At 40.8% G+C, this 144,179-nt stretch overlaps 1 protein-coding gene across 5 annotated transcripts; it reads left to right on the top strand.

Annotated features, from left to right (window-relative positions):
* The first annotated feature begins 34,950 nt into the window (after positions 1 to 34,950).
* On the top strand, positions 34,951 to 134,812 carry LOC140467142 (uncharacterized). 5 transcript variants are annotated; one of them, XM_072563218.1, is made up of 13 exons: positions 34,951 to 35,163; positions 55,852 to 55,974; positions 60,891 to 61,182; positions 87,092 to 87,213; positions 88,602 to 88,827; positions 92,995 to 93,120; positions 96,300 to 96,340; positions 96,448 to 96,511; positions 96,655 to 96,792; positions 106,288 to 106,377; positions 110,114 to 110,182; positions 132,081 to 132,097; positions 134,401 to 134,812. In XM_072563218.1, the coding sequence occupies exons 1-13, from the start codon at positions 35,126 to 35,128 to the stop codon at positions 134,417 to 134,419; spliced, it is 1,365 nt and encodes a 454-aa protein (XP_072419319.1). In that variant the 5' UTR covers positions 34,951 to 35,125; the 3' UTR covers positions 134,420 to 134,812. The 5 variants fall into 5 exon arrangements, with proteins under 5 accessions (XP_072419319.1, XP_072419318.1, XP_072419322.1 ...); XM_072563217.1 differs by having other exon boundaries at positions 87,089 to 87,213; XM_072563221.1 differs by lacking the exon at positions 106,288 to 106,377 and having other exon boundaries at positions 87,089 to 87,213.
* Positions 134,813 to 144,179: the final 9,367 nt, after the last annotated feature.

The following is a 144,179-nucleotide window of genomic DNA, read 5'->3' as shown; positions in this document are numbered from 1 at the left end:
ACATCTTTTTATCTGTCACTGATAATTCCACATTTATTTGCAATATATGTAATTATTTACAAAAGACATAAACCGGGATTTTCAAACAGGCACCTGTTCAATATGCACACAGAATTACTGCAATTAGAGATTGTTCCAACAGGTAAGTCTATGAGCATGATAAATATCTTGAATTATTAATTTTTTTTGCAAACAATTCCAGAATTAAGCCTCACAACAACAGTTATAATGAATGACAATATGATGAAATGCTATAGTTTGAACTATTGTAGTAAGTAGCACTTTACCCATCACATATGGAATCATGCTGCACTCCCACAAATCCCCCCCATACCCAGTTTAGAAAAATGGACTGATCCTCTTAAATCTGCATATAGTTTGGCCAACTCCTTATTACTGCCATTCGCCTCTTTATATGTACACATGCTTACTGGGGGCCACAGAAGCAGAGTAAACTAAGAAAAGCAACACTCAAAGCCATTAAACTAAGGTGTGTAGCCAATTAAATTTAATTTCAGCAACCTCATACTTACCATTGGATAGTTTTATATCTTTAAATATTCTCTTCCAGTTTAAAAAGTAATTGTAATGCAAATATAGGAGACAAGACCTTAACAGAAGTTCACGGACCAGAAAGCGAGCACTCCTCTGGCTCCACAAGGTAATTACTTAAATATTTCTATAAACAATGTATTTTCTCTGTAATGTTTTTTCTGATGTTGTGTGATAATATCTGTACTCAGGGCATGCACTTGAATTACATCAAAGTGTATTACTCAGTCTCTTTCCTGTTACCAAACCATTGAAGAAACATTCAGTTTGTGTTCAAATATGTAAGAAAATATAATTAATTTCCATTTTCCGGTTTTAATAAGATGGGTTTCTTTCAAGTGGAAATAAAGCAAAAAAAATTAATCAGCTAACAATAGATGCAATCCAGAAATTTTATAAAAATTTATGAAACATTTTTAACTTAGGATATATTTGATAAATTTATATTTATCACATGTATTTGATTAACCTTATAAGCATTAGTGTGACAGAATCTACAGGAATAAGTTATGAATTGCCCACATTTTATTGCACGTCATTTTGATAAATATACCAGAAAAAAGTAACAATTTAGTTTTAATTTTCCCACAGGTATGTTGAGAAAATGACATCTCCAAACAAAGGTTTTTATGACATAGAGACAGATAGCTGAATCAAATCATCCTCCCGTTCTCTGTACTCACAACACAGTAAAAATAAAATACTCAATGACCCTCAAAATTGACCCCAATGGTTCTTAACCAGGCCTTTTCAATAACTAATACCAGGCACCAGGTTTATAGTATAAACAAAATATTAACAACTCATTAATAAAGCAGCAAAGTTAAACCACAAAGTAATCTAATTAATATCTGTGTTTTTAAACCCAGCCTTCATTGATTCTAGCCCCTATTTTCACACACAGACAGTGAAGAGATAAATCGAAAAGGAAAGATAAATGGATGTAATTGGTCAGTTCACTCAAACAGCCTCCATGATCACAGGTTCATAAATTTATATGTTGTTTGGATTCTGATGACACTTAATGCATGCAGATGGATTCTAAGGAATATTCATTTAATACTTAGAACTGAGACTCTGTTTTCTGAACTTTCAATAGGTTGATAACTAAACGACAACCAGGGAGCAATCTATCCTCTGTTTTGTACTTTTTGTTAGCACAATCCTTCTGATCCAAGCACAGTCCAAAAGCCACGTCACACTCTGACAGCTCTTTGTTAGACTGTTTCCTCATGAGATCAGATGTTAACATTCAACATTTGCCATCTGCTTAAGCATTAAGCTTATCTAGAATACTTTTTGACAAGAAACAAACTGCAATTAACTTTTTGACCTGACCTCATGAACAAATAAGAGTTTGTTTGTTCTTTTTTTCAAAACTAGCTGTTGTTGCAAAGATTGCCTTCATTTCTCAACTCACAGTTCACAGCTCCAAACTGAAAATTATGAAAAAATAAAAAAGTTAAAAATCAGCAAGGCTTCTAACAAGGTTGAACCAATTTCCTGTTGATAATTTTATAACAGGTTAGTGTGAGTCTAAAATTGATAGCATTTTTCAGTAATGCCATTTGTTGGAGAAACCAGATTTTTCAAGGTTATCAATTTAATGAGAATCAAACTGTCAGTAGATATCTAAGTTTCATACCACATACGATAAAAATAATCTATGATGAGGGGACCTACAAATCCTTTAAAAGAACTGTTCTGATGACTGGTGAACAAGAGCCTGGATAGGAGCTGCGCTCAATTTAATGAACAGAATAAGGATGGTTTAGCCAAGCCTTTTTATTTGATAATAGAACATATCTAGAAAGGGATCAAGACGATAAAGTCAGTGATTTGAATGTGTGCATTTATGATCAGTAGAAAGCTTTGTGGGAACACGTGGACTTTTCTGGTTTTCACTCCAAGTGTCATCAAATTGGAATATAATTAGCACATTGTTTGACAGGTATGTTCCCAAATATCAGCCCACCAACATATCATAACAAATATAAACAAAAACTCGAATGTAATATTAAAACGTGCTGACAGTGAGCTTTAAAGGCTTTTCAATTTCTCAAGGGAAATATTAAAAATCCACATGAATAACAAGATGCAAAAATATGTTATTATGACTCACTAACAGATCTCTTCCTGGCCCCTTCATCAGCCAAATGCCTTACTGCCTTCCACCTCCATTTCTTCCTGCTTCTGTCCATAGGAAAAATCCAATCCCAGGTTACTGACAATAAAGCTTTCACACACATAACTGCAATATTCTCTATTCTCCATGGTATTTTTGCAACTGTCAAAACTCAGTTTTCCAGTTTAAAAAAGGAGTAAGTACAACTTTGGTTCCGTGAAACAAAGGGGAATTTCATTGTTTCCAACCCCCCAAAAATTAATAAAACATATCATAAACACGCACACTTTAAAAGTTGAAGAATGTCTATTATGAAAAAGGCAAAACAAGAATACACCGTTTTTAAAAAGTCCTTCGAGTCATTGGAGTGTTAGTTTTAATGTGAGATGATGGTTTTTAAATAATGCCTTGTATCCTGTGCAGCAGAAAAACTTGTAGATGTCTTTGAGTTCTTAGCAAATGAATGTTTCTGCGATTTGCTTTTTTCTGGGTATTGCCTTCACAGAGGCTGAAAGAAAATCAGGAAATGAGATCCAACTTTCCAGTTCTGCCATTATTATCCACCATTTTTATTGTTGCTCAAACCAAAAGCAGTTGGCTGAAAAGCATATCCTTAGTATAGTCACATGTCTGACCTCATTGCTTTTTTTCAAGTTGGATAATCTTCTGTAGGTCAGTATTTTATCCCAATGTGTGAAATTTACAGAAAGATGCAACTCAATCAGAAGAGTCTGTGTGTGTGAATGGTTTCATTTTTATTGATATGTTATTTTCAGTTCTGACTGATTCTTGTCCATTGTTGTTTCATAAGCTGGCTCAAACCTGCAGTCTGCTTATTCCTATGGCAATTTCACATCAGTGCTTTTCTATTTTAAAACCAATTCGTGAGAGGTTCCAGGTATTAAAGTGAGGACAGAAGGTTAAAATTGATAGTCCATTTTTATCTCTATCTTAACACATTCTAAGCTCTAGCAAGGTTTATTTTCATATCTGAAAACTGACAATTTATTTAGGATCACCTGGAAAGCAAAGATAACATCACTCTTCCTTTCTCCATTGCCATTTGTCTGTTTAAATCCCTCTCTCCTGCATCTTCCACTCAACTTTAACAGGAACTTATGGGACCTTTTTTGTCATCAATCTATTTGCTTGCCTCTGCTACTGCCTCACTTTTCTCTTTACTCTCAAGTCAATGCTAACTGCATTTCACATCTGCCTTGATACCTTAGGGACTTCCTTATTTCTGAGCATTCTTATTTCAGAGCATTTGTAGCAGTAATTTCTTTCCCACCCCTTCACTGTCAATGCAAACATTCCCAATGTTTCTTTCATGGACCCAGCATCACTTCCAAACCTAGATGTCCTCATTAACATGCAACTGTAGACAAGGGTCATGTCCCACATTCACATTGATAGCATTGCTCTATTTTTCCACCAACACTCTCAACCCCTTCACTGTCTTTTTGTGGTTAGATTGGATATTTTACTTACAGTGTTGGATGAGTCATAATTTGGTCTGCCTAAACAATGATAAAGTCAAAGTCATAGGTCTTCACCAAACACCCACCCTCACACTGACTCCATTCCACACTCCTTTGCTGCCACTCCTGCCACTCCTGCCCACCTCTATGACATTGTATGTCTCTGTTCTCTGCCTTAGCCCAGCATTACTAAAATTCACCATTGTGCTTTTTACATATGACTATTTCAATACATTCATGACAAAGCTCATGTCCATCACACTTTGCAAACTTCAACTCATGCTTCAGTTTGCTGCCCATATGTTATCCTGTTATCCTGGTTGCTTATCATTCCTGTGCTCCTCTCAGTTCTACAATGACATCTGGCCATAATTTTAATATTCACATCCTTATGTTAAAATCTCTATTATTTGAGAAAATCATTAAAACCTGGTTCATTAACCAAGCTTTTGGTCATCCCTCTTCACACTTTCTTATTTGACAGCAGCTACTTTTTAATTGGAGCTCCCTGAAGAGCTATTTAAGGTAAACCTTGCACAGATCACAAACTAATTCACTTATTAGTAAACCCATCATAACTTATCATTCAGATAATGTTTTATACTAGAGGTCCATCATTTCTGAAATATATCCGAATATAGCATTTTGTAGCCATTTCTATAAATTCACAGATAAGCATGATCTATGTCTTCTGTTCAATAGCATGACTTTCTATTTCTCTGAAATGTTATTTCCTAGTTTCTGCAACCTATTCAGACTATTCTGTAATGGGGTTACTAACTTCCTTTATTTCTTTATTTGCACCTTTCCCTAATTAGCATCATCCGCCAGCCCGAGAGCTTGGCACCATTTCTTCCTCCAAGACATTAACATATATTGAAACAGTCCAAAATAGATCACTATGGTACAATAATATAAGAGTTCCTTTATATGGCACCTTGAACAGAGCATAACATCCTGAAACAATTGCAAAACAAGCAGAAGATGAGGTGTTGTTCATCAAATTTGTCATCTGATTTGTTTTGGCAATGGAGGAGGCCAAAGATGGCCATGTTGGAGAGGGAATGGGAAAAGGAATTAAAACAGGTGGTGACTGGGAGATCCAGTCAGCCCCTGTGGGCCCAGCTGAGATGCTCAGCTACTGCTCTAAACTCCCCCCTCCCCCCAAATGCAAAAACAACAGCGTCCCCCTTGTCCTCACCTACCACCCGCCAGTCTCTGCATCCAATGTATTATCATGAAACATTTCCACCAACTCCAATTAGATCCCACCACCAAGAACACCTTCCTCTCCCCACCCCTCTTTGCCTTCCACAAGGACCGTTCCCTTTGCCAAGCCTGGGTTTATGCCATTCTTTCCACCAATCTGCTCCCCCCTCCACCACCAACAACCCCCACCCCTAAACTCCCGCTACCTTCCCCTGCAACTGTAAAAGATGCAAAACCTGAGGAACACCACCCCCTCACCTCCATCCAGGACCCTAAACAGTCCTTCCAGCTGAAACAGTAGTTCACGTGCCTCTCTCCAACCTAGTTTACTATAACCGGTGCTCCCAATGTGGTCTTCTCTACATCAGGGAGACCAAACGTAAACTCGGGACATGTTTCACCAAGCAGCTCAGCTGGGCCCATTCTACCCTCTTCCCCCACTACCTCCTTTATCTGGAGCTCCCCTTACATCCAACCCCAGTCCTGAAGAAGGGTTACATCAGAAATATTGACTTCTCCACCTCCTGATGCTGACTGGTTTGCCTCCTGCTTGTCTACTTTGGAGTCCAGCATCTGCAGTTTTTTTTGTCTCGATTAAAATAATTACAACCAGAGCTTCTGGTGCTTAACTCAACTTTGAAACTTAATATAACAGTGAATATTTCGTATTAATATTGTGGATCAACTAAGAGGCAGTGCTTCTAGGTACGTTAATCTTTAAGTAAGTGGCTGCAACATTTTTCTTTTAGTTGGCAATATAGTTATGTGTACATCAATTAACTTGTGAGAGGTACTGGGACATGGATGGCACAGTGGCTCAGTGGTTAGCACTGCTACCTCACAGTACCAGGGACCTGGGTTTGATTCCAGCCTTGGGCGACTTTCTGTCTGTGCAGGTGCTCCAGGTTCCTCCCACAATCCAAAGATGTACTGGTAAAGTGAATTGGCCACGCTAAATTGTCCATAGTGTTCAGGGATTTGTAGATTAGGTGCATGATTCAGGGCTAAATATAGGGGAATGGGTCTGGGTGGGTTGCTCTTTGAAGCGTCACTGTGGACTTATTGGACCTATGGCCTGTTTCCACACTGTAAGGATTCTATCATATATCAAGCATTAATATTATTCCTTAAAGTCCCTACCTGTGATTTTAAGAATGAATCAAATATTAACCGGCACTACATAACAACTAAGGAATAAAGTTAACATATCAAAACACTTGTGAATGTTCCAGGGCCTTCATGAATGGCAGATAATTTCTCTCCCAGTGGGTTTTTGCTCTTATGGTGAAGCACTTTCATTGAAAGGGAACTGCTTCAACTATACTTGAGATATTTTGTCTCCATTTTACATTGTTCAAAATCATAAGTGAATACTTTTGTGGCTCAGAGAGAAATGTTGCCTCTTGATGGCAGTATAATGATTCCAAACATATTCCACTTCAAGGTTTAAAGCATTAAATAGCATTATTGGACTGAAGGAAGTATTATCATCTTTTTTGGGGGAATTTTCAGGTGACCTTTATTGCTGGAAAACACCTGCCTTGAAATTTGTTATTTCACAAAATGGGAATACAGACTGGAAATTTTGTATTGTGACCAGTGTTATTTCTGCTCATATCACAAATTTCTGAAGTTTTTTTAATGGGATGATATCAACATCTTTTCAAGGAGCATATGAAATAATGTTTATCACCAGATGTGATTCATATCACCAGGAATTTCAATCAAATTGTGCATTTGGCAGAGTGTAAAAAGCAAGGAATCAGGCACGTTTATGATATTCAAATACCAAAATAATTAAACCTTACTAACTTCCTTCGATAGGATCAGTTTTCCTCAGTAACTATACTTTTTCAACAATAGAATTGTTTTCAGTTTCCATTGGCTGAATTATCCCATTTTCTTTTGAGAAAGTCATTTTTGGGGAATTTCATGAAGGGTTTACAAGCATGGCCCATGATGTCTTTTGCCACACAATCTTTTGTTTCTCAACTCATTAGTTGTGCATCCAAGCTCCATCGTGTTTTTCTCAATCAATTGTATGACACTAGAGGCAGAAGTGCTCACCACTGCCTTAGCCTTCCAGCAATCATACTGCAGGTACAATGCTTAATCTTTGGCTGTGTACCACTTCAAAAAGGAGAGGTGAGATGCTGCCCTTCAGTATTTGCTGCACAACCATTATTATGTTCCTGACAAAGCATGGACTGTCCTCCTGACAGCCCCCCTCAATGCTTATCATCCAAACCTAAGTACTGACCATGTACCAATCCCTGGACTGGAAGGACAAGGATCCTGGATCCTGAAAGCAGCAGTTACAAAACTAAAACTCTGCAGGTCCCCGACCCTGAAAGGACTTCAGACAATGTTCTTGACTAAGTGTGGCGCCAGCTTCTGAGTAACCATAGGTGCCAAATTACCTTTGTTCTGCTGAGGACTACTCCTCCAACTCTTTCACACAAGGCCATTTGGTTGAAATACATGCAGTGAGTTTGCCACAGAAGCTGCTGGCACATGCTGCAGGCATGACAGTGCCATACAGCAACATGTCCATCTGCTTAACTGTTCACAGCTGACAAGCTGCTTAGTTTTCTGTCTTCCCTAAGGAACGAGGCATGCCAGAGATGCCTGTAAATTCTCGAGGAAGTGGCAATGCATGAAAAGGCAAGGTAGAAACGTTATGAGTATCCAAGTAAGCACAAAGTGACTGAATGTTAAGAAAGCAATCAAAAAGTCATGAGGTGCATTCTATGCAAATACATGAGATGGATGTCTGTCCCTGAGCACAGAGTGACCTGCAGGACCGCTGTACTAAGTTGTTTGTGAACTCCAATCACCAGCAGTGAAGTACTGAAGTGTCTTCTGAGTTGTTCCAGTATTAGCCACAATGATGTGGTGAGCTTGGTCTTTTTCTGATGCTGAAATCCATGGATGAAGAGTGGAAAGGGCTGCAGCCCATGGACAATGCCCTGAGATGTTAGTGAGTGGAGCTTCACATGGAGCCGCAGAGAAACAGCCAGTGAGCTGCACCTGCTCGGTAACTATTCCAATTTTCAGATTGGAAATTGCCGTTGTCTTTAGTTTCTCATCAGAGCTTCAGTGAACTACATAGAAATAAGGCAAGGTTAGCTAATAAGGAGATGCAAATGTATGGAAATAATGTCCATGCCCCTTACTAAGGAGATCCTTATCAAACTGTTGAAATCTTAACAGGAAAAATTAGACTTTTTTTTTCTCAACGTCAAAAACCAAAATTTTTCATTCTTGCCAGATTTTCCAAACTTTCTAGCCATTGTCTATGTTGTCCAAGGACTGGGAAAATTCTACCCATGCTTATTGCTGATAGTGGAATTGTGCTAGAGATGATCCTGATGATTGTTCCTTTAAGCGGCAGATTTTACTGGCCTTTGGCATCAGTTTCATGATAGTTTTCTGATTTGGTAGAAGTTTTGCTGATGCTTATTTTTGAATGGTATTCAGATGAGATGTTGGCTATCTTGATATAGAGTGAGACTAAACCTGAAAACTTTGACTCTGAAGCATTACAGGGATTGGGTGTCAAAAATGTAGTGGAGGGTTTGGTCTCAATAATATGCAGTGTAACCCATACCAATCACAATGCCTTGAAGAATGTTAACATGTAATTTTCTGCTGCAGAGCTAGTGGAAGTTCCTTGTTTGAGGCATTTTCTTATTTAGAGAGACTGTTATTAGGACATTAGAAGGATTATTCTGGATTTGAAATTTGTCAACTTTGTCCTGTCATTGAAATTATAGTTGTAGGTTGTAGCATCACAGGGAGATTGAGCGGAGATGACAAGCTTTTGTGGATGAAGTAGGAAGAGGGGAGTTTTCATTTGGAGGCCTTAAACATCTATGGTGTCATAGATGATTTCAGATGGTCAACATGGTTTCGTCAAGGACAGGTCATGTCTCACAAACCTCATTGTTGGTGGAGTAGTGGACCATTTGGAAGAATGTTACAGTTTGCAGGGGGATTTGGTCTGAGAGGTGACAAATGGAGTTCAATGCAGCTAAATGTGAGGTGATGCACTTTGGGAAGAATAACAGGATGGCAGAGTACTTGGTCAATGGGAAGATTCTTGGTAGCGTGGATATGCAGAGGGATCTTAGAGTCCATGTGCATAGATCCCTGATGGTTGCCACCCAGGTGGATAGTGCTGTTAAGAAGGCATACGGTGTGTTAGGTTTCATTGGTAGAGGGATTGAGTTCCAGAACCGCAATATAATGCTGCAACTACACAAAACGCTGGCGCAGCCACACTTGGAATATTGTGTACAGTTCTGTCGCCCCATTACAGGAAGGATGTGGAAGCACTGGAAAAGGTGCAGAGGAGATTTATCAGGATGTTGCCTGGTCTGGAAGGAAGGTCTTATGAGGAAAGGCTGAGAGACTTGGGTCTTTTCTCATTGGAAAGAAGAAGGCTAAGGGAGGATTTGATAGAGACATACAAGATGATCAGAGGATTAGATAGGGTAGACAGAGAAAGACTTTTTCCTAGGATGATGATGTCAGCTTGTATGAGAGGGCATAACTACAAATTGAGGGGTGATAGATTTAAGAATGATGTCAGAGGCAAGTTATTTACGCAGAGAGTGGTAAGGGTGTGGAATGCCCTACCTGCTAAGGAAGTCAACTCAGCCACATTAGGGAGATTTAAACAATCCTTAGATAAGCACATGGATGATTTTGGGATAGTGTAGGGGAACAAGCTGAGAATAGTTCGCAACATCAAGGGCCGAAGGGCCTGTTCTGCTCTGTATTGTTCTATGTTCTATGTCTCCTTTCAGCAATTCTAACTGCATTAACCAGGAGCAGTGTCTGTAAAAAGTATGCTTCTCCACAGAATTAGTCACAGGATTGTGTTAGCTCCTTGGATTAGATCTGTAACCAAAGGTTAGGTCCGAGCTGTGACTGTCCAGGGCACCATGACTTTTTGGAAGGAGCCCTGCAGTACTTGACAAAGAATTAACCATCTCCCAGAACATCAGGGCGGGGCAAGGATGAAGAGGAAGAAGAGAGAACATTTTGGAGATGATTATCAGCATTTCAGAAGGTGCAATTGACAGGAACATACAAGGCATTCTTCAGCAAAGTTGAATACTGCTGAGCACCTCTCCTCCAAGGGTATGATGAGCCTGCCTGTCTTCAATTGATCTTTTACTGGTAACTCCTGTTGCGTGCCACTTTGTCAAGCAAGAGAGGGGGAAGAGTACCAATGAGTGCATGTTGCAATATATTTTGGTTTTGAGTCTGTCATTACTAAATAGCTAAGTATGCGAATGCTATGAGACATAGGTGTCATACTTGCAACAGTGGTAATTACATGCAGATGACAGAGAATATGAATGTTAAGCATGAGTTCTGATTTATAGAAATTGCTGATGCATGAGAGATAGAGCTGTAGTGTAGTGAGTGTGGTGACCCTTCCTCAAATCTCGGAAAATGTTGGTTTTTATGCAGGTGATAGGGTAGGGGGAGGGGGTAAGGAGTAAACAATAGGTAGGGATAGAGCCCAAAGAGAAAGAAGAACAGTTGGACAGACAAAGGAGTTCTGGTTGTAAGTTTTCTCGCTGAGCTGGAAGGTTTGTTTTCAAACATTTCATCACCATGCTAGGTAACATCATCAGTGAGCCTCTGGTGAAGCGCTGGTGTTCTGTTCTGTTTTCTATTTATGTGTTTTGGTCTCTTAAAGTAGGTGATATCATTTCCGGAACAGGGTGGTGTGTTAAAGTGGGAGGCAACTGGAAGCTCAGGGTCCTTTTCACGGGCAGAATGTAGATGTTCTGCGAAGCAGTCACTGCTTAGTTTCCCAATGTGGAGAAGACCACATAAATAGAAAGCAGGACAGAACACTAGTGCTTCACCGGAGGCTCACTGATGATGTTACATAGCATGGTGACGAAATGTCTGAAAACAAACCTTCCAGCTCAGCAAGCAAACTTACAAACTGAACTCCTTTGTCTGTCCAACTGTTCTTCTTTCTCTTTGGGCTCTATCCCTACCTATTGTTTACTCCTTACCCCCTCCCCCTACCCTATCACCTGCATAAAAACCAACATTTTCCGAGATTTGAGGAAGGGTCACCACACTCACTACACTACAGCTCTATCTCTCATGCATCAGCAATTTCTATAAATCAGAACTCATGCTTAACATTCATATTCTGTCATCTGCATGTAATTACCACTGTTGCAAGTATGACACCTGAAACTGAAACACACTGAAACACACCTGAGCTACAAATCTTCTCAAAAATCGCAGACAAAGGAGTGGCTATGAGGGTGAATAGCTGTTAATGGAGTCTGTTAGTGGCTAGCAATAGGTGGTGTGAAATGGCAGACTGTGATAACAAGGCCTGGTGTGTGGGGTAGGGGGCTCAGACAGGGGAGAGTTCAGGCCCTGAAATTATTGAACTCGATATTGAGTCTGGAGGGCTGCAGTGTCCCCCAAGTGGAAAATGAGGTGTTGTTCTTCCACTTGCACTAAGCTTCACTGGAGCACCGCAGCAAGCCTGAGACAGAGAGGTTGGCCATGGAACAGGGTGGTACATTAAAGTGGGAGGCAACCAAACGCCTGGGGTCTATTTGCAGACAGAATGTAGATGTTCTGTGAAGCAGTCACCGCTTTGTTTCGCCAATGTAGAGGAGACCACATTGTGAGTAGTGAATGTAGTAGACTACTTTCTCTCATCTTTCCTGTGTTCTTATATTCCAATCACATTTACCAGTCTTCAGCCCATTCCATTTTCTTCAAATAATATCAAGAGATAGATAAAGTCACGAGATAATGATAACATCCTGATAACATTCCAGTAACAGAGCTGAAGACATATGCTCTAGAACCAGCTGTTGCCCTAGCCAAGCTCTTCCAGTATAGCTGCAACACTGACATCTAACCTGCCCACATGTTCCTGTCCACAAAACAAAAGACAAACCCAAACCAATCAATTATCACTCCAATAATCATCTTTGACCAATTCTGGCAAAAAAAAAGCCCTATTAAAACTAGAATTAATGGGAATCAGCAATGAAAGTTTGCACTTCTGTACCACAATTACCACAAAAGCAGGATGTTAGCAATGAATCATCTCAGGACATCACTGCAGGATATCCTCAAGGTAGTGTTCAATGCCCAACAGTCTCCAGCTGCTTCAGCAACAACCTTCACACCATCATAATGTTCACTGATGATTGTTGCATGTTCAGCAACATTTGTGAATCCTCTGAAATGGAATCATCCATGTCCACAAGTAGCAAAGCATGTATGAGTTGATAATTGGCAAGAAACATTTTCACCACACAAGTACCAGGCAATGACCATCTCAAGCAAAAGACAACTGTATCATTATTCTTTGAAATTCAATACTATTCATATTATTGAATCCTTCACAATCCTTTCTGAGGATCATCACTGTACAGAAACTGACAAATGAAAATTGCTACTATAACTGTTGATCAGAGGATGGGAATTCTGTGATCAGTAACTAACCTCCTGATTTCATAAAACCTTTACAAACAAAATGATAAACAAAGTCATAAACAAAGAAAAGGTCCCATAAAAAAAAATCAGGAAATTGGAAATCAGGAAACAAGGAAAAGATTCAAGAAGTCAAAGGTATAGAACAAAAGGTGAATAGATCATTCCTTGGGGAGGACAAAGAGAACAAAAATACAATGCTGGACCATCAACTTGTAAGTACAGGGCTTTGAAACAGAATTTAAACTCATAACAGGAGCAGTTGTTTCAATAGTGATAGACAGCTTACCACAGTTCAAGTCTGTGAGAATCAGACCTGATAATATAAAACCCCAAGGACCAGATCTTACCAGATCTTCAGGTGAGTAGGCAAATCATTATTCATCCTCGTCACAGGTAATGATGTCAGTGAAATATTATATATATATGGAGGAATCAGAGCACCCCATTGTTGAGCAGAAATGCACATATTTGTCTGTTTCTCTTCTAAATGAAGATGTGACATCATTTTGGAAGCATTTTCAAACTATTCAAAGGTTGAAGAAAGTTGAAGCACTGCACGAAGATGCTAAACACATCTGTTTTTATATTACCAAGACAATCCCTCATCCTCTAACGAAAAAGTAAAATCTCAGTTATAGGCAAGGGGCACACTCCAGAAACTCAATTAAAAGATATCAGTGTTACAAATATTTTGAAATAACATACAGTCAATCATGCTATTTTGGTTTATTATGAGCTGTGGACCTTTTTCCCCATAATTTGAATGTGTGAAAAGCTTTTTTTTGTGAATATTTGGAAGCCTTTGGATGAATTGTTTTCCCACAAGCATGAATATTATCTCCTCAATGATCAGCTCAAATATAAGAGTCTGTCACTTCTGCTTCTTGCATTTTTCAGGTGTTTAGTACAATCAGAATTGATGGGTTAGGAAACATCAGGCAGTGAAACCTGCCTGGAACACACAAATATACATCACGTACACTTATCGTTAGCCTTTTGTTTTTAAATTCTGCAGTGAATGTAAGCAATTTTAGATATTCCCAAAAAGGACGATGCCACGGGGCAGTTAGGTTCCTCAGAGTGACTCCACCTCCACTTGCATAATTTAGTTGGAAATGTAGGGGAAACCCTCTTTACACAAGCAAAGGGAATTTCCTGTTCAGTATAATTGCATGAAAACTCACCTTTTGTTTTCTTTAGATATTTTTGTGTCACCTCTTCCCAAATTAATTGTAAATTAAATATATTTGTTATTTTACCTTGTAAAAGTTCTGGCTAAGGTATAACTTTTTAATGTAGAGACTTTTATGACTTTAAAAGATCCCGAAGCTGTTCACAGTCAATGAAGTGCTTGAGAATTCTGGAGAGTGTTACAACTTAAGGAAATATGGTAATCAGGTTCTGCATTCTGAAGCACCCACAAAGAACAAACAGAAATTAGACAAATTACAAAACAGTATTGAGATGAATCACGATCAAATATCTTTTAATTATATTGATTGCAGGATACATTTCTTAGGAATTCCCTAGCCATTTTTTCACATGCACCTGAGATAGCAACTGATGCTTTGGCTTGACCATCTAACCTAAAAGACTGCAGCTCTATCACTGCAGCATGTCCTCAGCACTGCACTGCAATGTCAGCATGGTATATATGCTCAAGACTCTGAAAGAAGACATGAACACATAACCTTCAGACTCAAAAGCAAGGCTATTTTAGCTTTTTGACAAATATTCACACCCATTCAGTTATGGTATAACTGTTCACACTCAGAAGGCTGTAGGTTAAGGTTCCACTCTTGAATTTGAGCAAAAAAGAAACAAGACTAACACTTCAGGGCTGTGTGAAAGGAGAGCTGCCCTGCTTCAGGTGTTTCTGCTTCATCTTGGACTTTGAGCCAATACTGCCACCTGCACACAGATACCACTCTGGAATTTCTTAGGCTATGGGTGTCTGGACATGTTTTGTCCCTGAGGCTGCTTCTCTCTCAGGAAGGTTCATCAATTGTTTGTGTAATGTACCACTGCTTTATTTATATCTGTACATAGTAGTTTATCAAATACAGCTCTTGAGAGTAGTGTCGAGGAGTTCTCTCTTCCTGTGCTCACTTTAGATATCTGATACCTTCTGTTGCCCTGATGTTAGAGCCATGTAATCTGCTCCATCATCATGGTTTACACAAATCTCATTAGGTTACATCCAGCATTCACTGGAAGAAAGTATCCAGTAACTAACATGTAATAATTTTATAAAGTGTTGAAATGTGCAATATTGGTCCACGCAGGCAATAGAAGATAACAGGGTAAAAACAATGACTGCAGATGCTGGAAACCAGATTCTGGATTAGTGGTGCTGCAAGAGCACAGCAGTTCAGGCAGCATCCAAGTAGCTTCGAAATCGACGTTTCGAGCAAAAGCCCTTCATCAGGAATAAAGGCAGTGAGCCTGAAGCATGGAGAGATAAGCTAGAGGAGGGTGGGGGTGGGGAGAGAGTAGCATAGAGTACAATGGGTGAGTGGGGGAGGGGATGAAGGTGATAGGTCAGGGAAGAGAGGGTGGAGTGGATAGGTGGAAAAGGAGATAGGCAGGTAGGACAAGTCCAGAGAAGTTATGGGGACAGTGACTGAGCTGGAAGTTTAGAACTAGGGTGAGGTGGGGGAAGGGGAAATGAGGAAACAGTTGAAGTCCACATTGATGCCCTGGGGTTGAAGTGTTCCGAGGCGGAAGATGAGGCGTTCTTCCTCCAGGCGTCTGGTGGTGAGGGAGCGGCGGTGAAGGAGGCCCAGGACCTCCATGTACTCGGCAGAATGGGAGGGGGAGTTGAAATGTTGGGCCACGGGGCGGTGTGGTTGATTGGTGCAGGTGTCCCTGAGATATTCCCTAAAGCGCTCTGCTAGGAGGCGCCCAGTCTCCCCAATGTAGAGGGGACCGCATCGGGAGCAACGGATACAATAAATGATATTAATGGATGTGCAAGTAAAACTTTGATGGATGTAGAAGGCTCCTTTAGGGCCTTGGATAGAGGTGAGGGAGGAGGTGTGGGCGCAGGTTTTACAGTTCCTGCGGTGGCAGGGGAAAGTGCCAGGATTAGAGGGTGGGCTGTTTGGGGGTGTGGACCTGACCAGGTAGTCGCGGAGGGAACGGTCTTTGCGGAATGCAGAAAAGGGTGGGGAGGGAAATATATCCCTGGTAGTGGGGTCTGTTTGGAGGTGGCGGAAATGTCGGCAGATGATTTGGTTTATGCGAAGGTTGGTAGGGTGGAAGGTGAGCACCAGGGACATTCTGTCCTTGTTACGGTTGGAGGGGTGGGGTCTGAGGGCGGAGGTGCGGGATGTGGACGAGATGCGTTGGAGGGCATCTTTAATCACGTGGGAAGGGAAATTGCAGTCTCTAAAGAAGGAGGCCACTTGGTGTGTTCTGTGTTGGAACTGGTCCTCCTGGGAGCAGATCCGGCGGAGGCGGAGGAATTGGGAATACGGGATGGCATTTTTGCAAGAGGTAGGGTGGGAAGAGGTGTAATCCAAGTAGCTGTGTGAGTCGGTGGGTTTGTAAAAAATGTCCGTGTCAAGTCGGTCGTCATTAATGGAGATGGAGAGGTCCAGGAAGGGGAGCGAGGTGTCAGAGATAGTCCAGGTAAATTTAAGGTCAGGGTGGAATGTGTTGGTGAAGTTGATGAATTGCTCAACCTCCTCGCGGGAGCACGAGGTGGCGCCAATGCAGTCATCAATGTAGCGGAGGAAGAGGTGGGGAGTGGTGCCGGTGTAATTACGGAAGATCAACTGTTCTACGTAGCCAACAAAGAGACAGGCATAGCTGGGGCCCATACGTGTGCCCATGGCTACCCCTTTGGTCTGGAGGAAGTGGGAGGATTCAAAGGAGAAATTGTTAAGGGTGAGGACCAGTTCGGCCAAACGAATGAGAGTGTCAGTGGAAGGGTACTGTTGGGGACGTCTGGAGAGGAAAAAAACGGAGGGCTTGGAGGCCCTGGTCATGGCGGATGGAGGTGTAGAGGGATTGGATATCCATGGTGAAGATGAGGCGTTGGGGGCCAGGGAAACGGAAGTCTTGGAGGAGCCCACACCAGATCCCAGCTCCCAGCCCTGCCGAGTTTTCACCATTCTGCCAGACCTCCCCCTCACTGAGGACGAACGATCAGTCCTCAGCAAAGGACTCACCTTCATCCTCCTCCGTCCACGCATCAATGAATTTAATACACACCGTGATGTCGAACAATTCTTCCGTCGCCTCCGCCTCCGAGCTTACTTTCTCAATCAGGACTCCTGCCCCCACCTTCCGAGGACCACTTCGCCCACCTCCAACACACTGCATCCACCTGGACACCCCGCGCTGGCCTATTACCTGCCCTTGACCTCTTCATTTCCAACTGCCGCCGGGACATTAACCGCCTCAACCTGTCGACCCCCTCTCCCCCACTCCAACCTCTCACCCTCACAATGCGCAGCCCTCCAATCCCTCTGCTCTAATCCCAACCTCACCATCAAATCAGCGGATAAAGGGGGCGCAGTGATAGTCTGGCGCACTGACCTCTACATCGCTGAAACCAAATGTCAACTCGAGGACACCTCTTCCTACTGCCCCCTTGACCATGACCCCACCACCCCATCACCAAACCATCATCTCCCAGACCATACAGAACCTCATCACCTCAGGAGATCTCCCACCCACAGCTTCCAACCTCATAGTCCAGGAACCCCGCACTGCCCGGTTCTACCTCCTTCCCAAGATCCATAAGCCTGACCACCCTGGCTGACCCACTGTCTCAGCATGCTCCTGCCCCACTGAACTCATCTATACCTACCTCGACACTGTCCTTTCCCCCCTAGTCCAGGAACTCCCCACATACGTTCGAGACACCACCCACGCCCTCCACCTCCTCCAAGACTTCCGTTTCCCCGGCCCTCAACGCCTCATCTTCACCATGGATATCCAATCCCTCTACATCTCCATCTGCCATGACCAGGGCCTCCAAGCCCTCCGTTTTTTCCTCTCCAGATGTCCCCAACAGTACCCTTCCACAGACACTCTCATTCGTTTGGCCGAACTGGTCCTCACCCTTAACAATTTCTCCTTTGAATCCTCCCACTTCATCCAGACCAAAGGGGTAGCCATGGGCACACGTATGGGCCCCAGCTATGCCTGTCTCTTTGTTGGCTACGTAGAGCAGTTGATCTTCCGTAATTACACCGGCACCACTCCCCACCTCTTCCTCCGCTACGTTGATGACTGCATTGGTGCCACCTCGTGCTCCCGTGAGGAGGTTGAGCAATTCATCAACTTCACCAACACATTCCACCCTGACCTTAAATTTACCTGGACCATCTCTGACACCTCCCTCCCCTTCCTGGACCTCTCCATCTCCATTAATGATGACCGACTTGACATTGACATTTTTTACAAACCCACCGACTCACACAGCTACCTGGATTACACCTCTTCCCACCCTACCTCTTGGAAAAATGCCATCCCGTATTCCCAATTCCTCCGCCTCCGCCGGATCTGCTCCCAGGAGGACCAGTTCCAACACAGAACACACCAGATGGCCTCCTTCTTTAGAGACCGCAATTTCCCTTCCCACTGGTTAAAGATGCCCTCCAATGCATCTCGTCTACATCCCGCACCTCCCCCCTCAGACCCCACCCCTCCAACCGTAACAAGGACAGAACGCCCCTAGTGCTCACCTTCCACCCTACCAACCTTCACATAAACCAAATCATCTGCCGACATTTCCGCCACCTCCAAACAGACCCCACTACCAGGGATATATTTCCCTCCCCACCCATTTCCGCCTTCCGCAAAGACCGTTCCCTCCGTGACTACCTGGTCAGGTCCACACCCCCAAACAACCCACCCTCTAATCCTGGCACTTTCCCCTGCCACCGCAGGAACTGTAAAACCTGTGCCCACACCTCCTCCCTCACCTCTATCCAAGGCCCTAAAGGAGCCTTCTACATCCATCAAAGTTTTACTTGCACATTCACTAATATCATTTATTGTATCCGTTGCTCCCGATGCGGTCTCCTCTACATTGGGGAGACTGGGTGCCTCCTAGCAGAGCGCTTTAGGGAACATCTCCGAGACACCCGCACCAATCAACCAAACCACCCCATGGCCCAACATTTCAACTCCCCCTCCCACTCTGCCGAGGACATGGAGGTCCTGGGCCTCCTTCACCGCCGCTCCCTCACCACCAGACGCCTGGAGGAAGAACGCCTCATCTTCCACCTCGGAACACTTCAACCCCAGGGCATCAATGTGGACTTCAACTGTTTCCTCATTTCCCCTTCCCCCACCTCACCCTAGTTCTAAACTTCCAGCTCAGTCACTGTCCCCATAACTTCTCTGGACTTGTCCTACCTGCCTATCTTCTTTTCCACCTATCCACTCCACCCTCTTCTCCTTGACCTATCACCTTCATCCCCTCCCCCACTCACCCATTGTACTCTATGCTACTCTCTCCCCACCCCCACCCTCCTCTAGCTTATCTCTCCACACTTCAGGCTCACTGCCTTTGTTCCTGATGAAGGGCTTTTGCCCAAAACATCGATTTCGAAGCTACTTGGATGCTGCCTGAACTGCTGTGCTCTTCCAACACCACTAATCCAGAAATAGAAGATAACAGCGTTGCATTCAATTCAGTATAATACATAGGTTATATATTATCATATCATTGTAAAGTGTGTATATTCAACGCCTTTTCCACAATTGGTGCCAGTCTACCGCTTGTCAAATATGTGCACACATATCTTGAACTCCATTTTTCAGTCTGACATAGCAACCTAAAATTTGACGTCTAGTTAGTCTAAGTTTTTAATATTGATGTGTTTCCTTTCCGTTGGAAGCAGAAAATAATTTTCTGCCCAAGCTGACAAGCTGCTGGCCATCAATTTTCCCGTTCCCTCTCCTTACTGTTCTGTATAGTAGGACTCTGCACACCTTATCTAGGCAACACAAATGGGATTTAAGAAGCCTGATGGTCTCTTCAATAAAGACTTGTGTGGCACAAAACCCTTCGGATGACACAGTGATGTCATTAGGCAATGCTGTAGCAGGTACCCCTCTTCTCCATCTTGACACGTAGCTCTGATTAACAAAGGAATCGCTGACTATCAAGTAATAAAAGAATCCTGGCATCTCTAGGTTAGTATTCACAAAGGACATCACTTGTGAATGTTTAATAATGTTTCCTATTGTTGCAAGCTAGTGTCAGTTTAATTGGGTACTTGAGGACAACATCTTTATCATCAGTGACACCTTGAATATAGGGTAGTCCTGGCACTCAATACATTTCTACTGTTTGATATCTTTCCTTTAGTAAGGACTGGATATTAAATGTTAGACTTGTCCAAGCAGGACATCTGTCTGTCAATGCAGTTCTAAGGATAATTTACCTTGACTCTGGTTTGATGGGTTTGGAGATAAGCTGACGTATACTCTATGATTTGGAGATGTTGGACTGGGCTGTACAAAGTTAAAAATCATGAAACACCAGGTTATAGTCCAACAGGTTTAATTGGAAGCAGTAGCTTTCGAGCGACACTCCTTCATCAGGTGATTGTCACCTGATGAAGGAGCGGCGCTCCGAACGCTAGCGTGCTTCCAATTAAACCTGTTGGACTATAACCTGGTGTTGTGTGATTTTTAAATTTTGTTTACTCTATAGTCTGCTGTATGCATGGCATTGATCATTGCAGGGTTAGGTAGACGTGGTGATTGGTGATAAATGCACTTTCGCCAATGCCACAAGTTTGTTTCTTAAAGTTCCCAATGAAGTTTCTCGACATATCCAATGACTTCCCAAATGACACTTCTGCATTTTCGTCAGTCACAAGCCAGAACTTCCATTGGCAAAGGGGTTTAGACATTGGGAAGGAATGTAGGAAGGAAGTATTTCTACTGCCTGCCTGGAAGTCTCCTGCATGCCCTAAGTTCTGACTAGACCAGTTTCTTCCCTGCTTCAGTGTGATACAAATATATCCCGCAGCAGATTGTGAGTAACGAGTACCCCTGTGCTTGGTATTTCAGCTTGGGGGAGAATATGGCTGTTGAACCAGCTTTGTTTCCAATAAATCTTGAGGGTCAATTGGTACTCGTTCAGTGCTTTGAGGTGTCTGTTGTAGTTATTGAAGTTTCTGAAGCCTATAGCAGACTGTATGGGAAACCATTGCTGTCTGGGAAACCATTACCTTAGTCATAGAGATGTTCAGCACAGAAACAGATGCTTTGGTCCTACTCGTCCATGCAGCTCAAATATTCTAAACTAATCTAGTCCCCATTTGCCAGCATTTGGATCCTATCCCTCTATCTTTGATTTATTCAGTAATGCATAGCCAATTAAATAATATGAAGTGCATCAAACTGGAATATTGAACCAGTTTAAACTTTAAAACCATTGTTATCTTTACAAGCTTATGGCCTCAGACAAAAATAGCAGTCTGTGGGGAACATCTCCCTGAAGGGGCTGCAGAGTCTTATCCTGCACCTTGACTGCTCACAGATATGTTTTTTAAATGTAAAATCCTTACTCAGGCGGGAGGTGAACTCAATGGAGAGATAATGGTACCAAGTATGATATTTCTTGGTTGTATATTGCTGTCATATGCAGCTCCAGAATCAGGAGCCTCTATCCTCTCCTCAAATATTCCCTCATTTTTAATCATAGACACTATCCAAGTCCACAAAGAAACTATTTCACTTCACTTTCACATTTAATTTCCAAGACTTAGCTAGTTGCTTCCAAGTTTTATGTAACTGGGTAGTGTCAGTATTGGTCTCCCCTTTGATCTCCTCAATCTAGCTAGACCACATTATGTTTTGAGTGCTGTTGTTTTCTGTGATTAAGGACTTTTAGATGGAATCCACTGAGGGGGATTGAGGCGTATATTTTCTACTTTCAATTACATGTAGAAAGATGTACTCAAAATGGGTAGTTGCAGTTAGAGTCAGGTTGATCAGTGCAAGATCTTGTCAGACAGTTATCTTTGCAGGGAAATATTATGGAAGGTATCACCATTGTAATCTTCATACCACCTATGCACCACCCAAAGTTGACTAGATTTCATCATAAACATCCAAGCCAAAATGTTTAGTAAAACAGGTTTTACTTGGTATAAGCATCAGCCAAATTTCTGACAATACACTTATTGTACACATGGTTCATCAGGCTTCACAATGGGAGATGTAATTTAACCTATACAGTACATTCATTTCAGTAATCCACACTTTCTCATAATCATATCAGACCTAAGTGTGTATCGTTTAACCTTAGATTCCTCAGTTTAGTTCAAGACAGATTGGAGTTGTTCTTTATTTCTGTCGACAAGTTGTGAGGTTTGGTAAATTAAAAAATGACCAATATGTTGAAAACTTGCAATTTTTATTTGAAATCTTTTCCATACTCTATTATATATGACTTTAACTGCAGCAATATCAGTTTTCAAAAAAGAAAACAATGCACTATTATTCTCTTTGTTAAAAAAGTTTATTGACTCTCATTTGTCATGGCACTCCTAGTCATTGAAGACATCATCATGCTGTCTCACATCCTCTCGACTAATATGATCTTTTGGCTCTTCTGTGGGCTATCACTCTATGACTCTGGACCCACGAAGACTCATGGCATCAGGTCGATCAAAACAAGGGAACGTCCTAATAATTACCATGCACCGCACCACCCATCCTCATCAACTGATGAATCAATAGTCCTCCTTGATGAACATTACTTTACATCGTAAAACACAAAATGTACTTTGGATGGAGGACTTCGATGTCCATCACCAAGAATGACTCAGCAGCAGCAATACTGACCAAGTTGGCCAAGCCCTAAAGAACATAAGTGCACCATTGGGTTTGCAGCAGGTGGGAGGGAACCGACAAAAGGGGAAAAAAAAGCATGCTTTACCTCATCCTCATTAATTTGTCTGCCACAGATGTATCTGTCCATGACAGTATCTTAGGAGTAACTGCTATACAGTCCTTGTGGAGATAAAGTGCAAATTTCACATTGAAGAGATCCTCCATCATTTTGTTTGGCACTACCATGGTGATAAATGGTACACATTTCAAACAGATCCAGCAACTTAAGAGTAGGCATCCATGAACCACTATGGATCATCATCATCAGCAGAACTGTACTAAATCACAAGCTGCAACCTCATGTCTTGGCATATCCCTATCGTACCATTACTATCAAGCCATGGGATCAACCCTGTTTCAATGAAGAATGCACGTGGACATGCAAGGAACAGCTCAAGATATACATAAAAATGACATGTCAAATGACATGATGCTATAACATCAGACGATTTGTATACTAAACAGCATAAGCAGCAGGGAAAAGCTTTGCAGTCCTGTCACATCCAGTCATAAATGTTGTGAAAAATTAAACAACTCACTGGAGGTGAAGGCTCCACAAATACCTCATGCATAATTATGGGGGAGAGCAATACATCAACGCAAAGATAAGACTGAAGCATTTGCAACAATTTGTAGCCAGGAGTGCTGAGTGGATAATTCATGTAGGCCTCCTCCAGAAGATCCTGGCATCAGAGATACTAGTTTTAAGCTAATTTAATTCACGCTGTGTGACATGAAAAAATGGCTGAAAGTACTGTTAATAAACAATGGCTGTGGGGCCCTGTCAACATTCTGACAATAGTACTGAAGTTTTGTGTTCCAGAACTTGTCACACTCTTAGCCAAGCTTTTCCAGGACAACTACAACACTGGCATCTATCTGACAATATAGAAATTTTCAAGCACATCCTGTGCACAAAAAGAAGGACAAATCCAATCCAGCCAATTACTGCCCCTCAGTCTATTCTTAATCATCAGTGAAGTGATGGAAAGGGTCATTGACAAGATTGATTAGCATTAACCTGCTGATTGATATTTAGTTTGGGTTCCACCAAGGCCGCACAGTTCCTGACTTCATTACAGCCTTGGTTCAAACATGGATATACAAGCTGAGTTCTATAGGTGAGATGAGACTAACTGTCCTTGATAGCGAAGTCACACTTAACTGAATGTGCCATTAGGGAGCCCCAGCAAAACTAGAGTCAAAGAGATTCAGGAACAAAACTGTTGTGTTGTGCCATACCTAGCACAAAAGCAGATGGTTCTAGTTATTGGAGTAGTGTTCTCAGCTCTGGGATATTACTGTCAGAATTTCTCAGTTCAATACTCTTCAGATATCAAAGTAGTCCATGTCCAAACGAGGCAAGGCATGAACAGTGTTCAGGCTTGGGCTGACAATTGGTAAGTGAACCACACAACGGTGCCACAAGGCAAAAACCATCGACACCAAGAGAGAATCTAACCATCATCCCTTGACATTCGATATTATTAGCATATAAGGTACAAATTAGGAGTTTGATGAAATGCTGCTAAATTTGACTGGATGATTGCAGCTCCAACAACATTTAAGAAATTGATCACAATGCAAGACAAAGCCATCTGCTTGATTGACACCTCATCCTTAAGGAGAAAGTGAGGACTGCAGATGCTGGAGATCAGAGCTGAAAATGTGTTGCTGGAAAAGCGCAGCAGGTCAGGCAGCATCCAAGGAGCAGGAGAATCAACGTTTCGGGCATAAGCCCTTCTTCAAGAACGAGGACCCGAAACGTCGATTCTCCTGTTCCTTGGATGCTGCCTGACCTGCTGCACTTTTCTAGCAACACATTTTCAGCATCTCATCTATAAACCTGCATTCTCTCCACCACCAATGTACCCCTCTCTATGCAAAATATTTATTTTTAAAAATCTGCTTAGTTCAATGCAAACAAACGTGTTTTAAATTCATCATTTCAGAGAAATATGTCAAAGCTTTTTCCATATAATGTATTAACACAACCATGGCATATTACTGTATCATTTTCTTGCCTTACTGAACAGTTTAGAAACTGAAGAAAAAGCAAAATACTGCAGATGCAGGAAATCTGACACAAAGACAAAAGTGCTGGTGAAATTCAGCTGATTTGGCAGCATTTATGGAGAGAGAAACAGAGTTAATGTTTCAAGTCCAATATGACTTTACTTGAGAAGTTCTGAAGGTCATAAAACTGACTTCTGCTAGGAATTGGAGGCCAGATGTGGACAGGCTGAGGTTTATGTTTTAAAACTTTCCAAATCCCATGATTAAATAATTTGTTAACACATGTTCCTACCTCATAAGTAAGTAATGACAACTTGGTTAAGGCAATGCAAAGCTGATAGAAATACAATCTGGTTATTTTATAGATGCTGCATGCTATTCTGAACTATTTTACTTATGGAAGTTTGGGTCTGAGTTCAGAGTTTCCTTTTCTTTGCCCATATTTCCAATTTCTCTCCCTAAACTAACAACTGGGGTGAAGTGATCAATTGCAAAGGACTCAAGTATATATGAAATCTTGAATGCCGATTAGCACTTTATAAAATTAAGTTAACATTTTAAGACTAAGTTCTTGCTATGTGTTTGACTTTCTCGTCAATCTATTTTCAAGGTTTAGAAAAAAAATTAGAAATACATGCTCAGCCCACCAACTGAGTTGCCAGAGCAGATGAGTTTGTGCTTGTTTTTTTTCACGTTTTTGAATATTCAGGACTCACATGTCTGTAGATTCTGTTTAATGATTTCATTTTTGCATCCAGGAAATTTTTTGAGATGGTATGGAAAGGTGGGATCTCCAAGTGTACTCCAACTGAATATGGTGTCAACCCGGAGTGTTGAAAGAGTACTAAAGATACAAATTTAGGAGATGCTTAGATGATCATCTTTCAAAATGCGGCATGGTGACTCAGCGGTTCGCATGGCTGCATCACAGCACCGGGATCCTGGGTTCAATTCCCGCCTCGGGCAACTGTCTGTGTGGAGTTTGCACATTCTCCCTGTGTCTGCGTGGGTTTCCTCTGGGTGCTCAAGTTTCCTCCCACAGTCCAAAGATGTGCAGGTTAGGTGAATTGGCCAGGCTCAATTGCCCGTAGTGTTAGGTACAGGGGTAAATGTAGGGGAATGGGTCTGGGTGGGTTCTCTTTCACACTATAGGGAACCTAATCTAATCTAAAAAAAGATTCTGCCAGCTTGGCAATGATGCCTATAGATTGGAAAATTGCAAATATAACTCCACTGTTTAAAGAAGGAGGGGAAAGAGAGAGAGAAGGGATTTAAGATCTCTTAGCCTGATGTTAGTAGTAGGAAAAATACTACAATCTGTAATGAAAGATGTTATTACTGGATAGTTAGTAATTAAATTGTTAATGGGGGACCCGTGGATGTGATGTATTTGCCTCTCCAGAAAGCTTTTGAAGTTAGTAAACAAAATTAATACACCCGAAGAAAGATTCAGAGTTGATTAACAGGCAGAAAACTGACAGGAGGATTGGTCAATCTCAGGTTGGCAGATTGTGACCAGAGGGGCACCAGAAGGATCATCCCTTGGCACCTGCTGTTCACAATCTATATCAATGACTTGGTGATGAGGGCCAAATGTTTCATTTCCAAGATTGTAGAGGCTCAAAACAAGGTGGGAATTTGAGTTGTGAGGATGTGCAAAGAGGGAGATTTAAACTGGTTGACTGAGTGGGAAAGTGCATAGCAGATGGAATATGTGGATAAACATAACGTTGGAGGAATGAAGTGTCAGAATATCTCTTATGTGATACTGTAAAGTGTTGATGTCCAGAGGGAGCTAGCTTACCTTGTTCATAAGTCGCTGAAGGAGCGTGCAGAAATCAATTCCTAAATGGTCATGAATCCATCATCCTTACACATTGGCATCGACAAGGCACAAGCCTCACTACATCGTTATGCTTTGTCTTGACAAAACTTCAGGACTTTAAGTTTGGAGCAGAAGACAGCTTGGATTTCCACGCTTGTGGCAAGTCAGTTTGAACTGAGGAATAGCCAGGTATTTTATGTATTGATACAGAATTATCTTGTCATAGGCATTTTCTGTGTCTTAGGCTGCTTTATTCGTGCACATTTTTTTTTCAGTGTAGAATTAGAGACAGGCAGATTCCATGCTTTAGCTTGCTGTTTAGTGCAGAAAGAGGGACAGGAAGTTTGCAGCAATGGGGAGCATTAAAGAGTAAATGGGGGAAATTATGGGGATGACCATGCTACTATTTGGCACACTGCTGTGTCAAAGTGGGGATTGCAGCCAGCAGTCTGGAGCAGAGCAGGAATGGCAGCCAATGACCTGGAGCAGAGTGGGGATGGTGGCCAGTAGTCCAGAGGGAGCGAAGGTGGCCGATGGCTCAGAGCAGAGCAGAAATGGCCAGCAGCCCATACTGGGGATGGCAGCCAGTGGGCCTGGTGCGAAGATAGATATTGGTTGGGAACTGGTGGGGCCCGGTCAGACCACGTGGAAGCCCTTAAAGAAAGACTGTAATGTCAATTTTCTTAGCTTTATTTCTTATTTTTCTGATGTATACTAAATAAATCTGTAATGCAGTGTAATTCTTTTCTTTATTTTCTCTATTTTTATACCTAAGATTTGTACCTAGGTACTTTGCACCTAAGATGGTGCCGTGTGTTGACAACATTGTACACTTTTCAAGTACTCTGGATCTTTTGTAACCTGTGTACACATGACAATAAACCTAATGCTAAAATATTCTAAATTCCAAAAAATTCTAAAGTTGACACTGCAGGATGTGCTAGCAGCTTACACAGTAAAGATGTGAATGAAGAAGTAAATGGTGATGTGTGGATTTCAAAGGGATAGGTGCTTAGTGGAGTGAGGGTGATCTCCAATCAGTCAGGAGGTCCCACCAAGTCATCAGCGGGCTGGTTCAATTCTGGTCTAGGACTATAACCACAATCAGTTTGGCTTTGTTCTTAGGTCATTCTGGGAATCTGTCCTTGCAGATTACTTTCAATCGATTGCCTATTGTTCTGGTTTCTTTTATGAGCAGGAAGAGTTGTTCCCTACTTACTCTATCATAATTTGAAAACCTCTATTAAATCTTCTCTTCACCATCTTGTCTCCAAGGAGAAAAGTTCCAACATTTTCAATCCATCCTTTTAACTGAATTCCTCATTCCTGGGGCTACTTTTGTAAACAGTTTCTGCATTATCTTCAATGTGTTCACATTCTTCCTGTACGGTAGTGCCAAAATCTGAACACAATACTCTTGTCAATGTCTAATAAGTATCTTATATAAGTTCTACATCCTCTCCTTTCTCTTGTATTCTATATCTCTATTAATAAAGCTGAGGATATTGTATGCATGGACAGGAAGAGGGGTGGGGCTCTAACTAGAAGACAATACTCACATTGGATATTTCGAAAGCATTTTATTTACCTCCACCAGGAGTGGTTAGTTAATTGTACCATTTCCTCCATCATGGATCTATACAGCAGGGTAAAGGTTGTCAAGTGATTATTTATGTTGAGAGTGTAGTGCTGGAAAAGCACAGCAGGTCAGGCAGCATCCGAGGAGCAGCAGAATCTACATTTCAGGCATAAGCCCTTCAACAGGAATCTGATTCCTGATGAAGGGCTTATGCCCGAAACATTGATTCAGCTGCACCTTGGATGCTGCCTGACCTGCTGTGCTTTTCCAGCACCACATTCTCGATTCTGATCTCCAGCGTCTGCAGTCCTCATTTTCTCTTAAGTGATTATTTATGCCTATGTGAGCAGTTCCTTCCAGGCCTAAGCCAGGGACATTGCTGATATTTCTCAGCTAACTCTGCATCACTATTGCAGGTAGCAGAGAACACCATAGAACAGAGAAGTGGAGGAGGATCAGGCAGTTGTCTATTTCAGGGTAGTAGATTTCCAATATGTCATCGGCATGAAACCTGTGGGTCTGTGATCATTGCATCTCAACCTGGAACCAGAACATGAAAGGGGACCACTCCTTTAATGTGCAGTTAGTATATGATCAGGTAATGTTGCTGAATGTCTGTTATTCTTGCAGCAGTTATGATGCTTTAATCTTGCACCAGGCAGTTGTCACCATATTGAAGCCACACGTATGAAACAAGTTATCGATAAATTGCCTTGAACTCTCATGTCAGCAAAGTCTTGCTCAGGATCATCCTGGAACAAATCCGGAAAAAGCTAGAGAGCAGGATCGCTGACAAGTGAGCTGGATTTCGATGTGGAGGAGGAGATCAGTCACTATTCACAGAATCTGAAAGAGCAAAGTCCAAGAACATCTGTACGGGTACTTTGTTGATTTTGGGAAGGTTTTTGATTCTCAACTGGATGCGAGAACCTCTTGTTAACAATGATATTCTCATAATACCCATTATATTGAACTGATTTGTTCACCAAGCTTCACCATAAGTAGAAGAGAACAGAGTTTAGTCAAGAAAAATAGTTCTGTAAGTGACCAACCCTTGGAACCAAGCTGGCTGGAAGACAAGGTAAAAACAATGACTGCAGATGCTGGAAACCAGATTCTGGATTAGTGGTGCTGGAAAAGCACAGCAATTCAGGCAGCATCCGAGGAGCAGAATTTCAGGGAGTTCCTCTCCCACTGCAACTCCCAGGTCATTTACTCTGCCCTGGCTGGAAGACAAGGCAGGATGAACCAATGTATCACTGCTTGATGACAAAGATATCCTTTATAGCCGTGGCATTTTATTTCCTTACTGACTACCTGTGAACAATGATCTACTGGAGCACAGATTCCAGGATATCTCTGAGAGCCTATACGCTTTCATAGCTCTCGTACCAGGGTAGTCTCAGCCTGTGTGGCAACCAGCTGGGTATGCCTGACGCTCAAATTCTTGGAGAAGGCTATACTGGAAGCTGAGAAGACAGTTATCAGAGGCTGAGGTGTACAAGGGTTTGCACTGACAACGCGATGTGCATGCATAAGCTCTTCATCAGGAATCCGATTCCTGAAGAAGGGTTTATGCCCGAAATGTCGATTCTGCTGCACTTTAGATGCTGCCTGACCTGTCGTGCTTTTCCAGCACCGCATTCTCGACTCTGAACTCTAGCATCTGCAATCCTCACTTTCTCTTAAGTGATTATTTATGTGTATGTGAGTTTTTATTGTAATCATGCTCTCAAAGTGCTCATCTGAGTCCTTTGTAGCAGACCTTGTCTCTGAATCTGATAGCCTAGGAATGGGACTTGGACTGGCTGCAGCTTGCTCATGCCTGGTGAGTTACTACACATTGATCCTGGTTCCATATTACTCTCTAAAGGATGTGCAATACTAGAACCTGAGCTGATGGCCAAAAGCATCCAATGAGGTGCTTCCTCATAAGGTGCATAAACTTGTGTGTCTTATTCACTGAGACTGTACTGTCTTGCCAGGCAGCAGCGCTTGCATTCCTAAAAACAGAAATGTGTTAAGAGTGGGTTGGGGGAGAGGAAGAAGGGTTACATAGGAAGCAAAAGGTTCATGTTTATACTATGTCTAGCTTGTACTTTATACCATATAACATAATGAGAGTGATGTAGGATTTGAGAAGATGCAAAAGGCATCTTCCTTGATGCTCTCAATAATGCTGGTTGTAACAGTCTTAGTCACTGCTGGTTCAAAGTCAGAAGTCACATGACACCAGGTTATACTCCAACGAGTTTATTTGAAATCACAAGTTTTCGGAACTCTGCTCCTTCGCAGACTCCTTCTTCTACTGAAGAAGGAACAACACTCCAAAAGCTTGTGATTTCAAATAAACCTTTTGGACTATAACCTGGTGCTGTGTGGCTTCTGACTTTATCCACCTTAGTCCACCCCACAATTCAAAGTCTCACAGCACCATGTCCACCACGGGACTCCTTGAATCCAGGTCTATTCTGTTACCTGACGGTTCTCTGTTGTTGTCTCATCTTATGATTGGTTTGATTTGATTTGCTTTGATTATTGTCACATGTACTGAGACATAGAGACTAGTATTGTTTTGCATACTATGCATGCAAATCACACCATAATAAGTACATTGCGATAAAAGAACAGAATGGAGACTATTGTGTTACAGAGAACTAATAGAGAAAAATCAACATTAATATCTGAGAAGTCCTTTCAAATGTCTGATGACAGCGGGGAAGAAGTGGGGCAGAGTGTGGTTGTAGATCAAAAGTACTCTGCCTGAAGGTCAGTGTTGAGTGGGGTCCTTCAGGGCTCTGTTCTTGGGCCTCTGCTCTTTGTAGTTTTTATAAATGACTTGAAGGTTAAGGAATGGGTTAGTAAATTTGCAGATGACACAAAGATTGGAGGTGTCATCGATAGTATCAAGGGCTATTGCAGGCTGCAGCATGACACAGACAGGATGCAGAGCTGGGCTGAGAAATGCAGATGGAGTTCAACCTGGATAAATGTGAAGTGATGCATTTTGGAAGGTTGAACTCAAATGCTGAATATAGGATTAAAGACAGGATTCTTGGCAGTGTGGAGGAACAGAGGGATCTGGGTATGCAAGTACATAGATCCCTCAAAGTTGCCACCCAAGTTGATAGGGTTGTTCAGAAAGCATATGGTGTTTTGGCTTTCATTAAAGGGGGATTGAGTTTAAGAGTCACGATGTTTTGCTACAGCTCTACAAATCCCTAGGGAGACCACACTTGGAATAGTGTGTCCAGTTCTGGTCGCCCTACTGTAGGAAAGATATAGAGGCTTTGCAGAGGGTGCAAGGAAGGTTTACCAGGATGCTGCCAGGACTGGAGGGTTTGCCTTATGAAGAAAGATTGAAAAAGCTTGGACTTTTCTCTCTGTAGAGAACGAGGAAGAGAGGACACCTGATCGAGGTATACAAAATAATGAGAGGAATAGATAGAATCAATAGCCAGAGACTTTTCCCGAAGGCAGGATTGAGGGGTATGAGGAATCATAGTTCTAAGGTATTAGGGGAAAGGTATTAAGGAAACATCAGAGGTAGGTTCTTTATACATGGAATGCCTTGCCAGCTGTGGTGGTGGAAGCTGAGTCATTTGGGACATTTAAGCGACTGCTGGACATGCAGATGGAGAGAGGAGTAGAGGGGTGCGTGGGTTAAGTTATTATATTTTACATTAGGATTAAACCTTGGCACAACATTGTGGGCCAATGGGCCTGTTCTGTGCTGTACCTTTCTATATTCTATGTTCTATTCTTGAATCTGTTGTGCGTAAAAAAAAAAAATCTCTTTCCTGTGCCAGCTTATCATGCAAACAAGATGGAAGACAGTGAGTGTGTTGTAGTGTTTTTAAGCGATGTGCTTAAAATATGTGGAAGCTGCAATATGTGGCTATGGAGCTGGCAGCATTTAGTAAATATGTGAGTAAAGTTACAACATGTGATTGTTGGATGAAAGTTATGATTGCTACAGATAGCTAATGAGTGTATGATAGTCATCTAATAATCAATTATTTATTAGGACTGATTAACTCCTTGTGCTGGATATTGAAAAGAATAAAATATATTACAAGTTATGAAGCAGTTGTTATTTAAACCAATTGATTTCTGAGCATGCAGCTTGTAAAGCCATTGGCAGGTGGAGTCATGACATTGTCTACAATGCGGAATCCTGAAAGATGAACTCACTTAAAGCCTAGGTATTCATACCATATGACAAAAAAATGTGTCCCATTGAATGGTGTATAGGCTGAATAGCAAGTTCAATTTGATGAAGCATTCATAACTTTGAGGACTCTTGTGATGTCACTGAGCTTATTGCTGAACTACAAAAAGACCGTTGGGACCACACTTCTGAACTTGACCTTTATGACTTCCTCCTCCGACTTCTTTTACACAATTGGCTTTGGAGAATTCCTTGCCTCCTGCAGACATCTCACCTTCATGAATGCATATGAAAGTCTGGAATTTCTTTCTCTGCCTTCTTTTCCTTCTCAGAAATAGTCTGCTGAAATTTATTTTTGCACAAGTGAATAGGTTTTGAATGAATTCAAATTGAGTCCAGTATTCAAAATATTTTGACCACCTGCTGTATCCCAAATGAATCTCACCTTTAAGGACAGATGGCTGACCTTAAGAAGTGTCGGCTGGCTTTAATTCATGCTAACTACGTACACATCTAGGTCCCCCTGCAGAGTTACTACCGAGTCAAAGGTGCAAATTGGGATTGCACCACAAACTCCAATCATGGTGCAGGATGCACTAATTTGATGAAGTGTGGAGTATTTGCATATTGCAATGCATGTATTAGAGAACCAGCCAACGTAGTGCACCAGTTGGAGGACGCTCAGGTGTGCGGTGGGATCCCGTCCGCGCTCACCCCGGCCCGGACGGAATTTCACATTGGCCCCATGGTCCCGTACTTCCTGCGGGAACCTGTGCCCCACAACCTGAGCCGCCTCCGGAATTTTAATTTTGTTTCCTTCAAAGATATAAAAAGGAAGGCCCTATATAGACTGCTGCTGCACACCGTCCACCTCTTCTCCCTCATCCACCGCCCAGACACGCCTTGGCGTGCCCATTTGCCACCGGGCGGTGGGGATCCCCAGTGGAGGGCTCTCTACGCGGGACTCCTCCCCCTTTCTCTCGGGGATCTGGGGTGGAGGGTGATGCACGCGGCAGTCCCCTGCAACCGCAGATTGCGGTGGTTCACGGACTCCCAGCCCAACTGCTTGTTCTGTGGCGCTGTGGAGTCCGTGGACCATGTATATATTGGGTGTGGGCGTTTGCACTCCCTTTTTGATTTTCTCAAAAACCTCCTCCTCTGTTTCTGGCTGCACTTCAGTCCCACGCTCCTGATCTTCGGGCACCCAGTACGGAGGAGGGAGGGCAGGTCCGAAGACCTCCTCGTGGGTCTGCTCCTGGGCCTGGCCAAACTGGCCATCAACAGGTCCAGGCAGCGGGCCGTGGAGGGGGTCGTTAGGGCCGACTGCCTGCCCCTCTTCCGCGGTTACGTTAGAGCCCGGGTGTCCTTGGAGAAGGAGCACGTGGTGTCCACCAACACCCTGGAGTTGTTCAGGGAGAGGTGGGCGCCGCAGGGAGTGGAGTGTATTATTTCTCCCTCCAACTCTATTTTGATTTAGTCCCTACCCTCCCCTTCACTGTTTTGATCACACAGCATTGCCCTTTGATGTGAAGGGCAGTGCTTGTCACTGACCACTCGGGTGTTTCTCATATCTTCCTGGTGGTGGAAATTGAATAAAGATTCGTGCACCTTGTGTCTCTCACTGTGTCTCACACCTACACACACACACCAAAAAAAAGAAAAAAAACAACCAGGAGAAAAAAAAATTAATAGAGGAAAGAGAAAAAAGAAAAAAAAAGAGAACCAGCACTGTTTAAATCGAAGCACCTTAGCTTTAATATCATAAAACGATGCAAGAAGGCATTGATGTCAGAAGGAGAACGGGTTAATTCTGTGTATTGTTGCCAGCTCATTGGACAAGTCATTATGTAATCCTGACATCGTGACCAACAAACTGTTTTGCATGGCAGTTAAAACAAAAATGTTTTGTTTTATGTAGCAATGTAGCAATTGAAAAATTATGGGGACTAACCAGTCTGTGCTGTGTCCTAATAGTTCAGCATCCATAGAGATTCCAGTTACACAAGGTTGGGTGTGTTCTAAATACACTTAAGAACTCAGACTCTTGTGAGTTATAATCTTTAGTGAAAAAAAATTACTTTGAAACAAACAAACAAAGCTAACTTCAAACTTCCTGCAGCCCCTTATTCTGAAAACAAAATCATTTGTAATCATTGTTAGCTTCCTTTTTAGAATCTAACTCTGTCCACTTAAGTACTGTGGTAGTTTCTTGTCAGTTGCTTTAAAATATTTAAAACTGGCATCATTTCAATGACAAGACGTAAACCTTTAGAAAATCAGGATTTTTTGATAATAATCGAAATAGTTAGATTCGTCCTTTCAGTAATAAATGGAAGTTACTTCCACACTGCCATATTTCTTCCTCTATCAATGCACAATTATTTTGAACATTAACTTTTAAAAACAATAGGGCCGATTATAAGCCCAGAAGCCAGTCATTTCACACATCAATCTTTGTTATGAGATTCACATCTGCAGATGTTTTGATTTAGTTGTGAAATATTAACATGATGTTTTTGCAGATTCATATTTTAAATGGTGCAGCTAATAGGTAAGGTACAGCATACAACACAAGTGATAAGAACCACGTGATCCCACAGCAGGGGAGAGTATTAACCAGCTCCGGTGAAGGTGCGCTTCACTGGCTGGATGAACACTATACAACAGATGACAAACAGTGAAGAAAGCTTATCTATTCATTCCCTGTAGAGTTGCTTAATTATATGGAGCAGCTTAAAAGCTAGCACTGGAGTTCATTTAGACACGGGATTAACTCAGCCCGAGGGATAAAATGTCAATAAACAAGAAAAATTGGACTGCTCTCTCCAGGTGGGTGTCTATTAATGTTTAACACTTTTACTACTTCCGTATTAGTGCATGCATTTACACTTGAATGCTACAGGATAGTTGTCAGAAATACCTGGCAAAGAAAAATTGTAGTCTGATGTATATGTAAATATGATGAAAAATAATGTTATAGACTATATATTATATCAATCCTGCTTTTTAATATGAAATTTTCAGGCATATAGGATAACAAAGTAGAAACAATATATAAGCAAATCGCTTTCTGTCTAAACAAAAACATGAGGTGGAAGAGCTTGTCTGAAAGATCTTTTGTGTAACTTTCACAACAGCAACTCTATGTATGATTAGCCCCAACAGCGTATTTCCCCCCTCTTAATTCTTGCTTATTGGAGTAATGGAAGTTTGACTGGCCATTACACGGGTCTGTGAGTCCTGAATTTGCTTTGTAGTGTTTATGTACAGACATATGTGAAAACAGATTATTTTAGATGCAAACATTATGGATATTTGTTATTCAAAATCTAGCTTTTTAAAAATGATAAATTGGTATATCTACCATTTACAGTCTAATTATTATTCGTAAATGGTACTGCACTTTCTTAATTTAATACCTGGCACTTACATTCTATTTTGTCAGGAATTAGGAATGATGCTACCTGCACCCATCTTCAGGAGAAACCGTTCCTTTGGTATATATACTTACAGTTATGTTTGTTGTCATGTCCCAGTGTTTCTTCACCTGTTAACAGCCAGTAATAGTCAATGGATATTTTGAGCTGGAAGATGATTTGTTGTGGAGTTCCCTAGAGATCAGTATTGGAACTCTTGTCTTTCCTGATTTTATATTGGTGATCTAGATCTTGGTGTTCAAAGGATAATTGCAAAGTTTTTGTAAATGACACAAAATGTGGAAGAACTGCATACAATGAGGAAGACAGTGGAAAACTCTAGAAGGGCATAAACAAGCTGGTGGAGTCAGACAGTCATAGAGAGGTACAGCACAGAAACAGATCCTTCAGTCTAACTCATGCATGCTAACCAGATGTCCTAACCTAATCCAACCCATTTGCCAGCACTTGGTCCATATCCCTATAAACCCTTCCTATTCACATACCCATCCAGATGCCTGGTGGAGTTGCTGGTTAGCTGGCAGGTAAGTTTCAATGCAGCGAAGTGTGAAGTGGTGCATTTTGGGAGCATGAACATGGAAAGAAAGTATAAAACAGGGGGCACAATTCCAAGTAGGATGCAGGAGCAGAAGGACCTTGCTATATATATGCACAGACCATTGAAAGTGGCAGGACAAATAGAGAATACATTAGTGAAGTCAATCCTCAGACTTACTAATCGAGACAGAGTCCAAGGCAAGGAGGTAATGTTGAAATTGCATAAGACATTTGTTAGCTTTTACCTGGAGGTTGTGTGCAGTTCTATGTGCCACATAGAAAAGATATGAACATGTTAGATGGAGTGCAGAAACTGTATCTGTGCATAAGAGACCTCTTAGCAAGATTAAAATCCCATTTGTTTTAGGTACTTTGTTTAACTGGAAAAGCCCCAATAAAAAAATTGAGACATGCTTACTGACTCAAATTAACACAGCAAAAACAAATTGTAATTATTTTAGCTATGGTCTGGGCTGATGATGAGATCCAGGAGAAAGTGAGGACTGCAGATATTGGAGATCAGAGTCGAAGCGTGTGGTGCTAGAAAAGTACAGCCAGTCGGGCAGCATCTGAGAAACAGCAGAATTGACATTTCAGGTATCAGGAATGACTGATGAAGGGCTTATGCCCAAAACGTTGATTCTTCTGCTCCTTGGATGCTGCCTGACCAGCTGTTATTATGGTATCCACCTTTGTCTACTTGGATTGAATTCCAGGAAGTTTATCAAAATCAAACAGTTAAATTGCAAAGTCAAAACTCAAAACCACTCAAAACTAAAGCAATGTGGTAACCAGGAGTCATAGAATGCATCCAATGCACTGCAAAATGATATACAGAAGGTGCTAAGTGGAAGCTCCTCTTTTCTAGCTGATGGAACAGGATTTATAATTTGTGTAAACCAAGCTTCAAGTCACATTCATGTTACTCTGTTGCTACACTTATGCTTTTATCTGATGACTAATTTTGTAAAATAGGTGTGTAGCAAATCAGGCAGAGAGCTGGCAAGTGATTTCATATTCAAACAATATGTTACTGTGAAATATTGTTTAAAATGTTTTGCAAAGATGTACAGGCATTGTTGCAGCCATAGAAATTTATCCCAGCAAGTAAGATGTTCCTTAAACAGCTCTTTGTCAATAAATATGAGATCTTCCCATTTCAGGAATTGAATAGGCAATTGTTAACATGATAGCACTCACCCTTTTAGCTATGGAGAGCCACTCCTTACATGCAGGCAACTCACTACATGTAGCTAATCAGTATAATACACAATTATGAATAAAAATAAGTTGACATTGCTATGAAACTTTTAAATGCCCCAAATTTATGTCAGTTCAAATTTGAACATGTCTTCCACAACTTAGAATGGAAAGCATTTAAACAAGCATTATAGCAGTAATGATATAGGAAGAAAGATAATGGGCTGGGAATTTATGGGTGGGGAATGCAATAGCTCCCCTGTCTGTCAGGAAAATGGTTAGCTGGATAGAAAAAGTCCTATTCCTTAAGGGAAATGCAGATGTTTGATATGGAGTCCTCCGTAGACATTGCACTACACTGCAGAAAAAGGAATGAGCTGAACGTGTGGCACACTGGGGAGAAGCAGATCCCTAGAGAAATACACAGTGCAGTGAGGTGAATGCCTCGAGCAATATCATTTAGACCACCATGAAATTGAATGGACCTGGTGAACTCATGATTTTGTTTTTTGATTATTGAGCACCATCTCCAAGACAAAGACACCTAAGCAGATTAGAATACATTTTTCAATGAATATGACTTCTGATATTGTGATCCAGACCTTAACTAGCCATTGCAGCATTTTCTATGAATGATTGTATGCGCTGGAAAGCAGCAAAGTGATTTACACAAGATGGTAGGAGTAAATTCGATAGCAGTTTTAATTCTATCTCAACCTATTTCAGCAGGATTTATTTCCTCTCGACTATTGTTCTAGACAGTTGCTGCCCAGGCCTGCATTATCTCCATTCACTTATGGTTAAGGTTCAAATGAAGAGAGAAGGCACCTGAATGATTACTTGAGATATTTACGGCACTGCTATGGTACAGATGTACCTCAAATCATCTCTTGTTCTTAAATTTTCAAGACCATATAAAAAGAAAGATCTTGGCATGAAATTCCATGCTATGTTTTCTATTTGCAAATCCTAAAATTTAGACTTCAGGTCGTGTGGCACAGAGGTCTTGCTACTCATGCCGGTGTTGGTAAAAAGAAAGAAAGAAAGAAAATTGAGGTTGACGACTGTGTTAGTTTAAGGGAAATAAACAGTAAAACATGGAAATGTTGCATTCTGGACCAACTCCTCTTGTATTCCTGAAAATAGAATTCCAGCACAACTGGTTAATTTCACAGTTTTACAGAGATATTTTAAAAAAATATTTCTCCCCCCTCTGTCAATTGTCTGCCTCATCAGGTCAATCAACTCTGAGAAAGTGAGAATGCAGATGCTAGAGAGTCAGAGTTGAAAAGTGTGGGGCTGGAAAAGCACAGCAGGCCAGGCAGCATCTCCGGAGCAGGAGAGTCCAGATGAAGGACTTATGCCCAAAACGTCAACTGTCCTGCTCCTCGGTTGCTGCCTAACGTGCTGTGCTTCACCAGCACCACATGTTTTGACTCATCAGGTTATTCACCTGCCAGTGGTACTGATCAGAAGCTAAGGAATGAGAGAGTTAGCATTCAGTGCCGATGGCACCTTCCTCAACTTGGCTTGACATATTTTGCCCATCCCTAATTGCCTTTGAAAATCTGGTGGTGGCTGGCCACTGTAGTCTATCAGTTGTAAGGGCACCCGCAGTAAAATTAGGAAGGGAATTTCAGGATCTTTATCCAACAATGGTGAAGAAGAAGCATGGCAGGATACTATGTGGCTGGGAAGGAACGTCCAGGTGGTGTTGTGCTGCCATTTCCTTTGAGGTAGTAGGGATTGTAGATTTGGAAGGTGCTGTCAAAAAAGTCTTGGCATCATGTTTCCACATTTTTCCATGTATATTGATGGTGGTGTGAACACTTCAATTCGCAGAAGGGTCGTTGATCAAGCAGGTTACTTTGTTCTGGATAAAGCTAATCTTCCTAAATGCTGTTGGAACTGCACTTGGAGTGGCAAGTGGAGGGTATTCACATGCATTCTTGACTCGTGCCTTGTATATTGTCAGCAGTCATTGAGGAGTCAGGAGTAAAATTATGGCAGATTTCCCATCTCTGACCTGCTTTTGTCGCCATGGTATTTCTATCCAGTTGGGTTTCTGGTCAATAGTGACCCCCAGGGTGTTGATTATAGGATACTAAATGGTAATATTAAACATCAAATGGAAACAGTAATATTATGAGGACAGGTCGTGTGAACCTGGCTTGTATTCCTTTGAGACTAGAGCTTGATAGGTAATCGTTCAAAGAGCTGAATCTTTCATTTCTTTGGCTAAGAGTGAGCTGTGTTGAGTTTTTCTTTAGAGGGATTCTTGCCATTCCTTTCTGTATCTTACCAAAGTCACCTTGTGAAAAACCCACCCCCACCCCATGGCATGCCTCAGGTCCTATTCTGTCCTGATCTTACCAAGTGCTGTTCCTGAAACAACTCCCTGCTCTCCAGATATCTGCTGAAGAGCCAACATCCCTTGCATTTGAACCACCTTTTAAAAGATCATTGTGCAGCCGATTAAAAGATGGTCAGCCTGGGCCTGTCATATTGCAGTTCTTGACATTTACCCATATTCATCTGCCAGTGGTACTGATCAGAAGCTAAGGGGGAGTCAGGGTGCTGCTTTGCAGGCAGGGACTGAGCGTTTCCTGCTAGATCTGGTGGTGCCAATGTGGGACTTCCTTTTCCCCCAGGACCAGCAATGGAGACTAGGTCACCAGATCATGACAAACTGGTCTGAAGTTGCCACCCGACTTAGTGAAGTCTCAGATGTCTGGAGGAAATCCAGCAATACAGAAAGAAGGGCAATGTCCTTTTCCACTCCATCTAGTGCCACCATCCTCTCTGTGATACCTTACACTTAATCTGTCTCAGCCACTCTACCCCAACTGCCACCAAGACATATGTTCTACCGCTCTCACTATTGCCCTCATCTTGCCCACTCATCCTCACCCACCCCTACCCCAACATTACTAACCCTGCATGCCCTCTGTGCCACCTGCTTTCTCAGTTGTGACAAAGCCCTGGAATCACAGCTCTGCCTCCCACTTCCATCTTCCTCAGTACCTACCTCTCTCTCCTTGCAGGAGGAAAACAACCTCCGATAGGATAGAAAGTATCAAGACAGGTGTTAATTTCTCACCCTTTATGTGGAGAAGATCCAGATTCTGACCACTCAGTGGCTGAGTGACCATGTCCAAGCCACTGGATTGGTATCAGAGGCTGCCCTTGACTTACTGTGTCGAGTCCCCCTAAGTGAACGTTATTAACCTTGACTGGGCACTGCTGACAATCATGACAAGCTTCCTAGTTTTTGTATCTGTGCAAAACGGCAATTCAGGACAGAAGTAACATGAACATAGTCGCTCTGGCTCCAGGGCCTGACAAAGGCCTGACAAGACAATGCAAGGCAAGAAAGCTGGGAGCATCCCAGGTATGCTCAGAGTGAGTGAGTGCTCTGACAGTCCAGAGATACAGCCTAGTCCAGCGCATGGCCTGGCTGTCAGTCCATGAATGCATGGTGTCCTTGCAGCAGCAGAACAATGGTATTTGTTGATGCAGTCCAAAGTGCAGCTTTGAAGTATGGAAATATCCCGTGTGGGTCCGAGATGCGTCATGAGGATTCTTAGAGGTTGGCATATGTTAACTGCCAATGTCTCACGATGTAGGCTGAGGCCAATGCCTATGGAGCATGCCACGAGATGTTGTTGCCTGGTATCCAACATGGCAGTCCTTTGGAGCCAGTGGGGAGTTAAAGTCACCAGGTATCCACTCTAACTTGCATGTCTGCATTTTTTTTTTGACAACTCGATATAAGGTGCTTTTGGTAAGGTGGCAAGTTGAACATAAATGAGGTGATTTGCAACATTAATAAAGCATTTATGAAGCTGTAATCCTACTTAATTACCAAATCTGAGGGGAGGTGATGGCCTGTTGGGATTAATGCTGGACTGTTAATCAGAAATCCAGCTAATGTTTGGAGCTAATTTCGAATCCTGCCATGGCAGATGGTGGAATTTGAATTCAATAAAAACCTAGAATTAAGAGTCTAATGATGATCATGACTCCATTATCAGTTGTTAGAAAAACCCACCTGGTTCACTAATGTCCTTCCGGGAAGAATATCTGCTGTCCTAGTCTACACATGACTGCAGACCCACAGCAATGTGGTTGACTCTAACCTGCCCTCTGGCTAATTGATGATGGATAATAAATGCTAGTCTAGCCAGTGATATCCTTATCCTGAGAATAAATTTTAAAAAAAACTTGAGGCTGCCTCACAAGAGGCCTACCATGTTGCTCAGTGAAAGCATAAAAGATGTAGTGAGATGGTCTCGATGTCAGGATAGTCCTTGTCAGACATCTTGTATGATTCTGCTACAAATCTAGCATTATCAGTGTCACTCAGACCTAGTAAAATTCTGCTCAAACTGTTAAAAACGATAAATGGTTTTAAAAGTTTAGATGCAGGTTAGACCCTCTGGTTAGGCTGTGTTGTGCAAGAGAGCACAATCTTAAATACAGAGCGAGACTATTGATAAATGAAATCAGTAAGTTCTTTTTCCCATAAAAGTGGATGAAATTTGGAGATTCTCTTCTTCAGGAGACTGTGGGTATTATATTAATTGAAATCTGAAAGGTTGAGATGGATATGTTTTTGTTAAGTAACAGTATCAAGGGATTAAAATCCAAAGGTGACTCAGTAGAGTTCAGGTAAAGAACAAGGATGATCTAACTGAAAGCCTGAGGGCCTGAATGACCACCTCCTGTGATTCAGCGCTGAGTGATGACAAGCTGATATTTCTGTTGATTGACCTCTGACCTCTAACTCTCCCAATTTATCATATAGTTTCTCAATTTTAATACGTGTTATAAGTGCTGGCAAATTTAGCACAATTCTACTTGATATCTAATATCTTGTACAACCCCTCCCTTCACACCATTTATTAATGAGAAATCATATTGTAACTCCTCTGTTAAGAACAATTCAATCATTTGTTGTCTCTTTTCTGTTAAACAGAACAAGACAAGTTATGTAAAACCACGCTCTAGAGAATCTATACTGCAACTTAGTAGATATTCTGCAACCAACATAAATGAGCAGCATTTTGTTTTTATTTTCCGTTCTCAGCTTTGCTGTAATTTTCTCCTCACCACTCATAAAGGTACATACTTTTGCTGTCTGGTAAGTTCCAAATGTTCTCCATGTTTGAGTTCACCGAGGAACTGTTGGCACACTCCTACAAGCACATGCACGCACATGTCAATGTATAGCAATCCAACAAACAGAGACTAAGGCCAATTGCGTCACCTATATTATCACGTTGGCTTGGATCAACATTTTCAACAGGATGAAATGTAGGTCTTTGAATTATACAAAATACAATAATGTTGCTCCTGTCTCATCTGAGTCATCAGGGTAATATCCAATTTGCAGGGGAAATACTTACTGTCACCTTAGGTAACCATTAGTTGCTGTTGGTGACCCACTTGACTGGGAATACTCCATGAAGTACAGAAATGTTTGCCATAGGCTATACTTGCTGTAGAGGGAGTATGGTGGAGGAATGATGGCAGGGCTGTTGTATGAGAGATAATGGTTCAAATGGGCTTGTGTTTACTAGATTTCAGAATAACGAGTGGAGATTGAAATGTAAACAAAATTAAATGGGGTGGACAGATTGTTGGAGAGTCTAAAATCAGGGTTAAAAAATCTCAGGAAAATACAGTCTGTCATTTCGAACTGAGATGAGGAAATACTTTTCCACTCCAAGGATTGTAAATCTGTGGAATTCACTGCTACAGAAGACTTTGAAGGACGAGTCATGAAATGTATTCAAGAAAGAGAAATAAATCTTTTTAGATACTGAAGATATAAAGTGGAAGAAGGAAGAAATATGACCAAGAAGATCAGTGTGGTCATGTTGAATGGCAGAGCAGGCTCAAAGGGCTGTATGGATTACTTCTGCCTCTAGTTTCTATGACAGGATATTCAATATTCTTGGGTGCAAGGTGTTAAGGAAAGACAGAAAATGAAGGAGAGGAAAAGGAAAACATTACATTGCTGGATAGAGAGACAGTGTCGCAGAGGAGTCCGGAATCTATTCGGCCAAGGAAAAGAAGGGGTTATGATGACTTTGTTCTGTGTAGTCTATGGTCCCTAATAGTGGCCTATTACAACAAAACATAGATTATCTGAATATAGATTGAGACCATAGAAATATAATGGACAGAGTGGGCCAAGAGTTCATAGTGTGTTAAGGAGAACTTTCTCCTCCAGTGTGTTTCCTATCAATGTAACATGAGGCACTGCTAGACTGAGTTCTTATGTGGACCAAGTTTCATTAAGATAATATCTAGGCACCAGTGATCATTGTACCATGCAGTTTAGTTTGGCTATAGAAATGGACAGGGAGCAATCTATCATATGAATAACTAATAGAGGAAAACAATTCCAATTGAATAAGAATGGAAGTCGGTCAGATTAATTGCAATCAAAGTTTCGTGGCAATATAATAATTGAACTATGGACTGTCTTTACCAAAGAGAGAGTTTGAGGGCAGTCAATGTATATTTCCATGAAGAGGAAATGTAGGACAAATAATAGTTCTGTGTATGATGAGCCATCTGGATGAAGATGAAGAAGAAATCATGCACTTATGACAGATATGTTAATAGGAAGTGAATGGAAATTGCAGAGGCACTGGCAATTATTTTGCAGTTTTTCCTGGCCTTGGGGGGTGGTTCAGGAGGATATATCATTTCAAACATAATGTCTTTCTTTAACAGTAGACCATTCAGTTTAACTTCAGTGGTGGGAAAACTTGGAGAAACAATTAATTGGGATAGAATTAGTTGTCACATGGGAAAATATGGATTGGTTCAGAAGAGTCAACATGGTTGTGTTGAAGGAAAGTCATGGCTAACTAATTTGTTAGTTTTCTGAAGAGTGAACTAAGGGAGCTGATGAGGGAAAGGCAGTTCACAAAGTAGAATATATACATTTTTTAAAATGTCAAGGGTGTGTACATCTTGCTGTATATCAGTGCAATTTAGAACCTGTATAATGTAGCATCAGCATTCATGCCAAACACCCTGCATCTGCACCAAGCAGTGGGACCTAGGCCAGGTGGGAGTAGTCTACACTGAACTCTGTGTGGGCACCGGTCCGTCAGGGGGCCCAACACAATCAGTGAAAGGTGGCCTCCTGCTTTCTCGCTAATTTTCTCACCTGTTATGTTGGCCTCCAAAACCCATACATGGCAGCAACTTCTGAAACCAGAATTCAATGCCATGATCTGTGTGCTGTTGCTGATTGCCATACATGAAATATTGGAGTGGCTGTGTGCACAAAACTTAAGTGAACATTGGTGGCCTTATACACCAGTCCTGGGTTTCAGCCACAGTTAGGCATCTAGCTGTATGTAGATGTGGGTCACAGTCAGCCCTTTGTCTCTATAGCAGCCAGTCCAGGAAAGAAGTCTGCCTCAGTCCACGAAGCACAATGCACACTTTCCAATGTTCAGCACATTGGCCACAATGGCACTTGCATTGGGCAGGATAAGTGAGGCAATATGTGATGGAGACAGCTGCATGTGTGACCAATCACTGGGCATTCACATGGATTGAACATTGGTGATTGACACGTGATGTATTGATGACACAGGCACGCACTTACTGGCCATCCTGCAGCATTGGCCATCTCTGTGCTGCATCTCCCCAACACCATCACTGCTGGGAATCTGCCTAATTTATGCACTGCCTACTGTTCAGTTGGCTATGTTGATGTCAGGGATATGGGGGAGAAAGTGTGGAAGTGAGTTGTTACCATGTACATACACTGCTGCCTCTGTACCCACATGATGTAATTGGTGCTTAACACAGATACCCAAACATTATGCCTCTTTAATGCCTAAGGATTGAAGCTACAGGGCACAATGCATCTGGCCCCAACATAGGGACATGGATAACTGCATGTTCGATGAAAAACAAACATTTATGAATGGCACAAATTATTTACATAGCTGCTAATCATGGCCCTCGTTCTCCTCTCTCTTCTCTCTGTAATACACAGTCTAGAGGGAGCCAGCTTCATAGCAGATGCTTTTGGCCTTGGAGGTATGGTCAGGTAATCTTGAAGCTTTTGGCTGTGGATAGATCAAATATTCCACGTGTCTTCTGGCCAAGAGCAAGTTGAGTCTTCTTGCCCTAAAATGTGAAAGGCCAGTGTGCGGTATGCAGAGCCTGGCACATTCAGAGTGAGTGAAATCTGCCATGGGGCTGCGTGTATCTCCTGCTGTGACTGGGCATATCCTGGCACTGTCCTGCCTGCTTGTGAGGACAGGGACCTGGAATTGGGTCAGAGTCCCCACCACCCTCCCCTCTTTCCATACTTTTGGTCCTGAGGGCCAATGTCTGGGACAATGGAGTGAAGGTGCTGGTGGCTCAGTGGTTAGCACTGCTGCCTCACAGCAGCAGGGTTCCGGGTTCGATTCCCACCTCGGGTGACTGTCTGTTTGGAGTTTGCACATTCTCCCCGTGTCTGCGTGGGTCCTCTCCGGGTGCTCTGGTTTCCTCCCATAGTCCAAAGGTGTGCAGGTCAGGTGAATTTGCCATGCTAAATTGCCCATAGTGCTAGGTTCATTAGTAAGAGGGAAATGGGTCTGGGTGGATTACTATTCGGAGGGTCGGTGTGGACTGGTTGGGCTGAAGGGCCTGTTTCCACACCATAGGGAATCTAATCTAACTCTACATCATCCCTAAAGATTACTGGGCCTGTCCTTCAGTGGCCAATGCTAACCTGCCAATGGAGGCAATCATGTAGTCGCAGGACTCTCTGATCACTCCACCTTTTCAGCGATTTGAAGGCCATTGCATCTCACACATCTGCTCTTGCCGAGGCCACAGGATCATCTCCTGCTGGGGTCTGAGCCAGGATCTCATCTCCAGCTCTCCTTTGAATGTCAATGACCTGAGACGTTTCTCCGTCCCTCATCTGCACTGCAGTCAGCACAGCCACCTTCAGTTCACCTATCACCCCCATCAACATTACATTATGGGAGCTGATGGGGTGTCCAGGAGGCACTACTCTCACACATACACAGATACAGAGACACGGCAGACACAGATAAACACACACTTTGGACTTTTGTAAGGCATTTAATAAGGTTCCCCATTGTAGACTAATGGAGAAAGTGAAGTCACATGGTGTGTAGGAGGTTCTAGCTAGGTGGATAAAGAACTGGTTGAGCAACAGGAGATAGAGAGTAGTGGTTGAAGGGAGTTTCTCGAAATGGAGAAAGGTGACCAGTGGTGTTCCACTTGGGTCAGTGCTGGGGCCACTGTTGTTTTGTAATATACATAAATGATCTAGATGAGGGCACTGTTGGTATGATCAGCAAGATTGGTGGAGTAGCATATAGCATAAGGGACTGTCAGAGAATACAGGATAGACTGGAGAGTTGGGCGGAAAAGTGGCAGATGGCTTTCAATCCAGACAAATGTGAGGTGATGCATTTCTAGAGTGAATTATACAATGAATGGAAGAACCTTGGTAAAAGTTGATGGGCAGAGAGATCTGGGAGTGCAGGTCCATTGTACCCTGAAGGTTGCTGCACAGATGGATAGAGTGGTTAAGAAGGTAAATAGTATGCTTGCTTTCATTGGACAGGGTATTGAGTATAAGAGCTGGCAAGTCATGTTAAAATTGTACAAGACATTGGTTCGGCCGCATTTAGAATATTGTGTACAGTTCTGGGCACCACATTACCAAAAGGATGTGGACGCTTTGGAGAGGGTGCAGAGAAGGTTTATGAGGATGTTGCCTGGTATAGATGGTGCTAGCTATGAAGAGAGGTTGAGTAGGTTAAGTTTATTTTCACTAGAAAAAAGGATGCATGAGTAGGTGGGGAGCAGAGGGATACAAATGCTTAGGAATTTACCGACCAGGTTTAGACAGTATGTTTGGATCGGCTGAGGCTTGAAGAGCCGAAGGACCTGTTCCTGGGCTGTAAATTTTCTTTGTTCTTTGTTCACTGTAAAATTTTGCTATAAGTTTTTTGTGACTTATGATCTTCTACTCCAAACAATCTGATGAAGGAGCAGCACTCTGAAAGCTAGTGCTTCCAAATAAACCTGTTGGACGATAGCCTGGTGTTATGTGATTTTTAACTTTATACACTCCAGTTCAACACTGGCATCTCCAAATCATGACACCTCCCCCACGAGTTTGTTATTGCTCCGCCCAGTTATGAGCTGTTTTCCTGTGTAATTGCATAAAAGTCTACATGAATGGATCACAAATAGGTGGCTCAGCTGTTACTGCTGATGCATCTGGGGGAAAAGATATTGAGGTTGCCCATTACTGAATGTGCGTGGTTGTTTTTACTGGTGGTGGACAGTAACATGACCGCTCTATGACCTATGTGAAAACGTGAACCAAACTGCTGGGGTGGGATTCTGCTCGTTCTGTAAGCATTAAGGGAGTCCTGTACAGGATAAAATCACTTAGAATTTGGCTTTAAGTTGCCAATATTATAGATTGATGACAGTGAGAAGTTGGAGGAAGGTACTGAGATTTAGTTGATAATGTTTCTGATGTTAACACCTGGAACTTGCTAAGTCGGCACATCAGTAATACAGATGTTATTTTGGAGTTATAAATCAGTAAATTGTGCCAACTAGAATTATGGGCACCTCCAGTCAATATTATTCATTCAAAATCAATGAAAAGTTACACATCACTGAGTTTAGACAAGACAGTGCCATCACATTTATTTCATAGAATGCAAAGTATAATGCAAGGGCCTTCTCCATCCTTTGCCTCTCCTGAATAAACGCCTGACTATTGATTAACTAAATTGATTTCTCCATCTGCACATTTTATTGCAAACATGCCACAAGCTCATCTCTTATACTTAGCAAAACCCACAACTGATGTTTTCCCTCTGAATGTACTTTCTTTAATCAGTTACCTGCTCCCAGATCATCAGGAGCTTACTGGGCTCCTAGAGAGACAGAAATTGTCAGGGAATGCTTAGACAGTTGCTGCTTATGTGCCATGTCTGACTGTTAACCATCACAGAAAAAGTAACCCTTTTTGTTCCTTTATTTTGGCTTTTCAGCCAACTCAAGGCACTATAAGCAAACATTTCTGAAATCTAAGGGATTTGTTTGTTATAGGAATTCATCTTTTTCATTTGGACAGTGTAACACTAATCATAGAGAACGTGTACCAGATTTTGAATAACGAATTTTTTGAAATATCGTGGGATTAATTTGCTGGGAGCATGTAGTTCCAAGGCAACGTGTAGGCAATAACGGCGTCTCCGCACAGGAAATGGTTCTTTTCCATAAATACACTAGTGTCCTGCGATAGGAAATGCAAGGGCCTTCTCCATCCTCTGCCTCTCCTGAATAAACGCCTGACTGTTGATTAACTAAATTGATTTCTCCATCTGCACATTTTATTGCAAACATGCCACAAGCTCATCTCGCCTTTTAGATATCAATCTGTGATCTAATCTATCTGTAGTCAAAGGTTTGTATCTTGTACAGACCTGTCACAGTTTCGACCTCACACCTATAAATCTCAAAAGTAAGCAAAACAAATAAAAGCAGTAATTTCCTGGTGGGTTTTCTAAGCTTGTGAAGCAGCTGGTGAGTTACAGGCTGTTGGCAATCTATTGTGTTTTTTCTTTAATTGACCTTAGAATGAATCTATTTACCTTAAAAACTGACTAGGTTGAATCCAGCAAAACACACTAGGAACAAATTTTCACTGGTGCTTCATCAGTCAGCTTCTCACAAACTTGTTGTTGCCTTCCTGAAAAGTGCAGAATTAAGTGAAACAACCTGAAGGGGATCTGAGTACAGCCAACTGTTCAGCACCTCCAAACAGCAGGTCAGGTTATTGTAATAAAACTATATTGAAAAATCCCATTTAGTGGAACATGGTAACACATTAATTCTATCATATATACAACCATTTTTGGCCATTTTCATTATCAATAGTGAGATACTCTTGGGAGACCAAACTCTCCGTGCATGTTTCAAAAGCCTGCTTTTTATTGCTTTCCTGTATTGTAACATTGATGACTTTGATTTATAAGTTGTCACTTCACAATAAGATTTGTTAGGATGTTAGAGCTGTTACATTATTTGAAGTAGGAACAATATCAAAAGAAAAGAGGTTTTATTTAATGTATTGTAATGTTATGAGACAATTGATTTATTTTCAAATAGATAAAATGTTTAAATTCTGCCACCTTTTTTAATTACAGACAGATTTTCAATAAATGGGTGTTATCTAATTCATACAGTGCATCACATTCAAATTAGGTTCTATAATAATTTAAAGTCTGTCATAGGATTTTGCAAACAGTCTACAGTTATTAAATATATTTTCATCATTCCCAGATGAACTAATCTGATTAGCGTAATGAAGAATGTTATGACTAGCTTAATTAGAGAAAGCTTTGAAAAGATAATAGGTCCAAGTGATGATGAAGTTTAGGCAGCACGTTCCCCTATGGTCAGAATTCCTCTTCCTGAACCATAATGGAGACCAGGTTTTTAAAGTATATTAGAGATCACCACCACTATTATAGTCAACTGGATGGAATGTGTACAATGACATGAGGATATTTTATACCAAAGAAAATGAAAACTCTTGGACATATATTTCCCACTTAGCAAATTGACAACATTCTATGCTAATAGATTCATGAGCAGTAAATTCAGATTACAAATTCTAACTGTAATAAGACAACTTCACACTCAAACATTTTTTCACTCGAGTTGTACACAAATTATCAAAGCCATGTTTCATACCACACTTGTAAGTCTAAAGTTGTTGCAGATAAGCAGATATTTCACATTGAAACAGTTTACAGGAATAGCATAGAGGTGTTTATTTCTGTCTGTGTATGGAATTCCAATTTCTTCTTCTGTTAGTTTAAATCTGCCTGGAAAACAGTGTGACTTGGACCCAAACTGACAAATCAAGTCAGACAAAAGCTTTGGTCATATCAGTGGAGAGATCAGTGTTATCTGCAATATTATCTAATATGATAATAAGGATATTTTATATGGGGAGTTTAACTGTTAACAAATTACAATCTATTTGGTTCAAGTTGATCTGTTTTGTCCTAGTAGAATTATGGAGCTATAAAGCCATGCTACTAGTAGTCAGGGTCTGAAGTATTCTTCTCCATTTTGGTAAAAAAATCACAATGTTTTCTGGTGCTCTATGTTTACTGACTGATTCTTGCTGTGATAATGTCCATGGGTTCAGCAATCCCCTGGACATTATGAAAATGCAGTGAGTGTTGGAGGATTGCTCAACCTGTGAAGGGTGGGAGTTTTGTAGCCTAGCAAGGTTCAATACTTTCCTCACCAAATCACCACACTGACACTCCCTTTTCATCCAAAGTCACTGGATTATGATCAGGAACAGGATCTATTGCTTATCCTGTTCCCTCTTCACTCAGACCTTCCACCAATGATATTGTCTTCACTCGTCCTCGAAGGAAAGGGTTAAGCAAGGGACTTTTCTGGTTCAAATGCATTTGTCAGTTCTACCTCTGTGGAAATAGTTGTGTCATGAATTGCATAGAACTGACTTCAGATTTATTGAATGAACTCATACATAAGACTACCAAGAACTTATGACCAACCAGTGAAATAATATATGATGTTATCCTTGCATATATATACTTTACAAAGTGTCTCTCATTGTGGTTGCCAATAAAGTGCAATTATGAAGTTAAAAAAAAATCCTCTAACACAGTATCTGAGAAGAAAGGTTCCGTTATCCCATATGCCCTGGACAAAGATTATCCCTCTATCAGTGTCACAAAAATAGAACATCTGGCTGACTACATTTCATTTTATCCACTTCAAAAATAATGATTGGCTGTAGAATGCTTTGGGTTGTCTCCTTTACGTTATGCTTTGTACTACCACCTGCACTTTGAGAACCAGTCTGGGGTGTCTCTGGGCTGTGGGTACCTGCACAAACACTGCCGCTGAGGTGATTTGTTCCTTATCTCAAAGTAAGAATCATCAGTTCTTTATCAACATGACATTCCTTTATTTATTTCTGTACATACTGGATCCTTAGTTCCATTTTGTAGTGGCTAAGCCCTCTTCACTGTCTCTTTTAGACCGATCGCCTCTCTTTTACTAATATCAGAATCACATAATCAGTTGCATCCATGATTTACATGAATCTCATTAAATCAGATCTTCCTGATGAGCTTTCTTTTCTGTCTGGTTTACATTTTTTTTGGATTACTTTACTTTACAGTGTGGAAACAGGCCCTTCAGCCCAACAAGTCCACACCGACCCGCCAAAGTGCAACCCACCCAGTCCCATTCCCCTACATTTAGGTGAAGGAGTAATGCTATGGTCAATTCACCTAAGCTGCACATTTTTGGACTGTGGGAGGAAACCGGAGCACCTGGAGGAAACCCACGCAGACACTGGGAGAATGTGCAAACTCTACACAGTCAGTCACCGGAGGCTGGAATTGAACCCGGGTCTCTGGCGCTGCAAGGCAGCAGTGCTAACCACTGTGCCGCCCAGTATTATTATAAATTATTGCAGTAATTTATTTTTACTTATTACCATTTGTATTATTAACACCAATATCAAGTCCTATCCTCATCAAAGTCCAAATGTCATATGTTGAGATAAAATCTGGAATTCTGACTGGATATCCCAAACTAGTTCACTTGAGTACAAAGACAGAAGTTACACAATACCAGGTTATAGTCCAACAGCTTTATTTGAGATCACAAGCTTTCAGAGTGCTGCACCTTTGGCTTCACCTGATGAAGGAGCAGTGCTCTAAAAGCTTGAGATTATAAATAAACTTGTTGGACTATAACCTAGTGGCATATGACTTCTGCCTTAGACTGGGGTAGACAAACGTCAGCATCTGCACAACGTGAGTACACTATTGGGGTGATACTGCTGTACTGTGTCTGGACTAGTTGTACCCCTCTGTATACTGTCTAGTGTAGTGTATTTATAATTGTCCCACATCCTGCAATAGTCCTACTTGGTCTCACGTCTTGGCTCCAATAAGATCGATTCTTCCGGAAAACCTGTGTACTGCAGAGATACTTTTTAATGCTCTCAACAAAGTGAAAACTTGAATGAGCTTACTACTTCAATCCAACTTGCATAAAAGGACTAAACATAGTTTTCCTTTTAAAATTGAACAAATGCATTGCTAGATTTTTCCATTGCTTTTTCAGTTATCTTGATGAAATCATTGGTTCAATAAGCAATAGGCTACATGTGCCATGCATTTGGCATGACACAATGTAATCCTCTGTCTTTTGTAATACTTGGCTAACACATTGTTTGTTATAGCCTTGCAATGCACTTTAGACATACTTAATGGAGTTTCTGTAGCATTTCATTTGCATCAAATTGGTTGTAACCATTCTATGGTAGCATAACAACAAATCTTCTATTAATGTCAACTGTTGTTTCTGCATGTAATACGTTTTACAGCATTTGGTCTATAAACTACGTGTCAATCACATTTTATGGACATAGTTGTATGACCTTTGCACACTCCTTGACAGTTTTAACTGACATTTCCATCAGTTGCTGGTAATGTTCACTATTGCCAAACAGCAAGAATCTCCCTCTTCTATCAGAATAAGATTTCCTTTTTCTACTTAATCGACTACTTTCTTTCAGACTATATCTGTCATTATTTGTATCTTACCTGGAACATTGAGGATATATTCCATAATATACTTTTTCAGCCTAAAGCTGAATCTTTGAATGCCACAGAGGTACTTAAATAAATTTCAATCAAATTAGTTTTACCAAAGGCTAGTAACTCATCTTGACCCAGATGTTCAGGCTCATGAGTTAGTCTGTAACTGCTAATGCTTCCTTTTCTGTGGTTGTGTAAGTCTGTTAATTTTTCAGCAATATAAAATGGATAGGTTTTTGTGTGCTATCAGTTTTCACTTCAATAGGTGCTGGTCCAAGTGCTATGGATGATGTTTCTAGTTGGGCAAGAGTGCTGCCACCAATCCTCCTTTTCAATGCTGGGTCTATTACCTGTGCAGGCACCTGCAGTAGAGGATAATCCATTAATGAGACTGAACAAGAAGAAGCGCTTTTTCTTAACAATACAATGTAATTCATTGCATAACAACAAAAGGTACAAGTTACATAGGAAGGTTAGACGTAGTTACTAAGACTAACAGGAACCAGAGATGTCTGACACCATCAGTATCTACTGCTGGATTCCTCGGTTTTCCACCCACAACAGTATGACGTCATCACATTGGGTGGAGCATGATGTAGTCTCCAACATCAACTATTCAGAACCATCACCTTATACATCTCTCTACACATACAGATGCCATACTGGTCTCTTCTATCTTACTGATGTTAGAGTCATGTGACCATTACTTTCACCCTGATGTGCATAAATCTCATTATGTTGCTTTAGAAAAGTGCTATATTAATGCCTTTTTAATTTGTGTTTTACACAATGAAGTGTCTTCTTCCTTTTGATCAATGGCTGGTACAGTGCGCATAAATGATGTGACCAATAATCTGTACCAAATAAATTGAGAATTAAAACTAATAGTTAATTTTGGAGTGTTGGTTCAGAGAAGGATGCCAGCTGGAGTATCTGGAAAATTCCTGATCATCTTGACATATGATCCATGGGATCCTTAATATTCATTTCCAAACCCTTTCCTGAAGGGCCAGCCTTGTTTATGTTTGTGAATCAAGGATCTGGGGGGTTAAGACTACGATATTTCTAACCCAAAGTTAAATCTGCTCTCAACTGAACAAAGTTTACACAAATGTTATCAATCAAAGTATCATCTACTAAATTAGACAAATGATTTTGTCTGTTAAAGAATGCTGAATGGAATCATTAACATTTAAAATGCTGATGTGATTCAACTAGAGCAACTTGTCAATTGAAAAAAAATGTAATATTTCATAGAAATATTGGTGTAAGGATGGAATGATTAAAAAATATAATTTATCTTGCATTTTTGTGAATGCCACCTTATTTAAAACTCAACTGTCGAACCTTGGACTTTGTGGCAGCTCTCACATTTGATTCCGATGGTTCGGAGTTAAAATCCCATCCCATTCAGCACCTGATACAGACATATTTATTCTTTTACAGATATTACTGAAATAGAATATCTGCTCCTGCTATTTGATTTTGTGGGATCTCAAGTTGCCCAAATTGACTGCTGTCCTTTTGGCTTACTAGACTTACCTCTAACTTCTTCCAACGTTACGTTTCTTCCTGGGTCCTTTGCTCTTCTGACTTGTCTCTTCTTTAGAAATACTTCCCTTACATTACTATTGGCATCAGTCACATTAGCCCTGTCTGTGAAACCTGCCTGAATCCTTTGACTTTCCACTTCTGCCTCCAATTTCACAAACGGTTGCAAAATTCCTTTCGAAAACAAACTTGTACCTTTTGGCTCGTCGGTGTAAGTAATGTTGGATGTATTTATAGTTCAACAAATAAAGCTGGGCATTGGCCTCTTAATTAGCTATTTAGGTGGCTCAGTTAGGCCTGGTTAGGCAGCTTGTGTGCCACCTTTCATTTACTCATTATCCCTTTGGGCACTTACTTCCTGAGTCATTTGACAGCCTTCCTGTCTCCCAGTCGAAGGGCTGGTAACATTCAACATGTTCTAAAGGAAGAATTCCCAGCCTGTTTATATGTTGGAAACCACAATTGGCCAAATGACCAGTTTTTTATGGCTATAGTTTAAAGACACTTGAGGTGGGTTTAGGGTTTGTCCCCAAGGAACCCCGGTCTTCTTCAAACAGTAGATCATTGTGAACTACAGAAGCAGGCGGATGAAAGGCCTCAGGCTATTACCTAAGCCAAAGGAATGCCTCCAACACTGATCCCCTTTCAAGTCTACGCAGAGGTGACAACATGGCTTATGTCCTAAAATACAGCATTCAAGTAAAACAAACTTCCTGTTGATTTAGAGACACCATTCTACTGACTAAACTGTGTTTTCATTGGTGTTTAGGCTTGACAGTCCATGTCGTCACATTCAGTTTTGACAGAGATAACCTTCTGGTTGTGAACTGACTCTGTTTTCAAAGTTGCGTAGAGTAGAGGGTCAGAAACAGTAGGTTAAAGGTCCTACTGGATATATCTGCTTATCTCTCCACAGATGCCTAGAGATCTGTTGAGTTTCTCCAGAATTTTCTATTTTTTTATTTTAGAAACAATAGGCTTAATGCTCTAACTTATTAAAATCGACCTTGAAGCAACTTGAAGAAAGGCAAGGCTGAGGAATGTCCTGGAAACAAAGTTTACTTTGAATAAACTAATTACTGCATGTTTTCCAGTCTGGCAAGGCAGAGATCAATGGAAGATGATGAGGAATTTGAGAAAGCTCGTCGGCGCCGGACCAGACTGAGTAATTCAAATCATGAAGAAATCGCTGAAGAACAGCATACATCTGAAAACAGGTACAAATATTATAATTAACCAGTCTTATAAAAGAAAAATATGCATTAATTTTAATTGGGAGCAAGTGATGATCAAAAGGGTGGAACCCATGAAGCAAACTGCAGTCATAATAGGAGATTCCATAATTAGTCAGGCATTTCTGCAGCCAGAACTGATACTGCTGGGTGCACAGAATCTCGTAAATGCCAAAACGAGGGATGTAATGGAGTAGATAAGAAAGACTTTGGAGAGGGAAAAGGATCAATTAGAAATCATAGTTAATGTTAGAAAGAATAACACTGGAATAAAGAAAACTGGAATCCTACAAAGAATATCAGCAATTTGGAAATAAAGTCTTAAGACCTGGACTTTTCCTCCTGTAATAAAGGAATGTATGTCAGTCTTATTGAATACTTGCTGCACCTGCATGTTAACCTTTTATTATTCATGTACTAGGGCACCTAAATCTTTCTTTCCTTTCGGTTTCCACAATCATTCCCTTTTTATGTGATATTCTGCTTTTTTTATTCTTCTTGCCAAAGTGAATAACTTCATTTTTTCTCGCATTATATTCCATGCACTCACTCAACCTATCTATATCCTCATATATCTTCTGCATGACATACTTTTCTGATATAACTTGTCATCTGTCTTCACTCCCTTCATCGAAGTCATTGATAAAAATTAAGGCACAGACCCCTATGGGATAATCTATGGTAACTGTACCTCAGAAGAACTGTGAAATGTAGTCTGATTTAGGAATCATTTGAATGGTATTTTTTAAAAGGTTTTAGGCATGTCCCTACTTGCCCTCTGTGACAATTCATGCTGTACTACTTCCCCATCATTTCCCACGCATCAGATTCCTTCCATACTAACTTAACATCTCCCCCTCCAGCACATGGACCCTTATAGGCTCCATGCACAACATACCACTTCATGTCTTATGCAGTGAATGACATAATAAAAATATCATGTGTATAATTGCTCAGAAATGCAATAGCAAAATGAGAAAGACTTTTTCTCCTGTAATAAATGCTTATGAGCTAGTCTGCCATGTCTGAGAATATGATGGAGGCAGGTCAATCAAGGCCTTCATTGTCTGTCTGAAAAAGAAAAGACTCAGGTTAATGGGGAAAGAAAGGCAGCAAAGTGGCATTAGTTGATTTGCTCCTTCAGAGGGTCAGCATAAACACAATGGGTGAAGCAGCTTCCTGCCACAATATAACCATTCTGTGATTCTATGGCCACACAAAGTGCAATGTGAAATGGCTTGTATGGAGCACTAACATTGGCCAAATATGTTTTTAATACAGGAAATAGATCAACCTGACTTTGTAAGGTAGAATGGCTCACTTTCATTCTACCTAAGGTACTACCAGGCCCTTGTGTGTCAATGAATAAAATAAGTTTCACCAGTCCTGCATTCCAAAAGGCTCAATTCTGTCTATAATCAGCTAGATTAACTTTAAAAAAAAATCTCATATGCTTTGGGCATTGCGGTAAAGCCAGTAACTATTGTCTGTCTGTAATTGCTCTTGAAACTGAATAGCTTTCCATTTTTTATTCTTCATTCATGGGTTGAGGGTGTTACTGGCTAAGTCACCATTTACTGTCCATCCCGAATTGCCCAGAGGGCAGGTAAAATCAATCACATTGCAGTGTGTCTGGAGTCACATGTAGGCCAGACCAAGTAGAGGTAGCAGTTTCCTTCCCTGAAGGACACTAGTGAACCAGATGGGTTTTTCTGACAATCGACAGTAGATTCATGTTCATCATACAACTCTTAATTACAGATATTTATTGAATTCAAATTCCGGCATCTGCTGAGGCAGGATTTGAACCTAAAACATTACCTGGGTGTCTGAATTAACAGTCCAGTGATAATGCCACTGGGCTGTTGCCTCCCCCAGATTTTGTTTTAGTAATTTTTTTTTCACTTCCATTATCAGAAATTCTTTCTTGACAAGACTCTCTTCATGTTCCTTTAATTTGATTGCAGTGCTGCAGATGCAATAACAGATGCCATTTTTAAAAGAAAGCTAAGAATCAATCACATTACTGTGGGTCTGCATTCATATGTCAGACAGTACATTTCATTCCTTAAGGGACTTTTTAGAAAAAGCCTCATCTGGTTGACTAATGACAATTGGCAGTGGTTAAATAGCTGCTATTCATCCAGAATTTAATTTCAGACCTTTATTTAATGAAATCCGATTTCACAGTCTGCCATTATGAGATTCAAACCTACGCCCCCAGAACTTCATGGATTAGTAGTCTAGTGACAATACTACAATGCTACCACCTCCCCATGTTACACTGAAGGATTAGAACTTTTCAAAATGTTTTAAAAGGATGCAGGTAGTGTTGAGGAAGCGGGGGAGGCTGCACAAGGACTTGGACATGCTAGGAGCGTGCGTAAAGAAGTGCCTGATGGAATACCATGTGCTAAAGTTTGTGGTTATGAACTTTATTAGGAGGACATCACCAAGTTATAGTCCAACAGGTTTATCTGGAATTACTAGCTTTCATAGCATCACTCCTTCATCAGGTAACTAGTGGGGCAGGATCATAAGACACAGAATTTCTAGCAGATGATCGCATTGTCATGCAACCTAAGTTTGTTCAGTATATCATTTTAAGTACATGACACTGTGATCTTTTGCTATAAATTCTATGTCTCATGATCCTGCCTCACTAGTTAGCTGATGAATGAGCAGTGCTGTGAAAGCTAGTACTTCCAAATAAACTTGTTGGACTATAATCTGGTGTTGTGTGATTTTTATTTTAGCATTGTACATCCCTGTCCGACACTGTCACTGAGGAATGGAGGCATAGATCATTTTCTAAATGAGGAAAGACCTCAGAAATCTGAAATGCAAAGGGACTTGGGAGTCCTAGTTCACAGTTCTTTTAGTAAACATGCAGATTCAGTTGGCAGTTAGAAACGCAAATGTAATGTTGGAATGCATTTTGTGAGGTCTCAAATCAGAACAGCGATGTATCACTGCGACTTTGTCAGACCACATTTGGACTATTGTGAGCAGTTTTGTGTCCTGACTCTAAGGAAAGATTGGATTGGGTCCAGAGGAGTTCTGTAAGATTGATCCCAGGAATTAAAGTCTTGTCAGATGAGAAACGTTTGGGGAATCTGTCTGTACTCGTTAGAGTTTAGAAAGGTGAGGGAGGATTTGACTGAAACCTTATTCAATACTGAGAGGCTTGGATACAGTGGACATGGAGAAGATATTTTCACTAGTAGGAATAGGAACCAAGGGAACAGCCTCAAAGTGAAGGGATGACCCTTTAGAACTGAGATGAAGAGGAATTTCTTCAGCCAGAACGTGGGTGACTCTGTGGAACTCATGACCGCAGTGGGCTATGGAAACCAAGTCGTTGAGTGAATTTATGACAGAGACAGATAAGCTCTTGGTATGGATTCAAGGATTATGAGGAGAAGGGAGGAGAATGGGATTGAGAAAAATATCACCCATTACCGAATGGCAGAGCAGACCCAATAGGTTGAATGTCCTAATTCAGCTCCTGTATCTTATGGTATTTGTTATGGCCTTAAGGCAGATACATTTTTGATAAGGAAAGAGATGAAATGTTATCAGGGATACGCAAGAATGTAGAGTTCATGTTAAAATCAGATCAGACCTGACCTTATTGAATAGCAGCACAAGTTTGAATGGCTGACTGTTCCTACTTCATATGTTTGAGCATGGGGGCAACCTTCTCTGAGTCATCACTTTGGATGAATTTTCCTGGCAAATTTGGGGAATTTCGGGGTGAACCCACTTGCTGCTCTCCTGTGCCTTGAGAGTTGGTGCACTCCAGAAGCTTAATGGCATCCAGGACAAAGCAGATTGCTTGATTGGCACCCCATCTAACATCTTCAACAGTCACCCCCATCAGCACTGCTGCACACTGGTGCCAGTGTGTACCAGATACAAGAAGCAGCACAGCAACTCACTCACGCTCTTTCAGCGGTGCCTTACAAATCTGAGATCTCTGTCCAGAAGGACAAGGGCAGTAGATTAATTGCCTTGTCACCGCCTGCACATTCCCCTCCAAACCACACACGTTCCTGACTTGGAAATATATTGTCGATCCCTCACTGTTGTGGAGTTAAAATTCTCGATCTTCTGTCCTAACAGCACTATGGAAATTTTTCACCATGTGGACTGCAGCAGTTCAAGAAGGTGGCTTACAATTGCTTTCTACAGAGTAATTAGGAACAGGCAATAAATACTGCTTTAGCCAGCAATACCCACATTCCTGACAGTATTAAAACTGTCCATACTCCCATGGCAACAGGGAGCTGTACATCAACCTCTGTTCTGGCCTGTTAGAATTTTAAATCAAAAATCCATTTGAAACTTTTGTGCTAGGTTATACTCAACAAATCATTTACTTTTTATCATGACATGACACCACATTACAGCCTACAAATTATCCAATGCAAGTGATTTAAGATATGGTTCCTGCAGCTTTAATTAAAATATTACTCCATTCTGAGTTGCTGTATAACTGTGTCAATATAACTAGACCTATAACTTATTTAAAAACAGTTACAGTTTTCACTAATTTAAATGTTACTGTTGGAAGTCTCTAAACATCTAGTAAAAACATTAATATAAATTTTTAGAGTCTGGTGGCCTGTCAGTTATTCCGCTCTGGCCGGTGAAACAATTCAAGTAGCACAACTTTAATTGTCAGGTGATTTTTATTGACATAATTTTGCAGGAAAGTTAAACAATGAACAGTTGTGTAGCAAAGTTATTACAAGGTACTGCGGGACAGGAAATGATTGCTCCTGGTCTTTTGAAATCCATCATGAATTATGGTCAATTTGGGGGAATGAATTTACAACATAAATATCTTTCGTCCAATAAATCAGTGTTTAAACACTTATTTTCCATTTCTGATTAAGCACCCTGTTTAATGACCAAGAAGAAACGTCATCGCCAAGCTTGGAGGATGAAACCATAGCATTTGCTGAAATGCTGAGAAGAAGAGAAGAGGACAAAAGACGCCATCAACGAGAAACTTTGCAGAGTCTGAAATTAGCAAAGTTCGCCTCTGAGACAGAAGTTGAAAAGGAAAGCACAAGCAAGCAGGAGAATGAAAATCAGAAGCCAGGTATGCAGAAAGCGGTCAATGATGCACAGTGGAAGAAATCCGATGAAGATTGTAGAAAGAAAATCGATGAACTCACAATTAAGGTGAGTGTCATTCTTACCATAATTAATACTCAAGCTGATATACAGAACAGTTTACCTAAATTTGAAAGCTTTGTTTTAAAGCTTTTATCTTCTGTTTTTATTTGTTACACAAATTAACAAACCCACTGTATCATTAGACAATACTAAGAATTGAGCTATTAGCAGCGCTGTTGATGGTGATAAATTTTATACTGGAAGTTTTATTATCTTGAAACTTAAAGTATGGAGAAAATGGACAGTAATTTCCTCTTCAAACTGGAGTCTTTCTCATTGACAATGCATGATCTTAGGACAGATGAAGTAGCCTGAATATACTGCACTACACCAAATCCGTTTGGGATCATCACAGAGTCAGCAGGTATAGCAATACATTTTGCAAAGTATTAACCAGTAGAAGATGAGAAATGTAAACATGAAAACTCGTATAAAAGTGGCATGGAGGTGATTATTTACTCAGCATTGAATGCATTTTTTTTGCGTTAATCTGATGACTCTGTTTTAGAAAGATTGAGAGGTGTATAAGGGCAGTAGGATATATTTAAGAGGGAATCAGGAGGGCAACAAGGGGATATGAGATAGCTATGGCAAATAGGGTTAAGAAGAATCCAAAGAATTTCTACAAATAAATTAAGAACAAAAGAGTAACTTAGTAGAGAATAGGGCCCTTAAATATCAGCAAGGCCACCTATGTTTGAAACAGCAGGAGATGGGTGAGATACTAAACATGTATTTTGCTTCAGTGTTTACTTTGGAGAAGGACATGGAAGCTAGAGAACTTTGGGGAAAAAAATAGTGATATCTTAAAAGGTTTCTGTTATGGGGCGGGGGGGGGAAGGTTGCTGGTTGTCTTAACATGCATAAAGGTGGGGCCTGATCAGTATGCCCTAGAACTTTGAGGGAAGCTAGGGAAGTGATGCTGGACCCCTTGCTGAGATTTGTATCATTGATAGTCACAGGTGAGGTGCTGGAAGGTTGGAGGTTGGCTAACGTGGTGCCATTATTTAAGAAAGGTGGCAAGGAAACGTCGGGCAACTATATACCTGTGAGCCTGACTTAAGTGGAAGGCAAGTTGTTGGAGGGAATCCTGAGGGACAGGATTTGCATATATTTGGAAAGGCATGGACTGATTAGGGATAACCAACATGGCTGTGTGTGTAGGAAATCACATCTCTCTAACGTGATGGAGTTTTTTTTTTGAAGGAGTGATTAAGAGGATTGATGAAGGACTTTGTCTGTACAAACTTCAGTAAGGCAGTGAACTTCTGTATAATAGACTGGTTACAAGATTAGATTACATGGCATACAGGGAGAACTAGCCACTTGGATGCAAAATTGGCTAGAAAATAGAAGACAGAGGGTAGTGGTGGAGGGTTGCTTTTTGAACTGGAGGCCTGTGACCAGTAATGTGCCAGCAGGACTGGTGCAGGGTCCACTGCTTTTCATAATTTATATAAATGATTTGGATGTGAACATAGGAGATTTAGTTAGTATATTTGCAGATGACACCAAAATTGGAGGTGCAGTGGACAGCAAAGAAGGCTACCTCCGAGTACTATGGGATCTTGATCAGATGGGCTAATGGGCTGAGGAGTGGCAGATGGAGTTTAATCCAGATAATGTGAGGTGCTGCATTTTAAAAAGGCAAACTTATCCAATTGATGGTAAGGTCCTGGGGTGGGTTGCTGAACAAAGAGACCTTGGAGTGCAGGTTCATATTTCCTTGAAAGTGGAGTCAAAGGTAGACAGGATAGTGAAGATGACATTTGGTACACTTGCCGTTATTGGTCAGTCTATTGAGTGTAGGAGTTTAAAAAGTCATTTTGTGGCAGTACAGGACTTTAGTTGGCTGTTTTTTGGAATGTTGTGTACATTTCTGGCCTTCCTGCTGTAGGAACGATGTTGTTAACTTTGCAAGGGTTCAGAAGAGATTTACAAGGATGTTGCCAGGGTTGGAGGGTTTGAGCTGTAGGTGGAATTTGAATAGTTTTGGGTCTACTTTCCTTGGAGCATCAGAGACTGAGGGGGACCTTTTATCAGGGTTTATAAAATCGTGGGAGACATGGATGGGGTGAATGGACAAGATATTTTCCCCAGGAAAGGGGAGTGAAAAACTAGATGGCATAGGTTTAAGGTGAGAGGGGAAAGATTTAAAAGGGTCCTACGGGGCAGCTTTTTAATGCACCGTGCATGTATAGAATGAGTTGCCAGAGGAAGTGGTGGAAGCTGGTACAACTACAATATTTAAAAGACATCTGAATGGAAAAATGAATAGGAAGAATTTTAGAGGGACATGAGCTAAATGCTGGCAAATGGGACTCGATCAGTTTAGGATATCTGCTCAGCATGGATGACCAGGACCGATGGGTCTGTTTCCGTGCTGTACATCTCTATGACTTTATGGAGGCTTATATCATGCATTATTCTGCAAAGTTGGATAAAGGTGTAGCATAAGAGTCCCTGTCAGAGTCTCATTAAAACCTGGAACCTTATTTGGACATGACAGGAATGTGTAAAAATACCTGGTAATGTGTTAAAATAGCAAGGTTTATTGAATGTATTGATAACTTACATTATCATTTATAAGTAGTATGTGAAGCTATCATAAAGAAGCTGAAATAAAAATAAAGAAGAAACAATAACTTGATTGAAAGGAAAGAAAGCAATTTGTGTTGTGTCTGTACTTAGAAATGCATGCAAATTTATTAAAGCACATTACTTTCCTTGTTTTGGAATGGAATAATCAGAAACTGGACTATCCATGACAGAGCCCTAAAATGGAAGAATAAACGTTTGGTGCACACATCACTAAGTCACTGAATAGTCTTGCATGGGAGTAGATTCTCCAGTATATCAATCTACCTTCATCCCCTTCCCTTCCTAATCCTCAGTGATTATTGATCACTTGGCTGCAGTATTAACTTCTGGAAGCAATTCCACTCTGAATAAATTGAATTTATTCCAGTCTTCTGAGGCTTTATTCAGAATTTCCCAAACTCCTAGGTTTGAAAGAAACAAGAGCCATTAATTCCTAGGCTTGTCAAAATCTATGTACTTAAGTTGCTGATCATTCTTGGTGATGTCTCTTTACACAAATATTACCCTTCAATCAAACTCCATTTGACTGTCCACAGGGTTTAGCGCTAATCGGTGTCAAGGTATGTAATTCAAAGTTAGTTCAGTAAGGGCATTCTTTTTATATAAATGCAAAATAACTTTTGAGAAAAAAGTCAGGGAGAAAGAAAATTCTGACAAAATTATCCTTGGGAATAGGGCGCAAGTGTTTAATTTTAAAATATTACTATGGATTACATAATTGATTAATTTTGACTTCATTAGAACACATTCACTCAAGTTAAATCTATGTTTAAAAGTAGGAATTTGGTTCAGGTTTTCTTGAAGATCAAAAGCAAAGCATAAATGTTACAAAAAAGATAAAATTGCAATAATTAGTGATTTCCAGCTGTAGGTCTACATTGGTAAGGGGACAGTCGAAGATGAAATGAAAATCCTAAAAGGTGCAATATGACTGATGACTGATTACGAACACAATATAAGGTTATCAAAAACTCTAATGGAAAAGGCTTTGTTAGCTCCTGCCATTTCCAACAAGGAGAATGATTGATTGATTATAGTTTCAGTAAAAGGTATCAAGGATAGAGAATGAAGATGGACAGATGGAGCTCAGGTGCAGCCCAGTTATCATTAGAATGAATGATGGAAGAGGCTCGTAGGTTTTAATTTGCTACTCTTGATCAATGCAAATGAAATAATGGAATCAATTACCAGAAGTAAGATTATGTACAGTCCAGTGTAATAATGCAATTTACAACCATCGACATTGATTTAATGAGCAGTTCCTGCCTAATCCACTTTCATGAGTTTGAGGAGAAATCATAAATTTTAATACATGACAAATCTTGGCTTGGATTTGATGGCTCCCAGTTAGGTGGTGGTGGGAAGCTGGTGTCATGTAAAATATGAAGTGTGGCTAGCCCACCAGCTCCTGCCTACAACCAATCCGATCTCATAACCTTGCAGCTGAGCAGGTATTAAAAAACAATGGCCTGGCCACCATTATTTTAAAAATGATATAAGGGGATGGGGGATATTCTCTGGAGATTGGATGTAAGTTGTGTGTTTTGCATATTGAGAGGACAGCTCCCTCAACATGTTGTTCGCTTTTATTCTTTCCTAGATGGCCTTCCTGCCTTGACTAGCCAATCCTTCCCTGTTCAAAACTCCATACATAACTGGGTTCATCTATCATGACTGATCTTTGTCACAAGCCCACTTGAAGTCTCAGCAGCTGTGATCAGTTCTGGCACTGGCAAAGCCACTGGCCAATTTATTAACTCTCGAGGACATTACTTCCTCTTGTTGAAGTGCAGAAGTCTGAGCCTCACCTTCTTAACCTGGAACACATTATGATTGCAGGATAACCTTGTTGAATGTCCGTCAGTATGGTACTGTCTTTTCTTCTGGGTGATATGAACAGTATGAAATTTTCAGCTTCCAGACATTTAAAAGGCATTTTACAAAGTTTCACATCAAAGGCTATTAGCTAAACTGGAACCTTCATGGCAATCTCTGGAGATGTATATAAAAATATGAAAACAACGCGTACTTGTTTAGCATTATTAAGTCTGGTGAGGATTGGGGGAAGAGAGAATTACTCAGTAATGTGAACAGGGTGTTGGGACCATTATAGTTTCAAACTTGCACAAATTGCCTAGATTCAGAAATTCCCAAAGTTGCAGAGGATACAGATGGTTAGTGATTTGGAGGAAACAGTTCAGGCTGACCAGGAAAACTTCACACCTTACTGTCTGCCACAGTCATAACAGAACGATTTACAGATTGCTTATCGGCCTTTTTGGTCATGTTGTGAGACCAGTTTTCATTGCTGTCAGGTTCTGAGGTGTGGATTGATGTCTCAACCTCTGGTCCATTGGTTGGATTGTAACCACTGTGCCATATGATCAGCATGAGCAACATAAGAACCTCCAAAGGAGCCATTTAACATTGGAGGTATCGTGAGGCTAATCCCCATTGTCAAAGATCAGAATTGTAAAGTAACATCTAGAGAAAGAAGAACTGTTCTGCCTGGATAAAAGACATCATTAAAGATGGTCTAACGGAGGTTCATAAGGTGGTGAGGTCATGAAAACTCATGCCTGAAACTGCTAATGGACTTCAACCATTCGAGATTAACAGACAGAAGCTTTGATTACTTCTAAACTACCACAGAACATAAGAATGTGGAGATCAATGATATGGAAATTGTTTAAAATAGAAAAGCTAACACTATTATTATATTCAATTTTCTTTAGTACTGCAGGTTGAGCTCCTATTTCCATAAAATCAAGACAGGAGGTCAGAAACACCACTTCGGATCTCGTTTGCAGTTGTTATTTGTGATGGCCATTGCCCGTTGCAGACACACGATTAGCTCTATTCTCTCTACACCTAATGATCCCCACAAATTATAGAATGGGAATACAGCTACACAGAGTTTTGAGTATCTTTACATGAAGAGCAATATATACCCCCCAGTGTCAAGGTTCAAGAATTTCAACCCTCTCTTGTCTATGCATTACTCGGCGTGAAGGTGTTAAATGTTCCATTGTACAGCTTTCTCCATCTTCTAACTGTCAGTTCCTTTGTGAATAAGCATGTCTTCACAGTTTTGCATAGAATTCTCAAAGTAATTAATAGCATTATGGCACAGTGGTTAGCACTGCTGCCTCACAGTGTCAGAGACCTGGGTTCAATTCCCACCTCAGGTGACTGACTGACTGTGTGGAGTTTGCACATTCTCCCCGTGTCTGTGTGGGTTTCTTCCGAGTGCTCCGGTTTCCTCCCACAGTCCAAAAAAAAATGTGCAGGTTAGGTGAATTGTTCACGCTAAATTGCCCGTAGTGTTAGATGTAGGGGAATGGGTCTGGGTGGGTTGTGCTTCAGCTGATCGGTGTGGACTTGTTGGGCTGAAGGGCCTGTTTCCACACTGTAAGTAATCTAAATCAGGCAGGAAAGAAATGGTCGTGTGAGGGAGCCTTGGTTGACGAGGGAGGTTGAATGTCTAGTAAAGAGGAAGAAGGAGGCTTACATAAGGTTGAGGAAACAAGGTTCAGACAGAGCAGTGGAGGGATACAGGATAGCCAGAAGGGACCTGAAGAAAGGGATTAGGAGAGCTAAGAGAGAGCATGAAAAATCCCTGGCGGATAGGATCAAGGATAACCCCAAGGCATTCTATGCGTATGTGAGAAACCTGAGAATGACGAGAACGAGGGTAGGTCCGATCAAGGACAGTGGTGGGAGACTGTGTATTGAGTCGGAAGAGATAGGAGAGGTCTTGAACAAGTACTTCTCTTCAGTATTTACGAACGAGAGGGACCGTATTGTTGAAGAGGAGAGTGTGAAACGGACTGATAAGCTAGAAGAGATACCTGTTAGGAAGGAAGATGTGTTGGACATTTTGAACAACTTGAGGATAGACAAGTCCCCCGGGCCTGACGGGATATATCCTAGGATTATGTGGGAAGCAAGAGAGGAAATTGCAGTACCGTTGGCAATGATCTTCTCGTCTTCACTGGCAACTGGGGTGGTACCAGGGGACTGGAGAGTAGCGAATGTTGTGCCCCTGTTCAAAAAAGGGAATAGGGATAACCCCGGGAATTACAGGTCAGTTAGTCTTACTTCTGTGGTAGGCAAAGTAATGGAAAGGGTACTGAGGGATAGGATTTACGAGTATCTGGAAAGACACTGCTTGATTAGGGACAGCCAGCACGGATTTGTGAAGGGTAGGTCTTGCCTTACAAGTCTTATTGAATTCTTCGAGGAGGTGACCAAGCATGTGGATGAGGGTAGAGCAGTGGATGTAGTGTACACGGATTTTAGTAAGGCATTTGATAAGGTTCCCCATGGTAGGCTTATGCGGAAAGTCAGGAGGCATGGGATAGAGGGAAATTTGGCCAATTGGATAGAAAACTGGCTAACCGGTCGAAGTCAGAGAGTGGTGGTAGATGGTAAATATTCAGCATGGAGTCCAGTTACAAGTGGAGTTCCGCAGGGATCAGTTCTGGGTCCTCTGCTGTTTGTAATTTTTATTAATGACTTAGATAAGGGAGTCGAAGGGTGGGTCAGTAAATTTGCAGATGATACAAAGATAGGTGGAGTTGTGGACAGTGAGGAGGGCTATTGTCGGCTGCAGAGGGACTTAGATATGATGCAGAGCTGGGCTGAGGAGTGGCAGATGGAGTTCAACCCTGCCAAGTGTGAGGTTGTCCATTTTGGAAGAACAAATAAGAATGCGGAATACAGGGTTAATGGTAGGGTTCTTGGTCAGGTGGAGGAACAGAGGGATCTTTGGGGTCTATGTACATAGATCTTTGAAGGTTGCCACTCAGGTGGATAGAGTTTGTAAGAAGGCCTATGGAGTATTATCGTTCATTAGCAGAGGGATTGAATTCAAGAGTCATGAGGTGATGTTGCAGCTGTACAGGACTTTGGTTAGGCCTCATTTGGAGTACTGTGTGCAGTTCTGGTCACCTCACTTTAGGAAAGATGTGGAAGCTTTGGAGAGGGTGCAGAGAAGATTTACCAGGATGTTGCCTGGAATGGAGAGTAGGTCGTACGAGGATAGGTTGAGAGTTCTCGGCCTTTTCTCGTTGGAACGGCGAAGGATGAGGGGTGACTTGATAGAGGTTTATAAGATGATCAGAGGAATAGATAGAGTAGACAGTCAGAAACTTTTTCCCCGGGTACAACATAGTGTTACAAGGGGACATAAATTTAAGGTGAAGGGTGGAAGGTATAGGGGAGATGTCAGGGGTGGGTTCTTTACCCAGAGAGTGGTGGGGGCATGGAATGCGCTGCCCGAGGGAGTGGTAGAGTCAGATTCATTGGCGACCTTTAAGCGGCATTTGGATAGGTACATGGATGGGTGCTTAATCTAGGATAGAAGTTTGGCACAACATCGTGGGCCGAAGGGCCTGTTCTGTGCTGTATTGTTCTATGTTCTATGTTCTATGTTCTAAATCATTACGATAACTGTTGCCTTCAGCATATAACTTAGTCCAAAATCAAGAGGCACCTTCTCTGTATTTGTCAGGAATTTGGTAATCCTCATTAATGCCAGTCTAATCATTTAAGGTTATCTCTTGGTTTATCTGCTTGCTGATTTATTACTTATCTATGTCATTTCTTAAGAATCATCAGTGGCATGTGGCTTTACTGACTAAGTTAGCACTAGCTGCCTGATGCTAAATAACCTTCACACTGCGGTGATCTGGCTTCTTGAACTGTTGCAGTCCTTATGATGAATTCATATGTACAGTGATGGTTCAGCAGAGTTCCAGGATTTTGTACCAATGACAGTGAAGGAACAGCGATGTAGTTCCAAATCAGCAAAGTGTGTGAATTGGAGAAAAATCTGCAAGTGGAGGGTGTTTCTATGCTTCTGCTGCTGTTACTGTAGGCAGAAGTTGTGGCGTTATAAGGTGTTTTGGAGGGAGAATTATTGAGTTCCTTCAGTATCTTGTAGATAGTATGCACTGCTTTGACTGTGCTTCAACACTGGAGAGTAATTCATGTTTAAGGTTTTGAATGGGTACCAGTTAAACGGCATCCTTTTGACTTGAATGGTTCTGAGCTTATGAAATGTGATTCAACTCGCCTGGTAAGTGCTGTTCCAAAGTATTCCATGAAGCTCTTGAGTTTTGCCTTGGAGTTGGTGTCTGCTGATGTTCTCCTCCATGTTTGAAGTATTCAGATAATGAGCCTCAGTTTTTCAGGCTGGAAGAGGAAGTGCTGAAAATGTTAGATTAGAAGGTAAAATCAAAAAAATTTCTTAATATATGCAGTATAAAATAACAGTAGAAGTTAATTTGTTGGTTAACAAGCTATTGGCAAAACAGCACAGATGTTGGGATAATTGGATGGCTCCACCAAGAAGCTGGCATGGACACAATGGGTCAAATTGTATCAAATCAATATGACTCAATATTAAAATGTTACTATACAAGTTAATAACTCAGACTGGTACATTGGGATGGATAGAGGATTGGGAAACTGATAGAGAACAGTGAGTTGAAATGAATGAGTTATTTGAGGGTTGGCAAACTGTGTAGATTCAAGAGTTTAGTATGGATTATTTTGAATCTATGATATAGATTTATGATTTATATTTAATTAAATGAAGAGACTGACTGTATTGTAGCCAAATTTGCTGGTGAACCAATGAGTGACAGAGCCAGTTGTGGGGAGGATACAGAAAGTCTGCAAGGAGATATAGGTGAAATAAGTGGGCAACATTTTGACAGTTACAGTATCATGTAGAAACATTTCAGGTTTTCTGCTTGGCAGGAGGAATGGAAAAGCAAAATATTACTTAAATGGAGAATGTCTGCAGGATGCTCAGGGTGTTTTTGCACATGAATCCCAAAATATTAGCATGCAGATACGTGAAGTAGTTAGGTAATTGGGGGATTGGCCTTCATTACAAGAAGTTTGTGTATGAAAGGAGAGAAGTCTCGCTATAACTGGACAGAGCATTGGTGAGATCACATCTGTGTCCAGTATTTGTCTTTTTACTGGAACTGGTTTGGAGGAAGTTCACTACGTTGATTCCTGACATGAGAAAAGATATAGAAGGTTTGGCCTATACTCATCAGTGTTTAAGGATATGAGAAATGATCTGATTGAAACATAAAAGATTCTAAGGGGCTTGAAAGGGTAGATGGTGAGAAAATATTTTTCTAATGGGGAAATCGTGAATTAGAGGTATAGCTGGCAAGTAAAGAGGCTCTATTTAAGACAATAGACAATAGATGCAGGAGTAGGCCATTCTGCCCTTCGAGCCTGCACCGCCATTCAATATGATCATGGCTGATCATTCCTAATCAGTATCCTGTTCCAGCCTTATCTCCATACCCCTTGACTCCACTATCTTTAAGAGCTCTATCCAATTCTTTCTTAAATGAATCCAGAGACTGGGCCTCCACTGCCCTCTGGGGCAGAGCATTCCACACAGCCACCACTCTCTGGGTGAAGTAGTTTCTCCTCATCTCTGTCCTAAATGGTCTACCCCGTATTTTTAAGTTGTGTCCTCTGGTTCGGCATTCCCCCATCAACGGAAATATGTTCCCTCCTGCCAGAGTGTCCAGTCCTTTCATAATCCTATACGTTTCAATCAGATCCCCTCTCAGTCTTCTAAACTCAAGGGTATACAAGCCCAGTCACTTCAGTCTTTCCGTGTAAGGCAATCCTGCCATTCCAGGAATTGACCTCGTGAACCTACGCTGCACTCCCTCAATAGCCAGAATGTCTTTCCTCAAATTTGGAGACCAGAACTGTACACAGTACTCCAGGTGTGGTCTCACCAGGGCCCTGTACAGCTGCAGAAGCACCTCTTTGCTTCTATACTCAATCCCTCTTGTTATGAAGGCCAGCATGCTATTAGCCTTCTTCACGACCTGCTGTACCTGCATGCTTGCCTTCATTGACTGGTGGACAAGAACACCCAGATCTCTCTGAACAGCCCCTTTACCTAATTTGATACCATTGAGGTAGTAATCTGCCCTCCTGTTCTTGCCACCAAAGTGGATAACCAGACATTTATCCACATTAAACTGCATCTGCCATGCATCTGCCCACTCACCTAACTTGTCCAGGTCACCCTGTAATCCCCTAACATCCTCATCACATTTCACCCTACCACCTAGCTTTGTGTCATCAGCAAATTTGCTAATGTTATTGCTGATACCATCTTCTATATCATTTACATATATTGTAAAAAGCTGCGGTCCCAGCACGGATCCCTGCGGTACCCCACTGGTCACTGCCTGCCATTTCGAAATGGAGCAGTTAATCACTACCCTTTGTTTCCTATTAGCCAACCAATTCTCTATCCAATCTAGTACTTTGCCCCCAATCCCGTGCGCCCTACTTTTACTCACTAACCTCTTGTGTGGGACTTTATCAAAAGCTTTCTGAACGTCCAGGTACACTACATCCACTGGATCTCCCTCGTCCATCTTCCGAGTTACATCCTCAAAAAATTCAAGAAGATTAGTCAAGCATGATTTCCCCTTCATAAATCCATGCTGACTCTGTCCTATCCTGTTACTATTATCCAGATGTGCCGTAATTTCATCCTTTATAATAGACTCCAGCATCTTTCCCACCACTGAGGTCAGACTAACTGGTCTATAATTTCCTGCTTTCTCCCGCCCACCCTTCTTTAAAAAGTGGCACAACATTAGCCGCCCTCCAATCCTCAGGAACCGACCCCGAATCTATTGAACTCTGGAAAATAATCACCAGCGCATCCATGATTTCCCGAGCCACCTCCTTCAGTACCCTGGGATGCAGGCCATCAGGTCCCGGAGACTTATCAACCTTCAGACCTAACAGTCTCTCCAACACCAAATCCTGGCAAATAGAAATTCCCTTAAGTTCAGGTCCTTCAGCCACTGTTACCTCAGGGAGATTGCTTGTGTCTTCCCCAGTGAACACAGATCTGAAGTACCCATTTAATTCCTCTGCCATTTCTTCGTTCCCAGTAATATATTCCCCTGCTTCTGTCTTCAAGGGCCCAATTTTTGTCCTAACCATTTTTTTGCCTTGGACATACCTAAAAAAGCTTTTACTATCCTCCTTTATATTCTTGGCCAGTTTACCTTCGTACCTCATTTTTTCTCTGCGTATTTCCTTCTTGCTAATCCTCTGTTGTTCTTTAAAAGCTTCCCAGTCCTCCGTTTTCCCGCTTATCTTCGCTAAGTTATACTTTTTCTCTTTTAACCTTATATGTTTCTTTACTTCCCTCATCAGCCACGGCCGCCCATGTCTCCTCCTGGGATCTTTCTTCCTTTTAGGAATGAACTGATCCTGCATCTTCTGCATTATACACAGAAATATCCGCCATTGTTCCTCCACGGTCTTCCCTGTTAAGGTATTGAACCATTGAACTTTGGCCAGTTGCTCCCTCATAGCTCATATTTAAGTTGGAAATAAGGAGTGATTTCTTCTTTGATGTTTATTAGCCTTTGGAATTCTGTTTTCCAGACAGTGGTGGCATGGAATGTGTTCAGTGCTAAGCTATATAGGATTACAACTTGTTAAATGATAACAGACCAACTCACCAATATTCAGCTTCCTATCTCAACAACCACGCCAAATAAGCTAGACATCAGGAAATGTAAATTAGAGCTGCATCTGACACATTTAGCAACTGCTTGCTCTGAAGGACCACCACGTTGGGTATGATCAAAGATGATCGTAGAGTACAATCCAGGGGCACGAGATGTACACACCTCTCATCCTTGGATATTAGCATCCAACATTTGCTAATTTCTCATGACCACCATGGTATCTCTCCAATACACTGGTTGTACATTCTTGAAGCAGTCTTGAATTGCAAATCACAAAAATTACCAGCATTGGGTGGCTGCAGCAAGGACATTTTGTATGCATCAACAGGGTTCCAGCATGCAGATTAGAGCAGGCTGCACTCAGGGTTTCTCGGTTGGTCTCCTAGTGCTTGCTTACTTAATATTTACCTGAATCATGCATCATCCAAACCTTGCTTTACCAATTAGTCATGCAATCAGGAATTCCCATTTATGGTCAGCAGTCCTCCATCAAGGAGACAGACATCTTCTATATAGTGGTGTGCTACATCAATCTCACCCTGTGCTATGTGCCATCAGCTTACGTGGCAAACACTGTGCCCATGCTGCAAGCAAGCAACCATGTCTGAAAGTCTCAGTCTTTACAAATGTCCATAGAGATACCCCAATCAGTGGAAAGGTCATTTGAGCTTCTAATGTAGCTGATGTCCATTTGTTTGTGGAAATGGCACTGGCCTTGGGGGGGGGGGGAGATGGGAGTAATCTCAAACTGGGCTGCCTGAGTCTGAGCTTATCTCTACAATACACTGTAAAGAGGACTTCTTCACTACATCCCTTGATCAGGACCTCCATGGTTCTCTCAGCGAATCCCAGTGCCAGCTTTGCCTTCGCAGATTTCTTCACATTCTGTTCATCGATAAGCAGGGTAGCTTCAGAATGTCAGTGCACGTTGGGTGCACAGTGGTCTTTTTAAAGAGACCTGAGTGCAAGGAATGCAAGTCTTTCACCAGATATCCACTGAGTGGTCAGCTGCTCTGGGAACAACGCAAGGCAAGATACCACCAGAATTGAATGTGATACTCCCCAGGAGTTGGGTAGATAGTTGATGAAGCGAGTTGATAAGGGTCAGCAAGGAAACTTGCTTGATCTTACAGCAGAAATCCCTCCAAAAAGTCAACTCAACTTAAGAGTTAGCTAAATAAAAATAAGATTCAGCTCCTAATGTAAATGATTCTATAATAATGTCCTGAATTGAGCAAGTAAAAACTCACATTGTGATACTATGGCTTTAATCTCAGTTTCCTCTGTGAGCTATAGAGGAATATCATTCAGTCACCTATAACTAAATCTCCACTCCTTTTTAATGTGGGAGTCCATAACAAAGTTCTTAAGTATATCAAGTATTAGTTTCCACATTTACTACAGCTTGGATTCAACTAAAATAATAGCTTAATAAATGTAAGGGCTGGGTCTTGACAGCACTAAGAATATATATTAGTATGAGTCAGCTTATCATAATATAACTAAATCTCTTTTTAAACTATATTTGAGATTCCGGTCCAAAGGTATAAGTTCAAAATACTTTATGACCCATTTGGTTAAACCTTATTTTACTTGGAGTTTAATCTATGAGCGAATCTGAAACAATACATATTCCTATTCCCAAATTTGTTAATCTTAGAATCAAAAGCACTGTTGTCATTTTATAGCCTTGATAATTACCATTCAGCAATCTTTTCAACAATGTGGATTTTGTTTTAATGGTTTATTCCATCTCTTTTGAGTTATTTTCCTTTGGTGGCTGGTTTTTGGTTAAATCATTTGTAAAGTGTTTGCCTTATTGTTGCCCTCTATTTGAACAATAATAAGTCAAGAGGACAAATGTTATTTGCCCAATGGTAAGACTAAGATCAGGTTTGTGTGTTGATAGGTTAGGGCGCTGCCACATTAATCAAATGTTCTGATTACCTTACTTATTTGTATATCACTATATTGCACTAATAAAAAGAGGTGTAGTGCAGCACGCAAACTCCATTTTGTTGTGTTCAGCCCAAGTATTCCATGTGCATTCAGTTGGTTTAAAACAGTGGAGAACTCTAATCCTTAACAAATGTTGGCTTGCTTAAAACTTACAACTTATTAGCTACTACTCAGAGTTTGCAGTACTTTGTGCAGAAAAAGATGGGTGAGGTACTTTTAAATCAATTCAAAGTGTTAACACAATATTTAATTAAAACAAGTTTTCCAAAGTAATCAATCTAAATTATGACAAGGTTTTTAAAAATTTTCAATATATTTATTCGTGACACTTTCCCCACAAAAATACAAATCAATTTTTTGTTATTTAATTAAATTTAAGTTTATAATGTTTTGACATGACATTAGCTTGTTTTATTTCTCCCATTATTAACAGTGTGCAATTTTTAGGGTAAATCCTCTTAAAAGTGTGTATTAATAAAGATTAACTGCATTAAAATAACTTAATAAATACAGGGAAAATAAGAACATTATAACATTTTTAAAAAAATGTTTGTGCCCATATTTAGCAAGAGCTTGGCAACTTTCAGACTTGGACTTAAGTGTCAAGTGATATTTGTGCCACACAGGTGCCAGATAATAGCTACCAGTAACCAGAGAGAATCTCCTGATATCCAGCGTTATCATTGTTGAATCGCCCAGCATAGACATCTATGTTAGGAGTCTTCCCTTTAGAGGACAACTCCTTCAATCGATGAATCATTCTAGGTATGCTTTCTTTTGCCACATTCTGAGGTAAGTATATCTTTAAGTAAACAAAGCTAAACTAAACATGGTATTCCCCTTGAGATCTCATTATACCATAACTGATTGATGGAAGATTTCACTATACTGATGCTCCAACTGCCTTGCAATAATGGCTGACAAGTAGGGGGCTGGAAGAACTCAGCAAGCCAGGCAGCTGATATACTATGCTCCTTCCTAAATATTTGCTACACTGACATGCTTGTTTTTCATAAGTCATGTGCAAGGAAACCTACAGTGCTCAGAATAACCATGTTTGCTAATCTCTCATAAATAATATTCTGTTTTGCCACATTTTCTTTCCAAAGTGGATAATTCTTCATTTTCATGCCTTATAACATATCCACAGGGCTGTACAGGTGCAGTGCTAGCCTCCCAGCTTCTGGGTTAGAACAGCTGGGCTCAAATCCCATCTGCTCCTGAGGAATATCATAACATGGCTGAACAGGTGGATTTAAAAATAGCTAAGTCAAAAATCACACAACACCAGATTATGGTCCAACGGGTTTATTTGAAAACATTAGCTTTTGGAGCGCTGCTCCTTCATCAGGTGCTACTTCATCAGCATCTGATGAAGGAGCAATGCTCTGAAAGCGAGTGTTTTCAAATAAACCCATTGGACTACAACCTGGTGTTGTGTGATTTTTGACCTTGTCCAACCCAGTCCAACACTGGCACCTCCACATCATTAAAAATATCTACACCATTTGTAACCTTCTTCACCAATTATTTAAATTGTTTATACCTCTTTGTAGCCTGTTTTGGATCCTATTCACAGCTTAGTTTTCCAATTCGTTTTAGATCAACAGAAAACATACAAATAATGCATGATCCTTGTTGCCAACACCCTCACTCTCCCAGCACAAGTTAAACAGTGCCATCTTAAAAACATTCTATTCCTACTCTGTTTTCGGTCCATGCTCCAACTCTCAAAGCATGGTACAGAAAAATTAGTGTCATGTGGTACCTCACAAACCATAATACTCCACCAACCAACATGTCCACCCCACTTAGACAGTCCACCCCAGTACAAATGTATTTCAGTTACTGGGAAATTGCCCAATGCCAACTCTTACCTGATCATTGACAGAAGACATCACAAAGATGCTTGGGAACAAGCTATGAAAGCAGTTATGTCGGTGTATTCAGAACCAATTAAGATTAATGCTTTGATCGCATATTAGAAATAATGGTCACTGCTAAACCTAAGAAAGCAGAATGATTGCTGTATGATCCTTTGACAAACTGTCGCTTTTAATTTACCAGCTTGAGTTCTTGGCATTTACTGGATAACAAAAATTTTATTGTAATATATTACCTCAATCCCATGAGCCCAAATTTTATGTAAACCTATTAGCGATGGTTTATCACATGCCTTCTCAAAACCTCCGTCATCTACTCTGTTAGTTACACCCTGGTGTGATGTCAGGTATGTAAGGCCATATGCTCTAATGACCAGCGGTCAGTATCAAACAACTCAACTCTTCGACTGTCCATGGACAGAACCAACTTGACAAACTATTTTGAGCTTATCAGTCGAGCTCAGAGTGCCATTCAAGTGTACATTTTGGAAGCTCCATTATTCTTGAGCAGGGTCTTACATCTTATAGGCAAAGGTAGTGTCTCACATTCCTCAATTTAAAACATTGCAACAGAGATAGTCAATTACTCAGTGGTTAGCACTGAGATGCGTGTTCTATTCCAGCCTTGGGTGACTGTGCAAATTCCACAGAGACATTCTCCCCGTGTCTACATGGATTACCTCCAGGTGCTCCGGTTTCCTCCCACAATCCAAAGATGTGCAGGTTAGGTGAATTGGCCATGCTCAATTGCCCATAATGTTCAGCGTTACGTGTGTTAAGTGATTTCATCAGGGGAAATGTAAAGTAATAGAGTAGGGGAATTGATCTGGGTGGAATACTCTTCAGCGGGTTGGTGTAGACTTGTTGGGCCAAATGGCCTGTTTCAATACTGTAGGGATTCTATGAATTATTGCTGTATTCCAATGATAATCCCCTGACCAATCAGAATCAACTTGCCTGGTTCGAATTTAAATAGTTCACAATGACAGTTAACAGTTCCTACAACCATAGTCTAACCATAATCCAACCAAACTGCACCTTCTCATGCTATATAAATTGTTTTCTTTCTAAGCTAGTTTTTTTTGTATTTTAGTTCTGATGAGTGTTAAGAGCATTAAATTCATATCCCTTTTTAGCAAAATTTAAGAAGCACAGTGCTATAGCAAATAGTCCACAATTGATCCCATCATCCAAATTTCACTTTCACCAAATAGTAACTTTAAGTGATCATTTCTGGGTGCTTTCCTCAGTTGTTGAAGACTTTCTTAAATCTACAATCAGCAGGAATGCCTGCTCTGATGGGTCTTCTTTCCTTATTGTGCCAGGATGAATCTCCCAGGTGACAGCAGGGTGCATCTCTTTGACAAGAAACCACATCCCTCCATTGTCCATTGTGCTAGTTTGCAAATCCAAGCAGCCTCTTATGCCTGCTAACCATGGAGAACCTGCTAGCTGTCTGTGATATTCGTTCGTTCGTTCGTAATCGGATATCAAAAACGGCTTCCACTGTCCTCATGGCAATGAGGGGCAGCACAGTCGCTCAGTGGTTAGCACTGCTGCCTCATAGCGGGTTTGATTCCCGTCTCGGGTGACTGCCTGTGTGAAGTTCGCATGTTCTCTGCGTGGGTTTCCTCCCACAATCCAAAGATGTGCAGGTCAGGTGAATTGGCCATGCTAAATAGCCCATAGTGTTAGGGCATTAGTCATGGGAATGGGTCTGGATGGGTTGCTCTTCAGAGGGTCAGTGTGGACTTGTTGGGCCAATTGGCCTGTTTCCACACTGTCGGGAATCTAATCAATGCGAATCAAAATCTGTGTAGAAATGCTGAGTACCTATCCTTGACCTCCATCCCTTTTAAACTGTAAAAGTAAATGGAAAGCTTATAGCATAGCTGTTTACAACCTGGAACCCTCAACATAATTTTAGGACTTTGAAAGGCTCAGAATATACACATTGCAAACTCTGAGACTGCCATTCTTATGTCCAAGTGTACATACACTACTTCTATGTAAAACAATCCAAGTCTTCCTTTGATCTGTCATAACTAAATCACCCAGGCTTCCTGACAAGCCTAGTGTCTATGAAAGAGTAGGTCACATGATACTGCTCTTCATTTACCCTAAGAGCTAAATTCCCAAAAGATGATTGTCTTCTGATTCTCATAATTGTAACCACAATGCTATTTCTTACCTGATTTTGCATCATGATTTGCCAGGTAAAGTTCTTTCCCCTGACTGTCTATATATCATAGATTATTATTAGGAGTAATCCACCTTCTTTTCTACCTTGCCTATCTTTGTACAGGTCAAGCACACAGCAGTTCTCAACTATGTTGAACTTGTTAACATACCTCAGTAATGTCCATTAAATCAAACTTGTGTATCCCTATTTGTGCCATTAATTCATCAAGCTGATTATGAATGCTTTTTGCATTCAAATATAACACCCTTAATTTTAAACTTGTGCTATTTTCTCAGATGTGACCATTGTTGCCATATTTTTCCTGCAAGGACAACTGAATCACACTTCTGCTCCTCCTTCAGGTTCCTCTTTAGCCAGGGGAAAAGCCTTTCACTCTGGCACTAGATCTTTAGGGCTCCCAGTTGTGACTGCGGATGGCATTTTCCAACCCCCTCCCTATTTAATCTCTTACTATTACCATACTTCTTTCTGATTCCTCTGTATGACTCCCATCTTGTAACATAATACTATGTTCAATCTTTCCAACCCCTTTTGTGATGATTTGAGGTTCTTCCATTGCCTTACATGTTTGAGTTGCAATCACATTGTCCTGTCTCTGATATCTAAGCTAGTGTCTATTTTGAGGCATGCAACTGCCTCCTGGATCAAGATGTCCAGCTTACTTTCCACCTTCCTTATGCATTGCAATATTCATACCTCCAACTCAAACTCAATAACTCTGACCCCTTTGATCAAATTTGCTGCAAAAACAGTCCCATGTGTTTTTCTCCATGGTAATAGGAAATTCATTTGCTTTGTACCTAACTTGAGGTACTTATTCATTATCTTTGATCAGGCTACCTTTCATTTAGAAACAATGGGATAGATTTCCTTAGCTTGCTATCACTGCCACCATTCTAGAACTTGGGGAGATACACAGTCTATCCATTATATATTGACAAAATACTATCACTATTACTATTACTGTCCCCACGTGTGAATAGCTTGCTCCTCCCTCTTAGATTTTGTCTTTTCTGATCTGCAGCAATTAAACCACCCAGGCTTATTCTCAAGCAGACTTCAGCATATCAGGTGAAAGTGAGTACTGTAAATGCTGGCTATTAGAGTCAAGAGTGTGGTGCTGGAAAAGCACAGCAGGTCAGGCAGCATCTGAGGAGCAGAAAAATAGACATTTCAGGAAAAGCCCTTCATCAGGGCTTTTTCCCGAAACATCAATTTTCCTGATCCTCAGAGGTTGCCTGACCTGCTGTGCCTTTCCAGCACCACACTCTTGACTCCAGCACATATCACATTAGCCCGAAGTGTGAATGTTGGGTCCTTATCTATAACTCTTACAAACAAATCTTTACAGTTCTAAAACAATCTTGTAAGGCTTACAATTGTAACAGGCCAAACAGTCAATATGTCAGAATATATTTTAATGATGAAGCACAAAACCAGGCCCTGTGATGTTGCTTTTAAAAGGGATGACGATGCCAAAAAAAGGGGGTGTTTGGAAAACAATGAATGAATGAAAATAATAAATCTAGAGGAGCAGAAAATGACAGAAGCAGAATCCTTGTCAGTAATGACTATTTGCAGCTGATACCAATCACAGTAAACACATATTGACCAAACAGTTGCCTGAATATAATACAGGGTATGTATCTTCTGTGTGTTGCTTGTCCTCATGGTAATTCAGGCTCATTAATCTTGGACTGAGTTGAGAGAACATAGCTCACCTGGTTAATAATAGCTTGTGTGAGGCAATTCTTTCGTCCTTTCTCGACAGAAAAAGTTGGTGTCTCACCCATTTCAAAATCTAGGCATCAGCATATTTAATTTTGGTTCTTTAACACTTCCTATATTTTGTTTGTTTTTTTTAGATTAGATTACCTACAGTGTGGAAACAGGACCTTCGGGCCAACAAGTCCACACTGACCCTCCAAAGAGTACCCCACCCAGACCCATTCCCCTACATTCACCCCTGACTAATGCACCTAATACTATGGGCAATTTAGCATGGCCAATTCATCTAACCTGCACATCTTTGGACTGTGGGAGGAAACCAGAGCACCCGGAGGAAACCCACGCAGACACAGGGAGAATGTGCAAATTCCACACACAGTTGCCTGAGGTGAGAATTGAACTCGGTCCCTGCTGCTGTGAGGCAGCGGTGCTAACCACTGAGCCACCGTGACACCCCACTTCAAGGCCCTTTTGTTTTGATGAGAGTGTAGTTGTAAAGAAAATAGAGCTTCATATAGCACTGGTCAAATTAAGTGACAAGGTTTTCTGACACCCTTAACTTGTCTTTATATGTGCTTTCGATGCTTTAACTGTTAATAAAAATGTCAAGATTATTATCCATCAATTTTTTAAAAATCTGAATTGGCAAACAGAAAATACATAGATTTCAGATAATTTAAAAACATCTTTGCAGTCACAGATATGTTGTATTCACAGGTTTGGTGTCCTTAAGGTCACTAAAGGAAGGTTGAGTTAGTATGCTTTTAGGGTAGTGTTCAATTTTTTTATTGAGTAATTCTGTAAGATAAAGAAAGTGAATGTTGTTTTTGTGTTTTCTGATAATAACTGGCAGAAATAAATAACTGCTTGTCACCATGTTGTAAGGGATAGAGAGAAGGTTTAGTGGTCCTTGAGCAAATAAATTGGACAACAGATGATAACATGAGAATGCCTATTTTATTGATTTGCCAGTGCCAGCCAGAACCTGTAAAGCCATGCTGAGCATCTTAAATAGAGGGCAAAAAAGAGAAATGTGTGTGAAGCCCAAAACTATAATGTTATATAGAAATAACAATACCTGACAACATTAGCATTAGCCATGCTCACTCCAGTATCCCTGCCACCTCCACCCAAGGAATGGATAAGGTTGGGTGTGGTGAGCATTAAAGATTTGTCTATAATGAACATATCCCTAACATGTTGCACCCACCTGGCTGAGGATATGAGAGTGTCTGACTGTCCCATAGTGGAGTCGTGGGAAACTTAATTAGCATCAGTTTAAATTGAGCTCCTGCAGTGGAAATGGGAGATGATTTCAAATTCATCACAGATACAAGGGTTTCCTTAGTCAGGAAAGCAGATGATGAAGAGAGATGGCAGCTAATGACTCCACTGTTTTTGTGAGGAGCAAGAGCACTCTGCTCTTCTCTTCACTGTCCACAGCCCCTCTATTCTCCCATCACAACCTGCCAGGAGTTCACTTGCTTTTATTCCCAACTAGCGATAGCTCCCAGCATCTCTGACCATGGCTTCCCACCACAGCTTAGCTTCACTTAAAGCCCCTGGCCACCCAGCCAGTCAACTTGACTTCTGGGCAGTTCGGTTAGGGACCGATTGACGATGTAGTTCTGTCAGTAACCGTATCAGGACCTCCATCTTGTCAGATCCATTGCCTGTTTTCACCTTGCCCTCCCATCCTCACACCTGCCTATAAACGTCAGGGCCAACATTTCTTTTAATTGAATTTTACTTTAACTTTCTTACGGATTCAGTTTATTTTGTAGCTAAGGTACATGCTCTCCCTGACTTTATTGTCTTGTGGTTTGTGGAATGGTGGGAAAATATTTGTGATCTGGTCCCATAATAAAGATAATCCTGTGATAAAATAATGTTCACACCAATGCAGAGACCACCTCCATTGAAAAACAAGTAATTGTTTGGGAGAGCAAAAATGAAACTAGACAGAACTGTCTGCAGTATCAGCATATGTTCTGTGCCACACCCTCATTATTTTTTCAGTTAAATCCTTTCTGTCAGTTATCAAGCTGTTGGACTTTTGGCTCCTGAAATTTTGTTTAAGTTTTCTGCCAAATGGCAATTATCACAAAGGTCTCTTTTGCTTTATCATGGTACACTAAATATTTGCTATTGTGGTCAGAATCATAATGAGTGTTTTAAATGAAGAGTACGCACCCAAAATGTTAATTTTTTTTCTCTTTTGCTAACGATTGATATGTTGTGTATTTCATAGCAATATTGAGTATAGAAAGAGGCCCTTTGGCCCACTATATCTGTGTTAGCTTCTGAAAATAATTGTCTAATTGGTATTATTTACCTATTCTTTATCCATAGTCCTACTATTTTGTCCCTTTTATGAATGTTCATCTGATTTCTAGAGCCTCGTATTTTCACTTCAGCATTTGAAGCTTTCTTTTGTTAATAATATTCATAGTGGAATGATGATTTCCAACATTGTGAAAAATCACAAACTGCTGCTTTGCTTATCTATAAAGGGTTGAAATTCAAATAGAAATATATTATGACTTTCTGTATTTTTTTTCTATTACAACCAGACCCTGGTGAAGCTATCAAGCTATTACCCTTCCAGATGGGATACCCCAAATTGTCAAGCCCCTGGGTGAGGAGGGACTAACTGGCTATCCTTCTTTATTCACCTTTGGGGGTGGCGTGGTGGCACAGTGGTTGGCACTGCTGTCTCAGCATCAGGGATCTGGATTCAAATCCAGCCTTTGATGATAATCTGTGTCAAGTTTGCACATTCTCTCCATGTCTGCATGGGTTTCCTTCCACAGTCCAAAGATGTGTACGTTAAGTGGATTAGTTATGCTTAATTGCCTATAGTATCCAGGGATATGTAAGCTAGGAAGCTTAGCCATGGCAAATGCAGGGTTACAGGGATTGAGTAGTGTGGTGGACCTGGATGGAAACCCTTCAGAGGGTCAGTGTGTACTCGTTGGGCCAAATGGCCTCCTTGCTCATTGTAGGGATTCTGTGACTGATTGCTCTGACTCCATTTTTCTATGACTAACCTGTCTTCTTGCTTGGAGGTGACATGGTCAGATTACAAAGGGTCCTATCCTATGGATACCTTTCTCCCAGATCAAATGAATTTGTTTTAAAAGGAGTCAGTTTAGTTTGAGCAAACTATAACTTTATTAGTTATTAAATGTGAGAAAAAATAATGCAATATCATGCAGATGATTTAGAGGTGACTTTCAAAAACAGATAAAAATAAATAAATATATGGTGCAATCCCTGAGTAATTCATGAAGAGTGGATGTGTTACCAATAGCATTGATATTTGTAGTCAGTTTTGAGATTTATGGCTTTGTCAGTTAATTACTTTACATTATTTTTTGTTTGAGCTTCTTTTGATTGTGCCTGTCTGACAGCACTCAGAATGAGAGAGAAAACATTTCCCTTTCTTTACCTGCAGTGGATGGTTGTTAAATGGCTGCACAGTGATCTTCACAATATCAGGGTAAAAACTAGGTAAAAAGATTTATCTCTCCACCCTTCAGGCACTCTGCATCTTTCCTGATGAAGGGCTTTTTCCTGGAACGTCGACTTCCCTGTTCCTCGGATGCTACCTGAACTGCTGTGCTTTTCCAGCACCATTCTAATCCAGAATCTTCGCAATATCAACATATGCACAAAAACAGAAATTGCTGGAAAAGTTCAACAGTTGTGGAGAGAAATCAGAGTTAACGTTTCTGGTCCGGTAACCCTCCTTCAGAATTGATGGTAGCTAAAAAGAAGTTGCTTCTCTATGCTGAAAATAGGCTGGAGTGAGGGGTAAGGAGTAAATGTTAGGTGGAAATAGAGTTCAGAGAGGGAGAGAAACAGTTTGTCAGACAAAGGAGTGGATCACAATCAGCCTGGGAAGATGAATAGATGCCAATGGGCACACAAGTGGCTAATAATGGATTGTGTGTAATAGCAGACCATGTGGTAACAAAGCCTGGTGTGTAGGGATTGGGATAAGGAAATGGGGGAAGATACCTCAAGCCCTAAAATTGTTGAAGTCTATGTTGATTCCAGAAGGCTTTAGAGTTCTCAAGTGGAAATTGAGGTGACGATCTTCCAGCACACTAGATCACATATTAGGGTTTCAGGTCACTAACATACATGGATTATGGTTGAAACCCGCTTTTATCTGTCCATTCTGAAAAGTGGAAAATACTAAACTGTCTCTTCCCAAGACCACTGTGTTTTCGTAAACTATTGTGGTTACACTGAGATATTTGGGATTACAGCTCAATTTTTTTTTTATTGCATTTCCAGCTGTGGGACCTGCGGGTGTAACTTTCCAGATAGCCACAAAATTTTCATTTGCAGTTTATTTTGGGTTTTATCAGTTCTCTTTTAAAAACACACATGTTGGAATTTTTAAAAAGCTCAATCACCATAGGTGATCCAGGGACACAATACCCAGTTATGACAATTTCCCACAAAGCCAGTAAGCAAATAATAATGTTGAGTGTGGATGCAAATAGCAGGAATATTTGTGGTTTAGTGCTCAACTGAAGGCTCCTGATCATCAGAAATCATACTCCCACATAAATTTACTTTAATTATCCATTGATTGCTGCACTTGGAAACCAGTGAAACTAGATGGTCCACAATAAAATAATTTATAAATCGCTTCAAAGGACAAAAACCGGGATTATCTGGATGGAATTTTGGTTTTGGAGTTAATGTTTGATTAAAGTTAATATGAATCCATGTGAACAGAGGTAGTGATCCATATTATTACAGATTAAGTTGAAATAGAAATCATAATGGCTAGAGAGTTTTCATATTTTCCTGCTGATTGTCTTGCTCAATGACTATCTGTAAATTACAAGAATCACAGAATCGCTACAGTGCAGAAAGGCCATTCAGCCTATCAAGTGTTCATGGACCCTTCAAAGAGCCATCCTACGCAGACCCGGCCTTCTCTTTCTCCCCCACCCACCCCCCCTCCCCCCACCCCATAACCCCACATTTCCTAAGGCTAACCCACTAAACCTGCACACCTCTGGAGATAACCGGGCACTTTAGCATTGCCAATCCACTTAACCTGCACATCTTTAGACTGAGAGAGGAAAGCGGACCACCCGGAGGAAACCCACACAGTCATTAAAGGCTGAATTCAAACCTAGACCCCTAGCAGCAATGCTAATCACTGAGCTATCGTGCCACCCGATTTCATGATCCACCAAATTAAATGTCTCACCTGTGTCATACCGTGATGTTGTCAAAATGATGTGTTTGTGTCAGTACAACAGCACTCCAAGCCAACACCACTGGATGGCAGACATCTTTTCTATGCCTCACACCCAACTTCTAAGAAAATTGCAGTACTGTACTTGGAGATGAAAGCAAGGTGTAGCAGATGAGCCCAACAGCCCGTATACCTAACCCTTATTGCACCACCAACCATACATGTAGAATCTGCAGACCCTGCATTAGATTTATCAGCCTTTTCAGAACCAATTTGAACTGCAAGCAAATGATCCACCCCCCAAAGCCCAGTCGTCTGCCTAAGAAGACAAATTTGTGCTGTGACTGTTGTTGCAGCAGAATGCATATTGTGTTCATGTCTGCTAGGCATCGCTTGTTGGGCAGAGACAATGATGATTGTCAGTGTAACAAGCCTGACCCTTCAAAAGGTTCTGCAACTCACAATGCTGAGTGTAATTTCCCAAGTATAGTGAAGTTAGGAGCCAGTTTGTCCAGGCCTGTATAGCCTGCTGTCAAACCATTACATATGAAGGTCCTCTGGGAATTTTCTTTGGAGTCTGGAAGAAGAATTCTCGAAGTTAAACTCCTTGGTAATAATGTACTCAACGGAACTTTTCCTTATGTACTAATGTACAAAAAAAATCCCTGTGACAATATTTTCTAATTTGTTACAAAGATGCATCACAAATTGGAAATGGTAATTGAAATTTCTTTACATGTTTTTTTACTTCCTTAAGCAGGAAAAGGAGGCCGACAACAGCCTAGCCAGGACACAGAATCACCCTGGTAAAGAAAACGCCTGCAGTCAATCACCTCTTCAATCACCCCTCAGTCCAGTACATACCACACGGGCTTTTATAAGGTAGAAGATCCCAAATTTGTATGTTATTTCATATTGTGCATTGTATTATTGTTAAAGTTTCTAATTTGTCTCCCGTATTTGTCACCAGGTAAGGATCAAAATCCTCCCATTCAGGAAACTTATCATTTCCAATTAATGAAAGATTACTCATTCTAATTTTGATTTTGCTGCAGATTATGCACATAAAGTAAGGTGTAAATTTGCCTTTAACAATTGACATAATTGGGCCAAAAGATATTATTATCTGATCAGGCCAGACAATTAGGCTATAATTTGATCTCTTGAGGATGAGAGTATTTGGATTTGAACACTTTTTTTTAGGCAAGCCGATCTTGGAGCTTACATAGACCATGGCAGAATTAGGCTATTCAGTCCGACAAGCCTGATCTGCCCTTTGATCATGGCTGGCATGTTTCTCAATCTGATTCTCTTGCCTTCTATTCTGAATCCTTGACCTTCCCCTTCACTAATCAGAATCTATGTCTGTCTTTAATACATTCAAGGCCTCCACAAGCTTCTGTGGCAGTGTGCTTCATTAAATAACTCTCTGGCTGAAGACATTCTTCCCATCTCAGTTATAAAGGATCGTCCCTTCACTTTAAGGCTGGACCCTCAGGTCCTAATCTTCCTACTAGTGGAAGCATTGTCTCCATGTCCCCTCTGTCCAGGTTTGTTAGTATTCTGTAATTTTCAATGAGAATCCTCCTAATACTTATAAATTCCATTGAGTACAGACCCAGAGTCCTCAACTGCTCCTTACACAACAAGCCCTTCATTCTCAGGATCATTCCTGGACCCCTTCCAAGGCCAACACATCCTTCCTTAGATACAGGGGCCCTAACATGTTCACAATATTCCAAATGCAGTCTGGCCAGAGCCTTATACAGCCTCAGCAGTAGCTATCTGCTCTTGTACTCCAACCTCTTGAAATAAGTGCTAAAAATCAAAATCCTCAAAATCTTTGGAGGATTCCATTGCCTATTTATTTAATATCCATACAATGCCCTGAACAGGTTAAACTCTTTTTACTGCATGCCATCTTTACCAGTGTATTGGGATTACAAACTACCCAGTTTTTTGGGGGGAAGGGAATAGTTGTCAAGTTCGTAATGAATAGCTTTCTCTTTAACTTGGCGATGTAGTACTCCACCTTGTGGTCATTGTGAGCAGCGCTCAGAAAGCTAGTATTTTCAAATAAGCCCGTTGGACAATAACCTAATGTGTGACTTTTGACATTGTGAGAACTGAGGAAGCTTATTATCATCATTTGTGGTTGGTAATATTCAAGGGTTGTGAAAGACCTGCAATTTTATTGCTTGCTGTTGGTTATGTGCTATGTTACAATCCACATTTGCATTAGTTACCTTTCTCCATTTGCATTCACACAGCTTAGGAAAGCCAAAAGAAGTGAAAAGTCCAACAAGGTTGAAAACACAGCTGAGTTTCGAGAATGACAAATGCTATCAGCAAGAAAACAGCAGCACATCTATTGCAAATGATTGTCTCAGACCTCAGGCAAAATCCACTGAACCTAAAATGGGTGAAAGAAGAGAATGTGAACAAACAGGACAAGAACCCCCTAAACGAGAGAGTGTCAGCAAAGCAGGTACACAGGTAAGGCAATAGATTCCAATGGGTGCTATGGAACCATAGAATGGTTGTAGCAACAGCGATTCAAATAAATCATATGTGCATGCCTTTCCCCTGTAGCCTTATACATTTTTTTCTCTTCACGTTATCACCCAATTCTCTTTTTCTGGCATTTATTGAAAATTCTTCCACCATGTTTGCAGGTAGACCATTTTGCATTTCTTCTTCTGTGAATCTCCTTAAACTGGCACCTTCTGTTTTTGGATCCTTCTGCTGATGGAAAGATTGTCTTCCTGTCTTGTCCCTACTCTGCCCAGACCTGATATGATTTTTGAATACCCTAATCTTCTTTTCTCACCTGCAGTGTCGTCAACCTCTCCATGTAACAAGTTCCATATTCCTGGAACCATTCCCACATATCTTTTTGACACTCTCCATAATGGCTTCACATCCTTCCTGAAGTGTGCTGCTCAGAATTGGGTCTGATACTTCATTGATGGCTGAACAAATGTGTTGTACAGGTTTACCACAATTCCCTAGCTTATGTTCCTCTGTTTTATTCTATGATGAAGAAAGTATATTTTTGGCAAATTAAAAAATACTGCTGTTGGGGCAGCATGATGGCTCAGTGGTTAGCACTGCTGCCTCACAGCGCTAGGGACCCGGGTTCAATTCTAGGCTTGGGCAACTGTTTGTGTGGAGTTTGCACATTCTCCCTGTGTCTGCGTGGGTTTCTTCTGGGTGCTCTGGTTTCCTCCCACAATCCAAAGATGTGCAGGTTAGGTGAATTGGCCTGCTAAATTGCTCATAGTTTTCTGGGATGTGTAGGTTAGGTGCATTAGTCAGGGGTAAATGTACAGTAGTAGTGTAAGGGAATTTGGTCTGGGTGGGTTACTCTTTTTGGAGGGTCGGTGTGGACTCGTTGGGCTGAAGGCCCTGTTTCCCCACTGTGAGGTTTCTGTGTAGGGATTCTATGTTTATATCTTCCAGGATGCCATATGTCTTATTAAATGCTTTTTCATCATTCCCTTTAGTTTCAATGTACACAAATGTGCTCTCTCTCTGCATCGTGACTTCCTTTAGAATTGTATAATTTAATTGATATTGTTTTTCCAAATCAACTTTGTACATCTTTATATTAAATTTAGTTTGTCATTTGTCCACCCATTCTATAATCCTGTGCATTCTTGATATTTATTACCTTCCTCCTCATAGTTAATAACATTTTCAAGTTTATGTAACAGTTTTGTTCAAGAAACTGGGCATTACCCAGGCTGTTACAGCAAGAGCACTTGTTTTATTTTTATGACATAATCCTGTCAGCATACAATTTCGCTGAGGTCCCAAACACAAATGAATCCTGGGAGTTAGATTTTAGAAATCCCATAAAGGTCTTTGAATTTGCTGATCAATACTTCCTTCTCAATCACATCATGAAAAGTAAGTTAGCTGATCGTTGTTGTGGTATGTAGCAGAATACAAAATGATTCCTCATTCACTGATATAATACTACTTCAAAAATAACTTGGTGTGCTGAGTGATTTTTAAAAGTTGTGCTAACAGGAAGATGCACAGCAGGTCAGGCAGCATTCAAGGAGCAGGAGATTTGACGTTTCGGGCATGAGCCCTACTTCAGGAATGAGGAAAGTGTGTCCAGCAGGCTAAGATAAAAGGTAGGGAGGAGGGACTTGGGGGAGGGGCGTTGGAAATGCGATAGGTGGATGGAGGTTAAGGTGAGGGTGATAGGCCGGAGTGGGGGTGGGGGCGGAGAGGTCAGGAAGAAGATTGCAGGTTAGGAAGGTGGTGCTGAGTTCGAGGGTTGGGACTGAGACAAGATGGGGGGAGGGGAAAATGAGGAAACTGGAGAAATCTGAGTTCATCCCTTGTGGTTGGAGGGTTCCTAGGCGGAAGATGAGGACCAGTTCCAATACCGAACAACCCAGATGGCCTCCTTCTTCAAAGACCACAATTTCCCCCCAGACTTGGTCAACGATGTTCTCCATTGCATCTCCTCCACTTCCCTCTCCTCTGCCCTTAAGCCCTGCCCCTCCAATCGCCATCAGGACAGAACCCCACTGGTCCTCACCTACCACCCCACCAACCTCCATATACATCGTATCATCCGTCATCATTTCCGCCACCTCCAAACGGACCCCACCACCAAGGATATATTTCCCTTCCCTCCCCTATCAGCGTTCTGAAAAGACCACTCCCTCCGTAACTCCCTCGTCAGGTCCACACCCCCCACCAACCCAACCTCTACTCCCGGCACCTTCCCCTGCAACCGCAAGAAATGTAAAACGTGCACCCACACCTCCCCCCCCCCTTACTTCCCTCCAAGGCCCCAAGGGATACTTCCATATCCACCACAAATTCACCTGCACCTCCACACACATCATTTACTGCATCCGCTGCACCTGATGTGGCCTCCTCTATATATTGAGGAGACAGGCCGCCTACTTGCGGAACGTTCCAGAGAACATCTCTGGGACACCCAAACTAACCAACCCAACCACTCCATGGCTCAACACTTCAATTCCCTCTCCCACTCCACCAAGGACATGCAGGTCCTTGGACTCTTCCATCGCCAGACCATAGCAACACGACGGCTAAAGGAAGAGTGCTTCATCTTCTGCCTAGGAACCCTCCAACCACAAGGGAGGACTCATGCCTTGTAGATAATGGACAGACATGGGAGCCAAGAGGTGAGTTACTCACATAGTATTCCTAGCCTTTGACCTGCTCTTGTAGCCATTATGTTTATATGACAAGTCCAATGAGTTTCTAGTCATTGATAAACTTTAAGGTGTTCACAGAGGGGGGATTCAATGATGGTAATACCATTGAATGTGAAGTGGCTATGATTAGATTGTCTCTTATTGGAGGTGGTCATTGACTGGCATTAGTGTGATATGAATGTTATTTACAACTTGTCGGTCCTGGATATTGTCTATATCCTGTTGCATTTGGACAAGGATTGCTTTAATATTTGAGGAATGATGAATGGTGCTGACCATTTTGCAATAATTGGTGAACATCCCCACTTCTGACCTTTTACGATGAGAAAGGTTTATGATGATGCAGCTGAAGCTGGTTTGACCTGAGACATTACCCTGAGGAACTCTTGCAGAGATGTCATGGAGCAGAGATGACTGACCTTCTCCACCACAACTATCTTATGTGCCAGATATGACTCTAACCAGCGGAGTTTGTCCCCTGTTTCCTATTGATTCCAGTTTTGCTAGAAGTCTTTGGTGCCATACTTGGTCAACCGCAGTCTTCATCTCAAGGGCTGTCACTCTGACCTTACAAATGGAAATGACCTTATTGGAGGCCAGCCATCTCATTCTCCAGACATCACTGCAACAATTCCTTAAGATAGTGTCCCGGGCCCATCTATCTTCAGCTGCTTTCTGCCAGTGTAAATGACTTTCCTACCAGCATAAAATCAGAAGTAAGAATGTTTGCTGAAGATTGCACAATGTTCAGCATCATTCTTGACTTCTCAGATACTGAAGTTGTCCATGTTTGTGGGCATGAAGACAAAATTCAGGCTAGGGTTGATTTAATGGCAAGTAATGTTTATTCCACTTAGCTGTTAGACAATGACTATCTCCATCAAGTGCGAATCTAACCATTACCCCTTGACATTCAATAGCATTACTGTCATTGAGTAACCAACTATCAGTGACCCATGAATGGACAAAAAAGAATTAAAGGAAACTTCTAACAGATCAGTTGGCTTTCCTCATTCTAGAAGTTACAGTTTGCTCAGTTATTAGTCATTAAATCTCAGTATTCTAACTGAACCAGAAGGGACCCTACTCCATTATTCCAAAATATCTACTTGTATAAGAAGCAAGTTTGTTGACCATAGTGGTTCATTAATTGATTGATACAAATCTGCTGGTCTCTTTTCAGCTGCCACAGGGTGTAAAGTTCCATAAATGTACATAATCTCCTTATTTTTCCAACTCAAATAGCAAGCAGCTGAATGCAAACAAGACCAAGCCAGCTTATTATAACTGTGTTCACCGAGGGAACTGTGTCAGTGTTATCACACTGCAGTTCTGTCTCATCTCGATGATATTACTTCTCCTGGAGATTGTATCCAAGTGAAATTTGTAAGCAATGAAGAAGGTTCAAAAGAAAGAGTATAATTGGAATACTTCTTTTTAAATATCATTTCAGGAAGTAAAAAGAACATCTGCTGTTAACACACAGATACAGCATCAGAAAAATGAAAACAGTAGTGAAGATTCCAATTCCAATGCTGTACCCTTTCGTCGCTTCACTTCAAGAGCTACATCATTCAGAGTAAGTCTGTGTTACTGTAATGTGTCAGTGATATAGCCATATAGGTGCGGGTAGCTTCTGATATCAACAATGGTACTGACCTAATCTCAGATACTGTGAATAAAAGTACAAATTTTGCTATGCAAACAGAGCAAATCTGTTATATTATACCCTTATGCTCCACTTGTAACTAAACAGGTGATAATCCAGGAACAGCTGTAAAAGTGAAATGGAATTGATATGCACCAACAGAATGATGCAATTTCAAAAACAGACAGTTTTTTGATTGGTAATCCTAACACTTGGAATAGACTTTAGTGAAGCCTTTGACAAACTTCCACATATTAGACTAGTTAGTAAAGTTAGATCACATGGGATTCATGGGGAGGTTGCCAATTGGATACAAAATTGGCTTGATGGTAGGTGACTGGATGGTGGTGGAGAATTGTTTTTCAGATCATGCCTCTGACCAGCGGTGTTTTGCAGGGATCGGTCTTGTGTCCACTGTTGTTTGTCATTTATTTGTTATTTCTGTATAGATGAGAATCTAAGAGGCATAGTTTGCAGATGACTCCAAAACTGGTGGTGTGGTAGACAGTAATAAAGGCTATCTAAGATTACAAAGGGACTTTGATCAGTTGGGCCAGTGGGCTGAGGAGTGGCAGTGGACTTTAATTTAGATAAATGCCAGGTATTATACTTTGATAAAACAGAGAGACCGAGGGGTTCATGTACATAGTTCATTGAAAGTGGTGTAACAGGTAGAGAGGGTGTTTAAGAAGGTGTTTAGCACACTTGCCTTTATTACTCAGACCATTAAGTATAGAAGTTTGAACATCATGTTGTTGGTTGTAGGGACATTGGTGAGGCCACTTTTGGAGTTCTGTATACAGTTTTGGTCACCCTGCTATAGGAAGGATCTTATTACATTGTGGAGGATTCAGAAAAGAGTTGCAAAGATGTTGCCAGGACTGGAGGGTTTGAGTTATAGGGAGTTGCTGGATAGGCTGAGACTTTTTCTACTGGAGTGTAGGAGGTTGAGGGGTGACCTTATGAAAGTTTATAAAGTCTTGAAGGGCATAAATAAGGTGAATAGCAAAGGTATTTTCTGTGCCATAGAGAAGTGGGTGGCACGGTGGCACAGTGGTTAGCACTGCTGCCTCACAGCGCCAGAGACCCGGGTTCAATTCCCACCTCAGGCGACTGACTGTGTGGAGTTTGCACGTTCTCCCCATGTCTGAGTGGGTTTCCTCCGGGTGCTCCGGTTTCCTCCCACAGTCCAAAGATGTGCAGGTCAGGTGGATTGGCCATGCTAAATTGCTCGTAGTGTTAGATGTAGATGTAGATGTAGGGGTATGGGTGGGTTTCGCTTCAGCGGGGCGGTGTGGACTTGTTGGGCCAAAGGGCCTGTTTCCACACTGTAAGTAATCTAATCTAATCTAATCTAATCAAGTTCAAAACTAGGGGCATATTTGTAATATGAGAGGGGTAACACTTAAAGGGACCTGAGGGGCAACTTTTTCACATACAGGGTGGTTCAAATGTGGAATGAACTGCCAGAGGAGTGGTAAATCCAGGTACAGTTACAACATTTAAAAGACATTTGGATAGGTATATGAATAGGAAAGGTTTTGAGAGATATGGGCCAAACACAGGCAAGTGGGACTAATTCAGGTTGGGAAACTTGATCATTATGAATGAATTGGACTGAAGGCTCTGTTTCCGAGCTGTATGACTCTATGACTCAATAAAAAAAGCATGAAAAGCAAAAGAGTTGCTTTAAATGACTCTCTGCGCAGTCTACTGTTAAACTTCTGAGGAACTTATTTACAGTTCACACAGTTTAGCTATTTTTGTTTTATAATCTAAGTCGTCATTTAATATATGTACAATCAAAGTGATCTGTATGTAGCGGCTTACTGATATAGATCTCCTCCGATTTGATCATTTACATGGCCAATATGGTGATGCAATTTACTATATGTGTAATAACTTACAAACAAACACATTTTTGATAATCATTTGTTTAACTACTTTAAAAAAAAGCCAAATATTGTCTGTTGAGTTGCATCCTGCATTAAATATATTTGATGATCATATCTAGCAACGTTTGCTGCATGAACAACTGGGAAGTCACCAAGCGAACTGAAGCTTTCTTCTTGTAAATAAGCCTGTTATGCACCCTGAGTCTCTATAATGCGGAATCCTAGAACTCCATTTTGAAAAGACACGACTCAATGTCATGTTGAATCTGTGCATAAATCTGCTGCTCCCAAGCAAATGTCATAACTCTCTTCCCGGCTAGTGCAATCACAGCACCTTGCTTAAAGTAACCCCAGCCCTCGCAACCATCTCCACCCAAGTTAGTGAAGCTGCATATCCGTCCTTTGAGAGATGTGTAAACATTGTGAAATTTGTTAATTCTAGCATGCATACTCAATCAAGCCTTTGCTGAGAATCTGGTTGCACAATTTAAAAGAAAATTGGAATAAAAATTAAGTACAGACACCGATGATTAGAGTGGAACATTTGTGTCGTGTTCCTCTGATCTCCCATTGGAACTGCAGTGGAAGATCAATGATCAGGCTAAAGAAACAGCAGAGTTACTCACTGTCCTTTGCCGAAGTGATAACAGGAAACTGAAGAACCCCGTGGTAATTCCATGCATTGGTACTTTGTGGAAAGTTACACTTGTAATTGATTGGACAATGGAAGGCTTACCTGTTAAGTGTAATTTCTGATGAAGGGCTTTTGCCTGAATTGTCTATTCTCCTGCTCCTCGGATGCAACCTGACCTGCTGTGCTTTTCCAGCTCCACACTCTCGACTCTAATCTCCAGCATTTGCAGTACTCACTTTGGCCCTGTTAAATATAATGGTCAGGTTTGAATGCCTGGACAGTTTATTTGGTTTTCTTTGGTGGACAGGCAGGAAATTGAAATTTGTTTCCTGAGAATGCGACCGATAGTTTTTCACTTATTTTTAGGTGATCTGTGTGTCAGGGTGAATACTTAATAAGTGTACATTGTTCACTTCTGTTGTAGACAACAGGTTTCTTGAAACTGAAGGAATTTTCCTCTGCTCATTTTTCATAGCAGTCCCTCACAGTATTGCCATTTGGAGCATATGAGAAGATTTTGGAAGAAGGAATAGCAGAAACTATAATGTATGCAAAATTTAATATGAGTACTTTTTTTTCAGGTTTCAAATTCCGAGGTGAAAAGCCAACCATTCCAAAGAAGGTGAGTGTACTGAAATGTCATTTATTGGTTATATGAAAATACATTATGAAGCTAGTTATGAAGATCATGAAGTCTCAACAAATGTATTCCTTTTTTTTCCCCAATAGTGCTAGTCTAAGGATTCCAAAAAAGATTGATGACAGACTTGAACAATATACAAAGGCAATCCAGGTGAGTGACACCGTCCCTTGTGAGTAAGGTATCCCTGTACTCAAATAAAAAGATTTGAAGCATGCAATTGGAAATAAGAGTTTCATGCTGCATTTAGAGTTTTAAGCATGTTATTGAATCTCATTTCATATTTTTGTTTGCAGAGAAGTGATAGCAGGAAAGCAAAACAATCCCCTTCTAATTATCTGACCCGACCATTAGAGGGCGTTGCAAGCAAACGATGTGTGTTTGAGAAGGAAGATGCTCAGGATTCCAGTGCTCGACATTACACAAGTAGAAAGGTAAAATGGAATTTTACTTTGGTTTAGGCGGGAATATGCACAATTATGCTTATAAACACATTCACGTGCTTGCATATAACAGGAATGGCTATTGCAACACACAAAAAAGGAATGAATGGTCACTTGACACTAATGTGAAAATTATATTTCTATTATATTTCTATTATATTTGCATGGACTTAGATTTGACTTTATATTAGATATATTTAAATTTCAGCTTCCTATTTTGCAAGGTTGACCAAACTTTCATATCTCTAAAAGGGGTTGACAGACAACATTTGTCCTTTCAACCTCCTTTCTTCTTAGGATTTCCTTTCAAGGACTTAAGACCATGTGAATGGACTTCAGTGAGGCATTCGACAAGGTTCCTCATGGTAGACTTCTAAGCAAGATTAGATCACATGGAATACAGGGAGAGCCAACCATTTGGAAACAGAACTGGCTTGAAGTTAGAAGATGGAGGGAAGGTGGTGATGGAGGGTTGGTTTTTAGATTGGAGGTCTGCAACCAGTGGCAAGCTACAAGGATCGGTGCTGGGTCCATTGCTTTTTATCAATAATATAAATGATTTGGATGTGAATCTAGAAATTATGGTTAGTAAGTTTTGCAGATAACACCAAAATTGGAGGTGTAGTAGACAGTGAAGAATGTTACCTCACCATTTCAATATGATCTTGATCAGATGAGCCAATGGGATGAGGAGTGGCATATAGAGTTTAATTTAGATAAATGTAAGGTGCTTCATTTTGGAAAGGCAAATCAGGGCCTGATTTATACACTTAATGGTAAGGTCCTGAGGAGTGTTGCTAAACAAAGAGACCTTAGAGTGCAAGTTCATAGTTCCATGAAAGTGGAGTTGCAGGTAAATAGGATAGTGAAGAAGGTGTTTGGTTATGCTTTCCTTTATTAGTCATAGTATTGAGTACAGGGGTTGGGAGATCATGTTGAGGCTATACAGGACATTGATTAGACCAACATTTAAATTACAATTATAATGTTTAAAAAGGATCTGGATGGGTGTATAAATAGGAAGAGTTTAGAGGGATATGGGCCAAGGGTGCTGTGAAATGAGACTAGATTTATTTAGGATATCTATCGGAATGGACGAGCTGAACTGAAGGGTCTTTTTCTGTGCTGTCCATCTCTATGACTCTAAGACTTCTTCAGTCAATAGGTCTCCATCCACTTTTCCTCAATTATTGGCCAATCTGTCCCAGTTTCTGAACTAAAAAGCAAGTTTGATTAATTCACAATATTTGATTCTGTTTCCCTTTGAGATTCTGAGTACGTGATCCTTTTCTTAAAGAAACATAAGGCATAATGTGCTTTGTTTTGGTTTTTAAACATGAACTGTGTTCTCAAAAAGAAGTGTTCAAGTTTCTCTAGTGCATTTAACCCAGGATGGTGGTCTAGTGGTAGCATCACTGGGCTAGTAATCCAAAGCCCTATTTTAATGTTCTGGGACTATGGGTTTAAATCCTATCATAGTAGATCATGAAATTTGAATTCAATAAAAGAAACCTGAAATTTAAAATAATGACTATGCAGCCAGTATCAATTAGTGTTTAAAGCCCATTTAGTTCAGTAATAGCTTGAGAGAAACCAATCTGCCATCTTTACCTGTGCTACAAGTGACTCCTGACCCAGCCAGTAACACCCACACCCTGTGAATGAGTAAAAAAGAAATTGCAAAGCGCTTCACAGGCGACAAGTAATAAGGCTAGTCGTTAGGGAAGACAAAGTGTTCAAACAGTGATGATGTGGATGATGTTGGGAGTCATGTATAGGTATGGCTGGAGGGTTGGGTGACTAATAGAAGGCAGAGAATTGGGATAAGGAGAGACATTTTCAGGATTGTGATCTGGAGTGCCACAGGAATTAGTGCTGAGTCCACATAGAATGTACAAATAGGTAAGTCTTGCTAAAACTATATAAGGCAATGGTCAGACCACAGCTGAAATGCTGTGAACAGTATTGAACCCCGCGCTAAAGAAAGACAAATGGCATAAGGGGCAGCCCAGAGAATGTTCACTAGGTCGATCCTGGGTATAGAGAGACTATCTTATGAGGAGAGTTTGAGCCTGTGCTCATTGCAGTTCAGAAGAATAAGGGGTAACCTTATTGAAAAATACATAATTCTTAGGAGGCTTGACATGGTAGATGCAGAAAAGTTGTTTCTCCTTGTGTGACGGTCTACGACCAGATGGCATAATCTCACTCTAAGACAAATACATTTTTTTTCACGTGCACTCCTTAAAGCTGAATGTGTTATTATAGGTTAGAGTGAGCAAAAGCTCTCCACAGCTGGGAAAATATATTCCTCCTTTGTATACTAGAATCATTAAGAAAAATGCCAACATTTCTTTTACCTTTTTGATTGCTTTCTGTACTTGTGTACTGGTTTTTAATCATTTGTGCTTTTGAATTGTCAAATCATTTTGAAGTTCCAAGTTTCTCACCATTTAGAAAAAGTTCCAATTTATTTTTCTTGGGTCCAAACTGGATCTTTTGTTTGCTCATATTGAACTCCACTTTTCATAATTTTGTTCAATCGCTTAAGCAATTTATATTTCTTTATCAATATCCCATCTAAATGACTTTCTGCCCCTTCCAAATTAGTGCCATGCAAATATTTTGCAGGGTTCCACAGTCAGAGGTTACAGAGTATAGAAAGCGTGAGACCTGAAGTGATTTGAACATAAGCTATTATCGGATTGGAGAGGCAGTGTAGATAGCAAACACGGGACCGATGCTTGAATGAATATGCTCAGATGTTGATAGATTTGAGACCTTCTGAGAATAACATTCATATATTTGAGTATGGGTGGGGTAGCAAAAGCATGGTTGAGGATTTCACAACAGCTGAGTTTAGGTCAATGAAAGTATGTCAATAATGTACACTTATACAATTAGGGTTATCTGTAGCTAGAGCTAGTGAAATATTTTAAAAATGTTCTCTCATTACTTATGTTGTATTACTCATATGGCTACCAATCTGTGCAGAGCATCTGATTGCTAATTACACTAGTAGTGGTTGCAGTACACCTGATCTTCTTATCTCCATCCTTTGTGGTTTAGTTTGAATCAAAGAGACCCTTTTGGTGAGTGTGTTTTTGGCAATCTTTGAGGTCTTTGTCAGATGGGGAACATACTGGCCTGCTATTGCCCTATATCAGTCCAATTCCTGGGGCTAGCTAATTGTCTCAGAATATGCTTTTGTTTTAGTGCTTCATTTCTCTGTCATATGCTTACCTAGCTCTGTTTATTACTTTAATGCAAACCAGATACCATCATTATAAAACACTAAAATATGACAACCTCCACCAAAGCAATAGTAAAAATCTTATAGCACCGTGTAATAAAACAGGAATTGATGTACTCTGTTATTATGAATCAGTGTCTATGTGGTTATGATTGCTCTGTAGATCAAACAATCAACTGCTCCAAATTTAAGTGGCAGCTTGGCATTGTACAAACACCCAGGTCCTTTTTGTCAGAATGAGCATATTAAATGGCTTCTCATTTGTTAGGGCACCAATTTAATATCAAGCTGCTTGGCGGCATGGATGTAAAGCCTGATCAGTCAACAAGTAACACCAGAGTCAAGACTAGAGTGATGCCGCAAAAGCACAGCAGGTCAGGCAGCATCTGAGGAGCAGGGGAATCGACGTTTCGGGCAGGAGCCCTTCATCAGGAATGAGGCTGGGAGCCCCCGGGGTGGAGAGATAAATGGGAGGGGGTTGGGGCTGGGGAGAAGGTAGTTAAGAGTGCAGTAGGTGGATGGAGATGGGGATAAAGGTGATAGGTTGGAGAGGAGGGTGAAACGGATAGGTGGGAAGGTAGATTGGCAGGTAGGACAGGCCATCAGGATGGTACTGAGCTGGAAGGTTGGAACTGGAGTAAGATGGAGGGAGGGAAAATGAGGAAACTAGTGAAGTCCACATTGATGCTCTGGCATTGAAGTGTTCCGAGTCGGAAGATGAGGCGTTCTTCCTCCAGGCGTTGGGTGGTGAAGGAGTGGCGACGGAGGAGGCCTAGGACCTGCATGTCCTCGGCAGAGTGGGAGGGGGAGTTGAAATGTTCAGCCACGGGGCAGTGGGGTTGATTGGTGTGGGTGTCCCAGAGATGTTGCCTAAAGCACTCTGGGGAGACTGGGCTCTTTCTCACAATGTAAAGGAGACCATATCAGGAGCAACAGATACAATAAATGACATTTGTGGAAGTGCAGATGAAACTTTGGATGTGGAAGGCTCTTTTGGGGCCTTGGATGGAGGTGAGGGGGGAGGAGTAGGTGCAGGTTTTGCAAACCATGCAGTGGCAGGGGAAGGTGCCAGGAGGGGAGGGTGGGTTGTTGGGGGCATGGACCTGACCTGGAAGTCACAAAGTAACCCCAGCTCCTAGCCAACATACGCTGGGCAGAGTGGAAGGTCATGTGTATGGACTTAAGGGCAAACTGCTCTCCCTCTTGGCATTATTGTTCATTGTTTGTTTACATTCTAAGCTTGAGAGAAGCTAAATGACTGTCGCTAAAGTGAGGTATTAGTTAATGCAACCACATATAAACCCTGTATGTTTCAATAAGGTTGTCCAGCATTCTCCCAAACTCCAATGAGTACAAGCCATATCTATACAATCTCTCCTCCTAAGAAAATCCCTCTGTACCTGGAATCACCCTAGTAAACTTTGTCTGGATGGCCTCCAATTCCAGTATAACTTTTCAGAGAACTGTTCTAAAACTGCTCGTAGTAGTCCAGCTGTTTTCTGACTAGTGCCATGTCCACCTATTTTTGTGTTGTCCACAAATGTGGTGATAGTACATTTCAGGTGTATCATCCGTTAGTATATAAAGTACATTATTGTTGCTTCAGCACCAGTCCATGTGACACTCCATTTGTAATAGGTTGCCAGCCTGAAAATACCTCCTTTCTCCCAACTCTGTCTGCTATTAGTTAATCAATCCTCTATCTATGCTAAAAATGCTATCCCCAATAACGTAGGCTCTTATCGTCCTAATTCTGACTGTCTTATTCCTTATTGCAAAACTGCCTAAATTACCACTTTTCATTGGCTTGATGCAATGGTCATCAGGTGTCATTCCATCTTTGAATTGAGAATCATGTACACTGAGGTAAATGTTTCTTCTCGTACTTTCTTGAGACATCAGGAGTTACATTCCATTGCAAAGAAATGACACCTCCTTGAAGATACATGATTGATGTGTAACCAAAAGTATATCCCCTTAACAATTAAACTGTGGTTGCAAAGAACAGGAATTTCTAGCAAGGTGTCTTCATAAAATATAGATGTTTTGTCCTGCGGATATGGTTTATTTGCATTTGCAGACCTAAGTCTAATTAAAAAAGATGCTTTTTTAAAAAAAAATTCTTTCATGGGATGTGAGCATTCTGGTCATGGGTGCATTTATTACCACCTTAGAAAGTGGTAGCAAGCTGCCTTCTATTGCTGCTGTAGTCCATGTGGTGTAAATACTTTCACATTGATGTTGGAAGGGAGTTCTAGGATTTTGATCCAGCCTCCGTGAAGGATCAGCAATGCAATTTCAAATCCGGTGGATGGCTTGAAATGAACTTGCAAGTGGTGGAACTTCCCTGCATCTGCTGTTCTTGTCCTTGTGGATGGCCATGATTGTGACTTTGGAAGGTGGTGCCTAAGGCAAACCTTGGCAGATAGAGTGAATAATTAAAAAAACATGATAGGGTATCCGTCAAGCAAACTGCTTTGTCTTAGATACCATCAAGTTTCCTATGTGCTGTTTGAGTTGGAGTCATCCAGGGAATTAGAGTATTTCATCGAGATCTTGCATTACTACTTGTAGATGTAGGCTTTGCAGAGTTAGGAGTTAATTTACTTGCTGAGAATTCCCACCATATGACCTGCTAACGTTATCATTGAACATATATAGTTTTCCAATTCTGTTTCCAATCACTGATAGTCCCAAGGATTTTGTTGTTATGTTGTTATGATGGGAGAACAGCATTGATGAAGCGGATGAAGGTAGATGCTCAGGTCACTACCCAGAGAAACTGCTGTCATATTGTCAGGGGACTGTGATTGGCCTTCAACAACCATAACTATCTTCCTTTGTGCTCTGTATGCTTTCAACCAACAAAGTGTATTTTTCCATGACTTTCAATGGCTCAAGTTTTCCTAGGACTCCAGAATGACACATTCAATCAAGTGCTGCCTTGCTAATAAGGGTGGTCACTTTCAATTTGTCTTTTGAGTTCCGTTCTCTTTATCTGTGTTTGGGCAAAAGCTGTAATGAGTACAAGAGCTGAGTCACCCTGGTGAAACTCAGACTGACACTCCGGGAGCAGGTTATCACTGAGCAAGTGCTGCTTCATAACATAGTTGATGACCCCTTCCAATACTTTGCCGATGGTGAAGAGTAGCCCAGTGGAGAGGGAATTGGCCAGCTTTGACCTTTCCTGCTTCTTGTGGGGAGGACATAACTGGGCAATTTTCTAATATGCAGTAGAAATGTCAGTGTTGTAGCTGTAATAAAACATCTTGGCCAGGTATGCAACTTGTTCTGGAGTCCACATTGTATTATAAGGGTATAAGGACATTGGAGTAACATTGTAATGATGTCAAGGGGCTGTATATAATGGAGTATAAATGGCACAATGATTGGAGTTAAAACACTGATGTGCACCATCACACATTAGGATGACTATAATTCTTGAGAGCACATGGGCAGGGACACAGAAAAAAGATAGAGTAGTTTACAATTAGAATCTCTGCAGTTTGGAACAGGCCCTTCGGCTCAACAAGTCCACACTGACCCTCCAAAGAGTAACCCACCCAGACCTATTCCCCTACCCTATTTTATTTTTTACCCCTGACAATGCACCTAACCTACACATCCCCTGAACACTGTGGGCAATTTAGCATGGCCAATTCATCTAATCTGCACATCTTTGGACTGTGGGAGGAAACCAGAGCACCCGAAGGAAACCCACGCAGTCACAGGGAGAATGTGCAAACTCCACACAGACAGTAGCCCAAGGCTGGAATCAAACCTGGGTCCCTGGTGCTGTGAGGCAGCAGTGCTAACTGCTGCACCACCATGCCGTCCATAAGGTTTTACCTAACACAACTATAAGTCAGAGCCTGCTATATCTATTGCTGTTGTATGTTTGTAGTATTTAGTATTAATACATAATAAATAATGTTATGTTGAAGTCCAAGCAGGAAAACAGTTTTTAATTTGCCTTCCACTGACCCATCTGTCATGAACCCAGACTCATTCTGTAGCATCAAACCACATGATAAAAGACAACTCTTCAGTGCCACTGCTGGAATGTTGTCAGAGTGCCCAGGCTTTGCAGAATCCGATGCCAACAGTCTTTCTTCGATATCAGCTGGAGCAAATTGAACTGGCTGAGGACTGGCATCTGTGATTCTGCAGAGCTCGTATGTAGCCAAGATAGATCATGGTGAGAAGTCACATTACACCAGGTAAAAGTCCAGCATATTTATTTGAAATCACAAGCTTTCAGAGCTCTGCTGTTTTGTGTGAACTTTGGATCATCAACTTGATTCTTTTTTTTGAGTTTAAGTTCTTATTAAGTTCCAGCTGCTGCAATCAAATATTTGGTCATTTCCTTAAAACTGATAAAGGCCTTTAAATTGCACTGAGTGTAATTAAAACAAATATGCTGTTTGTTTTGAACCAGACAAGCCAACGCCTAGGCATTTACTGGGACTGTGGCACTTAGCCCTCTTTTAACTCAGATTGCTGAGTAAGGCAATTAAAGAAATTCAAACTGGGCTGGTTAATGGCTAAGACATAATCATAAAATATTACTTCAATCCAACATAAAATTATAAAAGGGAATTAATTGTAGTGTTATCCAGATCTTTCAGAAGGGCATCCCTGAGGGGTTTTCACCTTTTAAGTAAAATGATTTCCTTTTCAACCAGATTTGAAACTGACAGGAAAGATAAAAATATACATTTATAGACTGTTGCTGAAAAAAATCACATTTGTTAAGATTTTTCATCTTGTACTCATCTGAATAAGTGAAAAGAATACCAATTTAATGGGAAAAGCAACGTTATGCAACTTGAGAAAAGAATTCTGATTGGCAGTGGTATTGACATGGAGAATGCACCATTTAAACACGATTGACTGTTAACTGCCAGACTTTAAATTTTATATCAGGCATCTTGACTCTGATTGATAAAGACATTCCGTTGAGATGTAAACAAGCAAATGGTGGTCAAAAATTTTGTAATGAATCAAGTACATTGTATGTACATGTTCCTTATGTCTGCAGAGTGTATTGTCCAACATTAGATGTGATGCTACATTTAGACAGCATATTCTGGATGATCCTGAGTATGCAAAGAATTGTACTGACATTCAGTGTAGGTATGTCAGTTGGGCCCTTGGTGTACTGGAGTACTTGAGTACTGGAAGCTAAATGTGTGAATACAGATAGTGCTGCTTCACTACTGGATAGAGGCTTAAGATGGGACTTAAATTCTTTACGTTAGAGCTGAGAGGCAAAAGTATTACCTGGAAACCATGCCTGGAGAAAATTGGAATGACATTTAAAACCAGAATATTGATTGTGGTGGCCCTCATGTTACAAATGTAGCTGCCTTAATCCTCAGTCAGTGTTCCATTCAAGTCAATGTGGATTCAATCAGTCTTTGGTAACAACGGAAACCAGATGTTGTTATGGTTGACTGAAAAGATAACAATAGTTTGGAGGGAAATAAACAGAATATCAATTTTGCATTAAATACTGTGACTTATTAATATATTGCTATAGATTTTTTTACCATAGTATTTGTGAATACATATCTGAACTGATTGCCTAATTACTGGAGAAGCTTCAATGCTAACTTTAATGTTTAACTAATTGTTTGCACCATAACTCTCACAACCATATTTGCCAACAACACACATTCCTATTTGGCTGTTAAAATGAAGAAAGATATCAGAGCATGTTGCATGTTACACTGTACAGGTCTGATATAGATCTGTGTCACTGGAATTTGTTTTATAAAGTACAGCAAAGAGCATGAGGTGTAGCTGAGTGATGGTTGAAGCCACTTGGTGTGATCACCCATAGGAACTTTTGAGTTGATATGAAAATTATAGATACAATGCTGTGAAAGTATATTGATTTCTGTTGAGTTGCAATAGACTATGGCAGCACATATTTTATTTGTTTCACTTACTGTTTCTTTTAACTTTTAGAACATTTCTGTGCATAGCCCTTGGGTAAAAACCTAATGCATATGCAAAGTTGAGTGGTCATGGGTTATTCACAATGGTCAATTTCACAAGGAAAGGGGATCATATATAACACTTAACCATACCTTACTTGTTAAAAGTCATTTCACAAAGAATCGCAGCAACTGATCAGTTCCACATACTAATGATCACGCTAAGCGGCTTCTATTAGGATGCATTAACTGTACCATTGCCTCTAATTCTATCATTATTTATAATGATAGGAAACAGTAGGCCTTTATGTGAGGGTTGCTGTTCGCATCAACCAATGGGTCACTAGAGCTCAAGAATCCAGAAAAACATTTGGATGTAAGGTAGCGATCTTAGGCTGTTCATTTTTTTTCTCCATTTCATAATTATTGCTTCTAATGATGCTGGTCCATGAAAGTTCCATCATTTGTCTTTTATATTAAGGTAAGACTTAAAGTACATCTTTGTTTCAATTAGAAAGACAGATTACAAAATGATTTTCACTGAATGCCTCGAACATTATTTTGGAGAATCAGATCTAACATCAGTGCCTAAAATGTCCATTAATTTTGCTACATTATCATATTTATTCTATATTACCAACACAACCAGTCACAATATTTACATAAGTATTAGTGCTGTCTGAGTTTCAAGCCAACGTCAGTCAAGTCATAGAAAAGCATGAGACGTGAATGGAAGAGATAGGTTGGAAAGAGATAGAAATGTCAATAGAAATAAATGAAAACAAGCAATGAAAACAGAAAAGTTGAGGAAATGTGAAGAAAGAAGAAAAAAGCGAAGACTTTGAACAAAACAGAAAACTAGAGCAACAAAGAGTTAACTCAGAAGAATGGTGCAATCAAACATAGTCAATGATTGATCAATGCAGATTCCATAATCAGGTAACAATGATTAGCATCCTAATCAACTGATCATTAACTGAATTAGTCCACAATCTAATTATTATTTAAAAGCTTATTTAAGATTTTCCAGAAAAGATCCAGTTATCACATGTTCTTTTTATTACAACTGTGCAGTTTCATTTTTGCCATTTTGTATATTTCAGTGATTATTCCAGAGGTTGTAAGCTTATTTAGTGTCAATAGCATTCAAAATACATCAGAGATTTTTCTTTCCATTCAAAGGACATGGCACAAAAGACCATTAAGTTCTGACATGAAAATTTCAGTGATGCTTTCTTTTTATAATTGATGGGAAATGCATATGTGTGATTAATACAGATATTTCACTTCCTCATTATTCCTGCCAGTTTTCAGGCACTGTCTGTTTCAATGAACTGTTTCTTCTACACAAACAGGTTTAAACTTGTGTTTTTCAAAATTTGAGTTCTAATATTTATCTGAGAACTATCTATCTAAGCTGTTGCGGTCCATTTTCTATTTGAAAATATATTCTGCTATTTCTTCCTTCTTAACTAACCATCAAGATAGTGACTACATTTTACAAGTAACAATGTCTAAATGTCTCAATGATTTGAGAAGTGCCAAACCAGAGCAAGTTTTCATAAAATTCCCTGTGCTCACATATTTGTAATGACTGAATTCAGTAAAGCAGGGAAAAATTACCATTCTTCAAACTAGTTTCTTTATTTTCACTGGGGTGGTACAGCGGCTCAGTGGTTAGCACTGCTGCCTCATAGCGCAAGGGACCCGGATTTGAATCCACCCTCAACTGTTTGCATATTCTTCCTGTGTCTGCATGAGTTTCCTTCCACAGTACAAAGGTGTGCAGATTTGTTGGATTGTCGACAGTGTCCAGGGATATGCAGGAAAGGTGGATTAGCCATGGGAATTGCAGGGTTAAAAGGGTAGGGGAGGGGTGTGGTCTGGGTGGGATGCAATTCAGAGGGTCAGTGTGACTCAATGGACCAAATGGCCTGCTTCCACACTGCAGGAATTCAATGACTGTATTTCTCTCTAGTCTTACTGACAAGTATCACTTCTTAACTTTTTTTTGTGGTTTTACCTTTTAGACTTGCTTTTACTGCCAACTTTCTTGACTTATCAATGCTCTCTGGCTTCAAGTACAACTATCACATCTTATCCATCATCAAAGCTGCTCCTGTGAAGCTTGCTGTCCTCTTTTGCTGACTCTTTACAATATCAGGATTATGAGGTATGGCATTGCTTGAGAGCTGTCAACAATGACTTTCAACTTTATTTCACATCTAGAACATCATTGCATGGTGCCACTGTGCCATCTTGAGTTCCCACCCACTTTGTTCCCACTGAAAAAGAAATCTGAACAAAACTCTTCCAATGAGTCCCAAAAATATGTAAATTGGCCATGAAGTGATTGGACTATCCTCAAATTGCAAAATGTCTACAGTGAACCAAGTTTATTATTTCAAACTGTGCTGTATAATCTCTGACTTTAATATTCTTTTCAACGTTTCTACAGCATCTGTCATGCCGTGATATCCTCCTGCAGTATCTCTCGTTTGTATAGGGCTTGGCAGACTGGATTTACCAAGGAGTGACAAATACAGATAGATGACACACACTGCTCCTTGTTTATGCAGTGAAAGAGCTCTCCATTTCTGACAGGAAATCAGGGCTCCTTCAGACATGTGGAGCTGTACTTCCATTCTGACAGATCCCTCACACTGTTGAACACCTCGGGGAAGAGAAACCATGCTCCCCTTGGCATCAAGGTAGCCCACAAACCCACCATCACACTAAACAGCTGCTAATGAATGTGAAAGACCCTATATAGACAATGAGCAAAACTAACATCATTTACAAAATACTGTGCAAGGACTGTAACAAACACTACATTGGACAAACAGGCAGAAAACTAGCCACCAGGATACATGAACACCAACTAGCCACAAAAAGACATGACCCTCTCTCACTAGTATCCTCACATATGGATGAGGAAGGACACCACTTCGACTGGGACAATATATCCACCCTAGGACAAGCCAAACAAAGACATGCATGAGAATTCCTAGAAGCATGGCATTCCAACCGGAACTCTATCCACAAACCCATCGAGTTAGACCCCATCTACCACTCCCTGAGAAAAGGAACAGCAAGTGACTTCACCACAGGAAATGACATCACCAACCCAAACATATAAATAGAAAGCAGGAATTTTCAGTATTGCTTCACTTGAGGTCCACTGAAGATGTTACCTAGTAAGGTAATGAAATGTCTGGAAATGTCTGGGCGGCACAGTGGTTAGCACTGCTGCCTCACAGTGCCAGAGACCTGGGTTCAATTCCTGACTCAGGCGACTGACTGTGCAAACTCCACACAGTCATTCTCCCAGTGTCTGCGTGGGTTTCCTCTGGGTGCGCCGCTTTCCTCCCACAGTCCAAAGATGTGCAGGTTAGGTGAATTGGTCATGCTAAATTGCCCATAGGGGTAAATGTTGGGGAATGGGTGGGTTGCGCTTCAGCGGGTCGGTGTGGACTTGTTGGGCCGAAGGGCCTGTTTCCACACTGTAAGTAATCTAATCTAAACCTTTTCAGCTTAATGAGCAAACCTACATCCAGAATGAAAAATATGATGCCATGGTTATACAGAAGGCACACAAAGAGCGAGATCAACATTAAATTTGAAATTTGAGACGTCCATTCAGAAGTATAATAACAGCAGGGATGAAGCTGTTTTGGAGTCTATTGGTTCATATGTTCCAGCTTTTGTACCTTCTGCCCGATGGAAGAGGTTGGAAGAGATTTTAACAGGGGTGGCAGGGGTTTTTGATGGTATTGACTGCATTCTTGAGGCACTGAGAAATATAGATGGAGTCAATGGATGGAAGGTTGGCTTGCTTACAGAAGCTAACAGAAGTCTGTTGAAATGCTGGAGAAAAACACACAGAAACGAATCACTTTAGTGGACGTACTGCCCAGAAAAGAACTAATTAAAATCTAGAGTTTTTAAAAACACTTACAAAAAGAACACTGCCATTGGGGGAAAAGAAATTTACAGCACTACACAACAAATGCAGTTGATGATGCTTACTTTGTTCATTTCCAATACTGGGAATCTTATTGGTTATAGTGTTGTGAATTGGTACACAAAGATAAACCATGTTGATTTGTGTTTTCAGGATATCAGACCAGGAGATGTAGCCAACAAACGCAATCTGTGGGAGAACAAAGCTGATTCTCTTGAAAAGGTAACAAAATCAGAATGAAGATTTCCAAATAAATATTTAATGTATATAATTAAGGATACTCATTATACTTTGAATTAATAGTGCCATCCTTTATCTCCCTATGTCGTAATCTTTAAAACAACAATGCCAATACTTTTTGGCCTTTAACAAACTGATTTCCAGGGGCTTCCTCAATTAGTTGATATTTAAATAATTTAGTGTGAAAATATCAGGTCAAGTAAATCCAGGTATCTGTGAACATATATACTTAAAAATGTCCATGTCAGAATTTTAGTGGAGAATTGTTGATGAAATGTATGATTAATGAACACTTGAGAAAATATTTAAGCCAATGTTATCACCTCACTAATGAACAACAACCATTTGGGATTTGAATTTCCAGTGACCAACTTAAAGGAATTATGCAACAAACTTTCAATGCACCAAACAAAATCAACATCAACTTAACAATACTGAGTAGGCAACTACTGTACTAAGCTATAGAAAAGATATCCCTCTAAAACTTCTACCTTGATTTTTTTAAAAAATTACTTTTAAAAAGAAGCTAGTTCTACATTATGTTCTGGTTCCAGCACAATTATAATTTCCACAAGAATCCGTTTAAATTTGCTTCCAGTTTTTTCATCAAGTTCACTTCTCCTTGTTTTGCTAAATAATCAACAAAAAAACAGTTCTCCCAATTTCCAGAGAAATCCCAAACTAAAAAACAGCAGGGAGGCCCCACATCAGCCCCACTCCCCCTGCCCCTGCAACCACCACCACCCCCCATCTTCTGGATTATCTAGATTGCTATGGGTTCTATCTCTTCGAATGGAGATCATCTTTCCTCCTGTATTTATGCACACTCTTCTCTCTATACGAGACCTCTCTCTCTCTTTCTCTTTCTCCCTCACTCTCCTGTCATTCTGTCCAAATCTTAGTGGCCAAAGAGCTCTGAATCTTCAGTACAACTGTTTTTGACTTTGTTTTTAGGTGTGAACAGGTTATGCTTTCCCTCCAATGCACCCCTTCAGCCACAGGTATTTAAGTCAACATTCCACCTGCCTATGTTACATCAAGAGTAATGCTAAATGTCAATGAGCCACCTCTCCTGCATTATTCCTTATAAATGAACCATTTATATGTTGAGTACTCTCCTTTTTATAGTTATTATTTTTTTCTGCCTCTCAACATGCTGCCTGCAAGCCCCATGATTGAGTTCCCCATCTTCCCTCCAACAACAATGATGTTTGATAACCCCACCTTGGTTTTCAGTGGATGGACTCCCAGTACTGACCATCGCCCACCTCTTTAAATGACTTGAGCTGACAACCCTAACTCCATGAACTAACTGGACACTGGACACTTGACTGATCTCTGTGTAGCTCCCTGACTGACTTATTGTGAATCCCTGGATCATCAGGATTGATTGTGACCCATACCCTGCACTGAGATGACATTGACCCCCTGAATATGACAGCTGCAAGCAGCCAAATGGCTTTCTCTGAGCCCATGGACAGATATCGGAGGCTAGCCTTGATTTCCTGTGTCAGGACTTCCAGACTGAAACAGTTTATTTGGAAGGATTAGCTTTCGGAGCGCTGCTCCTTCATCAGGTAGCTGTGGAGCAGGATCATTACACACTGAATTTATAGTAAAAGATCACAGTGTCGTGCAATTGAAATGATACATTAACAAACCTAGATTGCTGTTAAGTCTTTCATCTTTTAGACTGGGTTGCAGGTTTCAGTTCGTTAATATGTAAATCCCAGAACATTTTAAGTCACATTCTTGAGATAACTTAAAGCTTTATATATAAAAAAAAGTGACATCTCAACTGAGACACTGTATTAGAGGTTTGAGGTTAGAGTCTGCTAGAATCTCAATCTTGAGTCTGACTCTTTCTATTTCCGAAGCAGGAGTTTTATAAAATGTTATATGGATTAACTGCCTGCGGGTTGCGTGCTTTTTGAGCAAACATAGAATGTATCTGCAAATGCAAATTCACATCATAGACGTGTGTGTGTGTGTGCGCGCGGGCATGCATGCATGCATATGGCATACAACCTGCTAAAAAGTCACTTTTTATTTTTATAAAGCCTTAAGTTATCTTGAGAATGTGACTTAAAAAGAGTTCTGAGATTTACATAGTAATGAACCAAAACCTGCAACCCAAAGATGAAAGACTTAACAGCAATCTAGTTGTTCAATATATCATTTCAGTTGCATGACACTGTGATCTTTTGCTATAAATTCAGTGTCTTATGATCCTGCCTCACTAGTTACCTGATGACGGAGCGGCGCTCTGGAAGCTAATACTTCCAAATAAACCTTTGGACTATAACCTAGTGTTATATGATTTTTAACTTTTGTCCACCCCAGTCCAACACCAGCTTCTCCACATCACGACTGAACAGGGTCTTCCTTGACTTGACCGATGACTACTACCCTAAGAGTTTGAGATATGGCCTTTTGGTTGCTGTACTTTTAATATGTTTGGCACAGATGCCTTAAGATGTAGCCTTTGTGGGCGGAACGGTGGCACAGTGGTTAGCACTGCTACCTCACAGCGCCAGAGACCCGGGTTCAATTCCCACCTCAGGCGACTGACTGTGTGGAGTTTGCACGTTCTCCCTGTGTCTGCGTGGGTTACCTCCGGGTGCTCCGGTTTCCTCCCACAGTCTAAAGATGTGCAGGTCAGGTGAATTGGCCATGCTAAATTGCCCGTAGTGTTAGGTAAGGGGTAGATGTAGATGTAGGGGTATGGGTGGGTTACGCTTCGGCGGGGCGGTGTGGACTTGTTGGGCCGAAGGGCCTGCTTCCACACTGTAAGTAATCTAATCTAAAAACAGATGCTGCTGCAATATGATGGCATTGTTCACTGCTGATCAGCATTAAAAAAAAACTGCCTGGCTTTATGTGTGACTAAAAGGCAAGTCAGAACGGAGTTACTGTGAGCATTTAAGCTGCATGCAAAAAATCCTTAAAAATAGAGTCCAGAGCCAGACAGCAATCAGGAGGCAGCCTCTCCACAACCGACTGAAGGGCAACAGCGCCCCCTCTCACCAACTCAATAAATGAGCCGCAATTATCCTAAAGCCACAACCAAACGCATTCCTGTGGAGGGTTTTCTTTAGTTGGCCTTCTTTCAGTTTTTAATTTTCCTGAAAGTTGCTACATTTTAAGGCATCCTCAAGGTCACCTTGCTGACTTAGCAGTGTCTTGCATCTCTTGGTCAGACTGCAGGTCAGTCAGTGGTCTGGGTCTTCTCATTGGACCTCCAACCTGGAGGAGTCACTCGCCATCTGTAATCCAGACAGTAAAGGGACACCCAGCTAATTTTCTGCTTTGCCGAAAGTGTTGTAGAAGCCTCCTCGATAACAACAGTGGACTCAGGAACTCTCATGGCATCCTGATACCCCTGGAAAATTCAGACTCATAAATTTATTCCTTTTTCTCCAGGTGCAGGCAGACTTGAATATTTCCAGGTTAGCTTATTATTTAGGTAATTCTTGATTTATTATTTATTATTTATGAAACCTTACCATGGTAAAGGAGTGACTGTAATTTAAAAGTAATTTGTTGGCTCTTAAGCACTTTGAGACATCCAGAGGATGGACAATATGGTGTATAAGTTTAAATTCCACTTTACTGAGGTTCTTTAACATTGTTGAGGACTACAAAATACTGTTTTTCAACGTGTGCATAACTTTCCAATGACCTGCACAAGCTATATCACAGCAAAGAAAAACCTTCTTGATCAACAGATCGTACACAGTCCAGGGCATAGAGTTACAAGGTGCTTACGTTTCTTTTGCTCAGTTTACATTGTCACATGAAAGAACATGAGCAGCTGAGAGCTCAACTTATTGTGAATACACAAATTCACATGGTATGCTGAGGGTTGTGAACAGTTGGTGTTTTACTAACAAGTAAGGACAGATTAGAGGTCACTCTTTAAGGCCAGATCTAACAATTTGTAATGCACTTACATTAAAATACTGAGCAATATTTGCTTGTTTTTAAGCATAAAGGATTGCAAATTACCTCATAAAATATTATGGTACTGAAACTTTTTTAATAGTTTGTGGGTGGATACATGATTGAAAGGCAAATGTGTAATTCAAATAATTTTATGTGGTTTGTATTATTTGTATTGCTTAGTTTAACTGACCATCTAGACCTAGCAGTCAGTTTGACTTGGCTCCACTTAGTAGACCAGTAATGAATCAGCATATTGATAGGGTATCATTTCAACCTTTCACTTTTTTTTCCCTTAAGAAGTCTTTAAAAGTTCTTTGTGATAATATTTCTAATGTTGTCCATAGCTTATTCATATTGGCACAGTGGATTTTCTGTTTAAGGCCTCTTTCTGAGCTGAAGAGGGGAGCTAGATATAGAATGCTAGATTAACCAAGCTGCATCCAGCTGTTGGTGCAGCCATGGCAGAATTAGATACACTCGCACATAGACGTCTCAGACGAGACTGCCCACAGTGGATTTAATTCACCAGGAAAGTGTTTAGAGATATGCTACATGCTGCATTCACATCTAGAGCTCTTTTCCATAATAGGCCCACAGTGCTGCCAGTTAGTCACACTCAATGCAGAAGGATCATTTCAAGCTCTCCGTATTGAATATCAACCAACCAGCTGTGCATAGATGTGTACAGCAAGTGTGCTTTGTTGACTCAAGCCTCCACATGAACAGCTGATTGAAGCATGAGAGGGCATTGCCATTTTAGAGAATGGCTGGCTTCATTCCAAAAGTTGCTGTTGGTTATAGATTGCGGTCTGAGGGTCCACCTGCCCTCAGTCATCCATGGTATTCAAACATTAACTTCTTCTGTGAGAACAGTCAAAGAAGAGATACAACATAATCTTTTCCCACATCTTATTTCTTTTTTATTGGTTCTGCATTTTTATTATGCCACTCTGTGCTCAAGGCCAAAGTCCCTTCAGAAAATAAACCACTCAACTTGATCTGCAGCAGGCCATATTTGTCCACTGTTGTTGTTCGAGAAAATTTGACTATTAACATGTTGCATTGTAAGAGAGGTTGTTTTATTTAATGAGTTCAGAGAGGAAGGTACGTTAAATTGTCATTTGGATTGCCCTGTAGCTCTAAGGTATACAATCGCTTACTTGGCTGTTTTTGAAGTATTATTTGTCTGTGCCTCTAGTTTAGTCTTTATATAAACTACTGAAATTGATCATGAAGTTATCACTTGGTGTCTCTTTAATAGCTGTTTCTGCAATGTACATTTTTCCATTTTGTGTCTACCAGATATCTTGCAAGCCAAGTTCAATCTGAAGTGTGTTTGATTTCTTTTTATTTTGGTTGCACCTTCAAATTGGCTGCGTGCATTTGAAAGCAGAAAGGGAGGCAAGAAATTTGAACAAGGAAAGTTGTAAAGTCATTGTTAATTGATGCTATTACAATTAGAATTCCTACAGTGTGAAAACAGGCCATTTGGCCCAACAAGTCCACATCGACCCTCTGAAGAGTGTCCCACCCAGATCCATTCCCGTACCCTATTACTCAACATTTACCCAGACTAATGCACCTAGCCTACACATCCTGAACACCAAGGGCAATTTGGCATGGCCAGTCTACCCAACCTGCACACCTTTGGACTGTGGGAGGAAACTGGAGCACCTGGAGAAACCCACACAGACATGGGGAGAATGTGTACACAGACAGTCGCCTTAGGCAGGAATCAGACCCAGATCCCTGGCACTGTGAGGGAGCAGTGTTAACCATTGAGCCATTGTGCAGTTTAGAGCAGATAAACTGTCTGAACATTAACAGTGAAATACTGCATTTTTAAAAATTAAAATCATTATGTTGTGTACATTTCAAGCCATACCTTAATGGGTTCTATACTTTATTTCCATTTGAATTGATTTCACATGATACATTGAATAGGCTAAGTATTGTGACAAAAAAAAGTTTTCTGGTTATGCTGCTATTATCCAGATTTTGATGCACAAAAGCTTGCCCCAGCTTGTATAGAGTTGGGACTCATTTACAGGAGTGATCTTTAATGCTGACATGTAATACCTGCAGTTGTTCAGACAATGCGCAGTCAGATCCAAGCATCAGCATGCAACTTTAGCTGATGATATAATGTCTACATGTAATTATAAGTTGCATTAGATAGGAGAATTGTAATCCATTCAATACTTGCAAGGATGTCGATGGAGAAAAAGTTTGAGTAGGAACTAGGATGTAAAGGGCATTCTACTATCTACTGAATATTAATTTACAGCATTTAAGAATTTACATAAGAACGAGGAGCAGGAGTAGGCCTTCCAACCCTTCAAGCCTTCACCTCAGTAAGATCATGACTGATCTTTTCATGGGACTCAGCTCCACTCACCCGTGCTCTCAACTTATCCCTTCCTTTATTTTTCAACAGAAATCTATTCCAGCTTTAAAAGTGTTTACTGAAGTAGTGTCAAGCATTTCCCTGGGCAAGCAATTTCACAGAATTACAACCTCTGAGTGAAGAAGTTCCTTCTCAATTCAGTCCTAAATCTGCTCCCCCTGATCTTGAGGCCATGCCCTCTTGTCTTAGTTTCATCTACCAGTGGCAACATCCTCTCTATTTCTATTTTATTGATTCCCTTAATAATTTTATATGTTTCTATAAGATTTCCCCCCACTCATTCTTCTGAATTCCAATGAATATAATCCCAGTCTACTCAGCCTCTCCTCATAAGCCAACCCCCTCAACTCTGGAATCAACCTTGTGAACCTCTTCTGCACCCCCTCTAGTGTCAGTACATCCTTTCTCAAGTAAGGAGACCAAAACTGTACACAGTACCCCAGGACTGGCCTCACCAGCACTTTGTACAGCTGCAACATTACCTCTCTGCTTTTAAACTCAACCCTTTAGCAATGATGGACAAAATTCCATTTGCCTCCCTAATTACTTGTTGTACCTGTAGACGAACCTTCTGTGATCCATGCATAAGGACACCCAGGTTCCTCTGCATAGCAGTATGCTGCAATTTTTTTACCATTCAAGTAATAATCTTTTTTACTGTTACTCCTACCAAAATGGATGATTTCACATTTATTAACATTGTATTCCATCTGCCGGACCTTTGCCCACTCGCTCAATGTATCTGTTCCTCTGCAAAGTTTCACAGTCCTCTGCACACTTTGCTCTGTCACTCATCTTAATGTCATCTGCAAACTTTGACACACTACACATGGTCTCCAACTCCAAATTGTCCGAATAAATTGTAAAACGTTGTAGTCCCAATACCGATCTCTGAGGCACACCACTAATCATTGATTGCCAGCCAGAATAGCACTCATTTATCCCCACTCTTTGCTTCCTGTCAGTCAACCAATCCTCTATCCACGCTAATACACTACCCATAACACTATGCATCCTTATCTTATGCATCAGCCTCTAGTGTGGCACCTTGTCAAAGGCCTTTTGGAAATCTAGGTACACCACATCTACTGGATCCCCATTGTCCACCTTACTTGAAATGTCTTCATAGAATTCCAAAAGATTTGTCAAACATGACCTGCCCGTCATGAACCCATGATGCATCTGTCCAACTGGACAATTTCTTTCAAGATGCCTGGCTATTTCTTCCTTTGATAATAGACTTAAGTATCTTCCCCACTACTGATGTTTAGCTAATAGGTCTATAATTCCCCATCTTTTGTCTACCTCCCTTTTTAAATAGTGAAATGTAAACAATTTATATTCTGTAGTAATAAATAGTCATGGCCTAATACCCTCAACTTGATTTGCTCAGTTTATTGAGCATTTTCATGTTGTGTTTGCAGGAGCCCAGCATTGTGCACTACTTCCCATATGATCAACTCCTGTGTGGCTGTTAGAATCATAGAATCCTTGCAGTATGGAAAGAGGCTCTTTGGTCCATTGGGTCTGCATTGATCCTCTGAAGAATATCCCACCCAGACTCAACTCCCTATCCTATCCCCCATGACTGCTCCTTTATCCTGGCTAATCCGCTTATCCTCCTCATCCCTATTACTACAGATAATGTATCATGGCCAACCCCCTAACCTGCACAACTTTTGACTGTGAGAGAAAACCGGAGCATCCGGCAGAAACCTACGCAGACACAGGGAGAATGTGCAAACTCCACACAGACACTCACTCAAGGCTGGAATCGAACCTGGCTCCCTGGTGCTGTGAGGTCACGGTAATAACCACTGGAGCCCATGGAGCTCTGCTACATATTGCCTCAGTTCCTCAAAAAGGAATCTCAGTGACCCTGTTTGACAAATGGATTGTTTTTACCCCTCCCCCACTCTTTACAGATTTATTTTTCAAATAAAAGCTTGTTTGCTTAATTTGTTTTAAATATTCGGACCCTTGCCTCTACCATTCTCTTTTTGATCCTGAAAGATCAGGCCATTTTCTACTCCTAAATTGAGGCCTTTTCCACGTTTGAAAAACATGCAGTGTGTTTCCTGGGGCTTGGGTTGGACCTTAATTGTCCTGTGTCATCAAAGCTTGGCTTTCTGTAAATAAAAACTGCTTGGCAGCACTTCAAGGATTAGTTTTGTTACATGGGTGGTTTCCAAGATTGTAACAAGTTGTAACAGAACAGGTCATTTTCAATTATAAAGCAGTTTCCCAGAGTATTGGCAGTACCAGACAGGTATGCAACATGAGCAGCAGATTCTGTGATAATATTTACTTATTTTAGGCTACTGTGGAACTTAATGCCGGCATAGATCATGTGCTGAACAGCATGCTTCTGTACAATAAATTCTTATTATTTATGCTACCTGCTGATTATGGTTGTCCGAGTTTGAATAAAATAAGGAGCACGTGTTAAAACTAGCACATAATTTTTCAAAGCTCCTTTCTCAGTGAAAGGTTTTCTAAAATTATAAAAGGGCCAATGGCCATGGACTGTCAGATGGAGTTTTGTATTTTGGTAAGATAAACAAAGGCAGAACATTTATAATTATTGCTGGGCCCTGGAGAGTGTTATCAAATAGTGAGAACTAGGGACTCAGGTACATGGTTCCTTAAAGGTTGCATCACAAGTAGGCAAGAAGGTGAAGAAGGTTTTTGGCACGCTTACCTTCATTGCTCAGACCAATGAGTATAGGAGTTGGGATGTCATGATGCAATTGTACAGCACATTGGTGAGGCCACTTAGAATACTGATACAGTTTTAGTTGCCATGCAATAGGAAGAATATGATTAAATTGGAGAGGATGCAGAAAAGATTTACAAAGATTTTACCAGGACTGGAGGGTTTGAGTTACAAGAAGAGGCTGGATAGGCTGGGACTTTTTTATCTGGAGCTTAGAAGGTTTAGGGATGACCTTTATAGAGTAGGGGTGGGCAATTAATCCTTCCAAGGGGCCACATGAGAAACCTAGGTTGTGTTGGAGGGCCGAACCAACAATAAGTTGAACGTAATTCTGCTCAGTATTAACTTTCTCCCATTGAAAAATGTACTAAATTATACAGGTTTGCACTGAAACTTATAATCAAAAGAATAAGGATATTCTGTTACAATAAAGATATGAAATTGTGGAATAGGTCAAAAATAGAAGAAATAAACAGTAAAAGCAATAATTTCAGTATTTTGTTTTATTTTATTTTGAACATGTTAATCTCACAAACCAATAATGAAAAGTTGTTTCATTATTGTTCAGTATTACAAACAACAAACAACTCTATCTAAGTGCTTTTGAGTTTTCAGTTCATTTTACTTGTTTAGTGAGAAAAATCCAGTCTGTTTTGGGCTTGAACAAGTGCACTGAAATTTGGTTGAATTTAGGTGTAGGTTTGCTCACTGAGCTGTAGATTTGATATCCAGACGTTTCATTACCTGGCTAGGTAACATCATCAGTGGCGACCTCCAAGTGAAGCAAAGCTATTGTCTCTGCTTTCTATTTATATCTTTCTCCTGTCTTTGCTTAGCCTGTCCCTGGAAGATAGTTAGCCATCAGGATACACGAACACCAGCTAGCCACAAAAAGACATGACCCTCTCTCCCTCGTAGCCCTACATACGGATGAAAAACAAAAACACCATTTCGACTGGGACAACACATCTATCCTGGGACAGGCTAAGCAAAGACATGCCAGAGAATTTCTAGAGGCCTGGCACTCCAACCACAACACCATAAACAAACACAAAGATCTAGATACCATCTATCAACCCCTCAGAAAATGAACAGGAAATGACATCACCACAAACCCCAGGAACCCCATCCAGGAGAAACATATAAATAGAAAGCTGCAGACAACAGCTTCACTTCACTTGGAGGTCGCCACTGATGATGTTACCTAGCCAGGTAATGAAATGTCTGGATATCAAACCTACAGCTCAGCGAGCAAACCTACACCCTAAACCTCAACCTGAGCTACAAACCTTCACAAACCTTGCATCTGGTTGAATGTCTGAGGTGGATACGTGTAGGATAGCTGAGAGGTGATCATCAGTGGGAGAGGATCTCTGTATTTGGATTTGTTGAACTTCATTAGTGAGAATGTCTGTTTGCATATATAGGGAGATCCAAAGAGGACTCCAGTCTTCTGAGCATGTCTCCTCATGTGTGGAAAGTTCTCCTCTTTTGAGGGAAGAGTAAAAATCAAGCAGTGACACTGACCTAAAGTACTCTGCCAGAACTGTCAGACTGCAGGTCAATGAGTTCAAGCTGAACATCACTAGGTGCATTCTCCACATTGCATATAAATGAGGAAAAAACCATGTGCATTTCATTCTCAACTGTTTTAAAGTCTCGAAATCGCATTGAAAATTCACCACGCAGTGCTTCTAACATAGATGAGTACCTGTCGGGGTGATCAGCTGAAGGTGCGGCTTCCTTTGGTGTTGGCAAGTGGGTGAGAATGTAGTCCTCCATTTGGCTTGAGAGAAGCTGCAACTTTCTCCTAAAAGCCTTCCCCAAGTTGTACATTTCATGCACAAAAAGGCCCTTGCACTGCAGTTTCCCATTTAATTCATTCGTAAGTGCAGTCACATCAACAGCAAAACCAATGTCTGCAATCCAGTCTGCATCTGAAAGCTGTGGACTGCCATTCCCTTTCTTCACACAGAAATCTTGAATCTCTTCTCTCAGGTTCCATACACTTTTCAGCATTTTGCCCAGGCTGAGCCACCTGACAGCTGTGTGGTAGCCTATGTCACAATGTTCAGTCTCATTTTCCTCCAAAAGTGTAACAAACTGCCTTGATTCAAAGCTCTTGCCCTGATGAAGTTAACTACTTTAGTTACAACATCAACCACATGGTTAATTATTAACATTGACTTACACAACGCTTCCTGATATATAATACAATGCAAAAATACCAATCTCTGTTCAGGGTCCATTTCTGTCACTTTATTCTGCATTCTCTTTAAGAATCCAACATTTTTTTCCAACTTTTAGATTTGGACAACCATCCGTTGTCACACCCGCCAGCTTGTCCCATTTTAGTCCCAATGTGTCCAAACATGCATTTACCTCCGTGAACAAATCACTACCAGTTGTTGTTTCTTTCATTGACTGCATGGCTGCCAGCTCCTCCATGATTTTAAAGTCCGTAGTTATCCCACGTACGAAGATGAGTAGCTGGGTTGTGTCATGTATGTCTCAGCGCTCATCCAAAGCCAAAGAAAAAAAGTCAAAGTTGACCGCTCTGTGTTGCAGCTGAAGCTCCAGACTTCTCGCGATGTCCCCAATCCTTCTCGTTACACTGTGTCGGGAGAGGGGCACATTCTCAAACGCCTCCTTTTTTCTCCGGGTATATTAGTTCTGCAGAGTCCAACAAGCACACCTTAATAAACTCTCCGTCAGAAAAATGTTTACTGTTTCTGGTGATTTTGTATGATATGACATAACTTGTCTTTGCGTGAGCTGACATTTTGAGGGCTAGCCAGCAAGTATCACTTTTAGCTGTTCTCACACAAATGCACATACATGTGTATGTGCTTCAATACGTAAATAAAAAAAAACATCCTTTTCAAAACAAAAGCAACACAGTTGTATTGCGTGCATGGCGTAAATACTTTGTCATTTATGTTCTAATTTAAGATTGACCTCATGTGGGCCGGACAGGAACGACCAAAGGGCCGGATATAGCCCACGGGCCGTAAAATGCCCAGGTCTGTTATAGAGGTTTATAAAATCATGTGGGACATAGATAAGATAAATAGCAAAGATCTTTTCCTTCGGGTAGGGGAGTTCAAAACAAGTGCACATAGGGTTTAAGGTGGAGGGGAAACATTTAAAAGGTACCAGAAGAGCAACTGTTTCACACAGAGGGTTTTTCATACATGGAATGAACTGCCAGAGGAAGTGGTTGGTGAAGGTACGGTTACAACGTTTGAAAGGCATTTTGACAGATACATGAATTGGTACATGGGGGATATGGGCATTTAGTTTGGGGAAATTTCTTGTGCATGGATGAGTCAGGCAGTTTCTGTGCTGTATGTCTCTATATCTTCCTCACTAAAAATGAATTTAAAATACATTTTCAATACAAAAAACCTTGACTGATAGTTAATTGAACATTGCCATAGTTAATTGATCTATGACAATGTTCAATTATGTTAATTTGTACACTGATCTACACTAACTGTACACTATTGCTCATGCCAATGTAATCTGTGATCTCATGGTTCAGCATATACCCTACTCTGTCATTATTATTAAGAAAGTGTATCAATCCTGGTTATTCCATTATAACCCGCAACTTCATGGTCCTGGTTCAACTTACAGCTCAGAAAGTCATGACAGGAGTAGCACAATGCCGACCTAAGAATGATTCTATGAGGTGTTAATCTAGTGAAACCAATAAAAGGACAACATGGGTGTTTCTCATTCCTGATGGAGGGTTTATGCCCAAAACGCTGATTCTCCTGATCCTTGGATGCTGCCTGACTTGCTGTGCTTTTCTAGCGCCACACGTTTTGACTTTGATGTCCAGCGTCACTTTCTCCTGTTAAAGCAGTGATAGACAGAGCCAAGAATCCCACACAAATGGATCAGATCTAAGTTCTGCAGTCCTGCCACTTTTGGCCATGAATGGTGATCGACAATGAACAACCCACTGGAGGAAGAGGCTACAAAAATATACCCATCCTCAGTAATGGGAGACCCTAGCTCATCATTACAAAAGAAGAAGCAGAAAGTTTCATAACAATCTTCAGCCAGGAGTGCTGAATGAATGATCCAGCTTAGCCTCCTTTTGAGGCCCCCCAACATCATGGATGACAGTTGTCAGTCAATTTGATTCATTGCATATGACATTACAAAATAGTTGGAGGCACTGAATTCTGCAGAGATGATAGGCAACAGTACTGAAGACTTGTGTTTCAGAACTTTTCACACTTTTGGACTAGCTGTACCACTGCAGCTACAACATTGGCATCCATTCAGTCAAGTGGGAAATAGTCCAATATGTCCTGTACACAAAAATCAGGACAAATCCAACCCAGCCAATTACTGCCCCATTAGTGTCTAATTACTGTCATTAGTAAAGTGATGGAAGCTGTCAGCAACCGTGCTATCAAGCAGTACCTACTCAGCAAAAACCTTCTCACTGACATTGAGTTTGGGTTCAACCCCTGATCTCATTACAGCCTTGGTTCAAACATGGACAAAAGAGATGAGGTGAGAGTGAAAGACTTTGACATCAGGGCGTCACTTGACTGAGTGTGGCATCAAGGAGCCCTAGCGAATCTGAAATCAATGGGTATCAGGGGGTAAACTCTCTCCATGAGTTGGATTCATCCAATCTAGCACATAGGATAATAGTTGTGGTTGTTGGAAGCCTGTCAGCACCAGGATATCTCTGCAGGAGATCCTCACGATAATGTCATAGACCCAACCATCTCCAGTCTAATCTAGACTCTGATCTCCAGCATCTGCAGTCCTCACTTTTGCCCCACCATCTCCAGCTGCTTCATCAAAGATCTTCCATCCATCATAAAATCAGAAATAGGGATGTTTATTGCTGACTGCACAATGTTCAGCCCCATTTGTAACTCCTCAGGTAGTGAAGCAGTGGATGTTCCAATGCAGCAAGATCTGAAAAATGGAAAGTAACATTCATGCCACATAAATGCCAGGCAGTGACTATCTCCAATAGGAGACCATCTAACCACCGTCCCTTGACATTCAATTATGTTACCATCAAGAATCCCTACGCTCAACATCCCTGGATTACCATTCACCAGAACCTGAACAGGACTAACCATAGAAATACACCAGGCTCTAAGACCAAGTTAGAGGCTAGGAATACTGTAATGAGTAGCTCACCTCCTAATCCTCCAAAGCCTGTCCACCATCTGTAAGGCTCAGGACAGGAATATGATGGAATACTGTCCACTTAGAGTCATACATCTCGGAAACAGTCTCTTCAGTCCAACCTGTCCGCATCATCTCGACATCCCAATCTGACCTAATCCCATTTGCCAGCATTTGGCCCATATCCCTCTCAGCCCTTCGTATTCATATACCCATCCAGATGCATTTTAATATTGTAATTGTACCAGCATCTACCACTTCCTCTGGCAGTTTGTTCCGTACAAGCACCACCCTCTGTGAAAAGAAAAAAACCCCTCAGGTCCTTTTTAAATCTTTCCCCTCTTACTTTAAATCTATGTCATCCTAGGTAAAAGATCTTGGCTATTCACCCATGCCCCTCTTTCAGAGAGAAAAAAGCCCCAGCCTATTCAGCCTCTCCCTAAATCTCAAATCCTCCAGTCCTGGCAACATCCTTGTAAATCGTTTCTGCACACTCTCAAGTTTAACAGCATCCACCCAATTGAAGGGTAGCCAGAATCGTACACTGTATTCTGAAAGTGGCCACAACTTGATGTCCCAACTCCTACATCAATGTTTTGACCAATGAAGGCAAGTGTGCCAAATGCCACCTTTATCACTGATGAATACCACTTTAACAATGCTCAAGAGGCTTGACACCATCCATGTCAAAGCAGCCCTCTTGACTGACTCCACAACCACAAATATTCAATCTCTTCACCACTGATGCTCAATACCTAGTTACAAGATGCACTGCAGAAATTCACCAAAGCTCCTTAGTTGGCATTTTCCAGACAAGCATCATCTGGAAATACAAGGGCTGCAGATACATGAGAATACTACCACTTGTAAGTTTCCCTCCAAGCCACTCACCATCCTGACTTTGAAATATAACACTGTTCCTTCACGTCATTGGGTCAAAATCCTGGAACCTCTGTCCCTAATAACATTATGGGTCTACCTGCAGCACATGGACTGCAGCTGTTGCAGAAAATAGTGCATCACCACCTTCTCAAGGGCAACTAGGGACAGGCAATGAAAGGGACCTAAGGGCAACTTTTTCACACAGGAGATGGTGCGCGTATGGAATGAGCTGCCAGAGGAACTGGTGGAGGCTGGTACAGTTACAACATTTAAAAGGCATCTGGATGGGTATATGAAAAGGAAGGGTTTAGAGGGATATGTGTCAAATGCTGACAAACAGAAATTTGGTTGCATGAATGAGTTGGACTGAAAGGTCTGTTCCCATGCTATACAACTCTGACTCAATGATTCATTGTACTTGGCAAAATACAAATATTCCACACCCTTGCTGTAGTTTGTCAGTTTGTTCTTACTGTGCAGAATTTGATTTTCCACCTTTTGTTAAATTGTCGCTCTTGTCAGATTTGAACTTGATTTTTGTTGGCAGCCATTGGAGAAATCAAGGTGCAGTAATAAATAGTTATCCTCTTGTATGATTAGCTTATATCTGTGCCATGAAAAATAAACAATGAAAGCAAGGGGTGTCGTGATGGTTATATATTGGTAATATTTGCCAATAATCACGCACTATTCGTCCATTCCTCAGCTTCAAATGAAGCCTTCTAATGTAGATTTGGGAGACTAAAATTCTCGCCAGGATATTTGAACTTGTAAATGAGTAGAAGTAAATTTACTTTTATCAGTTGAGCTTTTTTGAACCTCGGGGGCATGAGCGATTTTCTGGTTGGGCTTGAAATTAGCTGAAGGTCAGATTCTCTGCGTTATTTATTAATTATTTATCTCCCTTGAGAAATGGAGTTTGTCAAGACAATTTTTCTGCAAGGTAGGATGGTGTGCCTTGGCTTTTACTGATTGCTGCTGATCATCTGATCTGTCTCACTTCCTTCTTTTATTTTCTGTGCTTTTCAAACAAGAGAAACAAGAGAAACCCAAAACAAGAGAACCTCTCACTGAATATTTGTTTTCTAAATTATACTTGCAACAGCTAAAAAGTCAGCCAAAAGCTTAAGCCAGAATCATCAAGATACAAAAGTTGACATATAGCAGCATTTAAAATAATATTCAGGGCAAGTGTGAGGTAAGTTAACAATTCCTGGAATTCTTTTCAAAGCCCTGATGGACTATTCTGTCAGTGCTGACTTTGTGCAGCCAGTATTCAAACCATTGTACATGAGTAAACCTATCAAACTTCAAGGCAGAGGTAAGTGGACTGCTATTTAGCATTGACACTTTTCTATTTTATTGCTTGCTAATTATAGGGCCTTCTGGTGTTTAAAGCTTAGCGTGAGGTCCATTTAGTTGTTACCTGTTTTGGAAACAGATACAATAGGAGTAAATTCTCATATTATGAACATTCTAGTTTATTTTAACATAAGTGGGAATTATTTGCTGTTTTGAGCCACTGTCTACACTAGAGTATGCCATCATGATCATAGATAAAGGCATGGGGCGACTCCACACTGTCAGAAGGAAAATAATCCACTCCAGTGTATGGCATTCAGCAACTGGCATATGTTGTTGTTACAGTAAATCCTCACTTAAGCTACACATTCCTGCCATTAAAGATACATAGCATGAGTTATTCCTGATGCGTGGGAATAGCCATACATTGTGATTTTGTTTTTGATTATTACATTGCTTGTTGATTTAATTTTTAGCAGAAAAAATAAAATAGAGGATATAAAAATATATTGATGATAATGACAAGTATGCATTTAATATATTTTTCTGATTTTTGATTTCCGACATTTATAGTATTTTGCTGTTGTTCACTAAGTGTATTTGTTTGGTATTCTACTGTCAACTATTTGGATAGAAGAATATTAAGCCATTGAACTTAAATTTCCTGTAAAGCTGTGTTAAAGTCAGTATGATTCTAAAATGTCTTTAACCTTTCTGGAAAAGACTAGTCTTCTTTGAAAGGCAGAATTACAGTGGGCAGCAAATTTCCAAAAACAAATTTTAAATCTTCTCAGTGATCTGAAGATTTTACATGTTCAACAAACAGACTACTTTTGAATTTAAATATTCAAAATTATTTAAAGTTATATTTGAAGCTAATTTGTTTTTATTTTCACTGCTGTAAGAACTGTCTAAGAGGTTTTACTAAATTTAAGATCTGCGAATTTCCCATTGAGATTTCAACTCAATGTACTCCAAAAGTAGAGAATGTGATAGACACGTCAGTCTGGGGGACCAAATTCAGAAATTTCTGGAGATAGGTCTGGCAGCATCAGTGGAGAGAGTTCATGTTTTGTGTCCAGTAACCCTCCATGTTCAGAGGGCATGTCTCCAAAATCCACCCATAATAACTGGTGGAATTTAAATAAAGTTAGTTAACCATAAGAACTACTATCGAAAGTTGTAAAAGCCCATTTGGTTCACTAATGGTGAAAGAAATTTGCCATCCTTACCAAAATTGGCCTACATGTGACTCCAGCACCACAGCAATGCCTCAGAATTCTTCAGGGCCTCGAGATGGGCAAGAGATGCTGGCCTTGTTGGTGACATTCAAGTTCCATGAATGAAAAATAAATAACACTTTTTGAAGTAGAGGCACTGCTTCAAATTAGTGGACTATTCTTTAAATAAATAAATTATACTTTGTAAATGGTGCAAGGCCAGCAACTTTAACTTCATGACCGATTGGAAAAGCAGCAATAACTACCCTGACAGGTCAGACCTGTCAAGAATGAAGCAATGACCTGAAATGAGATGCAGGGGGATTACTTTTGCTTCAGGTTTTTTTTTGTGTTCGAGGAGAAGCAGGAATGCTTCTCTAGGCCTCACCAGGCATCCTTGGGCATTCTCTGTTCTAGTATTCAACCTCAAACACACCGCATTAGCATTGGGCACATTCCCTCCATTTCCAATTTACTGCCCCAGAGGAACATAATTTTAATGAACAGTCAGCTGTTTGCATTCCAACCACAACTTGCAGTTTTTGTCAGGATGTGAAAATAGGGGCAGTCCATTCAGCCCATCGAGTCTACTCCACCATTCAACACCATCTTGAGTCCATACTCCCATTCTCACCTCTTACCCCTCAATACATTTAACCTTTAGAAATTTATCTTTATTTATTTATTTAATAAATACATTCAGTGATTTGACCTTCACAACATTCTGTGATAGAAAATTCCACAGACTTATCACCCTGAAGTCAAAAAAGAAAAGCCTATTCTGCCATTCAATGACATCATGGCTGATCTATTTATGTCCTGAATTCCACATTCACATCTGCTCCCAATATCTTCTCTACCTGTCCCATATTCAATCAGCCCTCCTCCACCATCTTCTGAAGTTTGCAAATTGACACAACCTTCCAAGAGGACTATAAATTTCCTCATCTGTATCCTAAAAGAATGAGTCCTCGTGCCCCCAGGACTGGATTTGCCCTCCAAAAGATAGCATTGTTTCCACAGCCACCTTGTCAAGACCCAACAGTTTCTTACACACTTTAATCAAGTCACTCCTCATTCTTCTAAATTCCAGTCAAAATAAATCTAGCCTGGCTAACTTATCATCACGAAGCAACCCACTCATTTGAGCTATCAATCTTATAAACCTCCTGAGAGCCATAATCAATTCTGCCTTCAAATAAGAAGTCCAAAATTGCAGTCAGTATTCAAGATGTGTTCTCAACAATGCCCTGTATAGTGAAGCATAGTTTGCTCAATGTAATGTTCAATGCCATCCCTAATAAAGGGTAAAATCCCCTAAGGAGAAAGTGAGGACTGCAGGTGTTGCTGAAAAAGTGCAGCAGGTCAGGCAGCATCCAAGGAGAAGGAGAATCGACATTTCGGGCATAAGCCCTTCTTCAGGAACCAAAGTAAAATCCCATTAGCCTTGATTAAAATGGGACAAGCCTGCCACTTCTAAACTGGATTTATTCAGTTCCCATTTGGGAGTGTAACGTGGCCTAGGACTTTGCTTATTATGTCTGAAAACAAACTCAGGCTGTTGAAAGAACAATCAGTAAATACATTTAAAGATTGTGATTGCAATACCAATCCATCAACCCATCTCTTGTTTTAAATTGACTTGTTGGAATAGTCCATTAACTGTTGCTGTTTAGTAGCTGATTTAATGCATCCCATCTGACCTCTTGGAAGCAAAAAAAAATGATTTAGTATGCGTCTGGCGAGCCTTCTACAATGCTAGATCTTTAAATAGCAAGCAGCTGTGTCCTTCTACAATAGCAAGGGATGCAGGGATGATATACTCTTCATCTGTTGTCAATGCTATGGGGTTTTAATTCCCATACCTAGACCTAATGTTACAGCATGTCTCAATTTTGAAGCAATAGTTATTCAGCTGCAGATCTTACCACCAGTTTGGACCTTGTCACGGATAGGCAACATCATATGATAAGGACATCACTCTAAAGAATGAGAGATTGCAAAGCCAAAAAAGACCTTTTGAGGACTGAGGGAAGTAACAGTAGGCCACAGTTGAGCCTTCTCCTGCAAAAAGCAACATGCTCAGCCCATTCACTAATTGCCACTCCTCTCCCCGCAGCTCCAGTGTGGAGGTAAAGTGGGTAATGGATCAGTTACAAAAGGCTAAGATATAGACCACTGGATCCTAACTTTTTGTTGGCAGTTTCATCTGATGAGCAGATAAGCAGCAGTCTTACTACCTCAGGGAAGGGAGTGAAGATAATGTTTGAAGTGGGATCATGAATATTGTTACTCATCTTTTTGCATAATAAGAAAGCATGGATAGGGTGGATAGTTGGAATCTTTTTTCCCAGGGAGCATAGGTTAAAAATGAAATGGGGAAAGTTTAAAGGAGATGTGCGAGGTAGGTTTTTGTTTTACACAGAGGGTGGTGGGTGCCTATAACACACTGCCAGGGGAGGTGGTAGAAGCAGATACGATAGCAACGTTTAAGAGACATTTGGACAGACACACAACAGCTTACCACCACCTTCTCAAGGGTACCTAGGGACAGGCAAAAAATGCTAGCCAGACATTAATAACCAGACAGCGACGCCCTCTTCCCACAAATGAATAAAAAAATTGAATGAAAATGTAGATAGTCTAATTAGTACGTTTGTAGATGATATGGAAATTAGTGGAGTTGTAGTTAGTGAGGAAGATCGTTAAAGAATATAGCGGGAGAAAAATTATTTTTCTCAGGAGAATCAGCGGGAGAAAAATGGCAGATGAAGTTTAATCTGGACAAGTGTGAGATGATGCATTTTGGGACATCAAATACAAGATGAATGTATACAGTAAATGGCAGGACCCTTTGGAGGAGCATTGACAGAAACAGGGATCTTGGGAAGCGAGTGCATAGCTCCCTGAAAGAGGGAACACAAGTTGATAAGGTGGTAAAGAAGGCACATGGCATGCTTGCCTTCATTGGGGCATTGTATATAAAGTTGGCAAGTCATGTTGCAGCTGTATAAAACTTGTGGTTAGGCAACATTTGGAGTATTTTATGTAGTTCCAGTCACCAACCTGCAGGAAGGATTGGAAGGATTTGGAAAGGGTGCAAAAGAGGTTTATCAGGATGTTGCCTTGTATATGCTATAAAGAGAGGTTGGACAAACTTGGATTGTTTCCACTAGAGCATCAGAAGCTGAGGGAGTGACTTGTTAGAAGTGTATAAAATTATGAGAGACACAGATAGGATGGATAGTCAGATCCTTTTTCCCAGGATGGAAATATCAAATACTACTGGGAATAGTTTTAAGTTGAGACAGGGCAAATTTAAAGGAGATGTGTGAGGCAAGATTTTGTTTTACACAAGAGGGCAGTGGGTGCCTATAACACACTGCCAGGGGAGGTAGTAGAAGCAGATACAATAGCAACATTTAAGAGACATTTAGACAGACACATGAACAGAGAGGGAATAGAGGGGTATGGACCATATGCAGGCAGATGGGATTAGTTCAGACTGGCACAATAGTTGGTATAGACACGATTGGCCAAAGGACTGTTCCTGTGCTCTATTGCTCTATGTTCTTGATTCTAAGTGCCGATTAGGTTTGTAAACAAAGAAGAAACCATATCAATGGCGTAATTTGTTATCATAGGCTTACAAAAGTTGCACTAACTGAAACAGAAATTACTGGAGAAACTCAGCAGGTATGGCAGCATCTGTGGAGAGAAAGGAAAGTCAGCATTTCAGGTCCAGTGACCCTTCAACAGTTCTAGAATTTCATGTAACATTAGCAGCATTAATACTCATTAAAAATTTCTTTCCTATTGAGGCAGTATCAATGTTTTTATTATATAGCTAGTGAATATTCCACTTAGCATTTTCAACCAAGTACTAAATGGGAGCTTTGAAGATCCTAATCTTTGCAAATTTTGCAGATTCTTTGATATTTAATTTAAATGTTGCCATATGAAAAGCAGCAAAAACCTCAATTTCATTGTTATATCATAAAAGACAATATTTAAATAAAACATGAAAGCTTGTTTTTCACTTAGCACTTTTGATATTTACAAAACAAAATATATAGTGTCAGTAACTGATCAATTTGTGTACCCTGTTTCTTGGAATAGAACATGCAGGATAATTAAAGTATAATTTTGAACTGTTGACAATATTGCTTATACAGTAAACATGGTCAGCTTGTTTACTGTGAACGTGAAATATTCACTTGATTAATGTTTTTCTTTCAGAAAGAACTCCATGCAAAGTAAGGAAATTGTCTTTTTATATATATATAAATGCGGTTTGCCTCATTCTACAACTATCTAAAACTTTGGGTGACTAACATATCTGAACTGAAACTGCATGTCGTTGCATGCTATTAATGTATGTCCTTAATAAGTGAAACTAACTTGCTGTGACTAACTTGCAGGAATTTTACATGGACTCATATTGTGTTTCATCTTTCAATTGCAAGGATACTTGCTTTGAGCCCACACTTCTAATACAACTGAGGTGGCACTGTGGGTTATCAAACTAACTTTTCAGCTGAAATCTTAACCTCAAATTGGAACTAACAAAGCAAAATGAGTTAAAATCTCCTCTCTGCTGACCCAGTCGATCTTATATGAAATATATTTCTGCAATATCCACTTCCCAATGAGCAATGATCCTGAGAATAACCCTTCAGCAATCTCATGGGGTGAAGTCACAGTGATGGTGGATGCAGATAAGAGAAATAGCAATGATGTAGCCAGAAATAAACTTGTCAGTTTAGGACATAATTTGGAGACATTTTGTTTGGACAGTGTAAAAGGAAGAGTATCTTTTATCAAATGGGAATTTAGGCAAACTTACAGGTGAGTAAAAATGCCACAAAAGTTGAAAAATATTCCAGCACTAATGCACAACAACTTTTACACATATAAAAGTACATTATATTTAATTTTCAAATAATCTGATGATCAACACTGTGCAGATATTTTATAGCAATTATTTCTTCCAAAAAGGCAACCTTGTGTAAATCTAGGCTTGAAAATTCACGTCTATTACTTTTAGAGGAACAGCAGCTTCACTGGGCTCTTTCATACCATCTTAATAAGCCACCTGTAACATTGTGAGCAGAATTTAATTTCTTTCTATTTAAAATGTTAGTTTTGTTTTGACAGTGCATTCATCTATTAGGAGGTGGCTGCAGAGTTGCCAGCTGCTTATTTTTTGCATGATGTGTTATTTCCTGCTTTGCTTCTATTGAACATACAATGAAAGATACACCTAAGTACTTTAGAGAAATCTATTTTAATAGAGATGTTTCATTGAGTTTGTTAATCTGGCAGTGGGAGTCCACTGAATTTTTAATTGTTTTTGTCCTACTGGGGTGGAGACTTCTTTACTTTGTCTTACATTATCTCTCTTTTGAATTAACTAAACCTTAAGAAAATAGCACTCTACTGTCAAGGATTAATCTTTGACAGGGCTGATATTACAAGCACTCAATTAACTTGAGTCTCAATTAACTTGATCGTGATTTGATTGTATTCTGATAGGAAATCATATCTATATTTCCTTGTAGGTATTTATCTCATGAAATAACATTTAAGGAAGCAACAAATGAAAAGCTGTAGGGGCCATTTCCTCACAGCCCTATCATGACAACTGAAGTTACACCAAGTTGGTCTTGTACTTTAAAGTGTGGTCAGCTCATTAAAATATTTTTTTCAGATCCTCCCATATTCAGTGTAGGACATGAAGGGAGCACCAGGTGGGTGGGGTTTGGACTGCCAGACATCAACATACAGCTCCTGGCTGACGAGAATCACTGCAATTTTTCATTTTAAAAAGTGAGGAACATTTAATTCTCCTCTAAAGAGTTGGCTTCTGGAAGCCAAGGGGAGAGGAAGAAAAAGAAAACTTTACTATAGGGAGTCAGCAATTTTTTTATATATTAAAGCTAACTATGCCCTGAAGAGAATTTCAAAATATGTGTTTGATACTAGGAGCATTGCTTTGTAATCGTCATCTGCATTTCCATTCAATGTCCTCTAATTTACTTGAGGCATGGGATTTTGTGCCTTCTGAATTGCATTTCTATATAGCCATTCCATTGGATACAAAATAAGATCCAGCCTCTACCCTTGACAATATGGAGTTTCCACACTCAAAGCATTGCAGCCATTGCTTGGAGAGCAATTGAGTAACAGTATCAATGGCAACAATCTGGATTACATGCTGTAATTTATATAGGAAAAATACTACAAGATATTATGCAGGTAATGGTAGTGCATCATAAACAGAGGTGTGATTCATTCTAGTCAGTAGTGCTAATGGAATGAAATGACATTCAATTTGATTGCACTTTCACTAGAAGTAATAATTCACATATATATTTCCAGATTTGTTTATTATGTCAGAACATTTAATGAATGTAAGAACTCACACTCCTATGTCACATTACAATAAACTGCTAATTGTATTGCTTTTTCTTGACTGTTTCTTGATTTTATTAGGAATAGAAAGCTCTCAGAAGTTATTTGTTTCAATGTTTTGATGTTTTTCTTCTTTTATTACCAGGAGTAACATGTCAAAGTGAAAAAGGAGGCAATTCTATATTCCCGGAACCAAACTGATTTCATAAAATGTAATTATTTTCGTTAAATCTTGAAGTTGGTTAATATTTTACCCAGACATGATCAAGCTAATTCTCCAGAAAGAGTGATTTTACAATAAAACTATAATATTCTAATAAAGGGATTCAATTGCTTTCAAACTTGTAATGTGACATGAAGAACAATGCTACTGCTTTTTTAGGTGATTGTGTTTCAATTTAAACCAGTTCAGCATGGGAACAAATCAGGTTCAAAACTTTGTAAAATAAGAGGCTTTAAATTTTACACTTTTTTATGTTATAGATGTAACATTATGTTCACTGTATTTCAGTTATTTTCTCAAAAATAAATTTGAAGAATGATACTAGGTCTTTAAATTGTGTAGAGTGTGGTTTATTTATATTGCATTTGGTTTGTAAGTAAATGTCTTTTTTCTAATAAGAAGTTGTGAAGGAACAAATTACCCTGTGCAAATTTTCAAGACAAGTATATCAACCTCAAACCTAAAGTGTGTACCAGCCACTTACACAGCAAACACACTACATGTGGTTCAAGGAACTGGCCACGTCTGAAAGAGGACAGTCGGATAATGGGGGGTCAAAGGAGATGATGGTACTGTCATAGTCACTCAAGGGGCTTGCCTGATTCCATGGGTTTTGGCCATGGTCAGCAAGATATTCGGTCCTGCCAAAGTTAAGAGATCTACGCCCTTGCATCCAGAGAATTAGGCCGCGATCAGTCTTGTAGCTCTAGTGCAACCAGTCTGGGATTATAGGTAGACTGGTCAGGGTGCTGTGGAGCATTATTCCCTGTAGCTGCTTGGAGCAACATTATTTCCTGTAGCAGCTTTGGAAGCTACTGTGCACACACATCTCAGAGCAGGAAAACAATTAGTGGGAAATTAGCTTTTCAATCCAGGGAGTGGGCTGTGCTCAGTTGGCTTGGTCAAACAGCCAATCTGGAGTTGGGCCCTGGTCACTCCTGGGGATTTGCACAATAATGCTCATGGGGCTTATCAAGGAGAAACCATGGGATATGGGGAAAGTGGGCAACTCAATCCTCAGAAAGTGATTCATTGGACTGACTCACTGAGGATTTAATGACAGTAAGAGGCAACAGTTTGAGATAGAAAGCTGTGTCAACCAGGCCTGGCATTTCTGAAATATATTTCATAATTATCAGTGGAAGACAATGCTTCAGAGCTGCCAGATTCACACACCGTCCTGTAAACGTTGAAGGAAATAGCCTGTGACATGCAGTCATGGCTTTTCTTTGGGGTGGATGGGGGTCTAACACAGTGGCATACTGGAAGAATTCCACTACTGCAATGTAGCAATGACACATTGATCGTGAAGCATACATTTGGATAATGTGACATATCTTAGAGCTCCTTATCAAGGCATGACATTGATGTCCTTGCAGAGTGTACATGCTCAGGACATATCACAAGGCTTCATTGTTATTGATGTGAGGGTTTCAGAATATTGTTCGTGAAATAGTTCTCTTTCTGTCATTTTGAATCCTCACAGTGTGAAAACAGGCCCTTCAGCTCAACAAATCCACAGTGACCCTCCAAAGAGTATCTCACCCAAACCCATTTCCCATTACTCTACATTTGCCCCTGACTAATGCACCTAACCTACACATGCCTGAACACAATGGGCAATTTTGCATAGCCAATTTACCTAACCTGCACATCTTTGGATTGTGCAAGGACACCGGAGCACCCAGAGTAAACCCACACCAACATGGGGAGAATGTGCAAACGCCACATAGATAGTTGTCGGAGGCTGGAATCAAACCTGGGTCCCTGCCACTGTGAGGCAGCAGTGCTAACCACTGAGTCACCATGCCACCCAACACAGATTATCTACACGGTGACTGAAGTCATTGCAGCATTCCTCCAAATGTGAAGACAATGTAGAGGAAACACAGTTACAACATCATCAGCAAGCCCGGCATCAGTAAAGTCCAGTGGCCATCACATAAGCTATAGATAGGGAGGAGATGATGATCATCTAAGTAGAGCGGAGAAGATTTATACAACCCTGTATCCACAGACCTCACTGCCATTTTCCACAGATCTAGGAAACCAAGTGAAGATACTGATTAAAAATGTTCCAACCCATCATCAACAAATAGAATCATGGCTGGAAAAGGATGTACACTCAGAAGGACTGTGTGTCATCCCACCCCAGCGGCTGTCACAGTCTTACTTCAAGGACTAGCTGGTATCTCCCAAGTCTTCACACGTAAATGCATCAGAATATTGTCAATGTCATTTTCTCCAGGCTTGAGCAGCATGGTGGCTCAGTGGTTTGCACTGCTGCCTCACAGTACCAGGGACCAGGGTTCGATTCCAGCCTCTGGCAACTGTCTGTGTGCAGTTTGCACATTCTCCCCGTGTCTGCGTGGGTTTCCTACAGGTGCTCCGGTTTCCTCCCACAATCCAAAGATGTGCAGGTAAAGTGAATTGGCTATGCTAAATTGTCCATAGTGTTCAGGGATATGTAGATTAGATGCATTAATCAGGGGTAAATGTAGAGTAATAGGATAGGGGAATAGGTTTGGATGCGATACTCTTCAGAGGGTCGGTGTGTACTTGTTGGGCCGAAGGGACTGTTTCTACACTGTAATGATCCTTCTAAATTCTAAATCAAAGCTGCAACATGTTCCTCCCTCATGACAAAGGAAGTCATGAAGCTTGGGCAGTGGAATTCTCAACCATCATTGGCTTATTCCAAGTGACGAGGGCTATAACCTTCATTGTTTTGAGAGCATGTCACAACCAGCCTGTAGAGTTCATTGACAAATAAAAACACACAGTCCATCACTGGTCAATGTATTGGTGACTATCAATGCCAGCTTTTGGAGGCCTGCCCTTGAAATCCAGGGACCTACCATGATGTGTACATATTAAGTAACTCAAAGCTTCCAGCTGACTACTTCCAGAGTCCTTGGGTCACACAAAAATAGATACTGCGAGACATGGGATAACCCCTTCATGCACAGCAGATGACAGTTTTGCAAAGCCTCAGACTGATGCAGAATGAAAATATAATGTTTCTCCGGGACCATAGGCCTCCTGAAGATGAGGGTCAATACACAGGCCTATCTGACGCCATGATTTGGAGAAGCTGGTGTTGGACTTGGGAGTACAAAATTAAAAATCACACAGCACCAGGTTATAGTTCAACAAGTTTACTTGGAAGTACTGGCTTTTGGAGCACCGCTCCTTCACCAGGTGGTTGTAGAGTCACACAATCACCTGACTCCACTACCACCTGATGAAGGTTCAGCGCTCCGAAAGCTAGTGCTTCCAAATAAATCTGTTGGACTATACGCTGGTGTTTTGTGATTTTTAACTTTATTTGATGTCTTACATTATACGCTATAAAACGTGTGCAACATTATTGTGGCAGCTGTACACCATCACAGCTAGAGCTCACAAAGGGTGGGGTGTGGTGGGGCTGTGAGAGCAATTGAAGGAATATGGTGCATACAAGAATGGATGCAGGAGACCATGAGTCTTTGATGGGAACTGTGTGAAGTACGTCATAATTTAACCGGAATGAGTGTGCCAATCAGCATTTTCCACTTTTCCAAAAGCAATCACAAAGTGCATAAAATCCCTATGAGATCACCAAGTTGATCAATTGATCTGAGGAAGGGTCACTGGACTCGAAACATTAACTCTGATTTCTCTCCACAGATGCTGCCAGACCTGCTGAGCTTTTCCTGTAATTTCTGAAGCTGATCAATTTGCCTGACTGAATACTATTCATGATAGACATAATTCACACCAGGTTTTATAATTTACAGAAAATAACTATCATTTTACACACTTAACCGTCGCAATTGGCCAAGAAAAGGAAGGATTCCCAAACTAATACTGTGATTTAAATGATCCCCCTTTAAAAACCCCAAATACAAACATACACTCAGTCACGTTTGTGACAGACAAAAGGCAGATACTCTGACACAGGCATCATGGAAGAAGAAAAATGGCAGGAAGATTGGAGATCAAAAATCCACATCACAAGGATATGTAAAATTATCACTCACAACTCCTTTTGATTTCACCAATGATGACTCACTGATGTCTGAAAAGTGATAGTTGTTTTTCAATTTGATGTTAAAAATCACACAACACCAGGTTATAGTCCAACAGGTTTAATTGGAAGCACTAGCTTTCGGAGCGCCGCTATATATAGCTATAAATTCTGTGTCTTACAATTGTGCCCTCCACAACCACCTGATGAAGGAACGGCGCTCCGAAAGCTAATGCTTCCAATTAAACCTGTTGGACTATAACCTGGTGTTGTGTGATTTTCAATTTGACAGTTGATCTGGTGAACTTAGGTATTATCTTATTAGAATTCTTCCCTCGAAGCTTTCTTTTTTCTTCTGTTTTTTTCACCCACACGGAGAGAGGGAGAGAGAGAGAGAGAGGCGGGGGGTGAGGTAGAGAAAGCCGTCATTCCTTCAGTCTCTAGATGTCTCTGGCTGCCCTGCATCTACAAATTTGTAGCAAACTGGAGCTCAGCCAATTCAAGAGTGGTCTTCCAGTAGTTATTCCCTAATTTAAAGACTGTTCATGGCACTTAGTCTCAAAATAACAATCTCACTGCTTTGAAAAGCAATGTTGTCTTGCACAGTTAAAAATGTGCACTTCAGATGTCCAACTCTCATTTCAGTTTATTAACCAAAAAAGGTAGAAGAATGTGGTCCCATACAAGTGGCAGAGTTAGTGATTATTGGGTGATAGAGAGAAAATGATGCTGTTTATCCTTGTGGAGAGCAGAAAGTCATTAACCTTCTTCCTGCATTGCAGTGCTGTCCTCCAGTCAATGGAAACTGCACTGATCCGGTCACAGCATTAGACCAGGCTGGCAAGGCCTAGTTATATGGTACCCTCTGGCAGTCCTGTAGAAAGTGTACAGCTCTCCTGCCTTACCACCCTATCCATCAGGACCTCTAAGCTCCTGTCACCAAAGCAAGGAGTCAATTTGCTGCTATCAGCCATTCCAGGGCAATTTTGTGCCCTTTGTAAACGTGTAGGGCTTGCAGCATTTGAACCGGTGAATAATTTAAACTAGGCCTTAATTATATTTCAAAGATGGTGGGAAACTTAGAAGGTCCTAGCAGTGGTAAGCACTTCTGAAGCTGGTCATTGCCAGATAATGTGAGAGTGGAGGTGTAGTGCATACCTAAGTGGCATGGGCAGCAAAACGTTGCATAAACAAACTCACTGTAGATCATGCAGAGTAACTCCACAAAACTGCACAAAATCAACAGTTAAAATTTGGAAAAATTCAGACTGTTTGAAAGACTGTGTCTATTTTATTATTTCTGGATTTTTAATTGACAAGCAAAGTGGGAAGCAAACCCTTTTAAAGCCAACGATTGCTGAAGGATTATTGTATGTTTTGAAAACAAGTCACCTGACTTTCATTGTAGATACTGCTTATACAAAGCTGCTGATTCAAACAATAGTAGGAGATGGTACTGAAGAGCTGGAATCAAGGTTGTGTACAAATGGGGATTCAGTCGGCAACCAGTGGCTGATTGGTCTATGAACTTGTGACTAGATCGGAAATCACACAACACCAGGTTGTAGTCCAACAGGTTTATTTGAATCCACAAGCTTTTGGAGCAGTGCTCCTTCATCAGTTACCAATGCTCCAAAAGCTTGTGACCATAACCTGGTGTCGCGAATGTGGTGCTGGAAAAGCACAGCAGATCAGGCAGCATCCAAGGAGCAGGAGAATCAACGTTTATGCCAGAAACATTGATTCAACTGCTCTTCAGATGCTGCCTAACCTGCTGAGCTTTTCCAGCACCACACTCTCGACTCTGATCTCTAGCATCTGCAGTCCTCACTTTTACTCTATAACCTGGTGTCATGTGACATCTGACCTTGTCCATTCCAGTCCAGCATCAGCACCTCTACATCATGAATAGTGAGCAGTTACCTATGAGAAAAGTCTTCTGTCTGTCAATAACTGTGTGATTGGTTTTCACGTAGCTGAATAGCTTGGACCTGTGAACAAGATAGGAAGAAGCCGTCAGACCTCCACAGTTCAGGAACTCTCTCTGGTCTTGGCACTGAAAGCCACTTTAAGCCAGAAGAAAACCAATAGAACAAACAAGGAACAAAGAGAATTTACAGTCCAGGAACAGGCCCTTCGGCCCTCCAAGCTTGAGCCGATCCAAATCAACTGTCTAAACCTGTCACCCAATTCCTAAGTATCTGTATCCCTCTACTCCCTACCTACTCATGCTGGCAACGTGTTCCAAACACCCACCACCCTCTGTGTGAAGTACTTGCTGTGTGTATCCCCTTAAACTTTCCACCTCTCACCTTGAAAGAGTGACCTCTCGTTATGGAATCCTTCATGCTGGAAAAAGCTTGTCTCTATCCACCCTGTCTATACCCTTCATGATTTTGTAAACCTCAATCAGGTCCCCCTCAATCTCCTTTTTTCTAATGAAAATAAACCTAACCTACTCAACCTCTCTTCATAGATAGCACCTTCCATACCAGGCAACATCGTCGTAAACCTTCTCTGCACCCTCTCCAAAACATCCACATCCTTTTGGTAATGTGGCACCCAGAACTGTACACAGTATTCTAAATGCAGCCAAACCAATGTCTTGTACAATTTTAACATGACTTGCCAGCCCTTATACTCAATACCCCATCCAATGAAGACAAGCATACTATATGCCTTCTTGACCACGCTATCCACCTGTGCAGCAAACTTCAGGGTACAATGGATTTGTACTCCCAGATCTCTTTGCCCATCAACTTTTCCCAAGGCTCTTCCATTCATTATATAATTCGCTCTAAGATTAGTCTTGCCTAAATGCACAACCTCACATTTGTCTGGATTGAAAACCATCTGCCACTTGTCTGCCCAACTCTCCAGTCTATCTATATCCTCCTGTATTCTCTGACAGTCCCTTATGCTTTCTGCTACTCCACCAATCTTCATGTCATCTGCAAACTTACTGATCACACTAACAGTGCCCTCTTCCAGATCATTTATGTATATTACAAACAACAGTGGACCCAATACTGATCCCTGTGGAACACCACTGGTTACCTTTCTCCATTTCGAGAAACTCCCTTCAACTACTACTCTCTGTCTCCTGCTGCTCCAACCAGTTCTTCATCCACCTACCTAGAACACCCCACACACCGTGTGACTTCACTTTTTCCATTAGTCTACCATGGGGAACCTTATCAAAAGCCTTACTAAAGTCCATGTATATCACATCAACAGTCCTTCCTTCATTTATTAACTTGGTCACTTCCTCGAAGAACTCTATTAAGTTGGTAAGGCACGATCTCTCCCGCACAAAACCATGTTGCCTATCACTGATAAACCCATTCTTTTCTAAATATAAATAGATCCTATCCCTCAGTACTTTTTCCAGCAACTGACATCAGGCTCACTTGTCTGTAGTTACCCGGAATATCCCTACTACCCTTCTTGTAAAGGGGGACAACATGAGCAACCCTCCAGTCCTCTGGCACTTCACCTGTATTTAAGGATGCCACAAAGATATCTGTCAGGGCCCCAGCTATTTCCTCTCTCACCTCTCTCAGCAAGCTGGGATAGATCCCATCTGGTCCTGGGGATTTGTCAACCTTAATAACCTTTAGTCTACTCAACACATCTTCCCTACTTATGTCAACATGATCCAGACTAATCAAACTTTTATCTCTAATCTCAACATTCATCATGTCCCTCTCCTCAGTGAACACTGATGCAAAGTAATCATTCAGAATCTCACCCATTCTCTCAGGTTCGACACACAACCTTCCTTCGTTATCCTTTAGTGGACCAATCCTTTCTCTCGGTACCTGCTTGCTTCTTATATAAGAATAAAATGCTTTGGGATTCTCCTTAATTCTGCTTGCTAAAGCTATTTCATGACCCCTTTTAGCCTGCTTGATTCCTTGTTAAAGACTTGTCCTACTCTTCCGATATCCGCCCAGGGCCCGTTATGTTCTTAGCTGCCTAGTTTAGTACTCTTCCCTTAGGACCACTCTCTTCTTTATCTACGAGTATTTAAAACTTACAGAATTGTTCCAAAAGAAATCCCCACCACAACTTCCACCACCTGTCCTGGCTCGTTCCCCAGTACCAGGTCCAATATGGCCCCTTCCCTGGTCAGACTATTGACATACTGCTATAGAAAACCCTCCTGGACCCTTCTTACAAACTCTACCCCATCCAGACCACTGACGCTTAGTATATCCCAGTCAATGTTGGGAAAATTAAAATCTCCCATCACCATTACCCTATTGCCACTACATCTTTCCATAATCTGTTTACCTATTTGTTCTTCTACCTCACACTCACTGTTGGGAGGACTATAATATAGCCCCAACAATGTAACTGCACCCTTCTTATTTGTCAGCTCCATCCATAATGCCTCACTTCCCAAGATCTCCATAGTATCCTCCTTTAGCACAGCCATGATATCGTCCCTGACCAGCAATGCAACTCCACTCTCCCCCAACCCTTTTACTTCCCTCCCTGTCCTGTCTGAAGCATCTATATCCTGGAACATTTAGTTGCCAATCATCATGCCCTTCCTTTAACCAAGGTCTGTGATTGCAATAACATCATACCCCCAGGCACCAATCCAAGACCTAAGTTCATCTGCCTTACACACTTGCATTAAAGTAGATGCTTTTCAAGCCACCAGATCAATATATCTTTCCTTCGGCAGTTTCTGTAAGCTTTACTTTTAATTAATCAATCAGAGACGTTTTAGAAATGTGAATCAGCCCCCTCTACCTCCTGCAAACCCATGAAAGTATTTGAACAATAAAGACCAAAAAGTAGTTTTCTGATCAGCATGTGGACCATATCAGCAAATCCCATGAGCAAAGATGACTGAATTGCCTTTCTAGTTTTCCTCCCATCCAAAACACCCATATTTTCTTGCTGCACATATGCATGCAAAGGGAAGTTTATAAGGGGTTTAGAGGTTTAACTTGTAGAGCTGAATGCCAATGGTTCATAAGTGTTGACTTGTCATCATTAGAGTTTATTTATTTGCAGTAGTCATTCTTGCGAAGTACAAAAACTGATCTGTGCTGTGTCAACCTGTTAGCTAAATTGGAGGTTTTTGCATACCTTTACAAATCTTTAACATGTGTGTCAACTCCAGGAATAGCAGGACCTGATTTCTAGTGAGCTACCCCAGTGAGGTGTGGCAGTGTAGAGATAAAGAGTAAAAATTTCTATTGATGTCTAAGAAGGAAAAGTATGGGTAGAGCGAGACGTTGTACTCTACAGGGTGAGAACAGAGAATAAGTAACACTTAATAAAGAGATAGCAGATGTACTGAATAAATATTTAGAACTCTCTTTAAAATAGAGGAGCCAAATAAACCCTAGTAACGTCTGTAAACAAGAGGTTGAAGGAAGAGAAGGACTTGGGTAAATTATGGTCACTATAAATGTGGTATGGAGAAATATGACGGAGTTGCAGGGTTTCTGAGCTCGGAACAAATTCATCCTAGAGTCTTAGAAGACATGGCTAATGACGGAATAGATGTAATTGGTGCTAATTTCTCTAAAATTCATGATATTCTGGCAAGGTTTCTATCGATTGTATAGGAAAATATCTCTCTATTCAAAGAGGAAGGGAGGCAGAAAACAGGAACCTATAAGCCAGTTAGCTGGCATTTTATCTAGCAGATGGAATATTATGTGAGAAA

The sequence above is a fragment of the Chiloscyllium punctatum genome, chromosome 45 (genome assembly GCF_047496795.1).
Source record: "Chiloscyllium punctatum isolate Juve2018m chromosome 45, sChiPun1.3, whole genome shotgun sequence".
In the NCBI taxonomy this organism is placed as follows: Eukaryota; Metazoa; Chordata; class Chondrichthyes; order Orectolobiformes; family Hemiscylliidae; genus Chiloscyllium; species Chiloscyllium punctatum.
This window is presented reverse-complemented; position numbering and strand designations above follow the sequence as displayed.

What these genes read in the sequence shown, in the direction of transcription:
- LOC140467142 (XM_072563217.1), top strand. Translation starts at nt 35,126, where the DNA reads ATGTCAATAAACAAGAAAAATTGGACTGCTCTCTCCAG. An exon ending in CAAGAGCTACATCATTCAGA is followed by an intron (nt 93,121 to 96,299) that starts GTAAGTCTGTGT and finishes CTTTTTTTTCAG; the next exon opens with GTTTCAAATTCCGAGGTGAA. An exon ending in AGCCAACCATTCCAAAGAAG is followed by an intron (nt 96,341 to 96,447) that starts GTGAGTGTACTG and finishes TTTCCCCAATAG; the next exon opens with TGCTAGTCTAAGGATTCCAA.